Here is a 144179-nt window from a genome sequence, read left to right as displayed (position 1 = left end):
CACACATCAGGCTTGTCATTGTTAACTACTGTTACTAACCGATTAGACACTAATCAGTTCCAGAAATACCAGCTTAGGGGTGATAATTTTCTGTCAGGTGAAATCTGGTATCTTGAAAAAAAAAAACAACAAAAAAGATGCATGTGCACATGATGCAGGCATTTCAGAGTTTTTAAATATTAGCACCAACAATTATTTCAACTTCAATTCTTACATTTTTCAGTTTTAATTAATTATTTAGAGTTCAGACTGCTCAAAGACTTTATTTTTATATTTACTTTTTAACTGTCACACTTTTTCTCACAGCTTTTAAAACTTACTAAGAATGTATCAAGGGAATCAGTGTTGGTACCAACTTGCATATTCACTCATCCAGCAGTAACTTAATAACTTACAAATGCCATTGAGATGCCCTGGTTAGAGTCTTCTCCTGAACCATCTACATTTTTCCAAAGGAAAAAAAAAAAAAAAAAAAAAAAAAAAAGGATTATCATTATTATTATAATTTTTTGGCATGCTTTTCAGAACAAAGGGTTTAAATGTACAGGTGATATCTTCACAGGATTATAGGCAGTCCTGGCACATTGGACTTTCACCACCTTCTCAACTTTATTAAATACTACAAGTTACCGGTCCTGAGGAAAATTTATTTGCATTGATAAAGATCATTCACAACACAGACATATTGGAGAGCACAGTGTGCCTCCACAGGTGCTCTGGAAGATTTATGAGGACAATGAGCTTCCAGTTTCTCAGGTCACCTTCAAAAGATTTACAGGTCAGGATGCTTACATAGAACAGTGAACTGTGTGTCTTCAGAGACATGGTGTGTATGCCCATAGAGAACAGATTTTGCAAGAAAATAAATTTTACATTTTTAGTCTTCATTCTCAATAGGTGGGTTCTGAGAAAATAGTTGTCTGGAGTGCTCAATCAAAATACAGAAAGAGAAGTGCTGACAGTCCACTGGAAAGTTTTTGGAGGTAATTAGGGTGATTTTCAGGGTGAGCAGCTGGGAGCTGACAGAATAGGTCCCCAGGAAGGAGAGGCCCCCAAAGGCAAGAAGGTCAGGGTTGCAGCTTCACCACTTTTATATCCTCCTGGATATTAAAATAAGGAGTGCTGAGTCTTTGGCCTGAAGGTCTGCTCACTCCTCCCAAAGGTCCATAAATAAACGTCTAGGACTGAGGCTCTTCGCCTGTGAGAAAATATTATTTATGGATTGGAGACATGTTTCATGTACACAGGGAAGCTGAGAGGAGATTAAGCCATCCACATGGACATAGATATTCTGCAGAAGGAAGCTGCTTGCATAAAGCAAGCCTTTGGGTACTCAGTGACTTCACAATCCATTTTTTTGTTACGTTTCTGAACACAGACTGAAAAGTTTGGTTCAAGTGCTCACACTTTTGCAAATATTGTCTTTCTTCTAGGTTTCTTTACCATTGGATCATCCAAACACATACTGCCATTAACAAATCTACTAAAACTGATGTTGAGGGTTGAAACCACAAAGACAAGGTAGCCACAAACAGATTTTCACAGAATCACAGAATTGTCTAGGTTGGAAGAGACCTCCAAGATCACCTAGTCCAACCTCTGACCTAACACTAACAAGTCCTTCACTAAACCATATCACTAAGCTCAACATCTAAACGTATTTTAATTAAAAATAGAAAATAGCATGAAAGGTATATATAAAAATTTAATTCAGTATGTATTTGATACTTTGTTTTTACTCTAATAAAAAGGCAAATGTAATTTTTCACAAATCATTGTTCACAAAAAAAAAAAAAAAATAAATCCTCTATGCTATTATGCACCGACTGCAAATGGTGTATTTAAATATTCACTACAGGGGAGTAAATATTGAATAAATATTCAATACTAGGGGAGAATTGACATAGAAAAATCCTCAGTTCTCTCTTCTTCCTCATTCAGCAAATCAGGTGGAATATTTTGAACAAAATTCAGAAAGTATTTTCACACATAGAATAGTTCAGCAGTTAAGATTGTGATTTTAAGCAGTTCTGACTCATCTCAAATTCTCTGCCTATGCCTTGGCAGAAATAAATCAAACTCTTAAGCTGCTGCAATAATCTCTAAGAAACAAAACAGATGGAAAAAATAATGGGAGAAGAAACCTCAGTAGGATTTTGGCAACACAAACCTAAAGTCTCTGTTCTCTACCTAATGTTTAGACTTGCAGCTGCCAAACTAAAATAAAAATAGTGAGGTTTTATTTGTTTGTTTTAAATATGTGGTATATTTTATAAATAGCACACATTATACATGTGTATATATATACATATAGTGGTACTAATCTGCCCAGGGAAAAAGTACTTAAAGCAGCAAAAAAGAAGTACTCTTCACTAGATTTTGGAGGAGACCTCAGGAAGGAAAGAAGGCAATATGTACAGACAGGTACACAGACAACCTGTCCTGAATACAGACATCACCGACCTATCCCTGAGTTGCTTCCATCCATGGTCAGTGTTGATATGATCTCCTGGGGATCCTCCCCAGCTAGGGAAAACACATCATCCTCCTGGGTGATGAAGCAAGGTCTGACCTGATAATGGAAAGAACAGCACTGATACATGGAGCTGCTTGAAAGGAGTCCTGTAGCAGCACCAATCATAACCTTTTTATTTCCTTTTATTGTCTTTTTCCTCCCTCTCATTTTCATCCTTGTTAAACCCCTTGCTGCATCCCATTTACACAATCTAACCCCTTTGGCACTAATTTTGCTCTTCTAATATTTTGTTGTTGTTATTTACTGTCTGATTATCTTGATAACCCTCCCATAGCAATTTTCTACCCCCTGTGTTTATTATTTATAAAGATTTGGCCATTTGTCACACCATTATATTGTTGTTGCAGGTATAAAACAGAGTTAGCCTGGACAACATGGAAACTGATTTCTCTCTGAAAGTTCAACAGCTTTTTTTTTTTTTTTTTTTTTTTTTTTGGGCTACTACATGACCAGAGTAGACCACCCTCTTGGGCATTATTTGCTTTTGATATCAGGAATTTCTCATGCTGTTGTCTCATGCTGTTGTCCTGAACTACACATTCTAGACAGGTTGCCTGTCTGTGCATCTCAACACAGATGTGGCTCATCCTTTTCTACTTATGTACTTATGGACCTACTTGATTTTGTATAAACAGCCAAGCAATTTTGCTAAGAATGGTATTTCACTGGCATTCTCTCTGTTGTAGCATGAGTAAAGTTGGCTCCCACAGCTGCCCCCAGCAGAACATTGCTAATTCAAACCAATTTTAGTTTTATAGGAGGCTCAATAATGTGTCTGCAAGGTGGTGGTTTTTGTGTTTGTTTGTTTTTTTTTTTCCCTTTTTTTTTTTTCAGTGAGAAACATGAGAAGAAATAGTCACAATTATCAAATTTGACATTTAAATACATTTAAAATAACCTGTACACTATTGAGTTTTCTTGACTGATACAGAATGATAATGTCTTACATGAAAACCACATCAGTTTTAGGAAGTCTTTTTTTCTTTTTTTTTTTTTTTCTTTTTTCCCCAAATCAATAAAAGAAACACAACTGAAAGCACATATTAAAAATTGTTGAGAACAGGCTCTTTGTTCTTTATATAGATGTAATGTGTACTATGGACTTGCAGTGAAATCTCCCTACTTTGATCATTGTCCATTCTCTGAATGAAATAAAACTAAAAAATAGAAAAACACAAGGATTCTCATGCAACCTTAGAGCTATAAACTTAAACTCCATCAAAAATATATAAATAAATAAAGATGTGGACATACTACCTTGAAAGAAATACATTTTGAGGAACCTATCTTTACTAAAATGAAGAAAAAAAAACTAGAAAACCATACTACTAAATATGGCAGTATGTACGCATATGCTTGTGTGCACAGTCATGCAGCTTAAAAGCACACACAGTTTAGCGACCTTTTAGTTACTTGTTTTTAATCTGTTCCAAGTTGTGGTCCTCAAATTGTGTTTTCTGTAATTGATTTTAGCTGAGCTATAATGCATTAAATTTGGAAACCTTAAATCTTCTTGATCTTTGGTTGATTTTTTGGAGACAAATACTAAAATATACCTCAAATCATACTAGTAACCACTGCAAGAATTAAGCTAAATTTTTTAGTGTTAAGAAAAATGTAACAGTTTTCTTTTTTAAGTAGAACAGCTACAAAACCCCCTGTGTACATTTGTCATTTTTATTTCAATACTAATAACCAGGTTCTTATGACCTCATTCAAGAAACCCACAAGATTCTAACTGTTCTTTTTATATTGTGTTTGTGCCCTTTACATCATCTTCTACTTCTAATAACTAATGACAATAGGTAATTACTTAACAGATGGTAAAAGCATTTTAATTGCTTTTAAGGACTACTGAGCTTTGCTGTATTTGGGGGGCATTAACTTCTGTGACTTTTCATCTTCCTCATCTCATTCCAAGTTTGTTGGAATCATCAGCCATCATTAAATATTGAAGGATCTTAGCTTTTTTTTTCTCCAGCACCACTGAACAGGAGGTTAGCAACATGCGGGTTCAGACTGCTGTTATTTCAGATACACGACTTTTGTGAGGCCACTCTTGACACTGAGGAAGCATCGCCCTTCCCTTTTCTCTTCGGGTCTGGTCACCACATCAGCCCATGCAGCCTAGGGCCCCTGACCTTTAGTTACCAGAGATGCATCTCTCTCCTGTAGCAACATACTATCAGATCATTAAGAGGAGGCAAGGGGAAAAAAATGTCATACCTCAAAGCTAAATGGACTGAAGTCTCATTAACATCTTACATTGCATTAACACTATCTCCCAAGTAACACAGACAATAGAAATTTCTAAATCAGAAGGGGTAAAAATGAGTAGGGAAGTTCATAGTCAACACAAACACTGACCCTCTTTTGAAGTACCTTGCACTTTGAATATATTGCATGTTAACCACAGTAAACGCTGGCCTAATTAGTCAAGCTACACTATACACCACCACAAATTCCACTGAATGCTTCTTCAGTTCCAATAGCTGTTTGTCTGGGATTGTATGTGAATGTGTATGACAAGCTGTGGTAAAAGACAAAAAACTGACTCAAATTTACTGTGTCACAAATTAGCAAAGAGTATGTCTGGAAACAATTCAATTTTATGATTTCAGCTGAAATAAACTATATGGCTTTTGCATTTTGCATGAGACTGATATCTGAAATAAATAAAAAAAGGATGATTTCATCAAGTATAAGATCAACAGCCATTCTGTTATATAACTAAGGTTACAACTGATTAAGCTTTTCATTTTTTATTGAATATGAAGAGTTGCACAGAGAGTACTGGATAGACTGTACATGAATTCTGGTTAAGTGTGCCCAGAAGTGTGATTCATTATTAAAAATAAAAGTTTATATCTGATTTGCTACTTGAAATAAAACAGGTATATAATATGAATGTAATAAATGGATTATAAGGTAGAGGTAGTGAAATTTTTATTTGAAGTGTAAAATGTAAAGGTTTGATTGCTCTTTGGGAAAAATTCAGAGTCAGCCAAGCATAGAGAGAGGCTGCAGGCTCCCTCTCCTTTTGCTGAGGGATGACCATTTCTCTCCTTCATACATTGGTGAGTATTTATGCTAAGGTAGCCATCAATGACTAAATGGGAGTCAGTAGCATTGCCATCTCTGACAACATTTGTTCAGTGGTCCAATACTAAAGTAACAGTTCCTAGAGTTATAAAAGACATTTTGTTCTCATAACAAAAAGTACATTTCCAACCCTACCAATCCTTGGAGAGAAGATGGCAAAAAATGTAGAATAAAAACACTCAAGAAGTGGAGTGCAGAAGAAATCAATGTTAATGATTTTTTAATATATCAACATTTATCGAGGCCCAAATTCTACTTTTGAATGTCTACCTACCTGCCTGCCAGGAACACATTTCCTCAGATTTTTACAGCGACAGCATCTTTCCACAAACATTTATACCACTGACCTCCAAGACTCTGTGAGTGCACCTTGCAGTCAGCCCCATCCAGCGAGTCCTCAAACCAAACTGGCTTTGTCAGAGCAAGAGGCATGACCTGCTTATTTTCAACTGTATACCTCTGAGTTGCTCAGAGCACAGATATGAAACACCCATTTATATGCACTGAATCTGAAAAATTTTATTTTTCATTGAGAAGAAAATGATAGTTATTTGCCCAATGAAAACCCAAACATGACCTGCAACTTGCCTTTTTTTCAATAATCTCTAGTACATTTATTAAACTGCTGTTCTGAGTGCATTGTGTTCAAACACAGAGCAAATACTTATAATCATCACCATAAAAAAATGACTCAGGAGGTATTAATTTCTGATGTACTAAGCACTTCTGCAATTCTGTTGCCATCTGGCATCATTGTCCCATAAATTTAGAGTGTTGCCTGGAACAGTTCTGCCTTGTTTTGTAACATGACTCCTTATGATTTAGCAAGTTTAAGCAGATATACCTGATTGTATAGCCATTTGCGCTCACTACATTACAAAGATATGAAATACAATCTAAAAACTTTTAAAATACAACTATCTCTGCACAGATTATTAAATTGTTTTAAACAAGCAAAATCCTAGATAAAGGATTTATAAATTAGCCTAGGACTTACATGAGCTTGTAACAGATAGGGGGAAAAATGCATAAAACACAGTAAGTCTTAGCAGGTGCTATATGAATAAAGCCAGAAAAAGGACAGAATGAGGAATAATCACACATTGGGGAGACACTAGTAATTACTACGCCTGACTTTGTGTAGTTTTTCTTTTCTACTACCTAATTTCAGATCCTCACATGCTGCACAGGATTCTCTCCTCAAAAGGACTCTGGGATTTGACTTTTTTTGTTTGTTTGTTTGTTTGCTTTTTTCTGAAGACAGATAAAATACTACAGAATATAACAGACTGGTGTGCATACTTACTGCAAGATTTTCAAAACAGAATTCACTGCTCTTTAGAAACAGGTAAAAACAGATGCCAAAGAACCAGCTGTTTCTGCAGAGACAGGAAAGCTGTGCTCGCAGACTGACAGCTAATGGCACCCAGTGTGAGTGTCTCTCTCCCTGGCCTGTCAAACCCTTCCTCCAGTTTTGCCCATTTCACAACCCTCTTTCACTGTCACTCTACACCAAGTCACTCCAAAAAGCCTCCACATGTGGAAGATTGTGTGGTGAAGACAGCTAAACCTTCCTCCACACAGGCCAGCATCCAAACATTGCTTTGAATGGATGAGCTCCAGGAAGCACTACTTCCCAAAAAATGAGGAGAAGCAGAGTATGTCCCTCAAAAACTCTTCTGGGCCGTTTTTCATTTCTGTTCCTCTTTTCTGTAAACAGTATCAGAAAGAAATACTTTTACATTTTAATGTGTCAGTGAATCAAGTGAAATTATATCATGATACACTGCCTAAATGAAAGGTATATATAATATATAGCATTAGCTCTTGCAGTCTGACAAAAGAAATGGATCTCCTTTTAAATACCATTTTTTGAAAGCTGAAACAGAAAACAGATCCTCTTCCTTTCTGAAAAAGCACAAAAGGCACAGTACTGGAAAACAGGTCTCTTCCTCAGCAATGAACTGTAACATTAACTGTAACAGTATGTACTTAGCTGACAGGAAACAACACATTTGCGTTAGGCTTTAAATATTTTTTTTTCTTTTAATTCTTTTTTTTCCTGCAAACCTATGTTCTTTGAAGTCATCCAAGAGCCACTAAAAGCAAGCACTTTGCAGGAGGATCCCTGAACCTTAGAGAATTAAAGCTGTGAATGGACTATCACCTTAGTTACACTACACGATTTCCAGTCCCGGCAAGTGCACTAAGCTCATTCAGAGCAAGACACAGATTTATTGTAATTATGAGAGCCCCAGATTGGAGCCATTTCTGAGACAAAGCACAATCAACAATCCTGAAACATTTTAGGCTTTCCATCCTTGATAAAAATAAAACATACAAACAAACAAAGAAGTACCTACGGTTTGATGAAGGGCTGAAAAGCCACAAGTATCTTCTGATATTTGAACTAATCACAGTACTAAATTTTAAGTTACTACATTTTTTTTTTCTGTGTTGCCACACCACCATGGCTCTGGCAGAAGGCATGTCGATGAATGTGTTTTCAAGGCTTGAGTCTAACATGATCCTGTCTTTATCTTATTGATATCATTATCCATTATTGGTGGAAACAATAATATTGAAACTATCTTTACAGCCTCTGGGTACTCCAGCAAAACCATGAGTCATGTCTGTTAGAGAAAATGAGATGGTCACTGGCCATGCTTTTGCATCCTTTTCCCCATTAGGTGTCTGTTTTGCTGTTTTCCTTCCAGGGACATCTGGGAAAGGAGAGAAAGGAGACCTCACCAGTCCACCTCCAAAGAGAAGCTGATTTGCATCTGAGATCTCTAGGTCATGGGCACTCTGGAGTTTGCTGGTGCAGAATTACTCACAGAGAGCAGAGATCATCCCTGGGGATCATCTGTATCTTAAGGGAGAAGGAAAATTCAGTACTCCCATAGATCCTGGAGTATTTGTTCTGAGGTTTCTAATGCTGAGTGCATTTGCCATTTGGATAGGGTACATGTGGGCCTGGATAATCACCTCACCAGTTTAGGAGAAACTAGCTTAAATGATTTAACAGTGATCATAGTACAAGAATGGCTGCTCCCACCATCAGTAGAATAACTCACAAACTCAATAGATATTATTAAGACTTTGACCCATTGGCTCTTCTTTAATCAATGCAAGGAAATATAGTTACCACAAGTTACCACAAAATGGATGCTTGGAAAACCCATCTTGTGCTTTGTTTTTATGCTGCAAGGATATTTCTGGAGTGTGTCCTGCCTGACTCAGTTCAGCTTTTTGCCTGCTGAACAGGGTACAGAGCAACATACCTATTTGTACAGCTTGATGGGGGAAATAAAAACAGGAAGGCAAAGGAGCACACAGTGATCAGCTGTCCATCAGGGACAGCGGCTGCTGAGTATTAGCTGAGCTCAGAGCACCTGGCAGCCGAGGGGAGCAAGAGCATGGTCCAGCTCCCATGCCAGCCTGCTCCATCGAGACATCCTGCAGGGAGGGGTTAGGGCTGGGCAGAGCCTCAACACTCCCAGGTACTCCCAGGTGCAACACCTTGTTGCACAAAGGAGCTCATTCACTCCTAAAAGTATATCTGGGAATAATTTCTGTTCTACTGACCAGTTTGATCTATAACAAGCTCTATATACATTTTCTTTAATCTAATAGGTTTGCTTGCCTAACTGATACTTCCATGGAGAAGTATTTATTCTGTAGAAAATACAGAATTCTCTAGAAAAGTACCAAGCAGTACTGCAAAAGTTTGCAAATCCAAAGCTCTAACAGAGGATCTGATAAGTCTGGGAAATAAACTTCATAGCATTTACTCATAATCCCAACAATCATCACAAAATAGAGGCCGTGAATCTTCTGCAGACTAGCAGGATAGGGAGAAGGATAAAATGTTTGTAGTAATATCTATGTTTATTCTATATTCTTATTTATTTATTTATTATCTTGTCTCCAACCTAGTAGAAGGAAAAATAACAAGAAAGAGGAAAAAAATAGATTAAATCAAAATTTGGTCATTAGCTAGCAGCTGAGATTACAGAATCACAGAATTTGCTAGGTTGGAAGAGACCTCAAGGTCATCGAGTCCAACCTCCAACCTAACGCTAACAGCCCTCCACTAAACCATATCCCTAAGCTCTACATCTAAACGTCTTTTGAAGACTTCCAAGGATGGTGACTCCACCACTTCCCTGGGCAGCCTGTTCCAGTGCCTCACAACCCTTTCAGTGAAGAAGTTCTTCCTCACATCTAGCCTAAAACTCCCCTGGCTCAACTTAAACCCATTCCCCCTCGTCCTGTCACCAGGAACGTGGGAGAACAGGCCAACCCCCACCTCGCTACAGCCTCCCTTGAGGTACCTAAAAAGAGCGATAAGGTCGCCCCTGAGCCTCCTCTTCTCCAGGCTGAACAAGCCCAGCTCCCTCAGCCGCTCCTCGTAGGACTTGTTCTCCAGGCCCCTCACCAGCTTCGTCGCCCTTCTCTGCACCCGCTCAAGCACCTCGATGTCCTTCTTGTAGCCTACAGTCTGGTGCTTAAACCTACAAAATGCATTCAGAAGCTCTATAGTACATCCACCATCTGTAATTCCAAACATAAAAGAACAGCATGAGTTGAAATAGATGTTACTGAAATAAAGATAACTCAGGGTATTATGAATTTACCCTCTTTTCTTCTTCTGATTTTATATGGGTATAATGACCAGTGAAAATGTGTAGGAGCAGGTGGGTATTCTTATTTTTGAAAACCTTAAAAAGTACTTTTAAAAGGTACGAAAGTATTGTGGCTGTGTCTATACCAACACCACCTTGATCCCTGAGTTACATACACTTGCATTTACACTTTAAGCAAGGAATCCTTTTTAATCTTGATGATGTGAAATAGCAAGCATTTTGAATGAAATGATAGTTTTTACTTTTAAACATAGGCTTTCATGTGATATTATACTCTATAGACTCAATCTGTACAATTTGAATTATCTATCTGATGAAAAGGCAATCAGTTTTTCGCTGGCAATATTCTGGTCTAAAATTATTTGCCGATGTAATACATATTTTGGAGAAATTGCTCAACTGAAGTTGAGCAAAGAAGTTCTTGCCATAGGACAAGGTACCTGTAACCCCATTACTGAAAAAAAAAAACAGTGATCTCTGAAAAAAACAGATCAGACAATTTTCTTTAAAGCTCAGCTCTTATGAAGTTTGTTTGTTTGTTTTTAATCCTTGGAAATCCATCTTCTCTAGCAGCTTGGCAATTCTTGCTCTCTACATTAAGTTAGAAGAGATTTTCTTATTCATACAAAGTACCCATGGGAAAAAATCCGGCTTAATTCTCCACAACAGATCTTTGAGTACAAACTTTCAGAGTCACTCTGTGTTGCTTTGAAAAAATGAAATGATGTTCTGGTTACAGCTTACAGATGGGTGTTGCTTTAGAAAGAATTTATAAGAAGATAAAGATGAATCTTATTAAGCCAAATCTCTTCATTTCTACCCTTACACTTCAGTACATTTTGAATGTGATTTCAAGAAAGATTGTAAATGAGTCTGGACTTTCAAAGCATTGAGAAAGACGCATGTGCCACTTAAAGCCTCTTTCATTACTTGAATGTTTTTAGATCTGGGAATACAAACTGTGGCTAGTTCTAGGGTACAAGTAGAGGAAAAACCTGGAAACAGCCAAAGGTATTTAGAAGTGTATGCTGATAGTAATATGAGTATTATTTGCCCCATTAAACAATGGCTGCATTTTCTTTGAGCAACATTACTGTTACACAGCTGCCTATAATGTTCATTTTAGGAAAATGAACTGCTGTGTGCCTGCCAGATTTTTGACTCAAATAGTGGATTATGATTTGGGGGAAGCAATGGATAGCATTCTTCACCCATTTGATTAAGGTTCTTTTTCATCATAAAAATTGCATCTAATGTAAAGTGACTGCACTGTATGATCTTGTAGATATGCAAGTAACACTCACTTTTGGATTAAAATAGCATCCATTTAAATGGCATGCAGAAGCATGTAGACATCTATTTTGGTGGTTTTAGCTTGTAAAAGAAAGAGATCAGAATGAAAACTGTAAAAATCATTAAATAAGTAGATATGTATGCAATACAGGTGCATTGTAGCTTACCTGGAAACTGGGGTGGACAAGATCATACAGTCCTAACTTTCCACTGCTTGGCTAAGACAAATACTGTTTGTACTGCTTCTTAAAGATACTATCAGTAAACCTAGCCAAAGTATCTTGAATTTTAATAACATTTCAAAGACATTGTTTTCTTGGGATAACCACTAATCATAACTGATCAACAGACTCTGTTTCCTTATATTCTTGTCTGTATCCATTTTTGCCCTCCTTCCATATAGTTGCATTAAACAGGGAACCCTGGGAGTTACCTTTTAGTTCCAGGTGTGTGCAAGCTGTAACACAATCAGGTCTGGCGGTGCCTCATACTTTTCAAAGCCTGCAATAGTAACAACAGCACATTAACAAATGATACAGCAACAAGCATGCCACTTAAAAAAATATATATTTTTTTTTGAGAGTCATCACGCGGCACTTGCAGGGCAAGCAGGTGATCAGGCCCAGTCAGCATGGGTTTATGAAAGGCAGGTCCTGCTTGACGAACCTGATCTCCTTCTGTGACAAAGTGACGCGCTGGGTGGATGAGGGAAAGGCTGTGGATGTGGTCTACCTTGACTTCAGCAAGGCTTTTGATACTGTTTCCCACAGCATTCTCCTCAAGAAACTGGCTGCTCATGGCTTAGACTGGCACACGCTTTGTTGGGTTAGAAACTGGCTGGATAGCCGGGCCCAAAGAGTCATGGTGAATGGAGTCAAATCCAGTTGGAGGTCAGTCACTAGTGGCATCACCCAGGGCTCGGTGCTGGGGCCGGTCCTCTTTAATATCTTCATCGATGATCTGGATGAGGGCATTGAGTGCACCCTCAGTAAGTTTGCAGATGACACCAAGTTAGGTGCGTGTGTCGATCTGCTCAAGGGTAGGAAAGCTCTGCAGGAGGATCTGGATAGGCTGTACTGATGGGCTGAGGTCAACTGTATGAAGTTCAACAAGGCCAAGTGCTGGGTCCTGCACCTGGGGTGCAATAACCCCAAGCAGAGCTACAGGCTGGGAGATGAGTGGTTGGAGAGCTGCCAGCAGAGAAGGACCTGGGAGTGATGGTGGATAGTCGGCTGAATATGAGCCAGCAGTGTGCTCAGGTGGCCAAGAAGGCCAACAGCATCCTGGCTTGTATCAGAAGCAGTGTGGCCAGCAGGGCTAGGGAGGTGATCGTCCCCCTGTACTCGGCTCTGGTGAGGCCACACCTTGAGTACTGTGTTCAGTTTTGGGCCCCTCGCTACAAGAAGGACATTGAGGTGCTTGAGCGAATCCAGAGAAGGGTGACGAAGCTGGTGAGGAGTCTGGAGAACAAGTCTTACGAGGAGCAGCTGAGGGAGCTGGGTTTGTTCAGCCTGGAGAAAAGGAGGCTCAGGGGCGACCTTATTGCTCTCTACAGGTACCTTAAAGGAGGCTGTAGTGAGGTGGGGGTTGGTCTGTTCTCCCACATGCCTGGTGACAGGACAAGGGGGAATGGGCTTACGTTGCACCAGGGGAGTTTTAGGTTAGATCTTAGGAAGAACTTCTTTACCGAAAGGGTTGTTAGACATTGGAAGAGGCTGCCCAGGGAAGTGGTGGAGTCACCATCCCTGGAAGTCTTTAAAAGACGTTTAGATGTAGAGCTTAGGGATATGGTTTAGTGGGGACTGTTAGTGTTAGGTCAGAGGTTGGACTTGATGATCTTGAGGTCTCTTCCAACCTAGAAATTCTGTGATTCTGTGATTAAAGTGCCAATTGCTATCCAGAAGAGCTTACCTAACAAATCAGGAAAAATCTTCTGTTTTGTAGTGTGCAGCACAGCTTTGCTAATAAAAGGCTCTCAGAGCTTAGATAATACTGAGTATAAACTTCCAGCATTTTACAGTCCTCTGACCTGACCTAGCAATCTGAAAATACAAATTTGCCAATTACCAGGCAATGCATTTCCCCAACTGCTAACAGAAATGTATGTCACAAAAATATATCTGTCAGAATGTTTCTTACTGTAACACTACTTAAACACTAGCAGAAAGGGAGAAAAAAGAAAACTGCATTATACAAATAATAATAATAATTAAATCATGGTTAAGATTAAAAAGGTGAGCTTGTAAAAGAGCACAGTATATGTCCATAGACCCAATAATTCAGAGGATACAGCATTCAGAAATTTTCTGCCAGAGCTCTATATTCTTTGCCTTTAAGAATTTTTGATACATCAACAGCCATATGCTGGATTTACTGGATTGTGCTGATTTCAGTAACATTTTGCTTTTGATGAGAAAAATCTAAGGGATCTAAAAACCTACGTGATGTTTCAAAATGAATTTTCACTTAAAATGTATAATAAATATGCAGAAACCGTTGGATTAAACAAAAATGATTTTATCAAAATTTCTCCAGCAATACCATGACGAATTGTAAATTCTGTACTACAGAAATATAAGTACGGGAGGAGAAAAATAAACTTGCAATGAAGAAGATCAAGGCTTCACTACTGTTTGGTGAATAGATTTTTTTCCACTGACCACACAGCATCATTGCAGAATTTTCTCAATTTGTCAGGGTATATTAAACATTATATATATTATTAAATTATATATATTATTAAATATATGAATATATAGGATACCTTCATCTAAATATTATTGACTCTGCTTCAGTGAATAAGAAATGGTTAAATGACCTCTTGAGGTAATTTCTAGCTACAAATATGCTTTCTAGAGTAAATGAATACTGCAGAGTCCTGCTTTATAACAAAGTACGTTTGTGCCCTTTAATAATATGATAGCACCTAATAGAATGCTTAGTAGTATGTAGAGCATTGTTTCTTAATTCAGATTCATCTAGATAAGAGTAAGTTACCTGATCCGAGCACGCATTTTTGAAAAATAGACTAAATACATGACTCTCTTGGAAATCTCCCCAAATTTTGGAGTTACTAGTTAAATGGGCAAGCTCTTTAGACATACTCCATTGAAACAATTGAGATTACAGAGTAATTTGGGATCTTGCTTCCATATTAACTAGAGTTATTAAAACAGCCATTTTCAAAAACAGAATGCTACTTTGTTATAAAGTTGTATTTACCAGGGCGCAATATAATATATCGATTGATATTAGGAAAAGATTTGGGGAAATTCCAAAAGAAGTAAATTATCTTGGAATGAAGGACTTCCTGACTCAGGATTATGGTGTAGGTATTGGTAATCTGTTTCTAGAGTGAATAATCATAACTATTCCATGAGTAACAAGTCTCCAAATAGGTTCCAGTGAAATATTCATAGAATTGAACTGATCTTTGTTTCCGATCCCCTGTTGAACCTGTAGATTCTTTTATTTTATGTCTTCCAGCAACATTGGTGCTATTTTAAGCAACTTGATATCTATATTTCTGAGAATGAAAGAAACAAGGGAAATTGCACTTTGACCCTGATTTATGAAAGAACTTGCCTTATTTTTAACCCATAAAGAGTACATTCATCTTTTGTTATAGAAAAAGCCAATTACGAAAATTTTCCAGGTATGTTTTTTTTTTTTTTAAGATGAGAATTCAGCTACTGCCATCTATTGATACATTGCAAAGGGTCGCTGGAAGAGCAGATCTTCATTGTATCTTTTCTAAGAGTACTGTAAAATATCAGGGGTGAGAAGAGGACACTGAAAGAATGATTCTCTTTCCCAGCAGTGAAACCGTGATTTGGGGAGGTAAGATAATATCAGTAGTAATTTGAGGGTTAGGTAAAGGCATGAGCTGCTTTTAATCTTCCAACATGAAGGACAACATACATAAGGGAAGTCTGTTGCTAAATGACCTATCTAATAAACATGTCTGAGATGCATGGTTGCACTGTTCTCATTAGTTCATATTCAGGTGTGTTGGCCTATGTTCGGCTCTTTAATAACAGCCCCATCTCACCGGACATGTTAATTCCCAAAGCCTTTGGAAAATAGCCTGTGTTTCCAATCATCTGTGGGAAGAATGCACTGACCTCAATTAATTAACTGAAATCAAGCCAGTTTAATAAATGAACAAGACCAAAGACATAAATGCACTGAATCAGAAAAAGAAGTGAGTTGTGACTTTTAGCAAAGCCTGGACTACATGATAAAGAAAAAACCACGAACTTCATGAAACTGCCACAACAACCAAGGAGTGCAGTTCAGTCAAAACAAGCTCATGGGAGTGAAGGGGAAAGCAGGGAAGGGTCTGAGGTGGAATCTAGTAATTTCATGCTATTGCCTATCACAGCAAATCCTTCAACATTTATTTTTCTCTCTCTTGTGCTGAACAGCAATAGCACTCATTAAATCCTCTTTTCTAAGAAGCAAGGTCTGACATCTATATAATACACCTAAGGGCTTTTTGAATATTATTGCTCTCCCTTTCTCAAATGAATAACAAGGCCAGTTCCAGGTTTTCATGAAAATTTCTTTTCTCACTGCCTCTTTACTCTTCAGTTGATCATGCACAAACAAGATTTTTGCCCTTCAGAAAACAAGCTTGGCTTATCTGTACAGAAATCTGCTTTATTAATTTGTTTTCAGCTGAGTATACAAAATATCTGCTGCACGCTTCCTGCATTTTGTCAACATCTTGCTAATTACTTAAATGACACAGTTTTTTCTTTTTTTTTTCTTTTCTTTTTTTTTTTTCTTTTTTAATGAAACATGTTGGAGAGAGGGAGAGTCTGTCTTCAGTTACTCATTTCATTTATTCAAATTACAGCTTTCCAATCCAATACTGCAGAAAAAAATACTCCAGGGTAAATTTGGAAGTCTGTTTCATTATGATCCCTTAAGTATAATGTAATTAGAATCATGCCATGAATGAATAACAGTTTAGAAGCAATTATTTTATGACTAGGTGAATTTCTACCTCACAGCAAATATTTCTCACATTTCTGTCTGCTAGACATTTCAGCTGGTGTTAAGAAGATTAGAGAGATTAAATAGACATTTATTATCATGAAAGGAAACCAATAGCAATCTTACTCTTTGTTTGAGGAAGCAGAACAGGGGGAGTTGTGGACTTGGGCCAGCTGTAGGTTCTGCAACACAAGCTGCAACTTAACAGAGGCCTGACGCAAAGATTCTTGAAGACTTGATGTATCCACTGGATCAGATCCTTCAAAAGTTGTGGATCCTCTGTTTGTGATCAGTCTCTTGGAAGAAACAACACAGGCACAGGCTGAATGTGAGGTTGGGGGGCTACTCAAAGAGAAGGGAATTAGAAAGGTAGAAATATACCAGGTAGAAATAAACCACACCATAGTGGTGTGGTTTAACACAGAAATATGATGAACACTGAGAAAATGGAAGGCAATTAGCCCACAAAACAGTTAATTGCTCTACAATCAAAAGGCAAGAATGGAGATTATACAGCTAAGCCAGCTTTGAGCTCATTATCCTCACTCTCTGCCTGAGTTACAGCTTCCAAAGAGCCCAGACTTTCTTGTGTGGATTCAGGGTAGTCCTGTTGCAAGAGACCAGGTACAGTGGTGAGCTTCCAGGATTGCTATAGATTTCAGGACAGATGATTTCCTGATAAACTGGGGGGGGGTGGGAAGGGAGAGAGAGAGACAATCAGAACTGTACTGTTTTTTAAAATTATAGAAAATGTATCATTTAAATATTATAGACTAAACACATTTAAATAACCTCTTTACCCATTGAAAGGGATTCTGCCCTTCCTAATTAGGATTGTGCAGTTCAACATCCATTCTTTACCATACCATGCGAAAAGTTACAAATAAACAGTGCATTACTAGTTGCTTCTTCACTTCAACACTATACAAGAATAATAAGTCTTTTAGTCTTCAACATGAAAATGTAGCTCCATACAATATCTGTGGTGGAATTGTCATTTTAAGGCCTTGAAGCTCACCAAGAACGTGTCCTTCCTTTCTTTATTATTATACTTATTTCCCTTTAAAAATAAAAGTTACAATAATTATTATTGTAACAGTTTGCACATAATCTCCTGAGAATAAATACCTATGTAATGAGCCTGAAATGATATGGTAATTTCTTAATTCAAAATAATTACATGGCTATTTGTGCCCTCTAAAATAAGGTATTACTTATTCAGCCCAAACAAATTGCTATTTGCCCAGGTTTTGAACTCTGGTAAACAGTAGCACAACAGTCAGCTGAATACAAACCCTGAAAAAAAAAATTATGTTAGATGCTTACTTACACAGAAGCAGAAACAAATATTTGTCAAGCCAACAAGCAGACTTTAGTACAACCAAGGGAAAAACAACAGAAAGGCCTTGAAAACAGGACTGAAAATGCAGCCAAGTCAGAGTGCTACAAAGGCACCAGCTGGCACAAAGTCACCTAGGTGCCTGCTATAAAGCCTTACAAACTTGAAAAATGAAAGATAAAAGAGTGGAATTTGTTTGGTTTATTTTGGCTTGTTTGCATCTAAGTTAACTGCATATCTTCCTATATCACCTGGAGACACAGACAGGAACGTCACCAGAGGGGTTGAAACTGGAAGGAAAGAGAGACTTTCGAGCTATTGATTCCTCTAAATCAATAACAAGTCTTCCACTGGTTTTAATGGAGGCTGCAGAAGGCCTAGATTTTGGAGCACTAATAAAAGATTAAAAGTCACCTTGTTCTAAATGGCAAAGAATGCTTCTCATTTACTTTAATAACATAAGCTACAGCCACAGGCAGTCATGACTATTGACTGCTAAATGGTAATTCTGTTTTCTCAGTCTGGAAGAATAACTGATAATGAAGGACTTGCAAATGGATTGGTGCTGCTTCATATGAAGACAGAGCCCTTCAAAACCCAGAGTGGACATCAAGTACTTCCCAGACATGCATGAATATGTGCCATGTATTTTCTACATGAGTAAATTAAATTGTGCACTACTTTTCATCTGTGATGATTAAATATTTGGGCCTGCAATGAAAATTAAATCCACACTTGATTTTGTATTTCTATGCTGTACAGCTACTCTTATTTCTCTTTTTGTTTAAACACACTGGACTGAGTTTTATACTGGTATTTGTTCTTGGAGTTACTGATTTCACTCAGAGAAGTATATGCAAGATCTGGCATGCTGTTTCCTGCTTCCAGAAAAAAAATGAGAATCAGATGAATTCTGATCCATCCAAATTGCATACATCATGGGTGAGAAACAAAACTCAGTAATCAACGTTTCTACTTAAAATCATAGGCAACACAGAATAATCTAAAGAAAAAATATTTTCAGAGGGTGATAGATTATAAAGATATAATACAGGCTTCATTTTTGCAAATGTTTTCAACTTAGAACAGGGTGCTTCTTGCTACTTTGTACTCTTTCATGCAAGGTCAACTTAATTCAAACTTGATTTTTGCTAAGGTTGCCTTGATATTTTGCATACCAATATTGTTTTAGGTGCTCTTGATACTTACATATTTTCATGAGAATATTGCTGAGTCCCTTAGCTAAAGCTCTCTACATTTTTCTACATGAATTCTTTCAAAACACCACAAGGAAAAGAGGAAAAGTAAAAAAAAAAAAAATAATAATAATAATAAAAAAATGTTTGGGTAATGGTAAATGGCATTGAATTTAGTAGCTTGTGATAGCACAGTAGTAAATAACCCCACCATTGTTACTTGTAAACAGCAGCTAAAATTGCCCATAACTTCTTTGGTCAGTCTCACATTTTTATGACACAAGATTTTTAACAACTTGGCTACATTTAACATGCTATTACTGGTAGCTCTAATGCGAGTTACATCACTGGGTTTAGCATCTAACACCCCAGTACTAGCAGTACATGTGTCAGAACAAAACAGAATATCCCAAGTTGGAAGGCATCCACAAAGATCAAGTCCAACTCCTGACTCTACACAGGACTACCTAAAAATTAAGCCATATGTCTGAGAGCATTGTCCAAAAGCTTTTTGAACTCCAGTAGGTTTAGAGCCATGACCAATTCTGTGGGGAGCCCAACCATACTCCTGGTGAAGAACCTTTTCCTAATAACCAGCCTGAACTTCCCATGACTCATATCCATGCGGTTCCCTCAGGTCCTGTTCCTGTCAGCAGAGAAGGGCCTGCTCCTCTGCTCCCCTCGTGAGGGAGCTACAGGCTAACATGAGGCCTCACCTCAGTCTCCTCTTCCCTAGTCTGAACAAACCAAGGGACCTCAGTCATTCATCATGCATCTTGCCCTCTAGGTCCTTTACCATCTTTGTTGCCCTGCTTTGGACGTGCACTAATAATTTTATATCCTTCTTTTATTGTGGCTCCCAAAACTGCACACAGTTCTTGAGGTGAATGCAGGTGCCTTTGCAAGTTTTGAGTGATGACATCCAAATTATCTTGAACATTGTCGTGGTTCCGCTCAAGTGGGCAGCCGAGCTCCACCACAGCCACTCTCTCACTCCCCCTCCTCAAAGAGGAACGGGGAGAAAATGCAATTAAAAGGGCTCAAAGGTTGAGATAAAGACAAGAAGATCACACAGTAATTATTGTAATGGGCAAAACAGACTCTGCATAGGGAGATAGTAAGATTTATTGCTTATTACTAACAAGCTAGAGAAGTGAGAAACAAAGGAAAGAAACCAAAAGCACCTTCCCACCCATCCACCCTCTTCCACCTCCTCCCTCTGAGTGGTGCAGGGGGACGGGGGAATGGGGGTTATGGTCAGTCTACAGCACTTCTTCTCTGCCGCTCCTTCTCGGTCACTCTCATCCCCTGTGCTGTGGGATCCCACCCATGGGATACAGTCCTTGATGAACTGATCCTGCATGGGCTTCCCATAGGCAGCAGCTCTTCCAGAACTACTCCAGATACGGGTCCGTACCACGGGGTCCATCCCTCAGGAGAAAACTGCTCCAACCTGTGTCCCCCATGGGCAGCAGCTCCTGCCAGGTCACCTGCTCCTGCATGGTCTCCTCTCCACGGGCTACAGGTCCAGCCTGGAATTTGCTCCAGCAGGGATCTTCCACAGGCGGCAGCCTCCGTTGGTGTAGGGCCACCTGCTCCACTGTGGTCTCCTCCATGGGCTGCAGCATGGAACCCTGCTCCACCGTGGTACTCCATGGGCTACAGGGGGACATCCTGCTTCACCATGGTCCTCACCACAGGCCGCAGGGGACTTCTGCTCTGGCGTCTGGAGCACCTCTCCCCCTCCTTCTTCACTGACCTTGGCGCCTGCAAGGCTGTTCCTCCCAAAATACCACCAGCACCAGCTTAGCTCACACCACTGTTGCACTTGCCCGGTTCCTTGCGAAGCTGACCTGTCGTTGGTTCTGCAGCGTCCTCCTACAACACATAACTTGGAAGACAGATTAATTTTCTCCCAGTGTTAAATCTCCTTGAGGCACACACTTGATATCCCCATCTTTCTGCATTACCCACCAGGCATACCCTGGTCCTTGGGCAAAGACAATCCCACAAGTGTGTTTGCCTTTTCCCATGGCAGGGGCAACCCACACCACCTTCCCCATCCACTTTCCCACATGCACTACAGGGACTTTAGCTTCTTCCACAGTGTGTAGGGGTTTTGTTTCAGCAGGACCAGGATGGCTGTCAGACCCCCTGCTGTTAACTAGCCAAGTGGCCTCTGGTAGATTTATATCCCAATGTTTCCACGTCCCAGCACCCAATGCTCGCAGCATAGTTTTTAACAGTCCATTGTACCTCTCAACCTTCCCAGAGGCTTGTGGGTGATAAGGGATGTGAGCTAAGCTGGTGTTGGTGTCAAGAAAACCAACTTCACCTGCCCTGAGTGACCACTTTGACAGATGAAGCTGAAACCGTCAGCAGTTTTTATGAACATTTTGGGAAAAGACCTATGGAATAAAGGGAAGTGAAGACATATAAATGCTTCAATGGACAGAGAACAATGGTGATGAGAACATCTATATATTAAACTGTACCTGATTGTGACAAACATATCAGCTGAAAGTTCAGTTTTTATTCTATTGTGTGTTGTTACATCGTCTTGAATAAATGTATTTTACCCATCTCAGTGATATTGCTTGTTTCAGCTTGTTTGGTTTTAATTCAGGCCTGAGCTGCTCCATAATCATTTGTTCACGTTTATGAGATTGCACATTGTTGACTAATAGCTTCATTTTGCTGAGTTTCCATTTATTACTATCACAGTTACAGCTGGTTTTGAATTTTTGTAACTTGCCTATCCTAGCATGAATCTAATTTCATTGACGTTTAACACTGATCCTGAGGGCTCCTCTTTGACTGTTTGTCACCCAAAGATCAAATACTTTTGCTGCTGACTTTTAAAATCAATTATAATCTCGCAGGATTTGGCTGAGAGGATAACCCAAAGTGAAAGGCAGTGAGTCTTAAGAGAGAGAGTTTCCCGATGCATTAAATGAGATTGATTTTCTATGTGCAGAAACAAAAGATCTGGTAAAGAAAAAAAAAAAAAAAAAAAAAAAAAAAAGAGCAAAGTATTTTCTGAGATACATAGAAAATGTGCATAAATCCATATTGCTGTTCCTGAATGTTAGGATCTGTTTTAATAGAGGACAACCTGGCAAAGTGATGGAAAGACATTGTTACAAAACACATTCATGTCTTCTTTAGGTAGCCCTTCCTCTTTCTTTAAACCCTTCAGTTTTTCCTGTGACACATTCTATCTTCAGTTAATTTAACAAAACAAAACAAAAAGTTAAATGAATCCTATTAATAAATCCCTTTAACTTAATAGAAATTAAAAATCCAATTAAACTGCAATTTAACATTTCCACAACAATATTTCACAGAATCACAGAATGGCCGAGGTTGGAAGAGACCTCGAAATATTGTCTATTCCAACTCTTCTGCTGAGCAGGATCACCTACAGAACATTGTGCAAGATGACATCTGGGTGGGTTTTGAGTATCTCCAGAGAAGCATACTCCACAACTTCTCTGGGCAACCCATTCTAGTGTTCTGTCACCCAATATTTCCCTCTCTGTTTCCCAGATTTTTTAGTTTCATTAATTGAATCTGAACTAAATTTCCAAGTTTAAAAAAAAATGAGGCAAATTGAAGTACTGCACTATGTATTTACTTATTTATTTATTTTGTGAATAGATAAATGCCTTCACTTTCCAAGTCATTTTCTTATCTATATAACTGACAAATACAGATTACTGGAATCCTTGAAAAAATATACAATAACTTAATGGAACTGGCAAACATTTTCTTGAAAATACCTTTTCACACTATGAACAATAATTCTACTTCAAATTCACAGGAAGAATTTGAAGCTTCACACTTTAGGTTGAAAAACATTTTAAGGTATTGAATTTGAAAATTGTTAGAAAAATTATTCACCTATGGATAAGCAGAAAGGTCACTAAAAACACATTTAAAACTGATGTATTTTAAAAGCTTATTTCTGCTGCATACTGAATAATCACAGAAAATAGGCATAAAAGTGTAAGGCCTTTTGTCTAGCAATTCTTAGTAACGAGTTGCTCTTATGTGATCGATAGTAGAGAAGAAGCTAGTGGAAAGACAGAGCCAGAAGGTAGAAAATAGTGATGGAGAAGCAACGCACAGGAAGACAGAAGAGCTGCAAATAGAAATCTCATAGAATTTAAGGAGAAGACCAGATGGGCTGGCAGAAAAAGCTACTCAGAGAAGCCCAAGATAATATAATTGCTTAATTGGCTAGCACGTCTGAGCAAGGAACTGCAGGATTGCCCTTTACTTGTCTTTCCAGGCCACAGATCGCTTTAAGAAGCTTCTTTTTAGCACATCTGAGCAAGGAACTGCAGTTACTCCCTCCCCCAGTTGCGAACCTTCCCATAAATGAGAAATAGTCATTACAGAAGCAATCCAGCAGTCCTGAGAGACAGAGGGTGACCTTTCCTGGTGCATAAATTGACATCAGATGCTATTTCAGAACTTGAAGGAAATAATTTCATGTAAAAAATATGTTTGGAAATATTTTCCAAATGTCAGTTTTTTTTCTTCAGAAAATGGGGTCTTGCATCTGTTTTGTTGTTGTTGTTTTAAATCCAAATTGCAACAATTTATTTTATTAAACAGGACAATGTCTTTTGCTTAAAAATCAATGAAATTCAACTGCATTTTCTTAGAATATTGCCTGCTGGGAATTTGGACATTTCTGCACAAGCGAGCAAGAGTTTCAAATTACAGCAGATGATTTAGTCATTTAGGTCATGATCTAGGTATATATATGTAGGTATTTCAGTCACTTCATCCTGGGAGGAGTATTTCTCAGCACCACAGAGAAAATTGGAGGCCAGGCAACAATGGCAATACAATATGTCTGCATGCTGATCAGTTCACAAACAAAAGAAAATGAACCACTTCAGTTCCAGGAATGCAATGCTTGATTTCAATAAAAAATGCCAACACAAAATATGTCAACATCTTTAAATGAATGTTCTTTGAAATCTCCATATTCTTCAGGCAGGCTTTAAAACTCCACATTCTCTCAAATAAAAGCAAATCCTGAAATATCCTTGGGAAGGAAAATACGCAGTTTCTTCTAATCCACTTGTTTCTACTCGCCATTTTCAGAACACATCTTAAATAATGGAGGCTCTTAGCAGGGAGGTCAGAGAATGTTACAAAATGTTTAAGAGATAATCTGAGCGCCATAGTAAGAGTAGAAAAGACACGAATCTAGGGAACCCTACCAGAGGAATGAAAATCAAAATTTTATTTGGGGTAGAATCTTTGTAAATGAAATCTCAACAGAAATAAACACACATATAATGTAACTGTTGCACACACAAACTCTAAAAGCAATTTCACAAAGATGTCCTGCTGTCAGAACTCAACATTAATTTACTTTCCAATTCCAGTCAATTTGTTATCACAAATGCCCTCAATTAAAATGTTTTATCTGATATAGGGTGAATTAAAACAATCTTTTTATTCTGACAATAGAGATGCACTTAGTGGCATATAAAAGAGTAACTTAATGGGTACTTAATGGCCTGAAGCTTTAAATGAACAAATCATAAATTAAAGCTTTTGTAGCCTTTTATGCTTTCCCATTTGAATTCTAAAAATACAATTTGCATTCATTACGTAGGGCGGATATACAGTACCTTGTTTCCCAGTGACATTCAGCTGCATCACAATATTTGCTTGATGCTGTTGCCTTTTGAAGAGCTTTTAATGTAAGGTCTAGGTCATAGCCTTTCCCTGTGGAAGATGGACAGAATGATTTTAAACTTCTCTGGGAAACTCTGAATTTGCTGAAGTACCTAGTCTCTGAGCAGTCACTGACAATAAATCCATTTCTTCCTCTTCAGTGCACTTGATAATTTCAAACGAGGCAGTAGGGGGTGGATTTTCAAAACATCATGTGAAATCTGAGTGCAGAGCTTTGATAAGTAAATAATAGCCTTGCATGTGCCACTTTCTTTCAGTGACCATTCTTCTTATTTTTGTGACACTACCTGAAAGAAATACCTTACAAAAAATAAACCTAAAAAAAAAAAACACCTTTTGTTTTCTTTCCTAAATATTTTGTTTGTGTTTTAAAGTGCTTTTCTATTTGTTTTTCACATCTGAATACTCACTGTAGTGAACCAGGCAGTCTCAAACTACAACACCTATATGTCACAGAAAACAAACCAGGAAAAACAAAACAAAACAACAACAAAAACCCTGAAAATTAAGCAGGAATCTATGTAAGTTCTTAAGCACAGCAATACCTGTGCTCTAAAGTGAATTCAACATGTCCTTAGACTCTACGTCAATACCTGGCAGCTGTTAGTTTACGTCCTGGTCCTTCTTCCTGTGATAGGAAAGGTGACACTATGGACACCATGCTCCCCACCATCCTCAGCCACAGCTAGATGGAAAAGGTCCATGGGAGGTACCCATGACAGACTTTTACATGCTGTTTGGAAAGGGTAGGAAAAAAAGTCACAACAGATTTCCCTCTAAATTTTATTTAAGGTATTTATAAAATAAACAGTGTCTTGCTAAAGCACATACACCTTGCATTGCTCAGTAGTTGCTACCAGCTTTCAACACAGTACCTGCCTTAAATGCAGCAAAACCAGGAGTTCACAGACTCGTACCACTTAATTTTCAACTTCGCCCTAGCAGATTTATGCTGTTTTGTGCAGAGAGGGTTAACAGTGCTGCTCCACAGGCAACTTACATATGGGAAAAAACCAGGGTAGAGGGAAGGAGGAAACTGACTGTCATGTATCACCTTGCCCCTGCATGTACAAAGCATGAAGCCTCTTGCTGGCCTTTCCTCTAAACCCCCAGTAACAAAGCCTGTCTTCCCATCATTTCTGTCTAATAGACTGCTCTTATATCTGTCCAAATAGGAAGACTGTTCTGGTAGTAACTAAGGTGTTTTTTTGTTTTGTTCTATCCAGTAATTATACAATTATACCTCATGTAATGCTCATTTATTTTATTTATTTATTTTTTTGCTAAGAGTTCTCCCTGGACAGATGGAATCAGAATCAATCACCTTGTCGAGGAGTCATTCTTATACACAAATACTGCTGCTGCTTGAATCCTGCACATTATTCAGTCTCTCTTCTTCCTGAGTCACTGAGGTTTTCAGTATATCAGTAATTTGGTGATTAAAAAAACAAACAAAAAACAAAACTAAACAAACAAACAAACAAACAAACAAAACAACAACAACAACAACAACAAAAACAAACCACAAGCACATTCATGTATATATATTTAGAGATTCATTTTGTGTTATAAATATTCTCTTTTTATAAGAACATTTACCTAAATAAAAATAATTCCTAAACAGAAATGTTCCAGGCTAAAAATATCAAAACCAGAAGAACTTCATTGTTTACTCAATATGCTTTGAAGTTCTAAAATAGAATTTGTACCTTTTTTCTAAAATAAGTAATGTAATTAATTTTAATACTACAGAAGGAATTTTAGACTACTAAAAATTTGTTCTAACAATTTCGAACAATTTCCTATTTTTTCACTTCTGAATTACTTCCAAACATCCTGCTTTATCTCTCTGTTTATCATTGCTATCTGTTGACAAGGCATTTTCAGATGTTTCTGATGGTTACTCATAAATGAGGATTGTGGGATTTGTTGTCCCATAATATGGTGTGCTTCCATTTTTTTCTCATGTACTGCATTATTAGTATTTACCTCATTTTTACATACACTGTCATGTCTGGGTCATTTCAGTCTTTACTGCCTTCTGTGCAGTTTCCTCCCTGTAAAGATCTAGGTTTGCAATAATTCTCCCAACTGATTAGTTTTGAAAGTACCATATTGCATTTCCTCTTGTTCTCTCTCATGTCCATTTTCAGGTTCTTCTATACTGCAAGCCTAACGGGATTATATAATAACAATATTAGTATCTCAAATGATATCTGAGATCCTCTTATTTATTTATTATATCTGTCACAGAATCATAAAGGTTGGAAAAAATCTCCAAGATCATCTGGTCCAACCATCCCATCCCCCTACCACTGATATTACCCACTAAACCATGTCCCTAAGTACCACATCTAACCTTTCCTTAAACACCCCCAGGGACACATTGACTATCATTAGCCAATGAACTTCTTTATTCCCCCATAAATAGCATGGGCTATTTTCTTTTTCCCAAAACTTTATTGCACTGAAGCAATAAAGCACTGAACACACCTTCTGGTAACTACTAATATTAAAAGGTGCTTCCTATGTTAGCTCTTCACAAGGAGATGAGTAGGACGAAGGGAGTCCAGTCTTCCATCTGTAATGCTTAGAGATTCACATGATAGAGAAACAAACACTTCAAATCACTTGAGAGCAGATTTACTACCTATCGCACTGTTATAAATCGCTCAGTCCCAAAATAGGATTATAATCAAAGTTTACAATTTATTAAAAGAATAGAGGTAAGCAAACAGTGCTGGGTGAGTCGGGAGTCTTTGCTCCACCTAGATGCACACCAGTTACATCAAGTAGCTGATTTTTATGCTCCTAGGCTGATACATATTCATTAGTACTTCTAAAAAGAAAACTGGTTATTATAATTAGCTTCCGGGATCCAAACCCTCCTACTGGAGCATGCGCATCAGTCTCTGGTGGTCCCCCTGGGGGTTTCTGGGGGTCTTTCATGCTGAAGGCCAGTAGTCTTCCTCTCAGTTTTTTTTTTCTTGTCCTTCCCCTTTGTGCTCCTTGGCAGCATGTCAAAAGCTTACACAGCATTCCTTGCAAGTTTTGTCTTCTAGCCGTCCTTCAGCTTCTTTCTTTCTTCTCCTTAATCTCCTGGCCACCTGGCCAGATATCAGGGGCTTGCATAGTGTCCCATTCAGAAGCCATAACAGTTACTAGTTGTTAGCAGTTGTTCTGAAACCCCCAGACATCAGAGACTTCAAAGAAAGAACATACAAATACAAATAGCTCTCTATTGACACTTCACGTGTTGTTAAAACATTCCTCACAGGCCATTCACAGGGACACTCCAGTCACATCTATAGCAGTGCTAAATCAACCACAAAGAAGGCAAAAAGGCTGTAACTGTTAGGAATAAGAGTTCGGAATAACAAAAGCAAATAGGCTCATGGATTTGAGGAATACTTCTGAAGATTTGATAAATTGACTATAATGAGGGGGAGACTGGGACACTGGGAGGAAAGGGAAGAAACCACATCTGTGGAAGAATTAAATTGCCAGTGCAGGACCCAGAGACAGACAGAACTGCTCTCTATTGACACGAATTGTTAAAACATTCCTTTGCAAGGTACAAGAACTATATACATCAACCATTCTGTTTTTCTTAGACTTGTGGTTATACAAGGATATGTAAGACAGAAGGTCACATTCATCATACCATGCAGCCCTAGCACCGTTCCATACTGACACGAATCAGATGAACATATATCACAATCCCCCATCTCCTTTTTCATGGCATTGATTCATGTTTTCCGTTCTAATCAAGTTAATACTTGCCGAATTGATGCCAATTGATACCAGTTCTGGATCTTTATTTATTTTTATTATCATCAGAGAATGGGTTTTCTCTTTCCCTGGTTCTGGGTCAACAGATATTTGCATTCCTTGTATAACCGAGTGTATTAGTCTGGTAATATTAAACATGGAATTATTAACAATCCTCCACATATCCCCAATACAACCATCCTTATTTTAGCAAACCAATCACCACGCATAAAGTCCCCTTCCATAATCATCTTAGATTGATTCCATTCCAAATTTGAACTGGGACATGTGCAATTTTCTTCATTTCCTTTACAAGTTCATTTACAGCTTTTCTTTCTGTTGTGGTTTAACCCAGCGGGCAGCTAAACAACACACGGCCGCTCGCTCACCTCCCCCCTCCTTCTCTGGGATGGGAGAGAGAAATGGGAAAGTGAAACCTATGAGTTGAGATAAAGACAAAAATAATAACAAAAATAATAACAATAATGATGATAATAATACTACAAGTAATAATGTGTACGAAACAAGTGATGCACAATGCAATTGCTCACCACCTGCTGTCCAATGCCCAGCCTAACCCCGAGCAGTCCAGCCCTCCTCCCAGCTCTTACACCCCCAGCCTGTCCGCTGGCAGGACAGAGTGAGAAGCTGAAACGTCCTTGGCTTGGTGTAAGCACTGCTCTGTAACAATTAAAACATCAGCGTATTATTAGCATTCTTCTCATCCTAAACCAGAACATAACATTCTACCAGCTACTAGGAAGAAACACCCTTATCATCAATCTTTAAACAGCAATTATTAAAGTTAAATTTTCCACAGACTTCTCCTTCTTGTGCTAGTAAATAATCCAAAGCTAGGTGATTTTGATACAAAGCAGTTCTCAACTTGGTATTTTGCTTTGCAATTAATCCAAGTGCATCTCCGGTTTTATTTATAACTATTTCTATTACAGCTAGTAACCTAATTATTCTATTAAGTATTTATATTGTGGTCCTATAGCCCCAGGATCCATCTTCTGTCCACGTAGCTGGTTCATAATAGGCAAACACCTTCAATCAAGGGGTTGGGCCTGCTTTCAGGGTCGATTCAGGCTTGTTACCATTCGGCCTGTCAGGGTGATCCAGCTCCTGGAAAAATTTATATAGGTTTAAAAAAAAGAGGTTCGTATGTTATTTTCTCAGGACAACCTGACCTTAGTGTGGGAGAAGTCCGGTCGAGGCCCTCTCACTCGGCAGTCAATACCCATAGGGGTTGCCTCCCTCGGTAGACCATACACACCGCAGTGGAGGGTCCTGCCCCGGTCTTGCCTTCTCCCTTTCCTCCCTTCAGGCTTGTCCCCTTTACTTGGCATCCTTAATTCATGCAGAGCCTCATTGCCAGGATATTAGTTCTGCTTTAGCTTTAATTTCAGTTCCCCAGGAGCGGATTCAACCCTCCAAGTTTTAGTAGTTACTGGTCCTTTCATTCTGGATGCGTGGGTCCAACCCCTTTTTGTGGTTCTCACAGCTGTTTCAGTCGTAAGTAGAACAAGGTACAGTCCCTCACATCGGGGGTTCAGTGATTCTTCCCTCCAGGTTTATTTATTAAGACCTTGTCTCCTGGTTGTATTTTATGAATAGCAAATCCTAAAGGTGGTGTTTGAGCCATCATTCCAATTTCTCTTAGCTCTTGTAATCTCCTTCCAATAGTAATTATATTTCTGGATGCTACGATCCTCAACTACATTGTTCCCTAGAGTCATCCCTTGAGAATAAGGCATATCATATAACATTTCATGTGGTGATAATCCAGTCTCACTGTATGGTTTAGTTCTTATGTTTAAAAGTGCCAATGGTAAGCATTTTATTCAGGGCATTTGTGTCTCGATCATTAATTTAGCCAATTGTTGTTTTATTGTTTGATTCATTCTTTCTACTTTTCCTGAGCTTTGTGGGTGCCACGGAGTATGATATTCCCACTGAATACCTAATGATTGATGTAATAATTTTATTATTTTAGAAGTAAGGTGGGTGCCCTGATCAGAATCAATGTACTGGATTATCCCATATCTAGGTATCAGGTGTTCTAATAGAATTTTTACCACCATTTGTGCTGTAGCTCATGCTACAGGATGAGCTTCTACCCATTGTGTTAAATGATCTACTATTACCAATAGATATTTTATCCTCTCTACTTTGGGCAATTCAGTGAAACCAACTTGTACTTTCTCAAAAGACCTATAAGCTGTTTTGTTTTGTTTCTCCCTCCCGCGGCTGCTTGTTGAAACACTTTCTTTTTTATCTTCTGACAAGTTAAGCAATGGTTATGTAATTTGCTTTGCTATTTCAAAAAAAAAAAAAAAAAAAACCAACAATGCAACCAAATTGTTTTAGTAAACGATCGATTAACACTTTTGTACCCCAATGTGTTTGTGCATGCAAAAGTCCCAATATTTGCTTCTCATAAGCTTTTGGCAATATCTCTCGCCTGACTGGCAGTGTCCATTTTCCTTCTTCTAATTTAGCCCCTGTTTTCTCCAGTTTCGTTTGTTTGTTTTGTTTTGTTTTCCATTGCATTTCATAGTCGGTCCAAAAATTCCATAGGGATTTCTTTTGGATTTTGTTGGAACAGATTCTCCATTCCCAATTTAACCAGATTTTGGTATTTACCGTTCATTATTTCCGGGGTGACTATAGTCTCAGCGTGGGGCCGGTCAGGGGAATGCAATTGTCAACAGTTCCCTGGGCGGTCCCATTGGCAATCTGAGCTCACTCATAAACTCAGGTTGTTTTAAGGGTTAACTGCTTTTCTGTTTCCGTGACAACTCTCGGACCATCAAGGTCCCTCTGCCCCAAAGGGCTCACACCGGTGATTTTGGGATCACAGCCTCCTGTTAAGGCAGAACTATTAACATTCCTACATCCTCTTCCCCTGCTCATTCAACTTCAAACAGCTCTGTTAAATACTACATGCCACACCTTTAATACCTTCAACAACTCTTTTAACCCTTCCTTTATTTTTCTCCAGCCTGTACTTTTCTCATGCCAACATCAAAGGCTCAGTCAGGGGCCAACTTAATTCCACTCTTTTCCTCTAAGATGCTGAAACAACATATCAGTATGAGACATTTAATCCTATTTTCCTTCTCTCCTCAAAAACAACATTAATTGCAAGATAGTGTGATAGTCGATTGATCCATAACGTGGCCGTTTAGTTTACATAGTGGCCACCACTGATTGCAATACTTAGTGAAAGTCCTCTTGCTTTCTGTGCCCCTAGTTCTTTGAATGTGCCAATGTGCACCCAAGGAGGCTTTCTTTAAAACGTCTTTGTTTTGGATATTACCCATTTCCTTGATTTCCCATTCCCTTTTATTTGTTTGTTTATTTATTTATTTATTATTCCTTACTAGTTACTGTCTTTTGTTTCAATTTCCACGCAAACCTTTTTACTGCGGGTTTTTACTATCTTTTCCTAATCTTCTTCCCAAATGTCCCAATTCTCCGGGATTAAACTCTTCTTCCCACATACAAACTTTACTATTTTAAATCATAAATGAGCCCCGTTTCAATCATAAATCCACGGAACTTCAGTAAAACAGCTGAAGCACGCAGCCTCCAGTCTTCTAGACAAACATTACCACCTTTTCCTCAAAAATTTACATTTCAACAGGACTGAATTTCAAACCGATTTTTTCTCATGCACTTTGTTAGTAAACCCATACAAAACAAGGAATCACTCCTGTGTATACGTCAACATGGGGGTTTAAAAGGTATTGACGCCTAAAAAAACTCGCTCTCCCTCTTCTTACCAAATTCCCAGGGCTCAAGCCCGAACCACCAAAGAAATGACTCTCTCCGTTCTGCTTTGATAATCAGTCAGCCACCTTCCACCCCCCCCCCCTCCCCCCCCCCGCCAGTACTTGGGAAACTGACCAAACACTGCAGCAAATACACCAACACTTCTCAACTGTTAGTTACTTAGATAATGCTCCCGCCTTTTTCTTGTCACACTCAAAGCATTTAAGAGCAAAAATAGGATCACAAGATACACCGCCAGGCCCATATATTAGGCACCACCACTCAAAACTTGGATAAAACAGCCCTTCTTTTCAGTCTGTCACGCACTTCGTTCGTCTCTGCTCACTCCCCTCGCAGAGAATACGGAACCGTGGATCGGAACTCCGCACTCGCTTTGCAGCAACGCACAATCACACAGCACAATCGCACAATCACACAGAGAGGCCTCTAGCACATCTCATTCATACCACAAGAATATAATTTAGAATGATAACCAACCAAACAAGTATTGTCTCTGACTGTGTTCTTCGTGGATTGACTTACTCCACTTTGTTTCAAACCCTTACACTTACACAAATACTTTCAACACAAAATACCTGGACATTTAAGAATAACACATACGATTATTAACACTCCAGTTAGCATCCCTCCAGCAGCTGAAAATATACCATTTGTCCGCAGCTTCAGGAGATCTTTGTCTGCTCCTGCGGTGAGCGGCTAAGAGTGGAGTCCCCTCCGAGCAAAACACTCAGGGTGCACCTAGGGGTGTCCGCGCCACAGCCGATCCCGCAGCCGAGCAGAGTGTCTCCTGCCTGGCTCACCAAAATGACTCACAGAAAGCTGACTTCACAATCAGTAAGATTGTAAAGTAGGTATGTTTACTCAGTTCTGGGCAGCACGGGGCGGGTAGTCCCACCAAAGTCGTGCACGCCTAACGTGCCAACTTGCTTTGGTTATATCTAGTAAAGAGTTACATATACATGAAGTTTCCCAACATTCCTATACATATGCATAACCTGTCCCTTTGTGAACAGTCCTCCTTATCTCAGACCCCTTGATTAAAGTCTGAACCATGAGGTTGTTTTTGATCTGGTTCTCGGGGTCCAAGCGGCTCTTGTTATCTGGAGGTATAAGCGCAGCACAGGCACAGTACATCACAAATGTAGCACATATTCATTCTTAATCAATTGCTCTCTAATTTCTAATTCCAATGTTTCAGCTACAGCATGCTTGCTCTCTTCTGGATCCACGGGTATTCTACTATTAACATTAATATTCAAAGCCTGACAGACCCTGTCCTCCGTGGACCCAAATATCAACCAAAATACATGGGGTCTTAAGGGTTCTTTTGGTCATTTTGTCATATAATACTGGACCATTTTTAATTTACTCTTTCATTTTCTGGGGCCCCTATTTTTCCAATTTCTAATCATTATTCCTAATGGACTTTCTGGTAATTTGATCCCTTTCTTCTGGTCCTTGGTCATCAATTCTGTCTGACCCATCTAGGAATTTTACTATGGCAATTCCCCACAGCCCTTGGTTACCTTAGTAAGAGTGTCTTGCAGGGGGTTTAGGACCTATCCCACAAATCCTATAGGAATCACTTCCTTCACCTGCCAAGTCCCCCACAGGAGATCGGAACCACGGTTAGAAGACCTCCACACTGACTTTGGAAGTCTCAGTTACACTCTCACACACACACACAGAGGCAACCGAACCCCACCCAACCAAACGGTATACTCCTTAAACACTTATGAGTCCGTCGTCTTCATTCAGATCTTCACACGCAGAATTACAGGCAAAAAAACAACAATGCTGCAGCCGGCAAGGGAGCTCATAAAAAAAACATATTCTTTGCTTATTTAATTATCAAATTATTTGCTTAATTCAGGTTCAAGATGGCATTAGTCCCGACCTGACTCAAACAGGAGCCACCAAATGGTGGGGCGCCTCTCCTAGATCAAATCAGATTCAGGAACCAAAGCCATCCTGGACGAGCCCCCAAATTGATTATAATCCTATTTTGGGACTGAGCGATTTATAACAAAGTTTACAATTAATTAAAAGAATAGAGGTAAGCAAACAGTGCTGGGTGCGTCGGGAGTCTCCGCTCCACCTAGACGCACCCAGCGGTGTTTGCTTACCTTTATTCTTTTAATAAATCGTAAACTTTGATTATAATCCTATTTTGGGACTGAGCGATTTATAACAGCACCATTCTGAGTGATTTACAAAGATGATATAACCCAATAACTTTCTTTTTCTCCTGCTGTACCAACACAAATATTTCTGAGTTAATAAAATGTAGTAGCACCATAATGCACAAGTTATGTTTCACTCAGAAGTGAATTATATAATTTATTTATAATGTATATAATTATATTTAATAAATATAAAATTTAGAATTTGATTACGATTTTTATATTAAACAATCTACAGCAATATTGTAGATTGTATAAGTGTTCTATGAGAAATCAAGATTACAAGAACTGTTGTGTTATAACAGAGGATTAGCTCTAAAAGCCCCCAAAAGTTGCTTCAGCAATGTTTATGCGTTATCAGTGAGCTTTCCTCCAGAACTGCTTCTTTCATTTTTATTTTCCTCTCCTCTTTTCTAACTATTCTACCTTTATTATCCCTTCTTGACTCCGAATTTGGATTATCTCAAGATCCATGTTACATAAGAACTTATTTTAAGCACTGACACGTTTAAAAGGTGTTCATCTCTTTTGATGCATGGCTTTTCTGCATGAAAGTATTGCTATTATCACAGTAAATGATCCTTAGATTGAGTAGTGCCGCGGTGAGTGAAGAAAGTCAAAGTCCAGTTAACATGCAAACAGCCCCATTTATTGATTTACAAGAATATGACTTGAACAGTGTTTCAGAATGATTTATTTTGCACACTAAATATTACTATATTTAGAATAGTTTAAAAGGACAGTTTTTATCTCCCACATTGCTCATGAGCTAACAGCAAACTCCAATTAAGTAAATTTTTACCTTAACTTTAGACCAGGATATTTCCAAAAAGAATGTTCAGCCTGCTCTCAAGAGAATCTGACTTGTTAGATTTACCTTGTTCCAACATGGAGTCAGACCATGCCTGGGAAGTCCTCCCTGATTCCACAAGACAGACAGAAGCTGCAAAATCCAGGCTTCAGTGGTGTTTTGGCAACAAATCTAAAAATCAAGAAACATTTGTGTAAGAAGACTATTCCATTTGAATCTTCAATATTGCTATTTAATTGATTTTTTTTTCTTCTGCCAAATGCTGTCTCTTTCATGCAAATCCTTTTGCAGTTTCTTCTAGATATTGACCCCAAATAGGAAAAAGAGTATTCTAGGAAAGCTTCAGACACATGAAGGTAGAAAGGCAATGAATATTTTCAAACCTTGCCAGGAATAATTAATATAAACCTAAGTAGGAAACAGCAATGTAAAATTTTAAGCAAGAGCCATAGCAACATTCTGGATTTGTGAAGAGGTATTGAAATGCAAAGGGCACTAAACCATTTCAGCTTTTACCTAGTTACATGAGAAAAAAACAAACAAACAAACAAAAAACATCTTTTAATTTTGTCAGTTTTCTGTATTTTGGAAATGTAGAACTATACAATATCAAGATCGTCAGATGCTGTTTTGATATTTACCATCAAACCTCCACTAGATGAATGGAAAAAAAAAAAAAAGATTGGCAGTGATGAAAATACATCGTTCAATGTATCAAAGAGATATCACAGAACAGATTACAGTATGGTTGTACATACATTATGGATTTCTATAGTGTAAGGAAAATTTATTGAATAGATTATAATTTTTAGATTTTTTTTCCTTTAAATTTATTTTAATCAGTTATATTATGCAACTTGGATAGGTAGTTAAATACAATGCATCAAGAAGGTTGCACAGGTATTTGTGAGTAACAATACATACATACCTATACATTGATCAATGGGTACAAGAGAGAACCATGACGATGTTTGCAACTTGCTCCCTTTCATTTTTTATTCCCTTATCTAACAGTGATGTAAATACACCTACAGCATCATATGTTGCTTATATTGACAGAACACCACACATAGGTGGGTTTCTTTCAGCTTGCCCTGGGACAACCAAAGACAAGTTTCTCTATCAAAGCAAAAATGTCCAACTTGGAAAGACTGCCTAATATAGAAAACTGCAGAGCAAACACCCAGTCTCTTATCCTCACTATGAAAAGGAGATCCTAGTAGCTCTACATCAGAAGCTTTACATTTAGTTTAAAAGATATGAAATTCTTATACTGTTCTGCTTTCAGTTCTATGTTACACATGATATTATCTTTTTCCAAGGGAAAATATTTGTGCGTACACTAAGTAGTTCATTGAAGCAGAAAGATATCATGAGTTATCCTGAATATCTCAAGGATCAATCCAAGAATTTACAAATGACAATCATATAAATTAACTTCCACTCAAAACAAAAAGCTAATGACACAACTTTTTAAAATCAGATATAAGTTCTATCCAAAATATTTTGTGAATGCTTACGAATGATAACTACTGAAAAAGTGACCAGTATATATATTGTTCATATGCAGCGAAAAGTCAATAAATACAATTGCTCTTCAAAATTCTGCACGTTTCAGTCTTTAGTAAGGTTTTGTATACTAACTTTTTTTAATACTTGAAAAATTTTTCTAAGGTAACTAAGGATTTTGACTGACAATTCCTGATACTGATATTAAGATGAACTTTTAAGCCTTTTTAATAATTGTTAATCCCATGGCTTCTGTAAAGGAGGCCCTCAGTTATTATGAATTAAGCACACAGAAACTGAAGCATCTTTTAAGATTTATGTATAGTCCAATAAAAAAGATCAATCACAGTGTGTTAGGTGTCTATGCTTTAACCACCCTTTAAATGAGGCACATATTTATTTCAGTGCTTTCTGCTTTTCCCTTTACTATTGTGAAATGAACAGAAAACTTAAGTAAAATCTTCATTTCAAAATGTATAGATTACCTTTTTAAACACAGAAAAAAAAAAAAAAGTATTTAATTCTGCTTCCATTTGTCTGTACAAAGTAACTAAGCTTAGAGATAATGACAAAATAAATTCATGTCAGTGACGATTAAAATAGATCAGCAAGGAAAGACAATTGTGCCCTGTATCCTTCTGCTGGAGCAGACTGTATTAACAAAATGAATTTAAAATGCATTTAATTTTTTGTGTATAGTAGCTGTACTGTGACTTTTTCTTCTTTTATACACATGAAAAATTAGTCATCTGAATATAAAGTTGCCCCAAAGTTTTGTTACTGTTTTTGTTGTTATATTATCAGAAAGACAACCATTTTAAGTGGATATCTTAAAAACAAAATAAACAAACAAACAAAAAAACCAACCCTGCACTTAGAGCAACAGTAAGAATAAGGAAAGAAACTAGCAAGAGATGCACTAAGCAGAATTTTATTTATTTCATGAGTAATACAATCAAATAAATTATTTGGGATCAGACTAAGTACCTTCTTCAAGAAGCCTGCACAGTATGCACTTTCATTTATACCTGCTCATGTTATAAAATGGCATCTGACAACCATTAGGCTCCATTTTTCATAAATATTATTGATAGCTTCTTTCTTGAATGATTACCTCCTGTGAACCTGGAATGAATAAAAATGATGAGATGTGCAGATAAACCATTACTGAAATTTTTCATGAGACTTACATAAAACAGGTGATTAGTAGTGAAAAGATGCATTTAATAGAAGTTATAGTAATGTTTCTTTATTGATGAGATGCTCCAAATCCTTGAACTTCCACAGAAACCTCTGAAGCTCTGGCAGTCCGCATGAGTAACTGGCCAGAGTTCCCTTATGTTTAATCTTGTCAATCACAAATATCTGTTTTTAAATCTATTTTTTCTATGGATTCCTAAAATTAATGAAGATTCCATAGCCAGATATCAATGTTTGACTCAGACATTTGTTTACCCTAAAGGAAGGGGGAGTGTGGGGGGGGAGCTGTCAAGCATTGCAGTTTTCTTTCTTAAAAATGAAGGGAAAAAAATAACGTGCATACCTTTATCCTTTCCTGTCTTAGGAACGGTTCTCCTCCTGCACTGCACTAATTACATAAACTTAGAAAAATAAAAATTCTCACATTTCATTACATATTTTTGCATGAATAACACTGCCAAAGGAATCTCTCCTTAACAGTGAGTTAATTAATGTGGCAATTTTGCTAGTGAATATCAAGTATGATCAAGTATGGATCTTTTACTACTTACATGGTAGTAAAAGAAACACAAGTTAAAAATAGGAGAAAATTATTTCACTAATGTGTGTATATCCTTCTTTAGAAGTCATAATTAAACAAGGCATTATCCTTTTTTAAAATGTATAGATTATTTTTTAATGAGTGGTATGAGTTTTAATTAAATACTTAATTCAGGTCACAAAAGCCCAAACATTTTTTTTTAAGTTAATTTTTTGATTCAACAATGTAAGAATTCTGCGAGACTAATAGATGGGCTTATGCCACTGAATTCCTTAATGAATTGAACCTAATCCACCTACAGCAAGTCATATGTTATTCATAACAAAACATACTTAGCATAGTTTTTAGACCTGAGAAATACATATTTTAAAATTAATCCTCCATAACTAAATACCAATACTTAAAAAAAAAAAAAAAAAAAAAAAAAACAATACTTAAAAGTTTTTCAAATGGGCCTCTACCATTCTACTCTTTCGCAAATCAGTTGTTTGGCTGTTTTGTTCTATTTTGGCTCAAAATGCCTGCCAATCTTGGTGAAATAGTTCACAATTCCATCATCAGCTGTTGACTTCACAGGCCTTGATCCCAAACCATTAATGTCAGTGAAAGGTTTTTATTGATTTTAGTGGATGGCAGAACAAGCGGTATCCAGGATTTGTTGCAAATTGCATTTGATGTGCTCTGTCTTTTTTCCTTTAGCTACTTGTGTAATCATAGTCATAGATTTGATTTAGATGTGGATTTTTCAAAGAATTGCCTAAAAAGTGTTCTTTCGGATACCTATTTCAAAGAATCAAAAATTTCTCTGGTTTTGTTGCTTTTTAAGACCATCAGATCTCTCATGCCTTCACAGAATGGCTCTAAGTATAAGCTTATGGCAATTTGAAGGTTTTATACTGGAGGGAGGCGAAGTTAAGATAAGTTAAGGAGTATATTTATGACTTTTGTTGTTCCAATTTACTAGGAAAACTTAATGAATTAAAGTCAACCAATATATACAGATAATTTTACCCTAAAAATTCAACCAACTACCTTTTGAACCAATATACATTCACACTGTATGAGCAATAACATTATGATCAGCAGCAGAGGATTTTAGTTCAATCTGTAAATTACACATTTCCTTGTTCAGGTGACATCAAGGCTTGTGTCATTCTTCCCTTCTTCTTGCCTTTGAATCACATGACTAGTTAACATAAGGCAATTACAGTGCAGCAGCCTGTACGCTCACAGGTAAAGAGCAGCCAGAACAGAGCAGACAGAAGTTTTCCTTCAGTTGGTCTCCTAATGTGAGCAATGTAGATACCAACATTTTTTCTTGTCACCTCCAAAGCCAAAATGTTAGCAAGAAGTTGCACACAGAAAATGATTTTTAGCTTTCCCAGTGAGTAAATTAATTGCAATTGCACTTTAAAAAATAATGGGAAATGAATGAGATTATTTTGGATCCTGCTGTTGCCTAACAATAAAACATAAAAACATAAAAACAATACTGTCAGTGGTATACATGGACAACTGCATGTTGTACCCCAGGGTGCCAAGGCTTCGCAGTAACAAGCAATTATGCATTCCTGCCCACTCTGCACCTGTGATAATACCACTTCCAAAGCTATTAAATACGCATCTGTGTCCAGAGTGAGTCCTGCATGCTTGGGTAGGACAGATGAGAGACAAATGTGTTTTGCTTTTTTTTTTTTGGTGGACAGGGTTGTTCTAAGTAGCTATTTCCCTCACTCACACCTCATCATAAAGATTGGTTTTCTCAAGTTGGACTCAAGAAGGATTTATTGGCTTGAAAGTGCTCTCACCAGTGACACCAAAACGAATTTTTAAAGTACAGATTCTCACAGATACAAAGGGTGGGTGAGAATTGCTCATGAAAAAGTGGCATGTTTTTGGGGGTAGTCAACAGGAGTCATGCCCAGGTGGACTTTTCTGTAATTTTCCATCCTACTTGCATCCAAAACCAGATGTTTCTGCCTGTGGTCTGCTATCAGATCCTTTTCACCTGGATGTTTTAGGAAGGAAGAATTATGTTGACTGTAATTCACCTCAGATTTTTCAGTCCTAATCTTATCTTGTTTGATGTTGCCTTTACTGCCTTGAAACTTCATGGTATGATGCCTGTAAAAGCTCCTCCTGCATTGTTAACTTGCCAAATATTCATACAGTCATAACACCCCACACACCTCCACACCTGTTTTTCTCTGTTATTTATTTCCAGTTTATTCATCCAAGCTTTTTCTAGGCTTAAATTAAACTGGCTTCTCTACAACTTCATTGTGCTTCTTATTTATAACTTCCACCCACTAAGCAATATTCCCTGATAAGTCAGAAGACTATAAATCTGTTCTATTTTCTTTTCTTATCATTTTTCACCTCTTGTTTCTCCCCTTTTCCTGATATTTGTAAGTATTGCAGCAATCTCTGTAGCTAGGTTTATACTTTCAGTCTGGTTCACATCACATAGAATATTTTGATTTTTTTTACATGCAAAATAAATAGTTTCTACTTGAACTCAGTATTTCTGGAAGATGACATTGTTTTAATTATTATGAAGAACAATTTGTCTGGAAAATATATTATCTATCATTATAAGACTATCTGCTAATTCTAGCCAAATTCATCACTACATTTTGTTCAGAAAAAGAAAATCAAATGAAAGGAAATAGACTAGAATGCCCTCTCATACCCTACTGCTCTCTTGCTAAAGCACTTCATGCTGAACATCAGAAATCTGTATTGCAGGTTCCAGTCAGTGAGGATTTTTACCTACAGCCATCCACCTGCCAGTGAAGTTTTCCTCTCATCAGAGCCATAGGCATGCTAAGGCATCATATTGGAGATCTTTTACTTTTTTTCAGTATTTAAATGTCTGCTAAACATAAACCATTGATTTAAGAGGGATAGGAATATCAATTTGTTCCGACAAAAGTTTTGAAAGTTTGCCCCTTCAGTTGTATCTCCAACCATTTTTCTTTTAAACTTCTTAAAATACAATACTCCAGTTGGACCAAAAATAATAATATTTTAAATAACAAAATAATTGTAGTGAAAGTGTGTATTTTCTTTCAGTCAAACAAAAACATTCTGGAAAAAAAAATTAGGCTTGTATTTTCCTGTGATGAAATGGCCACCACCAACCACCAAAACACTCTCTGTATCACGCTTGATAAAGATACTTTAGGTTTTGTATTTAGTAACCAAAGGAATAAATCATTTTTGAGCAACACTATATACTAGCAAAAGAAACATTGTTGTATCCTTAATTATCCCATACTAACTATCCTCATTATTTTCTCTTTGCATATGCATTAAAATTAAATTTACGTTTAGCGTTTAAATATAATTTTGTATTTAATTTTAAGAATATCATAGCAGGAAGTTTTGAGAGAACAGATAAACTGAGCATTTTGATTAACAGAATATTTTGGCCTTGCTTTCATTCCATCTTTTGTGTTTTGCCATATCTTCTTTCTTCCAATGTTAATAAATGTATATGTGTGTACCTACATACACACAGAGCTGGGAGATTTTGTGTTGAAAAGTTCTACACAAAACAGGGGGCCTTGCCAGTTAATGTTAATGTTAATGTTAATGTTAAACATCTGATATAAATAATATATATATAAATAATATGATAAATATCTGATATTGATCTGGAGATGGAGTAAATTATGTTACCTTGAACTAGAACTCCTTGGATTTAAAATGTGATTTGGTCCATCCCTCCTACATTTTTGTTTGTTTGTTTTTACTTAAACATATGTTATGACTTGTGAACACAGGAGTTTCCCTCTGTTTTATGGAGATAAAAATATGGAAGCAATGGTTAAAGCTGAAATCTTTCAGCATTTCCTGCTTTATATTTTGAGATGAGTTCTAGGCGTTTTGGCATAAGTTTTTTTTTAAAGCTTTCAGAATTCCTTTGGTTTCTTTGTATCCATTTAATTGCATATGGCAATACTGTATGACATAACAGTGGAAAGACCACAAAAATAGTGTCTGTTTTTATGAGACTGGCTAACCCCAAAATCTCTGCTATAAATGCTTAACACTACCAAAGTGCCCCAGAGCAGGGCACTGATGGTAGCTCACCTGTCCCTGATTTCAGTTGCAATGAAAGGAAATCACTTCATCTCACTGACATGGTATGGACTTGCCCAGGCACTTCCCCATCTGAATGAAAGTGATCTAAATGTACCACTTCCCCAGGTACTGAATGAAAATCCCAGATCCTTTTCCTGTAGGATGCTACAAAACCTGCCAGGAGCAATAACTTCCAGTGGAGCACTTGAATCAGGTGCTCAGGTGGAAAGCTTTCAACCGCTGCTTGGCCCCTTCAGCCATCCAACCCACCAGTCCAGTGTTTCTCTGAAATAGAAGAAAACACATGCACTATTAAAACTCCTATTCATAGTTTCAGACAGAAGTGTCTGTCTGAAAATATTATTATTAAGAATAAGATTAAGAATAAGATGAATAAGGATGAGAATGAGAATGAGAATGAGAATGAGAATGAGAATGAGAATGAGAATGAGAATGAGAATGAGAATGAGAATGAGAATAAGAATAAGAATAAGAATAAGAATAAGAATAAGAATAAGAATAAGAATAAGAATAAGAAAGAATAAGAATAAGAATAAGAATAAGAATAAGAATAAGAATAAGAATAAGAATAAGAATAAGAATAAGAATAAGAATAAGAATAAGAATAAGAATAAGAATAAGAATAAGAATAAGAATAAGAATAAGAATAAGAATAAGAATAAGAATAAGAATAAATATATTATGCTGCATTCTCCACAAGGCTTGAAAATAAAGTGTTGTAATAATGAAATATTAATACTTAAAACAGCGAACCAAAACCTCAGAACATAATACATGACACTACAATTTAATCACTAAAACTTACCGTTCTGCGCTTTTGGACTAAATGTGCTAACATAGAAAAGGAAAATGGTAAGGACTGTATTTTTACCTCCCAATATCAAAAATAGAATTGTTTTTAATTAAACTTTGATTTACATATGATAAAGAGTGATTTTTTTAATTGTTATCGTTCACCTTTCATGCAAAATTTACTTATTGTGTAAGGCAAACTTAACAGAAACTTATAAAATAAAATTAAAAAATAGGTGCTCTTCCTTCAGAAAGATCTTCAGGTACTATTGTAATTTTCTGTAGCATTCATAAGGTTTCAAAAGACACCCCCTTGCCCAGATATGCTATCTCCAAACTTAGGACAACACAGCAAAAGCTATGGAAGGAGTGACAGAGCAGGGCACTCTGGTTAGAGCCACCAAAGCTGGAGGCATTTCTCTTACTTTTCTATGTAGACACCAGGGCCTTTGCTCATGCAGACAGAGGAAATTAATCCAGCAGATCCTCAGAAGTAGTGTTGAAGCTTGGTTTACAATTGTACGCTGTAAGAGAGGATTATTGTCATTTGTCATCATTTTATGTTTCATTCTCATCTCAGCAGTATGATTCCTTGCTAGTTTCCACCTTCCAGAAATAGTGAATTAGGGATAAGACATAGACAACAGCTGCAGCCACCCAAAACACAGAATACTAACAACGGTGAAGATGAGCTAAGTGGGAGAGACTGATGGTGAGAAGAGTAACCGAGGGAACAAGAGTTTCTGTCTTGACAAAGAATATCTTACTCAGTACTAAATGGAAAAGAAAAAGTAACCTCAAATGAGTGGTAGCAACCAGATTCAACAACAGCAAGTGCATGGGAATTTCACAGCAACTTGAGATAACAGTTAGCACCCAGAGCATCATGTGGCTCTCAGCAATGCCATGTGGATTAGACACATCAAACATTCTTTCAAGGTGGAAGTTTTCATTTTTCTATTCCCTTTAGGAAACCCAAAAGAAAGAAGAAAATCTAATAGCACAAATATACCAAACCAACAGATACGAAAACAAAGCAAAGTGAAGCTCTGAAGTAAGCATATGAGCAGAACATTAGCAACAGCATGACATATTTGACAGTCTCGAGAGCATTGCTTATGATAGAAGCCAGAAAGTTCACAAGTAATAAGGAAGGTATGCCTAGCAAGATGAAATGGCAAAAGTGACAAAGGCAAATGAAGAATAGGAACAGGATTATGCAAAAGAGACCATGATTAAGATTCAAAGAGAAAGGGAAAGATTATGGTAGATGATGGCCTGATTCAGCATAATAGGGAAAAAATAATCATCATACATGAAGAGTCTGAATTAAAAAAAAAAAAAAAAAAAAGAAGAGGTGGCAGGAATATAGAGAATACTTCAAATGCAGCCTTTTTGAAGGTAATAGCTGTTGTTAGAACTGTCATCTATAAACCAGTCAAAAGACAGATGTACTTGAAATGTCTTGCCCAATAAAGATCCCACATGTCACTCAAAATGATCCGACTATTTATTACAGAATTTGTAATGGTAACATGAAAGAAGGCACGGAATGATACAACAGACAGATGGACTGCTTGCTACATATGTCATTTAATATCAATCAGTGACTAGAATTTATTAACACACTTTCTGCTTTAATGGATTGAACAAGCTTAAAAACATCCGAAGCAGTAGATAGTAGGTGATGATTAAAATGCAAGGCACATGGTTTCAAAAAGTAAAATAATCTCCAGATAATAGCTAGTATAATCTACTAAAAAATAAACAAAAATTGAGTGAGGTCTACTTTGAAGAATAAAGGTTGTTTTGCTGGAAGCAAAACATGTTCATAAGAAGATGAACTGAATACCAGCATTATAATTGATATTACTGTTTGCTTTTTATTCATCTGACTCTGCTTGTTCCCTTAAAATTTAGGTACACTTCTTGCAAAATAACTGATGCAAGCAGGGAAGAATGAATCCACCCAGGAATGTCCTCACAGAGGGAACACCCAGCTGTTGGAGACACCGCAGTTGTCACAGTTTTTCTCAAGTACCAGCTAGCACATCTTTATCTTTCCATTTTTGCAGCCTGCAAGTTATCTGTCAAAGCAACCCTAATTCAGCACCACTGCGTATTATATATAATGCTTGTAGGATGAATTCACCGAACAGTATTTGCTGTACTGAAAAAGACTAGAGATTTTTCCTCATTCCCTCTTTTATCATAGCCCTTCATCCCGTTTAGAGCAGCCAGCTCTGGTGAATACTTATTTTTGGCCTTTCCAGTGAGTTATCTGCAAGGCAAGTTATTTATGTAAAAGTGGAACAGAACTTTTCTAGGAAAAAAAAAAAAAAAATTATTCATTCTTATTTAACCTCTTAACAGAGCAACATGTTAGCAACTTTAGGATAGGAAAAATGCAGAAAAAAAAAAATACAACGGCCTTGCTGTATAAATTTAATTATAAAATAGGGAAATCCAAGTATAATGACTGTCAATTGTTACCATAAATGAAGAAATATACATAATACAGTTTTATAACTATTTAAACTATTTTGAGTTACTGTGAATAAGAACCCAGATTTCCCTGAAAATCTCATATTATCATAAATGTCCAGTGGCAGAAATTCTGAAGAATTTACTAGTGAAACTAAAGACTGTTTGGTGTCAAAAAGTATACTTGTATTTAATGGATTTTGGAAGACAATTGCCTTATGCTGGTTTGCAAAGTGCAACTCTGTTCTGTAGGTTGGTTCCGTGATTTTAGATGAAATATATTCCTGGTTTGTTTTTATATTAGTGCTATGTCTTCCTGGCTACAGCAATAGGAAAGATCACAATTATGCTATGAAATTAATCACGTAAGTAACAAAACAAAGATTGATCACTCTCTCACTTTGGGGGCAGACTAGCATTATCTTACCACTATCCTGAATGCTGTTTTTTTGACAATGGAGAGAATATTCTAAAATAAATAAATAAATAAATAAATAAATGAAACAGGACTTTTTTCTCCTCTGCTTCTTCCCCTATTTTTTCATAGTGCTTTAATAAATCATTTCAGAAATGTTTATATAACAATATTCTTAAAAACTAAAAGACGAAAACAAGTAGTTTCAATCACATTCCAGCAGGATGCTTGAGAATGAGAAACTTCAGACCTTTGTAATTTACCATGAGAAGATAATTTTCTTATTGTACTGACACTGTCAGAAGATGTAATTTTTGCCATCTCTGCAAAATTACTTATCCACTTACTTTTGTGTATGCAAACAAATGTCCCTGAAAGAGACACCAACTTCATGCATATCCTCAACCCTTTGAAAAATTTGTGTGTACGTGTGTGTGTATTCACATCCCTCCAGTTCACATAAGCTGAGGATCTGGCCTTTTTCTTCAAACCCAGTTGCTTAGCAACTCATGGAAAGATAGCATTTTTAGAAAATAAGTCCTAGTTGTTTAACACCAGAGATTGAAGATTTTTATTTTTAATACCTGAGACTTAGTTACACAAATTTTGAGAAAATCATACTCCCACTGAAATCAAGGGAAGATCTTTCACTCATTTTGAAACATAGGATTTTCTGTTTATTGCTTTTCCAGTTTCTTTATGTTTTAAAGCCAGCATTGATCATGATATAGTACTATTTCCCATAGCGTGAAAAGTGCTGGATTACAGGCTTCAATTATGCCTTCTCTGAAAATGATTCTTTCATGAGTATTTATGAGAAATGACAGATGACATTCATAATATGCCATGTCACTGGAGTACTAATCAAATTAGACTTACTACCTTTGCAATCACAAGTGGGTCTTCATGTTTTATATCTGAACACGATATGAGTCAAGTTAGCTAGCTTGCCAGAACAGTGCTCCCATCCTCATAAAAGTATATGACAAATATAACAAGCATTTTGGGAGTAGGCAGGTGCAGTACAATACAGACACAGGAAGTCTAATGAAAATATAAACCAGACTGTTTTCCTCACTAAAAGCTGTATTTCTATTAGCAATTCAGAAAAATATCAAAGGCTATCAATTAAGAGTGATTTGGAAAAGACATTCTGCAGGTGTATGAGATTAATTATAATCACATTATTTTACTGATGTGCTAAATCTGTGTATTTATTTAGATGGCATAGCATGGCTTGCCTCTAACATTAATGTCTGTTTTTTATGTCCTACTGTGTGGAATGAGAAAGACAAAATGCTATAAATATTGTTTTACCTAATGAAAAGGCTTGTGCTCTAGTGCTTACAAATTGTGATTCAAAGCCAGGATTTAAAGTAGTCTGAGAAATACATAATTTACCATTTGATTAAAACACTTAAATAAGTCCTGAACTGTTAAGAATAATAAGTAGGTTCTCAGCACATGATTTCTAATCCAATTATTTTTAAGAACTCGTAGAAATATAGCTAAGCATTATCACCTTTGCCCCCAGTCATTGCAGTAACACATCAAATGTAACTCGGGCAAACAGTAACTCAGGCAAATAGTATTAGCAATTAAATTATAACTTTCCCAAGAGAATACACTACCATGCATCACTGAATAAAGCGATATCCAAAAAATAAATTTCATAACCATCTCACCAGGTAGACACTTTAGAATAAGGTGTTACACGTAGAGATAAATGTGATAATATAGGACTCAAATATTTGAAACTCATTGAATACAAAATACACTATGGCTTCTAACAGTGCCCGTTGAACTGTGCCACCTGAAATAATGTTTTATAAATTTTCAATGTTTTACAAACATTAAAAAATTTTAGCCTCAATCTGTCAGATTTCATTTTCTTTTGCCCAATGGGTCTCACTTTTCACCTTTATGGTTACTGTTTTAGAGTGGTGCTAAGCTGATTCTAATACAAACCATCCTAGCAGATTCTCATTTACATATTTTGGTTAATTTACCTATTTTTAGCTCAAGGAAATGCTTTTTGTTAAATTGAGACATTCACACACTGAATGTCAGAGCTGGCATGGAAGAAGACCGGCCTGGCTCAACAGAGAGTTGCAGCTTGAGCTTAAAAGAAAAACGAGGGTTTATAATCTTTGGAAAAAAGGGCAGGCCACTGAGGAGGACTATAAGGATGTTACGAGGCTGTGCAGGGACAAAATTAGAAGGGCCAAAGCTCATCTGGAGCTCAATCTGGCTACTGCCATTAAAGATAACAAAAAATGTTTTTATAAATACATCAACACAAAAAGGAGGACTAAGGAGAATCTCTATCCTTTACTGGATGCGGGGGGAAACCTTGTTACAAAAGATGAGAAAAAGGTGGAGGTGCTTAATGCCTTCTTCGCCTTAGTCTTTAGCGGCAAAACCAGTTGTTCTCTGGATACTCAGTACCCTGAGCTGGCGGAAGGGGATGAGGAGCAGAATCCACAAAGCAGAATCTCACTATCCACGAAGAAATGCTTGGCAACCTGCTACGGCACTTGGATGTGCACAATTCGATGGGGCCAGATGGGATCCACCTGAGGATACTGAGAGAACTGGCAGAGGAGCTGGCCAAGCCGCTTACCATCATTTATCAACAGTCCTGGCTATTGGGGGAGGTCCCAGTTGACTGGCAGCTAGCAAACGTGACACCCATCTACAAGAAGGGCTGGAGGGCAGACCCAGGGAACTATAGGCCTGTCAGTTTGACCTCAGTGCCAGGGAAGCTCATGGAGCAGATTCTCTTGAGAGTCATCACACAGCACTTGCAGGGCAAGCAGGCGATCAGGCCCAGTCAGCATGGGTTTATGAAAGGCAGGTCGTTCTTAACGAACCCGATCTCCTTCTATGACAAAGTGACGCACTGGGTGGATGAGGGAAAGGCTGTGGATGTGGTCTACCTTGACTTCAGCAAGGCTTTTGATACTGTTTCCCACAGCATTCTCCTCAAGAAACTGGCTGCTCTTGGCTTGGACTGGCATACGCTTCGTTGGGTTAGAAACTGGCTGGATAGCCGGGCCCAAAGAGTCATGGTGAATGGAGTCAAATCCAGTTGGAGGCCATTTACTAGTGGCATTCTCCAGGGCTCGGTGCTGGGGCCAGTCCTCTTTAATATCTTCATCGATGATCTGGATGAGGGCATTGAGTGCACCCTCAGTAAGTTTGCAGATGACACCAAGTTAGGTGCATGTGTCGATCTGCTAGAGGGCAGGAAGGCTCTGCAGGAGGATCTGGATAGGCTGCACCGATGGGCTGAGGTCAACTGCATGAAGTTCAACAAGGCCAAGTGCCGGGTCCTGCACCTGGGGTGCAATAACCCCAAGCAGAGCTACAGGCTGGGAGATGAGTGGATGGAAAGCTGCCTGGCAGAGAAGGACCTGGGAGTGATGGTGGATAGTCGGCTGAATATGAGCCAGCAGTGTGTTCAGGTGGCCAAGAAGGCCAACAGCATCCTGACTTGTATCAGAAGCAGTGTGGCCATCAGGGCTAGGGAAGTGATCGTCCCCCTGTACTTGGCTCTGGTGAGGCCGCACCTCGAGTACTGTGTTCAGTTTTGGGCCCCTCGCTACAAGAAGGACATCGAGGTGCTCGAGCAAGTCCAGAGAAGGGCGACAAAGCTGGTGAGGGGCCTGGAGAACAAGTCCTACGAGGAGCAGCTGAGGGAGCTGGGCTTGTTCAGCCTGGAGAAGAGGAGGCTCAGGGGCGACCTTATTGCTCTCTACAGGTACCTCAAGGGAGGCTATAGCGAGGTGGGGGTTGGTCTGTTCTCCCACATGCCTGGTGACAGGACGAGGAGGAGTGGGCTTACATTGCACCAGGGGAGTTTTAGGTTGGGTGTTAGGAAGAACTTCTTTACCAAAAGGGTTGTTAGACATTGGAAGAGGCTGCCCAGGGAAGTGGTGGAGTCACCATCCCTGGAGGTCTTTAAAAGACATTTAGATGTAGAGCTTAGGGATATGGTTTAGTGGAGGACTGTTAGTGTTAGGTCGGAGGTTGGACTCGATGATCTCGAGGTGTCTTCCAACCTAGAAATTCTGTGATTCTGTGATTCTGTTATTCTGTAATTTTCACCAAAGGATAAGGAGAAAAGGAATAAAGAGCAATCTTTGATATTCTGAGCAAAATGCATATTCTCAAAAACATGCAAATTTTATCATTCATGTCCAGTGAACTATAGAACAGTTATGTATCAGTTTACAGTAGGTTAAGATCATCTACATCCAACAGGACGGTGATAAAAGATAGAAGAGAATTTGAAGGGAATTATAGACTTTCTCGAGGTTAATTCTGTTTTCCTTAGTGAACCTGATAGTTGCAAAGGGAAATTTTCTTCATGAGACAAGCATTTGAGTATGTTTTCAGAAAGATATTTCTACAAGGAAAGAGTTCTTCTGAAGGCAAGAGTAGAGGCTACACCAATAGAATGACTCACAATTTCAGTTTAAGGTTAAGCTTGCATTGATAGTGTCAGGAATCTCTCTCTCTTTTTTTTTTTTTTTTTTTTTTTTTTTGCACATGGAACAGTAACCTGAAGAGAGAAGACAGATTTAGAAGGAAAGTCAGCTATAGCAGTTAGATGGGGCAGCCCCTCAGTCATAATTAGATCACATCTTGCAGATGGTTTAGTCACAGGTATAACTAATTAGAGACACAGGCCCTTGGAGCAGAAATAGCATATATGCTTGTCTTTGAGGGCAGAAAAGAAGACATCATGTGAAAAATCCCATAAAAAAATGCTATCACTATACCATTTTGATCCATTAAAAAAAAACAAAACAAAACAAAACAAACAAAAAAAACCTTTCACTATCTTTTTACAAACTTTCACTTTTTTTGCTCCTTGACAAATAATACATATGTGGGTATTAGATCCATGTAGAAGAGATCAAAATGTGGCCCATTGTATTGATCCAAACTGACCTGGAAAAGTTGCATGACCTGGATACAGACATGGCTCAACAAGTATTGATGATGACAAAAAAAAAAAAAAAAAAAAAGTTGACTATTCTTTGTATGATTATTAGAAATTACTGCTTTGCAATAATTTAAGAATAAAAGGGTCAGATCAGAGCAAGGACATCATCATTTAAAAATGTAAAGTGATCTTTAATAGAATTAAAAACTGTAATTAAATAAAGTCACTCAGTGATATACACTCTGCCCCTCTGACCGCTTGGAAGTGTACCAAGTTTTGGCTCAATTTGTCAGTTGGAAACTCTGTTATACATTTACTTAGCTTTCATCATTTAGAAAATAAATGTAATGAGTTATAGTAATTCACTAGTGGTTTCAAAACCTAGACTGCTTTCAAAATCTGAACAGAAACTTCTGTGATAGTCTACAAAGATTCCAACTGAACTACTGAATACTGGAAATCTAGCTGTTAACAGTCTTCAGCATGTCATTGAGGTCATCACTTAGGCATTAGTTGGTTCATACAATCATGTCTCAGCATCATTCCCTGTTCTGCTGTTAAAATACACAGATCAGTCGGATCTCCAGAAATCATGCTTAGAGAGCCTAAATTTATTTATTTAGGCTAATCCCCCCAAAAATTCTGTCACTTCCAAGCCTTTATCTGAATTCTCAAGAAGTAGAATTACCTGTAAAATATCCACAAGGAGCATAATGTTTTTAACAGTTCCACCAATTTCGAGTTTGGTGAAAAAGTAGATGACCAGTTTATTCAGGTACCATGAAAGGCCTGTCCTGTCTTCCTTCTAAGGCCATATCAGCTATGAGGCCAGAACACGGCCTATGACTGGAGAGAATTGCTTTCCTCCAAGTCCCCCCAAGTACTCTACTGTTCTAGATATCCATGAGAATTCAAGTTGCCAGTCCCAAAATCTTCCAAGCCAAGTCTTTGTAAAATTCAGATATGTCCAATTTTCAGGTTCTAAAATATGTCTTTTCAGTATCTAGTGCTCTTATACTCTTCAGTATCTATGACTCTTCATCAGGTTACACAAATGCACAAATTCGTATGTGAACAAATGCAGAATTTGACTTTTCCTCAGGTACTAACCAAAAACATTTTTTGATATTTCTTGTTGTTTCAAATTATTAATCCCATCTTCCTAACCCATCATAGATCAATATTACTGGTCAAGATTATGTACATTTCTAATGTACTAAGAAAAAAAAAAAAAAACCTTTCCATCTTACTCAACACACCCCTAGTTGTTCATTCTTTGTAATGCTCCTGTTGTTTCCTGCTGGTATTTCTTCACCCAGACCCCTTTGAGAAAGATAGGCTGGGCCTTACAGTATTTTGCTCATTATCTAGCTATTATAAGCAACCTGTGACAAACTCAAAATTCATCAGGAAAGTTCTAGAAGTGTGAGAAATTACTGATAACATGAGTTTAAACAAAAAGTTCCCATACACTAGACACTTTTAGAGTCAGGAAATTTTAATTTATAATTTTTTGAAATCCCAAGGTTTTTACAATATGTGCTGATTGGGGCATTTAATCAGATCAGAGTGACAACCTGTTTCTCTGTTGTCTCTTCCCCATTTCATAGGTAAATAGTTCAGGGACTCTTCACCATATTCAATTCTGGCTTTTTTGTGCATGATGTGACACAATTTCCTTTTCTCTCCCTTCCTGTCATTTCCATCTTCCTTAATGTAACCATTCACCAAGCAACTACTCAACACTTTTTTGAGCATGAATGTTGCCTCTTTGTATTCCTTTAGAATGTGATCCTTCCTTGTGGCATAGCATCTGAATCCTATTTCAAGTACGAAATTATTACTTTCCTCATAGGGTTATTCTACAACAATTATCACTGTCACATCCACCTTCTACAAATACTTATCATTTTTATTACAATTGTGGGGAAAGGTTGCATAATTATCCCTTTCTGAGGCATGATGACTAATACGGGTTAGAGCAAGCTCTGTAATAACCACTTCAACGTCATGTGATTTTGAGACATATATCATCTGATCAGATGCAGATGAATTTTCTAGTAAGATACAAAACATGCCTAATATAAATAGATTTTATAACTACTTCACATCCCTGCTCAAAAAATAAAATTAAAAAAAAAAAATGCAGAAACATTTAAAAATTTCCAACATATTTTCTCATTTCTCAGGTAGATGAATCATTACAAATTATTCTTTTCTCACTTTAAACCATCATTTCTTGGTAAAGATGGCCTATGGTACTTCAAACTGAAGTACCTAAAGTAACTAAAGATGGCCTGGGTACTGCAAACTGAAGTACCCCACATAGATGTTTTAAGTCCATTTAACACTGATTAAGTTAAACAACTGAAAATTTCAATGTTAAACCACCTGAATAGATGCTGTTCTCATTATTTCTTTTAACTACTTTATAGAAATAGTGCAGTGAACTGAAAAAATGTGTAGGTGACCCATTTTTTTTCAGTTAGCTGAAGAATGAAAAAGATTTTGAATAAATCCACAGTGATCTAACTAGGCAGAAGACATGAAAATATCAAGAGTATGAGCATTGGATATGAGTCAATGCATATGAACAATCAATAGCAGCTGTTAGAGTTTCCCCCTGAATTTATAGCAAATAAAAATATCAACTCAAAAAACAACAACAAAAAATATTGATAGTCTAGTTAAAAAACGTTGGCCATTCTCTGCAGAGGAAAAAACAACTGCGCCCAGAAATTGTTTCCTAAACCAGTGCATCAGTCATTAAGTTATTTTTCTCATTTCCATAATTCTTTATGCACTTTTAGGAGTGGTAATCTGAATTGGTACTGGCTGATCATGAATAATTTCTAATACCTGATTCCAGACAGGGATTAATTCTATAATCAGGGCAGGTTTTTTGAATTAAAATTCATGAATAGTTCTTTTTGTTGATAAGTTGTTGATTGTTTTTGTTTGGTTGTTTGGTTTTAAAATAAACTAGAATAAAATTAATGGCTGTCTTAATTTACTCATATTCTATTCCTTGGCTTCATTTTCTTATTAAAGGTGTCAACTTCTATTTCAACATTTGTCAGAGAAATAGCAAGTTCTTGGGAAAATATATGTAAATCTTTATATATTCCAGGCTGATGGAGCACCAGCAAAATGAAAAGTTGTAGAGACAATGCTGTTCCCAGCCTTCTGGTGCTTCATCAGATGTGCCACTTAATAAATTAAAAATTAAAAATTAAAAAATTAAAAAGTATTTTTGACAAAAATACAGGTCTTCCATATTATTACTTTCATATCAACAAAAGTCACGGTGTTTCTCAAAAAGCGGTGCTCCTTTTGAGTGTGGCTAAAAAGACAGCCACCTTTTCAGTTCACTTTTCGAGCAGAAAGGGCTTAATCATGTTTGTATTAACATTTGACTTCCAGTGCCACGTGCTTTATGTCCTGCATACTAAACACAGTGGTATACATTGTCTTAGCTGATCTGCTGTTACAGAGGAACAGGCAGACCTGTTTCTGCACACCTTTCCTTGCTTCTCTCCCTGTCTGAGGGGTGCACATTGTAATGGGCTGGGCTTAAAAGACCCTCCCTGAACAAGAGGATGATGAATCAGTAAACCAGTTCCACATGCTACACCATATGGAAGAGTCTCCTGCTCCATAGGAGAGTTTCTTGCCTTTTAGTTATTTAAAGAAAACAGAGCCCAGGGTTGCTAGAAAGCTGCAGCAGAGTGGCCGATATGCAGACACCATTGTTGAACTATCATACTCAAATTACTTCCATTACTTCCATTAATTATATATTACTGAATGCAGAATAGAAAACTCCTGAGTTTTTAGCATCTGCATCATTTTCCACACTTGCATAATTTTCCACTTATTTAAGCAGTACTGCTAGAAATCCATTGTAGAGTTGAAGATGAAATGCTTTGCTGATTTTTAAAAGTAGATCCTCTTAATGCTTCATGGTGTTATACATACACACACACACACACACAAATAAAGGTCACAAGCTAAGTATTTTTTTTTTTCTGATGTATGAAAAACTGTTCCATAGCCTTTGTTAAAATTTCATTTGTATAACATTTTGTAATCACCAACTGGACCGAAAACTCCTAGCTCCATTTTGGCCATTTTTGGATATTTTCTGAACCTAAACTCTTCCTGCAGCCACTTAAGTTCAGGGGAAGTTTTGACTGCTCCCTCTGGCCACATCCCAGGAGCTCTGGCTCTCAGAATACACTCCCTCAGAGGACACTCTGTCATTGTGTGATACATACCCAACAAGGCATTCTTCCTACAATACATAGCACAGGTCCACAGTAACTCCTTTATATTTCTAGAGAAATTCAGAGATGAGACTAAGTGAAATCTCTGAGAAATTTCAACGTACGACTGATTCAACATACTATGATAAATTTACTGTTTAATAATTAATAAACCTTAAATCTAAGGTTTATGAGGTATTCCAGAAATGGTAGCTGCAAACTCCATGTCTTGTCATGGATCTTAGCAGTCATATGTTCAAGGCAGTGTATGCCAGCTTCTATTAATAAGCTGTTCACTTAATCTGAAGAAATATAGCATGCTAATACAGAAGTTAAATCTCATGTTTTAAAGATAGTGAACCAAGAGGTAGCCAAGTACCCAGAAGACAAGGTCTGCTACGTTTCTAGACTTGAATCCTCCTCAGAATGTCCTGAACTGAAAACAGTTGCCTTGCGGATCTAGTAAGGATTAAAAAAAAAAAAAAAAAAAAAAAAAAAAAAAAAAGATTTATTAATATTCGTCAATTTTTTTTCATGATGAAATTTCCAAAAAGGCTTCTTAGCATAGTAATGTTGATCTTTTCTATAACTTAAACAAACTAGGAAACAGCTATTACTTTCCATCCTTGTTCTCCTCTTTTGCAGCACATGAAACTTACTTGGAGTTCACTGCCAGCACCATGTTAGATGTACCTGTGCTGAGGGGGAGAGGAACTGCAGAACAGGTCAGCGAAGCTGAGACTGGCAGGAGACCTTTCTGCCCTACACTGCTGTGTCTGAATGCCAGAAGTAAATCTGGGTATACCTTCAGGATTGCTGTGCCTCTACACAGGGATTTCCTTTCACAGGGAAAAAAGAACAGCTGGAAGCATTAAAAATAAGGCAATACATATAAAGTCTTCACCAGCAACCTGGGCTGAAGAACAAAAGAGGGGTATAATTTAACAGATGTGATGTTTTCTCCAGGCAAACGCAGCAGTTCCTTGGTGGACAGGTTTGTGAAGACAGCTTTCCCTCCCTAGTGCCACAAAATCAATGAAAGAATATCAGTATATCAAAGAAAGAACAGCTGAACAGAGTGTTTACTTTAAATCTCTTTCCTAGGTTTAACAACCACATCTTTGCACTGAAGCCTTATGGCACTGAATTTCCTAAACTTTTCTTTTCTTCTTTTTTCTCTCTCTCTCCTTTTTTTTTTTTTCTTTCTCCTTTTAAAGAAAATGAAATGGGCCCTGGAAGGTCTAACAAAAATTTACAATACTGTTTTTAAATTTAACTTTTTAAATTTACAAATTTAAATTTGTAAAAAAATACTGGAACCCAGAAGAAAAGAAAAACAAAAAGTTATATGTCTTCCTTCCTAACTTTTTGGCGGGTGTATATAAACAATTCCATTGAAATGAGTGGGGTGTGCAGTGGCTGACAGAATCAGCATGAGATCTCAGATGTGGTGTAAGACAGCATGCAACACTTTTTGGTGACTTGTAAGGGGGACTGAGTCAGTGAAACTCATGCTTCTCACTGACTGTTTCTTTTATATTCCATCTTTTTTTTTTTTTTTTTTTTTTTTTTTTTTTTTTTTTTCTCACAGCTGAGAAATTTCCCACTACCAGCTCTTCAGTCTCTGACCACTATTTTCTGAAAAGCTCCTTTTTTTCCATCACCCCTACCTACACATCATAAACTACAAATGACTGCATTTCTGTTTCATGATCTTTCTTGTGATTTGTCTTCAAGTGTGTAGACATGTTGCAAGGTTAGGTGAAGGCTGCAAGGAAAGAGATTTGTGTAAAGGGTGACTTTAGCAGTCCTAATAAGCAAAGAAGCTTATCTAAGTGAGAAATCAAGCATAAACAAAATCAGAAATGTTTTTCTTAAGTCTTAGGTATTACTCATTTCAACTGTTATAAATACTGATAAGCAGCTTTCCTAATAAATAACTATCTCATGTGCTCTTTTCTGCCCCCTTCCACCCCCTGTATTTTATTTGTATTGTAGCACTGCTGTGAATTAATGACATTTTTATATTCATGTTTTATTTTTCTCAGAAAGTATCTATAAGCAAAAATAAATAAATAAAATTTAGAAAGATTTTAAAGTCTTCTATTGAGATGTCAAGAATGAAACTTCTGCTTTCAGTCCTACTGTATTAGTCATTCAGATGACATTATAACAAAAGTCTCATTAGGTACATATGACTAGCAAAAAGTAAATCAATATTATATCATGTGGCAAATGGCTAAAGTGAAAATACAATAAACTATTTGCAATTTTTCAATAAACTATATTCCAAAGTTTAAAACTTATTGTAAAATATAAACCTAAATTTGTTTATTTTTTAATTTAACTTCAAGTCTGCACACAGATCAGTTGTTCATGGAACAATCTCCTTTACAAAGACATTCTGCCCAAGTTCCCAGAAAGAGCAGATTTATGTCAAAGGCTTCTAACAGATGATGTCACTGAAGAAACAAATTTAAATTTATCTGAAAATGAAACAATCTTGCAAACATCTTTGCATTTAATCATATAAGTCTTATTCTCTTGCCTATGTTCCAAACACCGATGAGGATCAAGAGCATTATAAGAAACACTTTGCCCCAAAAAAATACTCTGTTAAAAACATGGAAGAAAACCAGATGTTCAAAAAGAACTGGGTAAAGATTTGAGAATAAAAAAGGATGATGAATATGGACCATGAAATAAAGCATTAAGCAATGTGATGAGCATCTGCTGAGTAATAAATCTAGTCTTTGTATGGTTCTCTTCCCAAAGTTAGTTTAACAGGAAACTTTTCCAGCTTGATGAAAGCTGGAAAGCCACGTAAGAAATTATTGGCCATTTTAACAATGATATTTTATCTGTCAGCACAAATAATCACGTTAATAAATATACATTATATATCTATGGAACACAATCACTTTTACCAATTAATGAATAAGCCACAGTTTTTATTTATGTGTAATCCAGATGGGGAGCCATAACTGACTCACCTCATGAGAAAAGTGGAAAGCTAAGGCTAACCATTATGTGTTAGAATTAATGTGTGTGTGGAAGCAACAGCTATAATTTAAGATTATGTACATCCCTTTCCTAAATTCTTTAAGTTTTTAACATTTGAAATTATGATATCAGGATTGGTTTCTGAGGGAAGATAAGTATTTGTTGAGAGAATGAGTAAAAATGGTATCATGCAATCTCCATGTGAAGAGTGAAAAAGAGAAAGAAGATAAGGCTTTGTCTACATGCTGTAGAGACGGTGTTGTGAACTTCTTCCAAAGACATTTGCAACTGAAACAGCTGGGCTGGAGAGCACAAATATGTCATGAAAAGGCTCCTCACTGAGTGCCTATTGCCTTTGAACAGTCTTCTGAACTTTTTATTGGTTTATGCAGAGACAAAACACTTGAAAAACTATATGCCACATGTGCATTCGATACATTTTGTCGCAGTTTTTTACAGCGAGTATTTAATATGTGCAGCTAGGGAAGGGTATATTTGCACCATCTTGGCTTAGGCACAGAAAACTTTATGAATGACAAATGTAACCTGCTCAGCATTTTACAATATGTTTATTTTAGTATAATGCAAAGGATGTTTGGATGGTGAAGAATTAAAATTTGATCATCTCATCTTGGAAAGGAAGCAAAGTCTGGGCTGTTTCTTCCTCAGTTCACTGCATAACTTCTCACAAGGAAAGCAAAGCCATATGGCACATGCTCTTCTAGTTATGTTGTATATTAAGTAGGGAATAGTTAGTACTTTCCTTTTGTTCTTCTTGTTTGTTTTTTTGTTTGTTTTGTTTTGTTTGTTTGTTTTTGTTTTTAATGAAAAGCTATATTCTTCAAGTAACTTGGAAAGTATTTTCAAATAAATGGTGGATTAATTTTAGCTTAAATGCTCTCTTTTTAGTATATTGGCAGCCAAGATTTGCCATGGCAGCCTTTGCTGTATCAAAGTATGGCTTCATCAGGGAGGCCAAGCCAAAATGCCCTAATTGACCTGCCTGATTAGCCAGCTGAACTCTTCACATATGATTTCAGAGTAAGAGAGCAAAACTCCAGCTTGAAAAACTATATAACCCTTCTTTAAGATTCACAGCTGAGAGAAAGTAGTCACAACTACCTTTTGAAATAATGATTATTATCTTGGTGTGTGTTTATCTGTGATCCAGTTTCTGGATTGAATAAGGGGAGGAGGGGGACTTACTTGCCACATTGCTCTGGACAACACCAGTTATATGTGGCAATAGGCTGGTTTGGGAAATTTCAGGTGGATTTCAGGTGGCTATTCCCTTTTGGATCTATTTTCAAGTGTTTGGGCTTTATTTCATTTCTGTCTGCCTAAATGAGTATGAATTCTGTTGCAAAAACAAATCCATGGTCTGTATTTCCATGCTGTTATTTTAAAGCAGTTTTCATCTGCAAATAGCTACACCCTGAAGTGAGTCTGTGAAGGATGATGCCTGAGAAGTGTACACATTCAGCTCCTCTCCTATCATCTGAAATCTTAACACAGGTTTTACTAAATCTTTGCCCTGAGCAAACTCTTCAATTCTTGCCTTTTAATAACAAATCAAAAATTCTAACTTAGTTAAACCAGAATGCATGGCTACACATCACAGAATCACAGAATCACAGAATTTCTAGGTTGGAAGAGACCTCAAGATCATCGAGTCCAACCTCTGACCTAATGCTGGCAGTCCCCACTAAACCATATCCCTAAGCTCTACATCTAAATGTCTTTTGAAGACTTCCAGGGATGGTGACTCCACCACTTCCCTGGGCAGCCTCTTCCAATGCCTAACAACCCTTTCAGTAAAGAAGTTCTTCCTAACATCTAACTTAAAACTCCCCTGGCTCAACTTAAGCCCATTCCCCCTCGTCCTGTCACCAGGCACGTGGGAGAACAGACCAACCCCCACCTCGCTACAGCCTCCCTTGAGGTACCCATAGAGAGCGATAAGGTCGCCCCTGAGCCTCCTTTTCTCCAGGCTGAACAAGCCCAGCTCCCTCAGCCGCTCCTCGTAGGACTTGTTCTCCAGGCCCCTCACCAGCTTTGTCGCCCTTCTCTGGACTCGTTCAAGCACCTCGATGTCCTTCTTGTAGCGAGGGGCCCAAAACTGAACACAGTATTCGAGGTGCGGCCTCACCAGAGCCAAGTACAGGGGGACGATCACCTCCCTAGCCCTGCTGGTCACACTGTTCCTGATACAAGCCAGGATGCCGTTGGCCTTCTTGGCCACCTGAGCACACTGCTGGCTCATATTCAGCTGACTATCCACCATCACTCCCAGGTCCTTCTCTGCCTGGCAGCTCTCCAACCATTCCTGTCCCAGCCTGTAGCTCTGCTTGGGGTTATTGCACCCCAGGTGCAGGACCCAGCACTTGGCCTTGTTGAACATCTTTCACCTTCATCCCTTTGTTCATTCATTATTTAATTTCCCCCTTTCTTATTAATTTTTATCTACACTCTGTAGGTGAATAGACCTGTTTGTTCATCTCCCACTGAACTGTAGATCACCAGCTGTTACATTCCTTGTAACAGTTGCATTGGATTTGGAAAATCATTTTTCGTTATTTCATCTTAGCTTTTGGAAAACATTCACATCATGTAAATGTCTCAGTGTCTTGACAAAAAAAATAATTAATAATTAATAAAATAAAATAAAAATAATAAAAAAATAAATCTCCACAAATAGAAAATTAAGCTACAGTATTGTTCTAGGTCAGGCCTCACATATTTTGTATCAATCAGCAACAACAAAACACAGGTATCGGCTACACTCTGCACAGTACTTGTGGTGCAATACTGATCTTTTTAGCTCTACCAAAATTGATTTTACATTAAAAGGGAGGGAGGAAGATTCAGCATACTCTTGCTAAAAAACACTCAGCTAGAAGTTGTGTAGTATACAGCAGGAATACAAAAAAAAATAAAAAAAAGTAAAATAGAAAAATCTGCTACCACTGGTACATGAAAAAAAAAAAAAAGTTACCCTTTCTTTTATCAGTATTAGTTACTCTTTGCTTTACCAGTACTGGTATGCTGATAACCAAGATTGTTGGTTATCAGGGTTTTATCTTATCTTTGAGCAATACAGGAGTTCCCAGCTCCTGCTAAGAACATCTTTGCAGAGCCAACTCTGCAAGGCAATGCTCCTCATGTCCTCATGAAATTGTACCCAAGTGAGAAAGAAACATGTCTCACTATATGAAGGCCTAACACCACTAAAAAACTATTCATTACACCTTACCCTTTAGGACACAGTGTCATTAGGCTTGAATAGATTCCTCACAGAACCTGCAATGAAATGAAAAAAGGTATTTTGTCAGAAACATTCTCTGAAGGGAAAACTTATCAAAGTACACCATCTGCATAACACAGATATGGATTGTTTTCAGTCCTAGATGAAATCATATGTCCAAATTCATTAGAATGTCCCTTTCTCCCCTTTACTATCTATTCTTCGTATGCTTTATCTATTTCAGCTACAGTAATGACAGCAGAAGTATATTTCTAAAAGATTGAATATTTAAACTTCCATCTTCCTAGAAATGTTTTAGCTCAGTTACAAGCCTGCTGGCACAAATGACAAACTTGCCAAGCTGGAGTTTTCTTTTAAACAAACGGAGTGTTGCAAAGAATGCCCCCTTTAAAAAACAATGATATTTAAATGAAGAAGATCAACATATACATTAATATAGAAGTGTCCCATTGTTCTATATGCAACTACAGCATTATAAAGCACTTCTGCTGTTATGCAATAATAATAATAATAATAATAATAATAATAATAATAATAATAATAATACTCTTACCAGAACAAAAGAAAATCATCTAAGGAGGTTTTACTAAAACAGTGGAGAGGTCATGTGCCAAAAACTCTTTGCTTAAATGTCAATATCTCCAGTTAATTAAGAAAAGTTTTTTAGTGCTATATCCATCATCATTCTACACCAGTAATATGTTCTCCCTTTATACATACTACAATCACCTAAAGGGAGACCTTGTAAACTATTTTGAACCAATTTTCTGTGATACAGTTGACAAAGAAAACAAGTCCCTTCATTCATCTACTCTCCAACAAAAGGTCTTAAATTAAGTAGAAACTCTAAAGCATGATGTACCTCCATGATTTTGAAAGACTTAAAAAAAAAAAAGGCCAGCCAAACAGCCTGAAACACAGCAGCATATGGGCAGAAATGGAGATTCAGTCCATCCTGGAGATTTGTCACAGTTACCTGTAGAACTTTTGTACAAGCAGGATGCAGAGGTCTAAGCAAAGCACCATGCAGTTGCTATTCAAGGCAAATCTATGATGTTGAAGCAAAAGTTTCTGTTTCAGAACTTTTTAGAAAAGATAAAAATGCAGTGAAAATGGCATTTGAATGCAATCTCTTAATTATTTAATTTCCTTCCTCTCCTAAAACCATTTCTGGCCCATCTTTAGGCATCTTAGTCTTTTGTGAGTACTTTCAAGCAAATCTTTTTTTTTTTCTTTTTTTTTTTTTTTTCTTTTTTTCTATGAAGTACTTTACAAGCAAAAACAGAAAAACACATGTTAATGAATATAATCTCTCTCCACATTTCCAAGAAATACTAAATTAAAAAGCTAAAAAAAAACATCTTTATGTGATATTGCTCTTCACAACGTTCACCTGAGTGTCCCATCTCTTTTTAATATTTATTTTTTGAGTTCTATGAAACACATTTTATTGAAGTGATTTTAATTGAAGTTCTTCAAAGCATTGTTACTTCCTAAAAGAATGTAAATACCACATTATTTATAAATAAATTCTATTATCCCTGTTTGACTTCAACAATGTAATCTTGCACAAAGATGGTAAATTGTTTGTGTGGGTATAGGCTGGGTCCATCTTCACTGCATAAAACTCCACAGGAGCTGAAATATTTGGATGTTGGTATCACAATATTTAAGATATTGTATCACAACAGTGCCCATGAAGAGGGGAAATGCTGTCTCTGCAGAGCTGTGCCATCAGGCTCCTCCAGATCTAGGAAGAGGGAGATCTGAAGGGATGCAGAAGGGCTGTGCAAAACAGGGGCTAACTTCCAGGTCCTGTTGAATTTTTAAATCTCCACTTTGACATTAACGGTTCTGAGTCTGTTGTATCTAGGTTAATAACATTGGTTCTTATTGGTTTTGTAAAAAAAAAAAAATATAATAATAAATAATAAGATTTTACATTATTTTTACAATGAAAATAGATTCTTCTCACATGGAGACCTAAAAGATGTGCTTCTATTTATTCTTTCTAGCATAATTATGCAATTTGAAATGTCAGGTGCTATGTGTTAATTCTCAAATGACAGAAACGGAGCAGAGTAGTGGCTTAGGGTAGGCATCATCCACATTCACTAACTCTTTTCTCCCTTAATCTAGAGTTTCATCATAATTTCTGTTAAAGTTTTATACAAATCAAACTAAGGAAAATTAAAGTCTGTGTTGACAAAACCAGAGGAACAAAAACAATGGTGACTTTTAGAGATGGAGCTCTGAATGCACTTTTATAGTATTCATGAATAAACAGAAGAACCATCTTATTGAATATTAATATTCATAAGAGTGGAGCTAAACAACATCAAGTTCTTCCTACTGACTGGTGCCTTCATCTAGAAGATTAATTAAATTATGTTCTGTAAGGGCAGTGATTTCATTTCAGAAGTAATTTGTAAGGGGATAGTCTCTTTATCCAAATGTTATCTTTAAGCAATAAATTCAGTAGCATTACTGCAGGCAGCATTATTCATATTACATTAATGTATTTGAGAGCCCGATAATTCTTAACAAGCTTAATACACAGGCAAATTATTTAAATCAAGATTTTTGTTTAATATTAAAATATGCTGATTTGCATTGGAAAATGAAGCTGGTACAGATCATGAACTAGAAAAAAAAATTATTTCCTCCACTGTTTCAAAATGAGAAAAAAACTGATAAGTAATATTTCATATTAATGTATTAAATTAAATACTTCACATTTCGAGCAAGTTTCTGGACAGTAGTCTTACATCTTCAGGTTGATGGATGAATTGAAGCCAAGTTTCATATTTCCTAAACAAGCACTTGTATCAGCGCTGGCCTTACAGACAAAGTGCAGTGACAGTATCACCTTATTTCTGTTTGGTAAGCAAAAGCCTTTGCTTATGTGATTTAAACAATGAATGTTTCAAACCATTCAGTAACTATTTTTCAACAACTTGAAAAAACAAACAAACAAACAAACAAACAAAAAAACCCTTCATTTATGTTTTTATCAAATGCTTTGTTTTGCACATTCTTATGCCAGATGTTGAACTAATCCTTCCTAACCTCCTCCTCTTCCTTTCCTCCAATTATTCATACAACCCTACTAAGGACAGGGCAACTCTCAGGGTCCAGGAACCACTCTATGCAGAAACCAATCTCCAGATAAGTCAATGCCCCAAATTATTAGGCGATAAATACACATACAAAAAATTTTCATTTCATCCTTACTCTCATTTAATCATTACTCATTACATCATTACTTCATTTCATCTTTACAAGAAACTCTCAAATCCTCTGAAGATGTTCATTACCTGGGAAAATCATTTCTTGTCTTCTACTGGTATAAGTGCATGAATGATACCTTACTGTCCTCCAAAGGTAAGAATTACCTTAGGACAACAACATCTCTGGGGTTCAGACCCTTCAGGAACACTGGAAAGGTAATTTAATATTTCTAATGTGGACAAAATCTTGCAGTGAAGAGTGGAAATTATTTCTATTTTGCTAGATTGACAAATTTACAAACCAAATATTTTTATTTGTTTTATGTCATTTGAAACTCATATAGCTCAAGTAGATCATCTTTCCTCCTGTGAAGATCAAACAGGTATCAACCTGTTTGTTGATTTATCCTATTTAGGACTAAATGGAAACTCAAGTAGTATTTTAGTTTGTGAGGCTGCAGCATCTTTAATCTTTGTATGGTAGGCATGGTAAGACAATAGTATGTTCCATTTCAAGATTAAATACTTCCCAAAATCTTTAAATAACCCAGATACAGATGTATAAATCTAATAATTGCTTCTAGCTTACAATTCTACTCCAATACACAAAGTAATAGCTGATATTTTTCCATCTCTAGAGAGCTTCCAGCTCGGCAGGAAAAGAGCGGAATACTAGTTGGCATTTGCAGTGTGATTTATTTAACCTCAGATTATCCCTCCTGTTCAGACTTCAGGGGAGGATGACCTGCAGAACAAGACTAAACAAGCAAAATTGTCATTTGTGCTATTGAAGTAATATGACCCATAAATATATTTTTGTTCTCTTCTTTATCTCATCTTGGTAAGCAAACCTCTCAAGGAATGCATTTCCTCTTACTAGACATGGTCAGAAAGTAAAATAAAACCTTGACTTCAGCTTTGTATCTCTAGGCCACATAGGAATTAGCCACTATCTTCCACTTTATCTCACTAAAGCAAAATTCTAATTTATTTTGACCCCTGAACACCTCACTTTTTTTTACTTTTTTTTTTTTTTTTTTTTTTTTTTTTTTTTTTTTTTTTTTTTGAGAAAGAGAGAGTATTAAAAAAATATCTCAGTTAGTACAGTGCCCCAGTGTTGGAGAAGCAATGAATTGTTGGTTGGTTTTCTAGAATTCTAGATTTTTTTATTGCTGACTTCATCTGGAATTTTATACAGTAGCAATGATCCACAATGAGAGACAAAGGAAATGAAAAATAGTGCCAGAAATATATAGATATAACAGCGATTATTTTGATTGTAGTATCAGCTTTCAGTATTTAACATTCACCCTACAAAATATTATTTTTTTCAGCACTGTATACAAAGAAAGCTTTTTTATGCTTTTCTTAATCATGATGGCATTAAAGATTACAATACAAAACTACTGTTTTTTCAAGGATTATGTGTTCATTTAAGTTAGTGGGAAAAAAAAAAAGATGGATAGATAAAGCTGAAATTCTACTTAATTCTTGGAAACTCCAGAATTTTCATTTATTTCTGTGACATAATGATTTGTCATTGGTAGCTGAAGTACATTTTTTTTTTAATTTTATTCCAATTTATTTGCAAAACAGTGTATTGGATGCACACCTTGGTTGCATTTTCTAAAAAAATTAAAATGTATTTTAATATATGCTTCACTCATTAAAAAGCAAGCTTTAAGTATGAAAGATGTCCATGAATATATGGACACATTTGTAATCCTTCAAAAACTGTCTATATAGAGAAAAAATATGCTACTTTTGCTTAGTACTTTGCAATTCCCCTGATGTAATTTTAGTGCTTAAAATTATTCTGAACTGATTTCTAGGCTTAAATATTCTTTTCAAGTCAAATCAACACAGCAAAGTTTATTAATATAAATATATCATATTTTTCCTCTGAGAATTTATCTCAGGCTAATGTTGTGTTCTATTATGGATAATTAAAGTGGCTCTAAAATATTATTTATATTAAGGGAAAAGTTAATTTACTATGAATTTTTAACTAAGGGTTGCATTCAGTGTTACTTATATAGATATGCTATTGGCCTGAAAACAAATTTATGTTTAAAAACATCTTCATCTTATTAGAATTCTAAGTCTAATTAAAAAATTACTAACCCAAGACAATAAGCCAAGGTACAAGATTCATTGTGGAACTATGAAATTTGAGAGCTGGAATGTTTTGATGTGCTAGCTTTTTGGCATTGATTTTACTTTATATGCAAGTCATATCTTTATTTCATACTTTCTGTTATATCTTATCATTAATAAAAGCTTACCAGCCCTTTGGAACAATCCAAAACATGAAGAAAGAAAAAAAAAAAGTACAAAAAGTGGAATAATAATAAAAAAAAAAAATTCTACAGTGCATCTTCCATCTTCATCCGAGTCCAAGAATTCCTCCAAGTTTGGTGTCATCGGCAAATTTGCTCAAAACACCTTCTACACCTACATTCAAATCATTTATAAAAACATTGAAGAGGACTGGCCCTAAAATGTGGCCTTGAGGGACCCCACTAGTGGCCATCCGCCAGCCAGATGTGGCCACATTTACCACAACCTTTTGAGCCACAACCCTTTATGTTGTTTAAACCAAATCAGGATTTAAGTTGTTCATTGACTTAGTAATGACTTGTAATTAACCTACATTCAGGATCGATATCAACAATACTACATAGAAACCCAAATTCCAGACGTTTGCAAAAAGCAAACAAACACCATCCTTACCTTCCTGAACCTCACTACAGCTAATCCCACAGCAGTGTAGCCCAGCATCAGCACACGTGTGCCCTGTGCCCTCAGGCTGGTGGGACAGACCTGCACACCCCAGGTACGGGTCCTGACATACTTATAGTGTTCCTTTAGGGCAATGCCTTGTCCAGACCCCACTAAGGTCACAGTATGGGTGGGGTGGCACCTCATGTTGTCACATGGGGTTTGGGTCCCTGCCATTTCTGCTCCAAGGAAATTTGCCCTCTTCTTTCGAAATAATTATCTGAAGTGTAGGGTGGCAAATACATCAGTATCAGAATGAATGGATGCATCTGAATCAATGTAAAATGAAAGTCTTGTTGATTGGGAATGCTACAGATTTCATTTTTATATCTCAACAGAAATAAACCTTGAAGTCCTGTGGCAGCAATGTGCTGAATTACAGACACATTCCTAGTGATGCGGGATTGCAGGAACAACCTGCTCTAGGCATTCTGTGTAGGTCTATGTTGTGGTTTAACCCGGCCGGCAGCTAAACACCACACAGCCATTTGCTCACCCTCCCCCCTCCTTCTCTGGGATGGGGTAGAGAAACGGGAAAGTGAAACCTGTGAGTTGAGATAAAGACAATTTATTAAGACAGGAAAATTATTATTATTAAATAATAATAATAATAATAATAATAATAATAATAATAATAATAAATAATGTACGAAACAAGTGCACAATGCACACTAATAATAATAATGTGTACGAAACAAGTGATGCACAATGCAATTGCTCACCATCCGCTGACCAATGCCCAGCCTATCCCTGAGCAGGCACCCCCCCCATCCCGGATAGCCACTCTTATATATTGTTCAGCATGACCCCAGATGGTATGGAATACCTCTTTGGCCAGTTTGGGTCACCTGTCCTGGGTCTGTCCCCTCCCAGATCCTGTTGCACCCCCAGCCTGCCCGCTGGCAGGACAGAGCTAGAAGCTGAAATGTCCTTGGCTTGGTGTAAGCACTGCTCTGCAACAATTAAAACATCAGCATGTTATCAGCACTCTTCTCATCCTAATCCAAAACATAAGCACCCTACCAGCTACTAGGAGCTCTTAACTCTGTCCTAACTGAAACCAGGACAGTCTATCATGTATGAGGCATTTGTAGTTTTCTGTACACAAATAAATTTCACTGATCTGGTTGCAGTGTCATAATAATTACTGATACAAAAAAAAAAAAATAAAATGTGCACACAGTGTAGTATTGATCAGAAAATCTGTCAAGGGTGACAGAGGAAGAAGAAGAACATAAATCAGAGCCCCTTTAACCTCTGGAAATGCTTTTCACTCTTTCTAAGAAGCTCATTAGATGTAAGAGCACTTGGTCTTTGCCTTAGACAGATTTGGTATTCGTTTACACTGTTCATAACCTGTATGTGTTACATGGGAGATAACACATCTTCAGTATTTGACATTCTTTGTTCTTTTAGCCTGCACAGAAATATGTTTATGCATTTGTATCTTTAGTTGGACTTTTGCATAGCACAGTCAAAGTAAATTTTCCAAAATGTTCAGAACTGGACTGGTCAATCCATTAAATGGCTTTTCTCAATAATCCAAACAAATTTAAACTTCATAAAGTTTTAAAAATAAGTTTTGTAATATTCCATAAATGTATTCTGTCCATTTCCCATTACGGTATTTATTTATTTATTTTTAATCCCTTATAGGCTAGAAGGAAGCCTACTGTTTGAATTTTCTGGATTTGGTGAAGAGCACAGCTGCCAAAGTTCCTTGGAAAGCACAGCACATTTTCAACACATTCAAGATGATCTAAAAGTTGTCAGTTATTGACCACTAATGCTGATAAGTAGAAAAACAGTCTGATTAGCACTTGATACAAAATCATTCCCAACACCCTATCAATTAGTATTTATGCTCCTGTCACTGAGTTCTGCATATATTTTTTTTGACAGGTTGAATATTGAATATGAAAAATCTAATTTTTTACCCATCTTAAAACTTATTAAGAAGACAGATTATCTGTATGCCCCTAATCATTTCTTGACTAGTTTCTCATGAAATCTTGAGACACTTTTAAAAATTATTTTGCATTAAAAAACAAATAATTTTCTAGTAATACTTGGCAATGTCCTCATCAATGTGGCATTTATTTGTATTTTGGAGGAAAAATCTTAAGCACAGCTTAAAAATAAAACAAAAAGATGAGCAAAAAGTGATTGAATGTCACATTCTCTCTTTTATTCCTCAGGAAATCAATTGTATCAGCCTGCACAAGCTTGTGGTGTATTAGCGTGTTTCTCTACAGATTGCAAGATCCTACTTTCCCTTTTCAGAGCAGAACTAGAACTCAGACGATGTTTTGTAAAATCAAAATTCAAGAATAAATTCTGTGCATGACTTCAAATATAATTCATTAAACACAAGGCATATCATACAATACAACGATATCATAGAATCACACAACATTAATGACTTTGGTTCTGAGTTAATAATTCTTAGGTTAATTCAGAAAATTGCCAGTGCCAGAGGATAAGCAAGCAGTGGCCATAGAAGACCACTGAGCCACAGGTATCACTATTTCCACCCCTAAGATGACTGTAGCCCTCTGAATTCAAAGTCTGGAGTCAACATCCAGGTTCACTCCGGTCAACAAGAGGAAGAGATGGAAAAAAAAAAAATCAATGCAAAATGAGCTCTCTGTCTAGTAAACTTCACAAATTCTGACAATAGTGTAAGGAATGTTCCAGAAATTCGTGTCAATAGAGGGCTTGAAGGGTAACCTTGAGTCTCTGATATCTGGGGATAAGAGAAAAAAGGGGTTTCAGAATAACTACTAACTACTGTGACTATTGCATGGGACACTACACAAGTCTCTGATATCTGGCCAAGACGGACAAAGGAGAAGGACAAGGACAAAGCCTGGGAGGAAGACTATGAGACTTCAGCACAAGACACCCCCAGAGGTACCACCGGTACGTATCAGAGGGACAGATATGCATGTGCCCGTGGGAGGGTTTGGATTCCGGGAACTAATTATAATAACCCTACTTTTTCTAGAAGTAGTAATGAATATGTATTAGCCTAGGAGCATAAAAACCAGCCACCTGATGTAACGTGTGTGTGTGTGTTGGAGAAGCCCAGACTCTCCATGCACCCAGTACCATTTACTTGCCTTTTATTGACCCCATAAATAAATCTTATAAAGCTAAGTTGACTCAGAATTTATAACAATAGAAAAACAAACAAAAACAAACAAACAAAACACAACACCTGAAATCCCTCCTGTCTCTGAATACAGGCATATTGATCAGATGCAGTCACCACCATAAAGCATATAAGTAAAGAAGCCTTCAGGTAGAAACACACCTAAAACTTATCTGGAGAAATCCCAGTTCTCTACAACCCCTAAGGATGCCTGAATGCACCAGACCCTGTTCTCACCACTTTGCTGACACTAAGCAGCAAGCACAATTGATTGATCAGAGGAAAAATAAAAAGACTGTGATTGAACTTCCCAAAGGTAAAAGTACTTATACCTGTCCTGGTTAAATACTCACAGTACACATTCTTCACCTTTCAAAGGCTTCCAAAACTCTGTATGTGAAGGGTTCTCAGGAGACTCTCTTACAGCACTGTCCTACTCAGCATGGGGTTTCTCAATGATTCTTCCACCAATGACTCTGGAAGCAGGTAGCTGAAAATTATGGATTTCCAAACTCAGATCCAGGAATTAAGGGTTAGGTGTTAAACCTCAAATCCTGGTTACAGGCCAAGCTTACAGAGGAGATGAGCCCTTCAGGTTGGCCACATGAAGGTACAATGATAGGTGTCACGCAGTTCGCGCAAGCAGGGCGAACAGGAAGGGCAGAGCGCTCCCCCCACCCGTACGAAACACCTCCTTAATGACAGCCGTTAGCTAGGCGATAATGGTCTCCACCAGGCATGGTGCGCTCTCCAGGAAGTCGGTACACACCCAGACCGACTACCCGTTAAAAAATGCAGCAGTTCAGGTCACTGGATGCAGGGAGTGTCTGAGCCTGTTCCTGCCATCAGCGGGAGGCAGAGAAACTGCGTGCGTGAGGTGTGAGCAGGTGGATGATCTGGTCCGCATGGTGGCGGAGCTCAAGGAGGAGGTGGAGAGGTTGAGGGATATCAGGGAGTGCGAGCGGGAGATAGACTGGTGGAGCGACTCCCTGCAGGGCCTCAAGGAGAGGTACTGAGGTGAGACACCCCAAATGGGGGTGGACCCCCTGCCCTGTCACTGTCGGGCAGAGGGAGGGGATCTGGGAGTTGAGGAGGAATGGAAACAGGTCCCTGCTCGACATAGCAGGCGATGCCCTCCGCCTTCCCAGGTGCCCTTACACAACAGGTTTGAGGCCCTGGAGCTTGAGAGACCAGTGGGTGAGGAAGAGGTAGCAAGTGTACCCAGGAGGATGCCTAGGGCAAGGAAGTCAACTCCACGCCTCAGGACTGCCTCCACCAAGAAAGACAGAAGGGTTATTGTTGTGGGAGACTCTCTTCTCAGGGGAACAGAGGGCCTTATTTGTCGGCCTGACCCTACCCGTAGGGAAGTCTGCTGCCTCCCTGGGGCCAGGGTCAGGGATGTTGCCAGGAAGCTTCCCAACCTGGTTCGCCCCTCTGACTATTATCCTCTTTTGATAGTCCAGGCAGGCAGTGATGACATTGAATAGAGAAGCCTGAAGGCTATCAAACGAGACTTTAGGGGACTGGGACGGTTAGTGGATGGAACGGGAGTACAGGTGGTGTTTTTGTCCATCCCTACTGTGGCAGGGAGGGGTACAGAGAGGACACGGAAAGCCCACCTGATAAACATGTGGCTCAGGGGCTGGTGCCAACACAGAAATCTTGGGTTTTTCAACCATGGGGCACTTTACTCGGCACCCGGCCTAATGGCCGCAGACGGGTCCCTATCTTTTAGGGGAAAACGGATCCTGGGCCAGGAGCTAGCGGGGCTCATTGAGAGGGCTTTAAACTAGGTAAGAAGGGGGATGGGGATGAAACAAGGATTGTTGGAGCTGTGCCAGGGGGAACAATGGCAAGGCCAGGGGATAAGGCAATGGCCCAGCTGAAGTGCATCTACATCAATGCACACAGCATGGATAACAAACAGGAGGAGCTGGAAGCCATCGTGCAGCACGCAGGCTAGGACTTAGTTGCCATCACGGAGACGTGGTGGGACCACTCTCATGACTGGAGTGCTGCAATGACTGGCTATAAGCTCTTCAGAAGGGACAGGCAGCACAGAAGGGGTGGTGGTGTGGCTCTCTATATTAGAGAATCTTTTGATGTTGTAGAACTCAAGGCTGGGAATGACAAAGTCGAGTCCCTTTGGGTTAGGATCGGCGGGAAGGCCAACAAGGCTAGCGTCCTGGTCGGGGTCTGCTATAGACCACCGAACCAGGATGAGGAGATGGATGTGGAGTTCTACAGGCAGCTGACAGAAGCTGCGAAATTGTCGGTGCTTGTTCTTGTGGGGGACTTCAACTTCCCTGACATATCCTGGAAGCACAACACAGCCCAGAGAAAGCAGTCTAGGAGGTTTCTGGAGAGCATGGAAGATAGCTTCCTGACGCAGCTGGTTAGCGAGCCTACCAGGGGAGGTGCCCCACTAGACCTTCTCTTCACAAACAGAGAAGGACTCGTGGACGATGTGGTTGTCGGGAGCTGTCTTGGGTAGAGTGACCACGAAACGGTGGAGTTCTCTATTCTTGGCGAGGCCAGGAAGGGGACCAGTAAAACCGCTGTATTGAACTTCCAGAGGGCTGACTTTGAGCTGCTGAGGACACTGGTTGGTAGAATACCTTGGGAGGCGGTTCTGAAGGGCAGAGGAGTCCAGGAAGGCTGGGCGCTCTTCAAGAGGGAAATCTTAATGGCACAGGAAGGGTCTGTCCCCACGTGCCCAAAGACGAGCCAGCGGGGAAGAAGACCAGCCTGGCTGAACAGAGAATTGTAGCTTGAGCTTAGAAGAAAAAAGAATCACAGAATCACAGAATCACAGAATTTTCTAGGTTGGAAGAGACCTCAAGGTCATCGAGTCCAACCTCCAACCTAACGCTAACAGCCCTCCACTAAACCATATCCCTAAGCTGTACATCTAAGCGTCTTTTGAAGACTTCCAGGGATGGTGACTCCACCACTTCCCTGGGCAGCCTGTTCCAATGCCTCACAACCCTTTCTGTAAAGAAGTTCTTCCTAACATCTAACCTAAAACTCCCCTGGCTCAACTTAAGCCCATTCCCCCTCGTCCTGTCACCAGGCACGTGGGAGAACAGGCCAACCCCCACCTCTCTACAGCCTCCTTTAAGGTATCTGTAAAGAGCAATAAGGTCACCCCTGAGCCTCCTCTTCTCCAGGCTGAACAATCCCAGCTCCCTCAGCCGCTCCTCGTAGGACTTGTTCTCCAGGCCCCTCACCAGCTTCGTCGCCCTAAAGAGGGTTTATAATCTTTGGAAAAGAGGGCAGGCCACTAGGGAGGACTATAATGATGTTGCGAGGTTGTGCAGGGACAAAATTAGAAAGGCCAAAGCTCATCTGGAGCTCAATCTGGCTACTGCCATTAAAGATAACAAAAAATGTTTTTATAAATACATCAACACAAAAAGGAGGACTAAGGAGAATCTCTATCCTTTACTGGATGCGGGGGGAAACCTTGTTACAAAAGATGAGAAAAAGGTGGAGGTGCTTAATGCCTTCTTCGCCTTAGTCTTTAGCGGCAAAACCAGTTGTTCTCTGGATACTCAGTACCCTGAGCCGGTGGAAAGGTATGGGGAGCAGGATGTGGCCCTCACTATCCACGAAGAAATGGTACGGCACTTGGATGTGCGCAAGTCGATGGGGCCGGATGGGTACCACCCAAGGATACTGAGAGAACTGGCAGAGGAGCTGGCCAAGCCGCTTTCCAGCATTTATCATCAGTCCTGGCTATTGGGGGAGGTCCCAGTTGACTGGCGGCTAGCAAACGTGACACCCATCTACAAGAAGGGCTGGAGGGCAGACCCAGGGAACTATAGGCCTGTCAGTTTGACCTCAGTGCCAGGGAAGCTCATGGAGCAGATTCTCTTGAGAGTCATCACACAGCACTTGCAGGGCAAGCAGGCGATCAGGCCCAGTCAGCATGGGTTTATGAAAAGCAGGTCGTTCTTAACAAACCCGATCTCCTTCTATGACAAAGTGACGCACTGGGTGGATGAGGGAAAGGTTGTGGATGTGGTCTACCTTGACTTCAGCAAGGCTTTTGATACTGTTTCCCACAGCATTCTCCTCAAGAAACTGGCTGCTCTTGGCTTGGACTGGCATACGCTTTGTTGGGTTAGAAACTGGCTGGATAGCTGTGCCCAAAGAGTTGTGGTGAATGGAGTCAAGTCCAGTTGGAGGCCGGTTACTAGTGGCATTCCCCAGGGCTCGGTGCTGGGGCCAGTCCTCTTTAATATCTTCATTGATGATCTGGATGACAGTATTGAGTACACCCTCAGTAAGTTCGCAGATGACACCAAGTTAGGTGCGTGTGTTGATCTGCTCAAGGGTAGGAAGGCTCTGCAGGAGGATCTGGATAGGCTGCACCGATGGGCTGAGGTCAACTGTATGAAGTTCAACAAGGCCAAGTGCCGGGTCCTGCACCTGGGGTGCAATAACCCCAAGCAGAGCTACAGGCTGGGATAGGAATGGTTGGAGAGCTGCCAGGCAGAGAAGGACCTGGGAGTGATGGTGGATAGTCAGCTGAATATGAGCCAGCAGTGTGTTCAGGTGGCCAAGAAGGCCAACAGCATCCTGGCTTGTATCAGAAGCAGTGTGGCCATCAGGGCTAGGGAGGTGATCGTCCCCCTGTACTTGGCTCTGGTGAGGCCGCACCTCGAGTACTGTGTTCAGTTTTGGGCCCCTCGCTACAAGAAGGACATCGAGGTGCTTGAGCGGGTGCAGAGAAGGGCGACGAAGCTGGTGAGGGGCCTGGAGAACAAGTCCTACGAGGAGCAGCTGAGGGAGCTGGGTTTGTTCAGCCTGGAGAAAAGGAGGCTCAGGGGCAATCTTATCACTCTTTATAGATACCTTAAAGGAGGCTGTAGTGAGGTGGGGGTTGGTCTGTTCTCCCACGTGCCTGGTGACAGGACGAGGGGGAACGGGCTTAAGTTGCACCAGGGGAGTTTTAGGTTGGGTGTTAGGAAGAACTTCTTTACCGAAAGGGTTGTTAGACATTGGAAGAGGCTGCCCAGGGAAGTGGTGGAGTCACCATCCCTGGAAGTCTTTAAAATGCGTTTAGATGTAGAGCTTAGGGATATGGTTTAGTGGAGGACTGTTAGCGTTAGGTCAGAGGTTGGACTCGATGATCTTGAGGTCTCTTCCAACCTAGAAATTCTGTGATTCTGTGTCTCCAGGTGATCACTATACCTCCAGCCCCTGCTGACCAGCTGCCACGTTCACCTCCCTGAATGTTTAGATGGATATTTGCAGATAATCCAAAACAGAGATTGAAAAAGGTTTTCACTGTTTAGGTAAGGCCTACTTTCATCCCAGTATCTAAGATATCACAGAAGTTTTCACTGGACTGATCAACTCTGAAACAGACAGCACTCATAGCCAGAAACACTTTTTTCCTTACCTGCCCTTCTTTCAGGACATTTTTGCCCCAAACAGACATTCATTCAGACCACTACAGATAATCACAAAATCACAGAATTGAAGGGGTTGGAAGGGACAGAGATCATTGGGTCCAACCCCTCTGCCAAAGCAGGTTCCTTAGAGCAGGCTGCCCAGGTAGGCATCCAGAAGAGCCTTGAATATCTCCAGAGAAGGAGACTCCACAACCTCCCTGGGCAGTCTGTTCCAGTTCTCCGTCACCCTCACCATGAAGTTATTTTGTATGTTGGTGTGGAACTTCCTGTGCTGTATCTTGTGGCCATTACCCCTTGTCCTGTCCCTGCAAACCACTGAAAAGAGGTTGGCCAAAGATATTTGGTTATCGTTATATCTTTGGTATCACCTGATATAGTAGCCAGGGCGTATAATAGAATAGCTCTGTATAGTATTGCAAAATTTGACAATAATCAGACACACCCATGGAAACACAAGTGTCTACAAGCAAACATTTTGCTCACTCAAAAAGTCCAGGCCCCAACATTTAAATTTTTATTTTTCCTGAGCTCCAACTTTTCCTCAGCTTTATTCTTTCTTTGTAACCAGATTTAATTTATTTTGTCTTACCATTGTCAGTGCTGTTGTAGCCCTATTAGTTTATCAGTTTGCCCACCCCAAAGAAAGTAAATGAAGAACTTGTAATTAAATGGCTTCAGTATCTGGATTCTATTTCTTTTCCAACTAGTTTTGGACAACGAGACCTCACACCTGTGCATGAGAGCTGTCATGATATGATCTAATAAATCATTGTGGTTTTTTTTTTGTTTGTTTGCTTTTTAATATTTTAAGGACCAAGATAATCATTCAATCAATTAAGCATTTAAAAAAAAAAAAAGTACACACATACAAATTTTAATTTTTACTTGGTACCTCTACAACTTAAGCCATTCGTACACAGTTGTGTTCAAAATTTCTTCATACCCATGAGTTAAAGAACAGGTTTCAATATATCAACATTTTGTTTTGTTTTGTTTTGTTTTTTGTTTTTAAGATTACAACTAGTAACAGTCATTTTTTACTATATTAAAAGGTAGCATTGTAAAGCATAATTGCACTGATGTTTTAATCAATGTATCAATACATGACAACACCAAATTTTGGCTCAGGTTAAAGAGACAAAGAGAGAATGGATTGTCATTGTAATTTGCTTTTATAAATTGCTTTAATATCCTCTTAAACTAAATGAATGCTATAATTTTCCGTGTATTCCTCTTTAAAGCCCTGGATATGCTCATAACATCCTGAATGGTGTATCATAGAATCATAGAATATCCCGACTTGGAAGGGACCCATAAGGATCATCATATCCAACTCCTGGCACCGCATAGGTCTGCCCAAAAGTTTAGACTATGTGACTGAGTGCACAGTTCAATCACTTAAATTCAGACAGGCGTGGTGCAGTGACTACTTCACTGGGGAGTCTGTTCCAGTGTGCAACCAATAAGCACAATGTAAACCTATAAGCCTATAAGCATCTGTAGCATGTGATCTACAGAATCAGAAAATGGATGAATACGAGTCACATTATACTTTAAGTGAAAGCTGGGAATTTCTATTCTAAAACTATTGCTTCACGATGCTATAAATCATATCATTTCACTAACCCAATAACCATGTAACTGGATCTCAGAAGCTAACACAATTGAGGCATGGCCTACTGAAAATATCAAACAGGTAACAAAAAGGCACAATGGTCTTATTTTTGACTGAAAATTTTTCTGATGAGTGAGGAAGGAAAACTCCAGGAAAATATCTTGGTCTTGACATAGGTTGTAACTACCTGGATTTTCCGTATTCAACATGGCATCTAATAGCAAGGGAGAAACCTCAGTGGGCTCTTATTTTTCTGACGTACAAAGTTTGTACTTTAGATGTGTTGTTCAAAGCTGTAGTGTTTTTCTGAGAAGTACTATTGTCTGCAATTTTAACCTACTTTGAGCCAGTGCTCTTACCTTTGGTTCAGCAGCAACTGAAACATTCACAGTATATCAGACTCCACAGTATTTGGAGGACTGCTGTTTCTGTTCAGATTGGCAGCTTAACCCATACTGTTTTCCACAAACTGCAATCTGTGGATTTGCACCACATTTCTCACAGCATTTGAAGAGTGATCAGGGTGCACAGGTATTCGAAATAAATTAATCAAAAGATATTGGCTAGTAAATTAGTAGTAAAACTCATTGAAGTGGGCTCTGTTTCAGTTCATCTACTGGGGCTGTCACCTATGGACAGCACAGCAGATTTTAAACAATTTCATTTAAAAGCTGATCTCTCTCTTTTGTTGGGGAACTGAAGCAAGTATACTGTAGAGCGATCTATAATTGCCTTAGTATTCAGCTCCAGCTGAAGGTGAAATTTATGTGGGTGAAGTTGAAAAAGATATTTTTGTCCATGTATTTGGTATGGAAGTCTCAAGCATTAGTCCAGCCCTTGAGACAACCAATGAAATATGGGATGTTATGGAGACATATTTATGGCATTTGGCTTATGGAGAAAGTCTGCTGCATTTTGGATACTCACAAAGTGTTTTCTTTTGAGTAATGAGGAACTCTAGGATGATTTCTATGAGTCCTAATAGATTTTCTGTGAAAGTAGCGTGGATGTGACAGATCTGCCATTATCAGTCTCAGAGACAAGGTAAAGGTTCCTAAACTGATGGATGGTAAATTAGGTTGTTCTGCATTTCTTTGATCCTTTTAACAAGGAGTTTGATGCTGCGGTTGAGTCATTTTTAAGACCATATGGAATCACTCAATTTACACCTGCCACAAACCTTGACACCTAAACTGTTTTCCCTAAGAAGCAAACATTTGTACAGCACTGAAATTCTATCTTTCTTTTGAAATTAATGAAAATAGAATGGCAGAAAAATACTTTAAAAGGCTATGCTCAATTGTTTACTATTGGCTTGTGAAAGAGTAAAAGAAAATTATCAAATATAACATTCAAGATTAGTACCCAAAAAAAAAAAAAAAAAAAAACCAAAAAAAAACTGTCGTGGTTTAACCCGACCGGCAGCTAAACACCACGCAGCCGTTCGCTCACCCTCCCCCCTCCCTCTCTGGGACGGGGGAGAGAAATGGAAAGTGAAGCCCGTGAGTTGAGATAAAGACAGTTTAATAAGACAGGAAAAAAAAATAACAAAAATAATAATAACAATAATAATAATGATGATACAATGGTGATAATACGAAAGTAATAATAGTATGTACAAACAAGTGATGCACAATGCAATTGCTCACCACCCGCTGACCGATGCCCAGCCTAACCCCGAGCAGTCCGGCCCCCTCCCCCCGGCTAGCCACCCCTATATATTGTTTAGCATGACGTCAGATGGTATGGAATACCCCTTTGGCTAGTTTGGGTCACCTGTCCTGGGTCTGTCCCCTCCCAGCTCTTACTGCACCCCCCAGCCTGCCCGTTGGCAGGACAGAGCAAAGGCTGAGATGTCCTTGGCTTAGTATAAGCACTGCTCTGCAACAATTAAAGCATCGGGGTGTTATCAGCACTCTTCTCATTCTAAGCCAAAACACAGCATTCCACCAGCTACTAGGAAGAAAATTAATTCTGTGCTAACTGAAACCAGGACATCTATCCACCCCTTATTCCATACCATTTATGTCATGCTCAGGTTACACTCTTTTCCATACATTCTAATTAGTCACCTATAGTAATCATGGTAGTGATAACATACAGTATAATATACTATTTAACATGGTGCAATTCAGTTCATGGGCTATTCTCACCCAGTATTAAATCTCCTTGAGGTACACACCGGACCTCTCCGTTCTTTTGCATCACCCACCAAGTATATCCAGGTCCCTGAGCGAAAACAATTCCACGAATAGGTTTGCCTTTTCCTGAGGCAGGAGTAGCCCAGACTGTTTTACCCAGCATATTTTTTACATGCACTACAGGAACTTTATCCCCATCTACAGTACGTAACAGGTTTGATTGGGCAGGTCCAGCTCGGTTGGTAGATCCCCTAGTATTGACTAACCAGGTGGCCTTTGCCAAATGCGTATCCCAGTTTTTGAACGTCCCAGCGCCCATTGCTTTCAAGGTAGTCTTTAACAGGCCATTGTATCGTTCAACTTTCCCGGAGGCTGGTGCATGATAGGGGATGTGATACACCCATTCAATACCATGTTCTTTGGCCCAAGTGTCTATAAGGTTGTTTCGGAAGTGAGTCCCATTGTCTGATTCTATTCTTTCTGGGGTGCCATGTCGCCATAGGACTTGCTTTTCAAGGCCCAGGATGGTGTTCCGGGCGGTAGCATGAGGCACAGGATATGTTTCCAGCCATCCGGTGGTTGCTTCCACCATTGTAAGTACGTGGCGCTTGCCATTGCGAGTTTGAGGGAGTGTGATGTAATCAATCTGCCAGGCCTCTCCATATTTATATTTCAGCCATCGTCCTCCATACCAAAGAGGCTTTGACCGTTTGGCTTGCTTGATTGCAGCACATGTTTCACAGTCATGAATAACCTGTGCTATAGCGTCCATGGTCAAGTCCACCCCTCGATCACGAGCCCATCTGTATGTTGCATCTCTACCTTGATGGCCTGAGGTGTCATGGGCCCATCGGGCTATAAATAATTCACCTTTATGCTGCCAATCCAGGTCCACCTGAGCTACTTCAATCTTAGCAGCCTGATCCACCTGCTGGTTGTTTTGATGTTCTTCAGTAGCCCGATTCTTGGGCACATGAGCATCTACGTGGCGTACTTTCACAGCCAGGTTCTCTACCCGAGCAGCAATATCTTGCCACATTGCAGCAGCCCAGATAGGTTTGCCCCTACGCTGCCAGTTGTTTTGCTTCCATTGCTGTAACCATCCCCACAGGGCATTTGCTACCATCCATGAATCGGTGTAGAGATAGAGAACTGGCCATTTTTCTCGTTCAGCAATGTCTAAAGCCAGCTGAATGGCTTTCACTTCTGCAAACTGACTCGATTCACCTTCTCCCTCAGCAGCTTCTGCAACTCGTCGCGTAGGACTCCATACAGCAGCCTTCCATCTCCGATGCTTCCCCACAATACGACAGGACCCATCAGTGAACAGGGCATATTTCTTTTCATTCTCTGGCAACTGGTTGTACAGTGGGGCTTCTTCAGCACGACCCACCTCCTCCTCTGATGATATCCCAAAGTATTTGCCTTCTGGCCAGTCCATGATCACTTCCAATATTCCTGGGCGACTGGGGTTTCCTATTCGAGCCCGCTGAGTAATCAGTGCAACCCACTTGCTCCATGTAGCATCAGTTGCATGATGCGTAGAGGGGACCCTTCCCTTGAACATCCAGCCTAGTACCGGTAATCGGGGTGCTAGGAGGAGCTGCGCTTCAGTACCGACCACCTCCGAAGCAGATCGAACTCCTTCATATGCTGCCAATATCTCCTTTTCAGTTGGAGTATAGCGGGCCTCAGATCCTCTGTATCCCCGACTCCAAAACCCCAGAGGCCGACCTCGAGTTTCCCCAGGTTCTTTCTGCCAGAGGCTCCAGGTGGGGCCGTTCTCCCCGGCTGCAGTGTAGAGCACATTCTTTACATCTGGTCCTGTTCGAACTGGCCCAAGGGCTACTGCATGGACTATTTCCTGCTTGATTTGTTCAAAGGCTTGTCGTTGTTCAGGGCCCCATTCAAACTCATTCTTCTTACGAGTTACTTGGTAGAGTGGGTTTACAATCAGACTGTAATTTGGGATGTGCATTCTCCAAAACCCCACAACACCTAGGAAAGTCTGTGTTTCTTTTTTGTTAGTTGGTGGAGACATAGCTGTTATTTTGTTGATCACATCCATTGGGATTTGACGACGTCCATCTTGCCATTTTATTCCTAAAAACTGGATCTCCCGTGCAGGTCCTTTGACTTTATTTTGTTTTATGGCAAAACCGGCTTTCAGAAGGATTTGGACTATTTTCTTCCCTTTCTCGAAAACTTCCTCTGCTGTGTCACCCCACACAATAATGTCATCGATGTACTGCAGGTGTTCAGGAGCTTCCCCCTGCTCTAGTGCAGACTGGATCAGCCCATGGCAAATGGTAGGGCTGTGTTTCCACCCCTGGGGCAGCCTATTCCAAGTATATTGGACTCCCCTCCAAGTGAAGGCAAATTGTGGCCTGCACTCTGCTGCTAGAGGGATGGAGAAAAATGCATTAGCGATATCAATTGTGGCGTACCACTTGGCTGCCTTCGATTCAAGTTCATACTGAAGTTCCAGCATGTCCGGCACTGCAGCACTCAGTGGTGGCGTGACTTCGTTCAGGCCGCGATAGTCCACTGTTAGTCTCCACTCGCCATTAGACTTTCGCACTGGCCATATGGGACTATTGAAAGGTGAATGAGTCTTGCTGATCACTCCTTGGCTCTCCAATTGACGAATTAGCTTATGGATGGGAATCAGGGAGTCTCGGTTGGTGCGATATTGCCGCCGGTGCACAGTTGTGGTAGCAATTGGCACTTGCTGTTCTTCGACCCTCAGCAACCCCACAACAGAGGGGTCCTCTGAGAGACCAGGCAAGGTAGATAATTGTTTAATGCCCTCTGTCTCTAAGGCAGCAATACCAAAAGCCCACCGGAACCCTTTTGGGTCCTTGCAGTATCCTCTTCTAAGATAGTCTATGCCAAGGATACATGGAGCATCCGGACCAGTCACAATGCGGTGCTTTTCCCACTCATTCCCAGTCAGACTCACTTCAGCCTCCAATACAGTCAACTGCTGAGATCCCCCTGTCACTCCACAAATATAGATGGGCTCTGGTCCTTTATAGCTCGATGGCATTATAGTACATTGTGCACCGGTGTCTACTAAAGCCTTATACTTCTGTGCGTGTGATGTGCCAGGCCATCGAATCCACACAGTCCAATAAACTCGATTGTCCCTTTCCTCCCCCTGGCTGGAGGCAGGGCCCCCCTAATCCTGGTCAGAATCTTCCTCATTTCTGTGTTTGAAGGACTGTCTGCTGGAAGTTGGAGCAGCAAACTTTTCGGAGAATCCCTTTTTCCTGATTGTTTTCTTTTGCAACTCACGTACCCGTGCCTCTAGGGTCGCGGTAGATTTTCCATCCCACTTTCTCATGTCCTCTCCATGGTCTCGTAAGTAAAACCACAGGGTGGCACGGGGTGAGTACCCACCATATCGTCTTCCTTGTGTGGGTGAACGCCTACCCCTGACAGCTGAGACACTGCTTTGTACAGGTGCGAAGGAGAATAATCTCTCTTCAAGTTGGTGAACCTTTTCAGAAAGTTTCTCCCAAGTGTTCTCCTTTGGTCGGTGGGCACTGGTTGGTTCAGGTGGGGAGGACAATAGATTCTCTTCAAGTTGGTGAACCTTTTCAGAAAGTTTCTCCACAGCTGAGACGCAGGCCTGTAAGGAAGAGGAGAGACTTTCTTCGTACTGCCGGAGTTGTTTAGCCGCTTCACCCACTGTGGGTTCCTCATCCTCTTTCCAGGCCATTATTGCCAATGAGCTGGCATATGATGATGGTGCACTCCGTACAAACTTCCGCCACATGGGTCGTGTACACTTGACTTCATCTGGATCTGTGGATGTTTGTTTGAGGTCTGGATCCTCATAAATCACTTCCCGTACGGCTAATTCCCTCAGGTACTGGATTCCCTTCTCCATAGTGGTCCACTTGCCTGGTAGACATAAAATATCTTCCTTGAAGGGATACCTTTCCCTCACAGCTGAGAGGAGACGCCTCCAGAGGCTGGTGGGTCGTGCTCCATCTGCAATTGCTTTGTCAATGCCGGCGTCTCGAGCAAGGGATCCCAGCCGCTTGGCTTCCCTGCCGTCTAATTCCACACAATTGGCTCCAGAGTCCCAGCACCGGAGCAGCCAGGTGACAAGCTGCTCACCTATACAGCGACCAAAATCTTTTCGCACATCTCGTAGCTCGCGCTCGTTTAGGCTTCGGGTAGTTACTGTTGCTCTTTCGGCATCCTCATCTTCCTCCTCCTGAATCCTTGACGGCCCAGCGTCGTCATCATCTTCGTCATCTCTATACTTAGTTTTGGCAGAAGACTCTCTGCGTTCTAAACGACTTGAATTTCTATACCATATTTTCACCTTCTCTACAGGGGCAGCTGAGTTGTGATTAAAGCAATCAGCATCATGACAAGTGACTATTAAGCAGGTCTAATCCTTACACCAATTTTAGTTTAACACACTCTGATCAGATCTGCCGTTATCTCAACCTTTCGAGCCCCACGTTGGGCGCCAAAAAGACTGTCGTGGTTTAACCCGACCGGCAGCTAAACACCACGCAGCCGTTCGCTCACCCTCCCCCCTCCCTCTCTGGGACGGGGGAGAGAAATGGAAAGTGAAGCCCGTGAGTTGAGATAAAGACAGTTTAATAAGACAGGAAAAAAAAATAACAAAAATAATAATAACAATAATAATAATGATGATACAATGGTGATAATACGAAAGTAATAATAGTATGTACAAACAAGTGATGCACAATGCAATTGCTCACCACCCGCTGACCGATGCCCAGCCTAACCCCGAGCAGTCCGGCCCCCTCCCCCCGGCTAGCCACCCCTATATATTGTTTAGCATGACGTCAGATGGTATGGAATACCCCTTTGGCTAGTTTGGGTCACCTGTCCTGGGTCTGTCCCCTCCCAGCTCTTACTGCACCCCCCAGCCTGCCCGTTGGCAGGACAGAGCAAAGGCTGAGATGTCCTTGGCTTAGTATAAGCACTGCTCTGCAACAATTAAAGCATCGGGGTGTTATCAGCACTCTTCTCATTCTAAGCCAAAACACAGCATTCCACCAGCTACTAGGAAGAAAATTAATTCTGTGCTAACTGAAACCAGGACATCTATCCACCCCTTATTCCATACCATTTATGTCATGCTCAGGTTACACTCTTTTCCATACATTCTAATTAGTCACCTATAGTAATCATGGTAGTGATAACATACAGTATAATATACTATTTAACATGGTGCAATTCAGTTCATGGGCTATTCTCACCCAGTATTAAATCTCCTTGAGGTACACACCGGACCTCTCCGTTCTTTTGCATCACCCACCAAGTATATCCAGGTCCCTGAGCGAAAACAATTCCACGAATAGGTTTGCCTTTTCCTGAGGCAGGAGTAGCCCAGACTGTTTTACCCAGCATATTTTTTACATGCACTACAGGAACTTTATCCCCATCTACAGTACGTAACAGGTTTGATTGGGCAGGTCCAGCTCGGTTGGTAGATCCCCTAGTATTGACTAACCAGGTGGCCTTTGCCAAATGCGTATCCCAGTTTTTGAACGTCCCAGCGCCCATTGCTTTCAAGGTAGTCTTTAACAGGCCATTGTATCGTTCAACTTTCCCGGAGGCTGGTGCATGATAGGGGATGTGACACACCACAGTATACATAAACATTCTCCATTCCTTTTCTTGCTGCAGTTCCAAGCTTAATATTGCATGGATAATTATAGAAACAGACTGGATTTCTTTCAGTAACACAGTCCATACGCTTATAATGCTTATACAGGAGGCTACAATATGATCTTCTGCTACAAAACTCTGGCTATTGGTTTTGAAAAATATAAAATATTCAGTTTACACTGCACACAGAATTATGCATTAAAACACAGTACAGCCTAACAAATAAATCAGATTCAGTTCAAGTAAAATTTAAAACAGGGTCTACATTTATTATCAAATACTGTAAAGGACTTGTGTAACTTAGACCTTTTCAAGCTAAAAATCACATTATGTTCCTAAATAGTAAAACAATTTTAACACAGAGTGTTTTGTGTTTTATACATCCATTTATTCTCCATGTGCAAACATACTTTTTTATTATGGACACTTTTTACAACCTTTACATCCATACTTGCAAGTCAAACCTTTGTAATTTGCAAAGGGTCAAATCTTCATTTTGCAACCTGACAGCAGGAAGGACATGTGCATACGGCAAAGCATCTTTTATATGAGAGCTTGTGAAGGCAGATGCCAAGTATCACTCCAGGATGAAGAGAAAACACACCAGTTTAGAATGAATATTATGGTACTTTTCCCTTAATCTTATGAAGTGCAACTTTAAGATATACAAATATTGTCATTTCTTCTTCCAAGACATTTCTGTTTCTTAATATAAGTATTTATATCCTCAACCTTTAATAAAATCATATGCTGTGTTTTCCAGACTTCATATGGTAATACATTCTAGAGAATTTTTGCATACATAAAATGAATAAAAGATGTGAAGGCAAATTAATGTCATATCTCACCAAAACAACGAAAAACAAAACTATAAAGTGAACAGTGGGAACTCTGCTGTAAATGGATAAGGATAAATCACTTTCAAAAAAAAAAAAAAGGAAAAGAAAGAGAAAAAATGTGTAAATTGCTAAGATAACATTTCCTGGAGATCTTAGCAGAAGAATTATTAAAATACCAAATTAATTTTCCTGACACCTTCACCTTCATTAATATCATTAAGTTTCTTTAACCCTTCCACTTCCTTAATAGTTTGTTTCTGATGCATATCGCTTTTTGTGTCAGTGCAGCAGAAAGGTGTCGATGCCTCTGGTGACCACTGACAAATTTACTATTTTTCAACAAATCTCAAAGGATGACAGAAGACAAAAATATAGAATTATATATTCACCTATTATTTTTTCCAGGTCAGAATACAAAGAGTATTAATAGAGTATAAAAGAGTATTAATATATAAAAGAGTATTAATAAGCCTGTATTTTTAGCCACAGCAGTATCATTGTCTTTTCTTGTCTCTCCATCTTGATGCCACAAAAACTCAAAGAATGATTCAGAATGAGCCAAGACAGCTAATATTAAAAAGATTTTTCATTCATGACTATTTTACCTGTTCTACTGAAACAAGGATTACTCAGGAAGATGTTGGGTAATGATCAGGAGTCTAGATATAACAAAATACGATACTTATTTGAAAACAAAAGGCACAAGGAAAAATCTATTACAAGTTTACTTACAGAAGCCTTAACCCTGAAAATATTTCACCAGGTCTTAGTGCATCTATGCCCATGGCACATCTAGTCCATTCACTGAATGCAAAATCCTCCCAAACCCAAACGTTCATCCCAGTCATGGTGAAAGTTTCCATGTTGCCTAGTTCACTGAGTAACCATGTATAGTCCAGTATCTTGGAAGCAGCAGAGCTGTGTGAGGGAGGAACCATGCTTTAGGCATTCGGCCTTGCTGCCCATCACCCTCATCCATCCTTGCAAGGCTGTGCACTGCCAATTTAGGACTTACAAAACTTGCAAATCCATCTAAGAAGGATTAGTCAAAGTATTTAAAATATAGATTATGTTTAACTGGTTGTAAAGAAGGCAGTCTTAAATGCTGAGACAATAATCTTTTCAGTTGATGGAACATTTTCAGTTAACTGGATATGCATTGAACATATTTTTAATTATTATTTTTAACTGAGTTAGGATTTTCATATATCAAAATTTACTTTTAAGCCTTTTTATTCCATTTTTCTCAGACGTGTTTTGGTAGTGTCACATACTAAATATTCTAACTCTCAATTTGGAACAAGCACCCTGGTTCATTACACAGACTCTGGTGCAGATGCCAAAGGATCAAGCATCCAACTTTATAGAATTAAATGCTAAATCATTCTATCATTTGCTTTTGGATACATCAGTCTATCAAATAGACTTCCCAGCAAATCTGCACCTATCTATGCATTCTTTGTCTGACTATAAATAAAAAGTAACAGGAAATTGCTGTATTCTACGGTCAGGCTCAAAAACTAGAATCATAGAATATCCCGAGTTGGAAGGGACCCATAAGGATCACCAAGTCCAACTCCTGGCACTGCACAGGTCTACCCAAAGGTTTAGACCATGCAACTAAGTGCACAGTCCAATCGCTTCTTAAATTCAGACAGGCTTGGTGCAGCGACTACTTCACTGGGGAGCCTGTTCCAGTGTGCAACCACACTGTGAAGAACCTCTTCCTGATGTCCGGCCTAAACTTCCCCTGCCTTAGCTTAACACTGTTTCCGCGGGTTCTGTCACTGGTGATTATGGAGAACAGGTCAGCTCCTGCCCCTCCACTCCCCCTCACGAGGAAGTTGTGGACCCCGATGAGGTCTCCCCTCAGCCTCTTCTTCTCCAGGCTGAACAGGCCCAGTGACCTCTGCCACTCCTCATATGTCTTTCCCTCTAGGCCCTTCACTATCTTTGTTGCCCTCCTCTGGACACTCTCCAACATTTTTACATCCTTCTTGTACTGTTTTGTACTGCAAAGCAATTCAAACCGTTTATATCCACCTAAGAAATTCTTTGTCAGCTTCCTAAATGTCAACTGGAGGCTGTTAATAGATACAGGAAATGGAAACAGTCCACAAATTATAATATATATATATATATATTATAATTTAATTTGGTAATAAAGCTTTATTACCAACTGAGGTAAAATAATGAACATTTTGTGAAGGCAACAACATTACATTTCGTCTTAACCTCTTAATTTTGTCTGTCACAAAAATATACCTTTAATCTTTGTGGACTGATTCATACACCTTTAATCTTTGTGGACTGATTCATTTTAAATATTCAGTAACCAAAACCCCAAAGATATGCTGATAACATAGGGACTATTATGAATATGCACTTTGGGACCTAAACACAGGTATCTGGGCAAGCTCATAAGATATCCAAAGAAGCTGGATGATCTGAAAGACAACATTCTTCTGGATAGCTTTGCAAACAACTAAATTTTTCAAGAGCATATTCATTTAAATTCAGATTTGGTTTTCAATAAATTATTTCCTCTGTAAAACAGATCAAAAATCTTCATCCTATTTGTGTTTTCCATGTTCCTTGGACTTTAGAAAGATAGAAGCCTAAAATTTAAATCCTCAGATCTTGAATGCCTCTCTTGAGCCAATAGGAAGTACTGTTTATGCTCATGGTCTTTCCAAGCTAAAACTGAAAATTTAGGAAATGTTTAAACTGGGCATAGGAACAAAATGTTAGGTTTTTAATTTTGTCAATTTTAAATTTTAAATTTTAATTTAACATTATATGTTAACATTATGTTATATATATATTATATTTATATAATATATATATAATATGTTATATATATATTATATTTTAACATTATATGTTTGCTTGCTTGTTTTCTTTTGGCTTTAACAGGCTGATGGATTTTCTGATCATCTATATTCATTAAATAATTAGTATATATAATACATTAACATCTCAACATATTATTTATGTATATTATATATATTACTTATAATATATTATAAATATGTATATTTATATGTATACATATTAAATAAGTGGCTCTATCTCTGAGTTATTTCAGTGAGGTCACATTACTGATATTATGATTTCCTCTCTTTGTATGTTACAGACACACAAGCGACTGGGTTTTCAGTAAGATGCTACACTTTAATCTGAATTTAAATGGAGCCTGAGTTGTGAAGACAAAATATATCACCTAGAAACCTGCTACTAATTAGAAACAATTTTATCTTGGAAGAAAGAAAAATAAGAATTGGTCTGGATACAAAATGAAAGTGTTTTTTTTTGTTGTTGTTTTTTGGTTTTTGTTTTTTTTGTTTTGTTTTGTTTTTCTATATTAGATTTAAAACATATTGGAAAAATGCACTGGAAACAACTGCACTGTTGATGTCCTCTTGCATCTACATTCCATTAGAAGAGTTTAACATATGGAAATCTGAAAAATCACAGCAATTTTTTGAATCTTTTTTTGAAAGAAAAGCAGTGTAGAAAGAAAAGAAGAACAAGAGGAGATTACTATTTCTTCATAAACGTTTGGAGATATGTCCTGGCTGGGTCATCGATCATTTGACTAATAGTCTTGTGGTGTGGTGTATTGTTAATGAAATGCTAATAGTTTGCTGCTTTGCCCTGTGGATATCCGTGCACTGGGAATAATATAATATTGATCTGAGGAGGTAGTAATGCAATTGGCTACACAGATTTCCTCTGAAAATAATTTCTGGGAAGTCCAGCAATTATAAGCAGTTCTTGTACAGTTATAATAATTACTTAGGGCTCCTTTTAGCCCTTGGACATTTGTAAACATTTTGCATCCCTAATTGTAACAGAAACAGTTTTAATTACTATAGCAAAAATGTCTTCGGCAAATCTTTGTTCCCCTAACTGAATTACTAGCCTTGCAGATATGCAAAAAGATGGAAAATCTAAGTTGCTAGGTAGAGTCTTATCTATAGATTTAGCAAGAGGAGCATCATCATAGATCCTCTTAAACAACAGTACCTTACATTATCTGAGGACATGGAAGTTATTTCTCTACATATAACCTCTCAATCTTGGCAATGCCATGATCTTTGTTACCTGCCACATACTTCTTTCCTAATGAGACACTCAGATTTGGCACATCCCATCCTATATCACTTCCAGGACTGATTTGAATGTATTTATTCAGAGACTGCATTCTCACAGAACACACCACCATCTAGCCAATAATCTAGGATAACTTGCCTAGAATGTAGGAGACATGGCTTGGGTCTTATCACCAACTTTGGACTTGAAATCTGTCATTTCTTGAGCAAGTACTCTAATCAGTCTGGAGATGATTACTCCGATATGGACAGAAATGCCAATGTTCTTTGTTAATGACAGGAACTGTGAATTTAAATCCCCTGCAGACAAAAACTGGTATCAAGAGAAATGAAATTGTTTTCAATTTCCACATTGGAACAGAAAATGCAGAACCACGTTTCCTACCAGTGTTTTAGTTCTCCCCTTTGCTATTCAGCTTTCTTGAACGTAACATTAACATGATTGCTTATAACTAACTAACCAAATGTGAGAAACTCAGGGTCACTGGAGCAGGGAATCAAGACTATTAAAACAGGTCATATTACAAACATTATATGAAACAACTGAAAATCAGTGTCACAAATCTGGGATTTACTGGGGGAGAGGACAGGGCTAATTTTCATAAAAACAGTCTTACATGAGTAAGAATGCTCAGTAACATTTCCCACCCAAGACTGTACAAGTGCTACTGACCTCTTTCCAGGTAATGAGAGCTGATCCAAAAACATTGTTCTGCCTTAATGTAATATCATCTCAGAACTGCATCTTTCTGCACAGTTTCTCGGACACCCAATATTACTTGGCTGTGACAAGGTTGACTTACTTAATAAAATGCTATTGTTATTCAAATGACTCCCCTTTCTGTTCCATGCAAGTGCACACTAACGAGATCTTCTATAGCATTGTGCTATCAAATTGGAAGTTTACATGGGTGAGAAGACTCAGTTTGTGTCCATGTCAGTTGATATTTGTCACCCATTTCCATTCTGCATATCGATCATTCCATTTTCACCACTGAGCTAAAGAGATGTGAAGCCAGCAGGTTTTGAGAATGAATTGCAGTGCTGCCTTTTTTTTTTCTTTTTCTTTTGTCCTTCAGCCTCAGCTTTTGAGTAATCAGAAAACCTTTGAATCTGAAGACCCATTTCAGAAGCATTATAAAATTTTATGTAACAATGTTCTGTGAAATCAGACATGGAAGATGCCATTGAATAACTGAGATGATGGCTGATCTAATCCAAAGTGTTCAATGCTAGCTGCCTTTACTATGTCTGACCTGTGGTTCTTCTTTACATCATCTCATTCTTCCTGTGCGTTAGGTGGGAAAACAACTTAGAAAGGAAATGTGTTTTCTAAATATAGCCATAAATAAGCTTTAGATCAAAGAGGAAATTCACTTTTAAAAATACATTAACATAAACTATTAATGATCTTAGAGGAGGAGAGCCTCTGCAATTCAGAAAATTGAAAACTCAGACATTATCATTGTCATACTGAAAGGAAAAGGATATTCAGTTTTGAATAGGTTTCCTTAAGCTTGCTGTAAACATATACTTAGGATCTTCTTGTGCTCTGGACTTCAGCTTCACATATTTTCCTAAATATTGTATCAATGACATACAAAATACATTTGTTTGTTTTAACACAAAGACTTAGGGATGCAACCTTCTTATCTCAATATATTTTATGATCTTTGTTGTTTTGCCAGTAAATAACTGTTAGGCTAAAACTCCTTAGCAGAATGTGTCTGACTTGTAACATGAATTTTACAGAGAAATATGCTAGGGAAATCAGGAAGAATTAAAATAGTTATCAGTCTTAGACACGTCTCCTCAAACTACATCACACCCATCTTATCAGTATTTCTGGCTCTGATTTAGGGAAGAACTTCTGCATGTACATAACTCGAAACACTACAGCAGTGCTATTGAAACCAATGGAATTATTTCTACATTTAAAGCTAAGAAAATGCTGAAGTGTGTGAGGCAAGAAATATTAATACCTACAGTGTGATTTAGTTTATTTTATATATATAAATAAGGAGAAATATAGCACAATTACTATCTTGGTAGAAAAGAAAGGACTCCTTTCCCTTATCATTTCTGTATAAAAATCTAAGCTGCCTAGTCATCTTCTATTTTCTGCATAAATAAGAGGCCATACGAATGCATTTACAGAACAGTAAATTACCTATCACCCATTTAATATGCAGAAATGTTTGTTCAAATGTAGACATGCACAAGCACTGAATTTCTGCACACAGTAAAATGGAAGGCATTACCACTGAAATGCCCAAAAGAGCAGAATCTCTTGAAAGTCGCTGTTAAAATGTCTCCCCTTTAATAACATCACTGAGTAATTTTACAAGATTTTTGAAATCTAATTTCACCATTCTTGAAAAACCTTAATTTCAAGCATTAGTTTCATTATGGGAAGAAAAACTGGCATATACAAGAATCAACTGTAAATTTTGCAAATATATGTTTAAATGTTTCCACATAAATAAAAAATGTTCTGCTCCCACCAAATTGTGACTACTCTGAAGCTAGGTCTTCCACTATCATTCTCTTTTTGAGTGTATATTTGATGTTTGCACAAGAAACAGAAGGAAGGGGTATGATGCAAAGAAAAAATCTTAAGCAAAATGTGTGTGTCAGTCACTAAAATATGGGTCTAAAAGACACCTAGAACATCAGAAATAATGTACTGAAATAATTATATTCAACTTTTCCTAGCAGACCAAACACTTTCCATTCTCCAAAAGATTAAATATGCCTGGAGCTGTGGCCAGGCTAGGCTTTTTGCAATGGCATAAAACTGCAGTTGCCCTTATTTCTCTTTATACTTCATTTTATTACAGCTAAAGTATTTATTTGCATGGAAAGGTGACTCTTGCCTTGTTTCTACATTTGAAGGATACTAAAACTACTGCAGCATTATATTTTGTGGCAAGTAGTAGGATTTTGAATATTAAAAAGTACTATCTGCAGACACACTGCACTTCTTAAGATTAAATTATAAGGTCTATCAAATCTCATGGCTAAGGGCACTGACTATTATTATTATGCATTTATGTAGATCCATAAATGTACCCTACGCTTCAAGAGGCTTGCAGATATTCTTGCCTGAAAAAGGTTACCATGCTAAAAGAACGATTGCAATCAGAGATAGGACACATTTCCCATGTGCTGCAAATGTTTTTTGCATACATTATAAACTTCACGTTGCTAAGAAGCATTGGGCTTTAATTCCTGTTGGAGTAAGGTTACAAGATTAGATGCCCACTGGACTTTACTGGCATTTTAATCACTTCATTTATGAAACAGAAGAAAAAAAAAATGTAGAGAAGACACTGCAGTGCATGATTTTTTTGTTTCTATATCCAGGGAAGTGTGTTAACCCCTGCTTTATCAAACAACAGCTGAGTTCTCTATTGCATTCTCTTATGGGAAATCTTTTCTCCACTTTGCTTCACCTACATTTTATAAAGTCTGCACACCATGTCATTTCTTGTGACCTGGGATTCTTCCACGATTCTGAAATCCTTCTGCAGCAATGACAGCTTTTTCATAATTGCTTTGAGAAATACATTTTCCGAACAGTAACTTTCTGCCTGGAAGCTCAAGGGCAGATGGCTACAAGATGGCCAAGAATTCATGGACAGCTGTGTCAGGTAGAGTGTCTGGAGAGTTTTCTCTGCCTGACTATATTGGTCCAGGGCCATTAATCATGCCACCATTCCTGAAATCCCTCAGGTACAACATGAGCTCCAGCCCCCGACAGCCTACTTGGGCTTTCTAAAGCCTAAGTACTTGGGGAGTACTGGCAGTCCACATGTACCAAGAATCAACAATCTGGAAGTCCCACACTTAATCTATGTTTATCACTTTTTCTCCAGCAAGAAGGCCGGAAGCACTAGGAAAATATGAAATCACACATTTGGAAACCATAGGACCTGAAGTTTTGACCCCATGACTGATCTCTGAGGCATTGGTGGTAGATGGTAATTGAACTGATCTTTTTAGTTCCGTTAGATTCCAATGGATTATGAATGATTTGGCAAGTGAATGTGTTATGTATATTTAAAATATTTATGGGTTTGGGAAAACATGGAAAATGATTTCTTGTAGCCTAAGACTAACATGAAAGTTGTCTTTGTGCACTTAAAATGATGTCCTTCAGATTCATCAGTTCCACAGAGAGTTGTGTTTATATTCTAAATACTCTGAAAATTTTCCACCTGCTCCTTTCAAAGAGCATTTTAACCAGAAGAAAATGGAGTGCCTAGTCTTTTAGGTTATTCAGAATTGGTTCTATCCCTACAGAATTGTCAATAATAAACAAGTTTCACATTTGAAATAATAGCCAAAATGTACAAAACACTCAGCCTATAGTTAATTATAAGAATCCTACTTAGTTGCTTCAGCAACTCAGTGTTTGTAAAGTTGGTTAGTTACCTTTTCAAACCATCTGGCACTGGCAATTCTTAGAGCTGCATATCTCTTGCTCTTTCAGAAAGCCTATGGACATTGTCCAGAGCAACTGCTTTAGTCAACCTGTCCCCTCTCTAGCCAAGATGGGAAAGGGACCCAGCACAGTCTCACAGCACCACACAAACGGTTGTGAACAAAGGCAGTAGAATATCACATACAGAATATCACATACATTATTTTCTTCATTGCTCCTGTTAAAGATACTTAATTTCTAATGACACATAGGCAGTTTGACCTCCACAATCTTTTTGTAGTTGTTGCAATCAGAAGATATACAAGGTGACTTTTTTGTTTCATACCACTAGATGCTAATGGTACAGTCTTGCTATATTCACAATTACTAATTATTTTTTCCTTGAGCATGATTGGAAGAGGACACAGTACACAAGATGGTGAAATACAGCATGGAGCTCCCAGACTAAGATATTCTCCTGATATGAAGTGCAAGATTCAAGGAAACGTTTTTGGAAACCTCTCCTTCCCTGTCCCACCTTTTCTCCTTTGTTTCTCTATTATACCACATCAGACTATCTAAATGAAAGTAGTGGCATTTACAACAGCATGAAGCTGGCATGCTGTAATGGAGATTCAAATCCTCACTCTTTCCAATAAGGTGAAAAGGTTAAATGCACCTTTCAAGATCTAATTAGCTCAGCCATTTAATGCAAGGCAAATTTTCACTTACCTAAGTGAACGTTTTATAGGGTTCTAGCTGCAGACCACTCAGAGGCTTTAGATCAGTGGAGGCATCTCATATTACTAAACTGACATTATTCTTTAGAAGGAGTGCTTACATGGGATGCTCCACTGGCTGAGATTTACTCTAGATTTACCTTTCAACAGAGGAGAATCCAAGTCACTCCTTTTCCTTCTTCTTCATTTCATATCCATAAAAATCTTATGAAGTAGGTGCCTCATCTGGGAACAAAGAAACAGCCCCAGCTGCTGCTTTGTCCTAAGCACACTGACATCTAGGAAAGTTCAGCTCTCCTGACAGCTCTACGCTCACCAACAACTTTCAGAACTTTTCAGGAATTTGTCTTAAATTTCACCTTCTGCAGGTGTTGATCCCTGTGTGCCACTGCAGAAGTCTGAAAAGATGCACCAGAAGTTTGTCAAGGCCAAACTTCTCTTGAGAAGTTGCCAGCTGGCCAAGCAAGGGCAAGTTATGGGAGTCCTCCTTGGCAGCACATGAGAATCAAAACACAGCCCACAAACTAACTTCATTAAACTGTTAGGCTTCTGTTCACATGGCTGGGTGCAACTTCAGGATAATGCTCTTGGCTTCCCCCTCCCTCTCCATATTTTCCTTTTTATAAAAACAATGCCATGGGGCTGTTTCTTATTTTATTCAGAGATACACTAATGTGAAGCAAGCATTCAGTCTGATCAAAAATTGCTTCTAGTTATCCATAGCTTAGCAGTATACACTTCATTGCATATCTTCTTCCCCTGGCTGATGATTCCCTTATGGTAGTTAAGGAATAGCTGTACCCACATCTCTGCTTTTTCTCTGTTTACTTTTGTCTATATTTTGTTGTTATTATATAATATATATATGTAAATATATAGTATAATATATATAAAAACCAAGCTGTCAGGAACAAACACACATATCTGATGTCTGACCAAAAGAAAAAAAAAAAAATCTGTTATAGATTTTTTGTTTTCATTTGCTTTTAAGAATATTTAAATATTTAAGAATATTTAAAGGAATGACTTCCTGGAATGACTTCCTCGTGATTCCTCAAAAATGTTCCCATTATCACAGGAAAATACTGCACCTTCTGGTACTAATGTTTCATTAAGACATTTCCCTCACAAAAAGCACTTCTTCAACATCTTTAGGACAAGAGTTGTAAGTGCAGTTTTGAATGCAGCATCTTGAAGACAGAGCAGGAAATCATATTGTAAAATCACTTGCCCTAAGGCTATCTATCATGGAAGTCAGAGATATAAAGTATATATATCAAATTACACTTCTAATACTCAAGACACTGTAAGAAGGAATCAAACTCACCCATATCATACAATTGTTTGAAACTTGAAAAAAAATCACTCCATGCAAGCCTCATGGTTGTCTTAAACTTTGAAGATGACAGTTATTCTTTTAAGACATGACAGATTATTTCTACTACTTTCTTGATTTCCCATTACACTACACAAGCAAACAGGAACTGGAGCAAGACAACCATCACTGTCAATGTGCTATTAAAAGGCCAATAAACAATGAAGACAAAAATCCTCTGCCTCCAGGAATTCATTCTTTCTCCCCTACAGTCTCTTCTGATCTCAGAGGTCAGTGTCAAAAAGTCCTTTCCAAACAGCTCCCCAAATGCACTGTAACCAACCCAGCAAATGTCTAGGCCTGTATAATTTTGTGGCTCTTTGGAGCCAGACCTAAATATATTTTCTTCCCATGATTGTGTGAACACCTACACAGAACTTACAGCTCGCCTCTCTCTCAAACCTAGAAGTCAACTAGTGGAAAGCTTAAACCAGAGTTTCTAGCTCTGGTCTGCTTCAGAGTCTGGGACTGTTTCAACACCAAATGCAAGATCCAAGCTGCCTGTCTGATCCTCAGGAGCTAACCTGAAGGATTACACATCCTTTAAGAAACACTGCAGGTTCCAGGAGGAAGGCTGAGCTGCCAAGACCTAATTCTAAAATACATCTTCGTTTCTTATGCTCCACAGGCAGCTGAATTATAAATATTCTACTGCTAAGCTCAGGGCTAGGGAAAGAATTAAGAATGCATAATAAAAAAATATAAATAGGAGCAAGACAGAAACCTGCAGAGAAAACCAAGCAAGCTTTGATGTCAGGGTTTCCTAGGGCTCAGAGAAGCTTATTTGTTAAAGTCGCAGCAGTAACTGATAGCACATCTGTGGCAGCATGCAAGCAAAGAGTGTGTGTGTGCCTGGGGACAGGGAGCTGGGGCAGGTTCTCATTACACCCCTTCTGGGTCTCTCTCCTTCACTCACACCCAGGATGCATCTCAACAAGACCATTCAACAGTAAAAGTAGCATCTATGCATGAAGATGACTGAATTTCCTGACAGCTTAGTGTTTCATTTCCAGCTGAATAAGGCTGTATACCTCAAAAGTACCAGTCAACTTCTCCCCAGTTTGCAAACTCTTACACTTGAATGTAACCTGCCCCCTCCCAGCCCTCCCAGTTTTAAATGCAGAGCCATCACGAGCATTTCTCCTGCAGAAGCAAGTCTAAATACACTACTTCATTACCTAGACAGAGCACTAGACCAATAGGTAACAAAAAAAAAAAAAAAAACAAACACACACAAAAACAAAACAAAACAAACAAACAAACAAAAAAAGCAAGGATTACTTTGCTGAATTTAAAGCCTTGCCAAATACTACTACTTCATTGCCATTATGACATGTAAAATTTGGTGAAAGATTTTTTTAAGACTACAAAAAAAATTTTTGTTTCAACGGACAGTAGGGATAGCACAGAAGTGTATTTTTTAGTTATTATTTTAAAAGTTTAACTCAAGTATGTATTTAAGCTTATGACCTTTAAACTTTCTTGACATGCAAGTTCAGTAATTTATGGTATGGGGATGGATATTTGGCATGAAATGAAAATGGCCACAGGTTTAATTAAAATGTAAGTTATTGTTAGCAAGAAAGGTCATGCTAAGAAAATGTAATTTCAGGAGTATATTAGCAACAACTCTCCAGTGCTATTTGCATCTAAAATATATATTTTGTACTTGACATTTAAAAAGGAAAATTGGAACTGTTTATAATGGATGCTTGAACACTTTTGTGTTCTTGTGCTGCTTTTGTTCACATTTTTGTACAATTGGTTGGATCTCACATACAACAGTAGTTACATTTTATTCTCTATGCCTGAATGCCTAACTGATCTGGGAATTAGTTCACAAAAGCTGATATAGGTTGGAATCAAAAGCATACTGCAGTATATTCCTTATATGGCTACAGCTTCAAATGAGGGGATAGTTAATTGCCCACCTTACTTAGGATCATTTTTTTCTTGTTCTTCAAGCAGAGAAATTTTAATAGTGATGAAGACTCCTGGCTCCACTCTGTTTATAGGGCACTTCAGAAGTGCCTGTGTGAAGGAGGCAGTTTTTCCTTTGAGAGAGTTAATGTTTTACGATCTGCTAATAAAAGTAATGATGTGTCATACCAATCAGTTTAACTTCAGGGAAAGTGGGAAGTGAAAGAAAAATGCTTTGACTTAATTGAAAACATTTGTTTCAAATCAATACAGTGGGTTCTCATCTGAAAAAAAAAAAAAAAAAAAAAAAAAAAGACAATATAATGACGCTGTTGTTGACTACAAAGAGGTGCTTTCTTGCTCAAAGAGGTTTTTACTGATTTCTGTACTCAGTCTTGCAAAGAACATCATTGTGGATGATCTTATAGATGCATCTTCTACTTCATCAGAAGTCACTGCCCTTGATCATTCTACAGATGCGTCCAGATATTGCTGCATACATAACTTAGAGACAGGAAAATGGCAAGCAGTTCATAATAATGCATGCAGCTAATAGTAGTCCTTTAAAGTCTTTGAAAATACAGTGCTGAATACTTGGCTGGAAAGAACAGATTGTTATGGGGGCATTTATGTGTAAATTAAATAAACACAATGGTAAAGAAATCTCCTAGCACTCTATAACTCCACTTCTAGGCAGTCTCAGCTCTTCACAGGAGAAATGACTTAGTCACAGAGATCTGAAGTATTAGGCATGCTGGGATGGGATCGCAAATGAAGTTATCACAGTGAGAATATGCACAGAAGTTATACAAACTGCCTGTAAGAACAGCTTGTGAAACCAAAAATGAAATAGTGTATTAGCACTTACCTTTTCCACCACCACAGCACAGAGGACCTGGACCCTGTGTGAAATGCAGACACATGATGCTGTTGTGAAGACTGCAAAGAAAACCAGACTTCAGTTTGAAATAAGCTTTGTAACATCAGGTGGAAAGAGTCAGCTGATTAGGAAAATGGATACAGAGATGCCAAGGGATCCCTAATCACAGCATTAAAGAACAATTTGCTCTGCAAGCTTGGACCTCTCTTAATGCCTTGGAAGCTACTTGAGAAAACCACTCCAGACAGCTTGGGAATCTCTGCATTTGCCGAATTTAAGAAATACTTTAAGAAGTACAGGAAGGTCATGTGCAGTATTTCACTGAATTTGGAGTTTCAATATCTAGATTAAGGTGATTTTTTTTTTTTTTTTTTTGTATTTATATATTAAAATTAACAAAATCACAGCAAATTTTTGTAGGAAAAAGAATAGATTTTATTCTCTACTGTATGGCAAGCACCTCTAAATAACTGCTAGCAGACTTTTATTTTTTTTTCTTAATTGCAAAACCCCTTGTATTCTTGCCAGCAGGTAAACTTTTATTTCAAACTCTAAAGCTTGTTTAACACCAGCTAAGTAGTTTTGGAGACAGAAGAGGCATGTATGTGATTGAAACAGAAGAATAGGCTGTGTGTGCATGATTCTGTAACACATGATGGTTTATAAACCCGAGTGAGCATTAGCTATTAGTCCGATGATAAAATAGATACATGACAATCCCCTCATCAATGCCTGTCACCATTTGTCTAAAACAGTTCAGTAATACATGACAGTAATCAATACATGGGTTCTGAGTTCATGCTGAGCAAGGGGATACTTAATACTTATTAGGAACACTGTTGGATAATTTTCTGTTGTTCATTGGGCAAAAAGATTTATTGGTATGCTGGGGCCCAACAGTTGGCATCTGCTTCAGGCTGTGATATTGTACCTGTACCCCCAGCTCCCTGTCAAACAATCACCACAACAAGCTGGTCTCCAAAAAGGAGGAGACGTGTGACTTTAGCTTGCAACATCACTATTTGCAATCCAGTTGGCTCCAAAACTACTAAACGGAGCCTCACCATCCCTGAGATGACCAGGATGCTCTCTTCTGTCAGCCATGTAGCTCTGCACATACCCCGATCAGGTTTTCCAGAGGCAGCAAGACCAGCTCTTGTCCTCTAATCCCTCATTTGCACATATACTCCCAGAAAGAGGTTTAACATGCTCTGACCAGGCACACGCAAACACACACAAAAGTAAGTGATTTGGCAGGGTAAGGATCTATACTCTAATGATAGTGACACCTGTCATCAGGAAAGAGTGCATCAGCTTGTAAAATCAGAAACAAAAGCAAAAGAACAAAGTTCATAGAAGCCCCAACAGATCCAAAAATGTCAATGCAAGCTGTTTGTGGAATTTAAGCCAAGTTATCAAAATTGGCAGGCTGATTTGTGCTCTACAGCAACTATTAGTATAAAAACACAGTAATTATTCTGAATGTTTCATAAATACAGTTTTAGAGATTTTTTTTTTTTTTTTTTTTTTTTTTTTTTTTTATGCATTTGTTCATTCTAAATAGACACACTTAAATGTCAGTCTATGAAAGGGAAGGAGTCATCAGCAGCCACAGAAAGAGCTATTACCTAGCCAGGTGGTCTCCCAGCCAGTCACAAAGACAGTGAATTATGGTGGTAAATCCTGGACAGATCTTTTCAAAACTGCATAAATTCCCTCCACTGGCTGGTGAATTGCCCTGGTAATTAATGGCACAATTTTCTTTTAATCTTGTTTAATCTATTCAGTATGTAGCTTGGTTAGCTTCTATTTTAAAAGAATTTATGGTAATACTAAGCTGAAGACTCGACAGAAATCTAAACATAATGCACTGCAGTTACCAGCTACGTTGGTGATGGCCAAACCATCAAACTCCTTTGACAACCTGTATGTTCTACAATATGAAATTACTCACTAACGGTCATGTTGTCTTTTAATTCTTTAGTAACTGATTCCAGTAATTTTTTTTTTTTTTCCCCGTGATTGATTCACTTGGATTATCATTATGCCAGCTATGCTGTCATTACCCATTTCATACTATCTGTCTTCTTAAAATACTGACAGAACATTAGCCTCTAATATCCAGAGGATACACCTTCCATGGTTTATCCTCCCTGGGGTAAGATCTTGAAAATATTTTCTGAATAAGCTGAGGGGAGAGGGAGATCTTTTCTATTTAGATCAATCACTGTAGCAATATAAAGTGGAAGTAACCCAATTCTGTTCCTAATAATGAAATTTCACTAACTGCTGTTCCCTTAGTCATCTTCTCTCACAGACAGTCTTCTGAAGTATGATTTTATTTTTTTCCAAATAAATATTTCTGGTCTAACATAAATAATCTCCTTTGCTTAATACATTTAATCTTGGGCAAAAAGGGGAAAAGAAAAAGCTGGGAAGTAATAATTCCAGCTACAGATATGCCTGAATGTCAGATCAAGTCTGCTTTGAAACTAACTCGAAGAGTATCACATAGCTAAGAAGAAAATAAGATAAAAACAGTTCATAAAAAAGTACTTAATTTTACAGATGGGTGGGGAGGAGGGCATACTTTTCATACACATTACACATTTTCATAAGCCAAAGTGCTTAAATTTCACAATAACAATTTGAAAATTTGAATTACTTTAAGTAGATGTCAACACTAATATCAGAAAATTAGTGTTAATAGGATATTCTTATGCCATAGAAGATAAAGCATTATACATTGAATATTCATTCCAAGGGAAGTGCATCCTGGTTACTGTAAAATATATCTTCTAAAGAGAAAAAATATAAGGCATGCATGATAGAGAAACAGAAAAATACCACATCGTTATTTTGTTGAGCACTAACTACTAAATTATCAATGAAATAGAGGATTTTGTATGAAAGAAAAGACCTCTGAATTTTGTCAACAATCCTAAGGGTATAATGATTTAGGAGTGATTAATGGTGCATGACACTGGAACATGTAAGAAATTCATACTTAAACAAAGACAGAGGTGTATTGGAATTGTGCCCATGAAGATGGAAATTACTTCCTGCCCTGGTATGTGCACATATAGTATTTCAGCTTCCTTTACAGGAAGAAAAAAAGGGGGCTTAATAGACTTACTGTAGGCTATTTATGCTGCTTGTTAAGGGGATCAGTGCTGCAGGTGCATAATTGCCTAAAACAATCACTTCCAAACGAAATAAGGCAGTTTTATTGCTTACTTCCTTTCTTCCTTTGCCTCAACAGAAACCGTGCATTCACTTTTGTCCCAATGGGAGAAAAACTGCTGCCAGGAACTAAGATGGGACTGAACTGATTAACTGATTAGCATCCTAGAGAAGAGGGTTAGAAAGTGAATTTTCTATTACGGAGCAATTGCCATTGGAAAGTAATCTTATTTATTAACTGCACTTTTATCTTCTCTGGAGGGTTCCTTGACATAAAATAATGGAATTTGCTCACTTTATATTGTTTAAAACTATAATCATATCCAGAAAAGAAAGCATTTACTGTGTCATTAAGCCAAGGTAAAGAGGACTAACGTGAAGGGTTCTTGATGTCTTGCAAACCTTTTTATCATTTCAATTAACATTGCCAAATGTTCTGCTTTATGTCATAGACATAAATGTAGTTTTACAGGCTTTCTAGGTGTGCTTATACCCTAATTAATTTTAGCAACTGAGATTAGTAACAGGAGTGAGACTATGCATAGAAAGCAAAATAATAGCTTTTAAGGCCATGAAAACCAGTCATTACCAGCTACCAAGGGAAAGCTGTGTGCAGTATGCTGCCTGCACAACTTGTTTACTGTTACCAAACATCAGTTTAGAAGTTTTGTTGCCTCTCCTCCCTGTCCTTTAACAAAGAAAAAAAAAAAAAAAAGACCCCCACCTTTAACAAAGAAAAAAAAAAAAAAAGACCCCCCAAAAAACAATGTTTCTGTTCCCTTATTCCATATGAAAAGTGAACGATTCTGTATCAAAGATTCCTCTTCATAACGTTGAATTGATAATCATTTTCCATGTAGCAGAATCACTCTGAGCAGGATTTAGGGTGCTTGCTTGTTTGTTCATCATTCTGTCTCTGCGTGAGAAGATTTAGTATTGAGCTGAATCAACTGGAGTGCATACAGAGTATTTCCAATTTCCTTATCATAAAAAAGGATGGCCTCACTTGGATATTTCTGATCTTTAGGGCAGATTTTCTCTCCTTTTGCCCTTCTGCATTTTTAGGAAATCCAGAAAACAATGTTGTCTTCCATCCTGACCTCGTATACCACCAGCAAACAGCAGAATGTTCTGCATATAGTACATTTGTGGCGGTTGGACTTGATGATCTTAAGGGTCTTTTCAAATCTAAATGACTCCATGTTTTACAGATTTGGTGATTTGGATGCAAGCTCAGTCTGAGGGGAGAAGATTGATTGATCTTAATGTATTGGCAAGCCCTAGCTTCAGGCTAAGAATAAAAACAATATTTCTCAAGTCGTGCGTTATTACTTTTCGTTTGTTTCTTATTGATCAACTGTCAAAAGTAAGAACATGCTTTTTAAAACAAGGCAGCTGTGGTGGTCTGCCCCCACCCCCATTTTTTTATTTTTTTTTTTTAAGTTTATAAATCAGACTATATAACCGCAAAGGCTAAGGTAAAACTAAACATCATGCACTATGGCATTGCTATGTATTAAAATCTGTGCTCACACTAATCTTGTAAAATACAGCACTAATTTATTTTTCCCAGTTCAACACTCAGTCCAGTCTCAGGAAGTATCTTACATTGCTCTTGTGAAAATCGCACAAAGTGAAAAGGTTATCTTTTAGTGGTTTTTTGTTTGTTTGTTTGTTTGTTTTTACAAAATAGGAAATGCATTACCTATTGAAAGAAAGCATTAAAAAAAGGAATAAGGTTGTTTCTTCTATACTGTCTAATGAAGTTAACCAGACATTTGAAACACTCCTTCCATCTCAGAACAAAATCCCTGTCCATTTGACTCAAACCCTAATGTATAGGTAAAGTAGGAATTTCCGCAGCTGACAATGAAAGACAACATGACTTTTGGCTGAAAGGGGGTTGAAACGGGTCTCAGAGATGAGAACAGTTGTCTGAGAGAGTTCTAGCCATGTAGCCAAGAATAAAGGAAAAAGTGAAAAGCAGATGAATAAAGTCTTTTTTCACCAGGTCCATCACACTTGTAGTCTAGTACAGTATCTTCCCCAGTTGCAAGTTTTCTAACCCGAAGCATAATTCTGCTTCCCTCTTCTTCCTCTCTGCTTCATGAGCCATGCATCATTACCACACATCAGCCTTCTCCCCCATGTGCCAGAACAGATATATATCTTTTTCTTCTACATTTGCTTTGTTGTAGTTAAATTATGTTATAGTAGTTCTGAATTTTCCTATACTGTTTCATGTAGTGTTCTATTTTCCCAACAACAGGCAATGTTACAGAACTGCTGTTTCCTCTCACCTCTTTCCCAGGCTGCAAAATGAGTCCTCTGGCTTGAATGTGGTAGGCACTGAGTCAAGAACATTTTTTTTTTTCTTGCTGAAGTAAATCTCCCCCTTTTTAACTGAAGTACAGTAGATGGAAAATTCTGTTTCAGAAGACTAGATTTCTGATGAATCTAGCTTTTTAGAGTAGTAAAACAATTTCTTGATCATTAAAAGCATAGTAATGTCTTTCAAAATGCAACCAGTAACAGATAGAGGCCAAACAATTTCAAGAAGGTACTTTGTTGTATTGAAAAAGGGTCTTTGTTTTTTTCCACCTCTTTTCAATATCTAAGACAGCAATAAATATCACCATTGATTAACTACATAAAGTGTATTTGAAATACGAATATGGATGTAACAGTTAATAAAAGTAATAAAAGAGCAATAGCTTTCTATTTCACGTGGCAACCATGAAAGAACACAGAAAGATGCATTTAGAAAATAATTGGAATAAGACTCTTTGCCAGAGAGCCTTTTTTTTTTTATTGCAAGCTTCTGTAAGTTACTAGTTCTGTAGGGCCTTCATAGATATAAAAGATCAGAATTAGATTTATCAAGCTAAGATGACAGCTCAATACTACTTTCCATAAGAATTAATCAAGAAACTTCAGTATAAATCAACATAGAAAATGTTCTTTTAATTATAAAGCCACCTTAGATATAAATATTCTGTTTCTGAAATATTATTTATCATCTCCTTTAACTCTAGAAATCAATAAATGAGTTGAGAAACAGCTGTAGGCTGTGAAATAATCTCCCTATTTCACATACGATTTTTTTGTGTGGCAAACAAAAATAAGATGTTGGCACTGGGCCTAACTTATAATTGAACTGTAACAGAGAAAATGCTGATATTTATTTTCTATCCTTTTTTTTTTTTTTTTTTTTTTTTAAAAAGGATACATAAATATCCCAGATTTCTCTGACACTAATACACAGTAGAGAAGATGCAAGCAGTTTGGTTGGTTTCCTTATTGTTTAAGTCAATGGCCATCGCATAAAACTTTTTTCCCTTAACCTTTAAATAAATGTTGGAAAATTAGTGGGAAATAAATTTATTTATGTAGAAAAGGTTTTATGTAGATTATTATGCAGAAAATATTTTATGTAGAAAAGGAATGTGCTTTAGGTGTAACCTTGGGCTGACTTCAATGACTCTGCAGGAATTATGCAGTAACCTAATTGTTTATATTTTCATTTGCCATAACATGATGGGAAAAATAACAATAGTGTTGCATTTCTGGCAGATGCTACTACGTACAGTATGTTAAGTTTTACAGTAGAAGAAATCCCTGTACTACACTTCTATGACATGTGCTCCAGCAGCTGGCAATAGCAGGTATGTCACAAGAAGTCCTTCAGGTCAGCCAGATAGCACTGACCACATTACCCACCCAGACCAGCCCAAGGAGGGACACAGCAAAGGTGACACTGTGGCTTTGCAGAGGACTTCAGTTGGTACTTCAGTGAAGGTTTAAATGGGCTTCAGCAACCTGTTAATATTATAAGCCATTTTACCTTCACAGAGCAAGACCAAAGGTGATGACAATTGGTTCTAATTGTGTTATCGAGTAAAGAAATTTCTATATTAGTTCCATCCCTGAATGGCAATTCTCCAGCCTTCCCATAGCTGCAATAGAAGTGCAAGCTGTGCCAAAAATGCCTAGTGTCTTGAGGCCTAAAGCAGGAAAATAGGTGAAATCAGTTGGTTGTGAATAGTCTTCATGTAAAGCACACTGGGAAATTTATACATTAAACCAAGTCAGAAGAGCTTAAAACACAACAGAGACTGAATTAGGCAGCGGTAGTTTAATCTAGATTCTACTCTGTGTAGACCCTCTGACCGTTCGTTTTGTAACTTACCTTTCTATCCTAAGCATATCTCCTTTCTTAAGTTGACTCAGCAAGGAAACATCAGCTAATTTACACAAGACATTTTTTCACATTTGTCTACTGGTGACAGAGTTGACTATTTTGACTGCAATAAAAGAAAAACTAAGCTCATAACTTAAGACAGTTTTTAAACATTCAGGTTTTACCCAGTGCAAATTGTAGTTTAAGAACAGATTTCCTTCTGTCAAATTAACTTAGGATCTGTCAGATTTTTGAAAGGCTGATATAATCAATACCATTTTTTATAAGCAGGTTTGAAAAAAGGTTAGAAGAAAAAAAGAAAAAAAGAAAAATCTTAAAAAGAGAAGAGAAAAGCAAAATAACCTCAGGGAAATTACAGGAATTCAGAAGGGGAACAAGTACAAAAATGATTGGTGATATAGTTTGTGGATAAGAGAAAGTCTAAAGTTAATTTTCAAAATGTATTTCAATGAATATTTCACTGAATATCATCCTATGGTAAGCTGTGCATCAAGAATCATTTTATCAGTGTTGTAAATCCTGTGATGCATTCACAGCATACTCATATCTTCATAGTTTATCAAGGTTCAAACAACACATCCTGTACCCTAACTAGTAGGGACAGTTTTTCTGTATTCAGCAGAAAATACCAAAGTAGAAAAATGTTAGGGAAGTTAAAGAAAAGCTAGTTTTGCAGAGTTCAAGAGTATTAACTCTATTACAAAAATAAATAAAAGGCGATATGATCAGTGAATTTATGAGAGTTCAGTAATCTCAGGTAAGGCTGCAGACTGCTGACTGCAGTAGTAAATAGGACTATTTCCTGCAAACTACATGGGAACCGATTTCATGAAGCCATCTGGTTCAAGAAAATGAAAATGCATAGCTGCAAAATTAGTAGTGAGAGACAGAAAGCTCAGAGTGGCACTAGTTCTGTGGTTACCTTTTGGTTCCAGTTGAAGGTTAATCTATCCCATCTCCCAAAGTCCATTAAAACCAGCCAGTTTCATTCCCTGGCAAAACAAATGCAAGCCCACAAAGATCCACCCGTCTTTGCCCATACACGAATACAGAGATTCATAATTTCTTCTGGTCCTGCTCTTCATCCAGTGCAGGTAGCCAGCAAAGTTATGGCTCCTATAACTGCACTTTCTGCACAGAGAATAATTCATTAACAAGGGTGCCTTACTTCAGTACGCAGAGGAATTTTTCAGAACATAATTGGTGTTTGTCATATTCTCCAACTGCATGAAGTTTTCTGAAATAAACTTCTCTAGGCTCCAGTCCTGACAGTTAATAATTTAGAAATGTGTGCAGTGGATCAATTTTAGCAGGAGAGCTTGAAGAAGTCCCCTGCGACATACTGCATCTCACAGGGAAGCCTGATGGCAATAACAGGTTTTGGAGGCTGCCATGACACAGGTACAAATGAGAACATCCCAAGCATATGCCAAACCTCATCACAGTCTTTGGTGCAGAAACAACTTTCCCCTGGACTCACAGTGTGATCGGGGGTAAAAGCTGTCCTTAAAACCTGTCACGTTCCCCCATAAGCATAGCTTAGCAAGTCTGAATACTTGAGCTGCATTATTATCTGCTGAAAAAGGTAATTTTTTTAAACAACTCACCCACCACATCCCGCAGTGATGCAAACTTGTACAAGACTCAGGCTGGACTATTTTTGTGCTGGTTTATCAATCCTTTCCAACTCTGCAACACAAACATATTTGCAACAATGAACTTGACAGTGATGCAGTTATTTCATTCTTCAAAGGACTTTGGAAAGTTTTCAGTTTGTGTCTTTTTTTTTTTTTTTTTTTTTTTTTTTTTGTCCCACTACTTCACTGTGAAAAACCTACTGACCTCCCTATAGTTCTTTGGATTTTTTTTCTTCTTTTATTTATTTATTTTTTCCCACCTCTGGTAGGTTATAGGTAATTTCTTTTGCTTTGCAATTTCAACTTTGTCTCCCCCTGAGTAAAAGAAAAGACTCCATCCTACTTGCAATCAAAGACAATGCTTTTCATACACACAAAACATTTGCAAGCACTACATTTTAATGGACAATAAATGATGGATGGATACATAATACTCATTCTACCCTTTGTTCTCTATGTTCTGCAGGTTGTGCTATTAACTGTCATTTATCATACACATAAAGTGTACGTTTTCTTTCACTGCATGTACAAGAAACAGCAGTTACACTACTTAAGGCTTTTTTTTTTCCAGGTTAGAACATTTTACTGCACCTTTCCCACAATTTGTACTTAGATTTTTTTTAATAATAGGAATGTAATGACAATTAAAAACAAACCAAACTGATCAGCCAAAATCTTGTCTATAAACCTAAATGCAATTCCCACCAGTTTGCATTATGTTTCTCTCTGGCACCAGCTTGTTATTCATTACATACAGAATCTGGTTTAAAACAAAGACTGGCTCTTGGTATCCTCCACCTCCTTTTAGGAAAAAAATAAAAACTGGCTCAGTAATTAAGGGGCATTTTTGCCAGGCAAAGTAAATCATGCTTTGTTTCCATGAACTCAAGAAATTTTGTGAAGATCAATGCTACTCTGTGTAATGAGGTTACCTGTTATGCTGTTATATTGACTCCAGCCACTTCAGGAGTAATTCACTTCTTTTTTCTATTTCTGGAGAGCTGTTAAATTAAAAACCATGACCTGTTCATTGAAAGAAAATCAGTGAGAAGGATAGTGCTGCTCATCTTCCTACCTGAAGAGGTTCCCCACCCACTGCACTGAGGCCAAGGTATTATGCACTCTTTTGTATTTCGGGTCCACACATGGATCAAGGCAACAAGTAACGAACTAATGAACGACCAGCAGATTACAGACTTGACAAGAATGGTAAGAGCCTTTATAATTTAAGTATGTTCTGCAGACTGAGGGCAAAAATTTTGTTCATTTTTCCAACTCATGAAGAGGAGCTAGCATGAAGAGGAGAGCTGTGTTTGTACAGGAAGGAACCAGTAACCGTGCAAATGAAGCTGCTGCTAGGTGTTCAGTGCTCCGAGGAAAATACCTTTCCTTTGCAGCCCCTCTCTCACCAAGGATCTGCAAATGACACTAATGCTGCATACTTGTTTCAGCTTTCCTTGGGGCTAGAAACAGTCTTTGCTAATACTAAATCACTAGGTTTTTCTGTACTGACAGAGGCTGGTTAGCCAGTTATAGTGATTATTGTGAGTGTTTTCCAGATGGGTAAATTGATTCACAGAGGTCCTTGATTTATCCAAGTCCTTACCCTGATGCAGGTGCAAAGATCAGTGAAAATTCAGATGCTACTGTCACACAATGCTCATCATTCTAACACACAAACAAACAAATAAAACAGCCTTACAAGGGATTTTTCTTCCACCCCCCTCCTTGCAAATGAAAGTTAGATTAACTGTGGAGTGAAAACACTAACTGATCTTTCTCAAGAGCTTATTTCTATCTGTAGAAAGTGAAAGGTGGTGCATATTAATATTGTGCCATTAGCATGCTCCTTAGGTACAGTGGAAATGACATATGCATTTGGAAAAGAACCAGCAAAAAAGATGAGTGACATTTCTGAGAAGAGACGAAGAAGATGGCTCCTATTCCTAACAGTAAAGAATTTTGGGGCAAATTCAGACTGAAATATAGAAGATCAAAAGCCAAAAGCCTGAGTGGAAAATGACAGCTATGCTGTCATTCTCCCAAGCGTGCCTTGAACACCTAACTCAAGAAGTTAAACTAATATTAAACTAAAATTCCTGGTGTTGGAAATTGATTGTTATAATTACTATTTCAAGAGTTTAGCCTACCTAGGCTAAATTGTTAAGTAAACTGCAAACAAAACACCAAAATGAATTGCAAAATCAAATCCAACAGTATTGAGGATAGAAGTCTTACTAAGATGAAATCTACTACATCACCATTTGTCTCCATTAATTGCCTTCAAACACATTGACTCCTACAGCCCAGATTTTCATTTCTTATGGAAATATTTATACAGTGTATCTGTGACCCAGCAGGTAAAATCTGGTCACATCTCCTCTGATTCAGTACAGTTAGTAATGTGATGTTGGATTTCATTGCAGGTCATACTGACAAAAAGACAATTTTTATCTTTATTTCCCATTCACCTTTCCTTTATTTTGTTTCAGCAGTCAAAAAAACGCAAGGGTGAGGGTTACAAAAAGACCAGGAGGATTTTCTGACTAGAAACTAATGTGCCATGTCCTGTCCAAAGAGCATACAATCTGCAGGTTCTCAGGTAAAGACACTCAGCCAGAAATAAAAGAGAAACTAATTAGAAAGTGAATCAGGGACCCTTTCATGCAATTAGCATTTTTCTTCTGCTGTACAGAGCAAACGTAAAGACCTGTCTGAACACTGCACAGTGTCCACATTGCAGTTCTGCACACAAAGCTTCCCACTGCACAAAATATTTTTGTCTTGTTTCCTGCTGAGAAATTCATTCATCTTCTGACCATATTAATCATTTTAAAGTATATTTTTCTTGTATCCTGCTCACAACGATTACAAATACAAGACTATCTTAAAGAAACATGTTTCAATTGACACGTGGGAAAAAGTACATATTGGATCTTGCTCATCAAATGGGTAATCCAACACACCAGGCCACAAATACGATGAATGGAAGATATCTAATTAAAGCTTCCAACCTGTAAAAATTATTTGGCCATGATTAATTTAACTCATGAAAAAAAATATATATATTTTGCTCAACAGTGTTGTTCATGAACTTACAGCTTGGCCTTAACTACCTCACCTGGAATATGCCCTAAAATCCATTTAAAAATCCAATAAAATCCTAAAAGGCCCTGCATAGGCAGGCCTAGGAGTTTAATTCAGGCAATAATATAACCTCTGATCTGTTGTTATTCAATTATTCAGACAGAAGAGGAAAATACAAGACAAATAAATAAAAACTATTGTCCCTTTCCTTTTCACTCCTCCCCAAGGTATATTTTTATCAAGTTTATCATTGCAATAAAAATATTGCATATACAGTTTAGCACTCTCAAGTAGCTAAATTATGCTATCTCAATAAATGAAAAATCCAGAATCAGTATTTCTGGAGTTAACAACAGAGACATTAACTTTAAAGAGTTTCTGAGAATATTCTTCATTGCCTCCATCTTTGCTGCAGTCCATCATCTGATTTGCTGCACAGAAGAGCAGTGCAAAAGGAAAACAAGGTGGAGCACAGAGCCAGCCAAAAGAAACTGTTTAAAAAAAAAAAAAAAAGACAAAAATCATTCATGTTGTTTTCTCTTTAACTTTCCCTCATCATGTTTTCCCTAAAGTTTGCCCACCTGGATTTGGGTAGAGTGAACCTAACACCTAACACCTAAATAAGTGAACCTAACACCTAACAGCAACAACATGATGCTAATTTTTGGTTAATGTCAGAGACAATTAAAGGCAATTGAAAGAAGCAAAGACTTTTTAGCTGGTTTTAAAACACGTGTTTTTTTGTTTACCTGTTGTTCACTGAGAGGAGCTGTTTCTATGCACCACAGTATGGATGCTAGGTATCAGTTTTCCCTATGCCCTCACACTTTTGAATCCTCCTCCTCACTCCACAGTCACTGCTCAGAAGTGCAGGAGTTGAGATTGCACCATAACAGCATTGGTGTCATTCTTTTTGCACTGTCACTTTTAGCCATCAGGTTCTTCCTGATCCGTTGTCGCAATCTGTAAGCATTACTCTATTTGAAATTACTCTTCTGTCTATAGCTTTATAGCTTTAAGTATTTATTAATATGCTAAATCTGAAATCAAATATTACCTTGCTTGTGATCCCAAGTACTAAAAACTGAAATATGCCTCTACCACCGTAAAGCTGCTTCTGAACAATGAAAGCTTTTTTTCCCAGCCACTGCAATCTGGCATCCAATGATCTCTGCAAGTTGCACATTTAATTAGAGTGAGAAACTCATTAAGGTATCTGGAATATTAAGATGATAGCATTGTTCTAAATAGCACTGTGCACAATCGAATATGGCAGATGGCACAGACTGCTGACACCTGTGCTGGTTTTGCTATCTTGCTGACAGATACAAACAGTCAGCAGTATAATTGTAAGATACATAATCATAAAAAAGGATCTGAAAATAAAATGCCCATCAAATCTTCAGGTTTTTGGATGCCTGTTTGTTCATAAAGAAGCATTTTGTATTTAGTCACAGAATTTGAGACAAGAGATGCACAGGTTGTGGTTTTGCTTTTTATTTCTTTAAATGCCACTTAGATTTTTATGCATCAGTTCTAGTTAGGAACCAAACATATTCTTACTTCTTCGTAAGTGACAATGTAGTGCTATTGGGGTCATGGGAAACTTTATTCCTCTTCACCTGCATGTTCAGGTGACATATTCAATTTTGCTCCTCGTTAGTCTGGACTCAGGGAGTATTTTCAATGCTCTGGGGAATCTGATTAAAAATTGACATGCTTTAAGGTGCTTCAGCTTGCTGACTGATAATGATGATAATGATGATGTGATGAGAGTTCTTATTTCTCCCCAGAAAATTGGAGATTTTAGTTTTTAAAAAGTTATGCAATACCCCAAAATCTCAACAGTTAATTGTTAAATCTCATGGTGAAATGGCGTACCTTAAATCATGCCAAGGATAGAGAAAAATGTTTTTTAAGATGTAATATTTCTTATTTGCTTTGGCTTGAGACTGATGGTGGCAGGTAAGAGATGACTCAGCAGTCACTAGATCTCACAAAGTAAGTGGTCTTTTTTGGTATGCTTTTTGGTAGAAAAAGAAAAAAAAAAGGTATCTTGTTTGCACACATCAGTACTACAGACAGACAATGACAGAAAAAGAGATAGAAGAAAGGTTATATTTCATGTTCTAGTCAGCTTCTAAAAAGAAGCACTACCAACAAGCATTACTCCAAACACCTAGGCCCAAAAACTTGTCTTCAAGTCTCAATTTCAAAAAATATCACACTTCCTTTGGTTTGCTTTTATTTAATGCCATAGAAAAGCAATAGTTGGTACTACACCTACTTGCAAAGACTTAGTACAATTCAGGATTGACAGCTTCCATGACTGTGCTAGATTTCACAAGTTGGTGTGCTGTTTATCAAGGTACCTGAAGAGATACCATTCAAAAGAGTGAGGCAAATCTAATCTCTGATTCCTGCAGTACATTTTCTATCATCCTGTTCATTATTGCAGAAAAGAAATAGAACACTGATGTTATGGTCATTGAGAACTTTGTTTGTTGAAGAGTTTCTTTCCTGAACTACTTGTTTTATCAAAATGTTTTAGATTTTAAAACCTATGCACATATTTTGACCCAGAATTTTTCAACAAGCTTGGGTTGTTGCAGGTAGCTTTGTCAGAAAGTATAAACTGCTAGTTTTAATACTGCAGTGTATAGGGTTTCATTTTTCATTATTGAAATAAGCTTGGATGCATTCCACTGATCAATGTTGAAAATTAATTTCTTGTAGTTCCTGGCATAAATATGTCTCATCAGCACTGACTTTTTGTACCATAACCCCAAAAGGGCAAAGCATGCCAACCAATGTATGCTGACAGATTTGCAATTATTGGCAACTAATGTAATACCATCGTGTTTTGTGAATGCCTACATTTTCAGAAAACCATTTATATATATATATAAATATATATATATAAATATGAACAGGCCATCACCTCTTGTGTTGTTAATGCCACATTACCCATTTCTTTAGCTTGATCTTTCAACTTCAGGTCAGATTTTAGGCTTACCAGACCACAACCTTTCTTTTATTAAGTATTCTTTCACACCAAGAAAGAAACCTTCTCTTCCCTATTTTTCATAGAAACTGTCCTTTAGTGAAGAATACTCTTACAGAGGACACAGCAACATACTTATGAGAAAATTAAAGTTATCTTTTCCGTCCAGGATAAGAAATGAAACAGCCCATGGTGCAGCAAAACATTAGGCTTAAGAAAAATAAAATGCTATAAAAATAGAAAGTTACCTTTCTTATACTGGTTTTACTTTTTTGTTACTGCAATACTTATTTATTAAGAGCCAATAGAGATTGTCCAGTTATCTTAATATATACATAATGCTAATCTTGCAACTCAGTTTGCATGATACTCTGTTAGTGAAGCATGAGTATCCATTCCCTATCTGAAGACTTGTTAAACAGATAAGAATTAATTAGATTTTACTGGAGGTGCACAAAAAAAGGTAAGTATAACACATGAAATGCTTACGAGTTCCAGGCAGATTTTCCTAAATTTAATGAAAACAAATAGATGAGCTTAAGGTTTGGTCTCTTACAATAACTCTCTTACTCCTCTTATTTAAGCAAACCAAAAAAAAAGACAAGTCTAAGTTCACTTTGACTCAAGATTTTCTCATGAACTTTCCTGAACATAAAGTATTATTTATTTTGATCAGTTGCACAGGGGTAAGTTGCCAAGCTTAGTGAAATCAGGAAATCCTAAACTCTTCCCAAAGTTTCACATTAACTTTTATACCTGAAGAAGAAGTGGAGAGTCTCAAAGATTGCCAAAGAGTAAATACATGACGAGAAGAAACTATTTCTTCCTCAGAACCAACAGCACTGAGAATGGCAGTTCACAATTAGTGTTCTTCTGAAAATAGTTTCAATGCATATGCTCCACTTAGATTAGGCAGTTCTTAGCATGAACTTGTGCTGCTCTATTTGATACAACCAAACACGGATGAGATTTTTCCTGCTGGAGTAGATTTGTCAGTTTTGCAAAATGCACATCTCCCAAGGAAGTCAGGTCCTTATATTAATGTTGTGAAAACACAGATCAAGACACAGATCAAGGAGGAAAAGCAGGCCTAAGAAAGGTGGTTCTTCAAATATTAACAGGTTTGGTTACAATCTGCGTCTTAGCAGCTGGGTGCATCATAATTTCTTCCATCTTCTTATCAATTTAATGTTACACACTTTATTTAGGGACCTTGAGTCTCACAGCACAAAACAATTTCATTCTTAGGAATGGTAGATGAATGAGTTGTCTCCTCTGCTATAGCCTACCCTCCAATCTCAGTTCCTTAATCCTGGATAGATTACTTTTGGTGGTTTTACCTGCATGGCACTGCATTTGTCATTGTTACAGAGAGCCTTTTGCAGCTGATTATGTTTAAAGAGCAGAATGAATCAGGGAAGATTTTTTTTTTCCCTATTTTGCGAGCAGTTCCATCAAACTACTAAAACAATTCCAGACAAGCAACTGTCTAATATCAGTGTTTCTCAGTTGTAGATACACACACTGGAGAAAAATCACTGGTGATTAAACAGACTGTGACTAAATGGGCAGAAAAGCCTGCCTTGCAAGAGAGAAAAAAAAATTAAAAAAAAAAATCATATATTGTTTCAATATACATTAAAGGAAGATAAAGGCATGAAACAACAGAATTCACTGTCATCGAGCACTAGATGTGCATTATCCATCTCCATAATGTGCAGTTATTTTCTTTTTCACATGTAAATTCTATTCTGAATTCTGGTAGCTTTCAATTTAAAGACTGCAGCCATATGCTTTTAAGAAGAATTTCAAGAACAAGAATTTCTAATTTAACCTGGCTTTATTTTGGGGTACCACCTGGTCCATTAAGGCCTCTTAAACTCATCCCATTTTCAAAAATAAAAAAGTCAAACTGGCCAGAATACTAACATGGAATCCCTTTTTATGAGAATTACATTAATTATTAGCTGGCCTTCACATGGAGCTGATTGCAGAAAATGATATTTTTTTGACAGTTTTGAGGTGAGGGTTAAAAAGGGCAGTATGCTATTAGCCTCCTCCTCTGTCATATTTCTCCTATATACATATTTCCATTATAAAACACATTTTTATTCCAGGTGGGTAGACTGGACAATTAATCCCTAGGCATCTGCAATGGATCTCGATTTGGCAGCAGGACATACATTTATGTTAGTTTTTGGAATAAGAATACTCTCTGGATAGCCAATTCCATTCTCAACCCTTTAGCATGAGATTCAGCAAAAGATTATATTTAAGCTTAGCTTAACAGGAAGCTTATAGTACCGTATTTTGGAGTTTCTATCTGGTCTTTCTAGTTTCCTGCAAACTACTCACATTACAACCAACAAAATTCTGAAGACTATGGAAATGTTTTGGTAAGAGTTATGAGCACAAGTCTTGAAATTCAGATGACCAGGAAGTATTGTGATTTCTTCCTCTCCTTGACTCCTTTTATCCTCCCCATTTTATTTTATTTTATTTTATTTTATTTTATTTTATTTTATTTTATTTTATTTTATTTTATTTTATTTTATTTTATTTTATTTTATTTTTAATAATTTACTTTTTGCCAAGAGTGAGTAGAGGTACAAAATTGTTTTAGGAATGTACTATTTCAGATCAGATTTATTCTGATGGATACATCCCTCTCACTTTCTGTCAGAAGATGAAGGCTTTCCCATCAATGCTTTCTTCATGGAAATATAATGGGGTAGATGTCATTATTTGTAGCACCACAAAGTCACTGTAGGACTTGACATAAATTCTCCTTCTGCCTTTAAAGAAAGTTTTGTTGTTTTAATGTTTTTTTGCCAGGATGACAATGACGTACAAAATGCAGATAGGTGAAGATAGGCAAATAATTAAGCTATTTTAATTTACTTGCTGATAAAGATGACTCCACTGTGTTAGGTATATCAGTTTACTGTCACATCAGCAAAATTAAAGAAAAGAAAGCCACAAGATTTACTTCAGCAGATATAATTTTCATTTCCAAAGATTTATGGTTTCATGAGTATAATGTCTTCAGTTTATGCTTTTAAAACTACCAGAGCTTAAAAAAGAACTTTGGACGTTATCTGCATCAACTTGAAAGCAGACTTGGATAGCTTACTTCAAAAATGAAACTCTCAAGAATATTTCCCTCTGTGTTACCCCCATACCTGTACAATTCACCCTGCTATTAAAATCATTTGGTTCAATTTAGAATTTTTATGGCTTTTTTTTTGTTGTTTTAATAGATGATTGATTAGTTTTTTGTCTTAATTTCTTAATTTCTCAAGGAATTATTTAATCTGCCCAACGTGCAAGAACTCTCCCCCTACAAAGCTATGAAGCAAGCTGTATCTTCTCTTAAAAAATGAAGTAGAAGCAATATGGAATGTTGAGGGAGAAACACTTTCTCCAAGTTATTTAAAACATGTTTTCAGTAGTCTCATAGTATTGGTCAGCTTGGATTTTAAAATAATAATTTTTCAAGGGCACCTGTTTTGGGGAAAATTTAAGTTCCTTTCCTGTCACTGCTTCCAATATCATACTGGCTTTGGTATTAATAAAAGACAACATTTACTTTGGTATAGCAAGTATATAGACCTCTTAGACCTGTATTTTTTATATCAGGTTACAGATTTTGATAGGCTACACATTCTTAGGTTGGGCTATAATATTCTAAATCATACTTTCAAGATTACCAATAGCAGTACTCAAGGCACCATCTATTTTATAGTTTGTACTTTGATTTTCTAATTAAGAAAGCACTGATATGGCACTACAGCAGCAAAATACAAGGGAAATCATTAGTCAAGAATTAGAAGCAATGTCAGATCTGGCTTCTGTCTTAGATCATTATATTCTTGACGTATTTCCTTTCCCACATCACCTGTCTCTGAATCTAGCAGTACCTACCATTATTGGAACACCACAACATATGCAGCTGATAAGGTAGGGGTATTTTATTTTTTTTAAGGTAATCCGTTTGAACCAAAGTAAATTACATGGTTCATTAGCCATCTATTTACTTGTTAAATAATTCAGTCCAAATCCTTTCACGTTTTAATTTTTGTCTGAGTGATGCAGTGGCTGGCTATTCTTTCCATTTGGGAGATTTTAAACTGAGTCATAGAACCAAGTGGTGTGCAACGCTGAACTCCTATAGGCGAAGTTTCCTGCATGATGCACACACACGTGGACACCCTTCATGTATCTGATTGTCTCTGATAAATTAGCATATTTGCAAAATTATTTGTTTACTCCCGAGAAAGCAGAGGGGGGGGCAAAGTTGAAAATCTTTAAGGCAGTTTCAGAGCACAAATTTATTTAATGTGTTATAAATGAATTCTCAACTCAATCTGAATTTAGTAATATTTATAAAAGACAAGTAAACAGCGCTGGGTGCGCGGGGAGTCTATGCTCTACCAACACACACACACGAACATCGAACCTTCTAAATATACAGAACATTGCTTTTACATACTAAACCCAAGTATGCCTATACATATGTACAATCAGAAAAGGTAACAGTCCTTTAAGTTCCATGACATAACAGTCTCCATTTTCCATTCCTTTTCTTGATTACAAACACCGGAGAATTCCAGGGCTAGTCGTGGGAACAAGAAGTCTTGCTTTAAGTTGTCAAGCAACTCAGTCTTCAGGCCTTATGAATCCCGTTCTTCCTGAATCAAAGAAAAATATATCCATCTCCTTTTCAAGGCCAATAGGGCCTGGGTCAAAAGGTACATCCAGGTCACCAGGGGACGAAACAGCAAAAGCCTGCGATGGCTGTAGCAGCAGAGGGGCTGCTGGTGTAGAAGTTGGATCAGTAAAGGAGCCTGCAGCTCCCTCACTGTCTGGCAAACCATGTGTCTGACTGTGGTCCCACATGGCTCTTTAAGGCCTCAGAGACTGCTCACCAGGTGCCAAGCAATCCCACCGCTACCTTGTCGTTTTTAGTTGCAGAGTCCCACACCTTGACCTCCATTTGGTCCCATGTTTCAGGATTATAGACTGTCTGACTGTTAATAAAGGGAATAAGCTGTAAGGTTACCAGGACAGTCTTTGTTTCTGAGGACATATGATTCCCCATAATGTGCAGCTGCTTACCAGCGACGGGCAGTTGTGTGCACAGGTCTGCTTTTCTCAGCTTGAGCTTCTTCCCAGCTCTGGTGCGCCCAATTCCAGCGACTTTCAGTACAAGCTTCTCTGAGTGGTTTGCTGAGTTTGGCCAAACCTATCTTCATGAGGCAATCAATGTCCCTTTTCCTGTCCTGGTCTCCATTCTGCTGGCCTGTTCCTTTTCATTCCTTCTTTCTACTTCTTTATTGATGACATAAATTCATCGTGTTGCTGCTTTTTTGTCTTGAGGGCAGGCTCCCCTCTTACACCCTTTTCTCCACAGCAGTCTTTCAAAAACAACTTTTAATTGGTCAAACAACTTTGCAAATAACAGCAATGGCAAACACCCAGCAACTTCCATGCCTTAATGGCTGGAGAACAAGCAACCCCGGATGGCATGGTGTCTCCTGAATCACTCTTCTTTATTCCCTCTAAAGTCTTTTACATTCCTGATGGCCTCATCGTTAATAGTCTAATGGTATCATCAACCACAGGGCTTTCTGACCCCCATGGCCACCCTCCCAAATCTTCCCCTTCTTTATTAATATAAACCATTTTCTCGATATGAATTATTATGCCATATATCACACCTGGATGATTTTAAATCATCCAAGTCACCAGCCAAATACATGGTTTGTGTAAACTGAAAATATTTTGTGCATTTACAGACTGAGTGTGTCATTGTAACTCATTCACGCACAGTACATATACATACTGTGCATTTATTTTTTACAGCTAAAATAAACATAGGTAGTTCCCCCTTTTTTTTAAAGTGTCTGCTCAACACAAAAATCAGCCTGAAACTGCTGAGGTACTCTGTAGCTTTTGAAATTCATTCTCCATATTAAAAAAAAATTACTCCTTTTTCAGTTATTTCAGATTTAACTAATGAGTTATATCACCACATTTATTTCTGCTTTATTCTTAGATGCAGGATATTAATAGCTCAGTAACAAGCAGTAAACATCCATTGTGACAAAATTTATGTAATTCATACAGGGATAGAGCAGAAAGTGGGCTGTAACCAGATTTTGGGGAGGTGTAAGTGAGAGAAGCTTTTCCCAACCTGTAAAGAACAGATGAGTGCTTTGCATGTGAAAATAAATTGCATAATTTAGTGATGTTTATTATTAGCAATAGGACTGCTTTAATTTTTCTGGCAAAATATTTTTTGGGGGGAGAGGAAGAATGACACAAACAAACAAATAAAAAAGTAAAGGAATACAGCCTGAGATTCAGACACTGCAATGTATTTGTTATATATGGAGTGGTAATTCGTGTCGAGAAAATGGTTGATACTAATAAAGAAGGGGGAGATTTTGGAATGTGGCCATGGGGGTTGGAAAGCCCCGTGATTGAGATAACATTAGACTCTTAACGATGAGGCCATCAGGAATATAAAAGAGTTTAGAGGGAACAAAGAAGGGTTAGTGTTAGGTCAGAGGTTGGACTCGATGATCTTGAGGTCTCTTCCAACCTAGAAATTCTGTGATTCTGATTCTGTGATTCAGGAGACTCCATGCAGTCTCCTGGCCCCCGTTTGCTCTCCTGTCTCTTGCCATCCAGCGTGTCCCATAGCCCCGGGGAACATCCTTCAGCACACTGTGGAGCCCTGCCTGTCCCCTTCCGCAAGGGTCAATGTTGAAGATTGACTCCACCTTAAGGGACATAGTGCCTTTTGTGGCTTCTCTCTTCTCTTTGAAACAACGAGGATAAATCAGAAAAGATGTAACATAGCAAGCTGAAGGGAGTGCTGAAATTAATAGTTTGTTACCTTTAAAAAAAAAAAAAAAAAAAGGCAACACAATGTGATGAAGTCATGTCATCAATAAAGAAGCAGAAAGAAGGAATGAAGAGGAACAGGTAGCAGAAAGGAGACCAGGATGGGAACAGGCACGTTGATCGCCTCATGGAAATAGGTTTGGCCAAACTCAGCAAACCGCTCAGAGAAGCTTGTACAGAAAAAGAGCCATGTGGGGCCACAATCACAAACGTGTGGTTTACCAGACAGTGAGGAAGCTGCAGGCTCCTTTACTGATGCGACTGCTACGCCATCGGCCCCTCTGCTGCTACAACCATCGAAGGCTTTTGCTTTTACGCCCCCTGCTGACCTGGACGTGCCTTTTGACTCGGGCCCTATTGGCCTTGAAAAGGAGATGGATATGTTTTTCTTCGATTCGGGAAGAATGGGATATATAAGGCCCAAAGATCGAGTTGCTTGACAACTTAAAGCAAGACTTATTGTTCAAAAGGAATGGAAAATGGAGACTGTTACATCATGGAACTTAAAGGATTGTTTCTTACCTTTTCTGATTGTATAGGCATACTTGGGTTTAGTATGTAAAAGCAACGTTCTGTATATTTAGAAGGTTTGATGTTCGTGTGTGCGTGTTGGTGGAGTGTAGACTCCCCGCACTCCCAGCGCTGTTTACTTGCCTTTTATACCTTTTATAAACATTCTTTTACAAACATTACTCAATTCAGATTGAGTTGGGACTTTATTTATAACAAAAGGAAAATCAGCCCACCAAAATTATGTCAAATAAAGTGTAAGATACAATGGAAGAGTTCAAAGTTTGAGAAAATTCACTGATGTGCATTTTCACTGAAATGTTTCATTAGGGAAACAGAGACAAAAGGAAAGTCTGACAGTAAAGTTGCTTCATCTAACAAAAATCACAAAATATTGTTTATAAGCATTATGGTTTAAACATCCTTGACCAGAAGGTGTACTATACCAACAGCCTTTAGGATCTAAATGAAAGTAGAAGTTGGTTTGCATTCATCAGTCAAACCAGTTTAGCATGCACATACAAAAATGCCCTTGCAATAACAAATGTGATACCTTATGTGCTGTTACTTTCATATATCCTATGGATGTAGTTTAGAAGCCTAGACCAAAATTCATGACTAAGAGGTAAGGAACCTATCCCTATCCCTGCCATCTGGTCTGCCTCAAGGGTCTGAGGGAAGAACAGCATGTCCAGAGACTTCAGCTGTAGCCTTGCCTCCTGGTTACCACTTCCCTCTGTCATGCCACCAAAGACCACAGTTGGCAATTTAAAATAACCAGTGTCCACACACCTTAGAAAAATGAAGTACAAAGTGAAGTGGTCCAAAGTTGCTGCAGATGAAGTGAATCACTCCTGTAGGAAAGGGGAACATTTGTGGAGGCAGCTTGGTAAGCAGCCAAAGGCTGGGGAGAGGCACAGCAAGGAAGAAAGCAGCCCAGTACTGCTTCCCAGCCAGAAACCCTGGCATTCAGAGCACTACATTTATTTTGTATCTCTGCTCCCCTTTTCCATTTTTTGTATTACCCATTGTAATGTGCTGCTACAGAGGTTTGTGTGATGCTTGTTTTTTGTTTGTTTTTTTTTATTTTTATAATTAATTTATTTTTTTATTGCAGGTGCCAGATGTATTGGAAGTCTGATTTTTATCAGACCTTCAAGGCATAGTTATACAAATAATTGCATTCTCCCAGATATCAGGAAGATATCTGAAATCAAGGCATCACACTGTGCTTGAAAGCAGGTTTGCAATTCACTAATTCTCCTCTGAAACATCGAGCATCAGAACTTCACCGAATCAGCTAACATGATTAAAATCCTTTGCGTGGAGAAAAAAAGAAAAAAGAGAAGCAAGAGCTCTTCTGACAAGTTTTCCTTTCATTCTTTGTATCATTTTCCTTTCTATGGCTCCTTGGCAATTTTCCTTTAGCCAAGAAAGGTCCTGTCACTCATATATGCCCATGGGACTGCATACAACTTGCACTGATTAAAGCAGAAGAAAAAAAAAAAAAAAAGGCATTCCTGGAATTTCAAAGGTTAGATAAGACACCTAATATTAATCAGTAGATCCAAGTTGATTTGTTTTATTGAGAGATAGATGACCTCTCTGGGATGTTAAAAAAACACAAATAACAAAGCACTATTGGATGGATTTCCAGAAATTTTCATATTGAAAGATTTTACAATTAAATCAACTTCTGTATGTAGATATTTAGGTGAAGATACTTATACCTAAGCTATCTGAAATAGTTTCAATGTCTTTAAAAATAGTTTAAAAGCAAACCAAAGAAAATCAAATCTGTGGCACTACAATACATTCATACAAGTTAATTTCCTCCCAGATTTTAACGTTCATTCCATACCAACTGTTTATTTCTTGGACTTACAGCAGAAACAAATGGATAAAACTATTAGATATTTCCTATAGAAAAAACAAAGGGCCTAGAACCTTCTTGCTAGAAATATATAGTACAAAGTTTACCCTTTCCCCATTATTGTGCACCAATGGAACCAATTCATGGAACCAATTAAGGTTTTCAAATTTTTTGTCCAAATGTCACCTAGTATTTTGTTGACCATGCAGCTGTTTCCTTAACACTATAATAACAAACAAATATCAACAACAAAAACAGTTTTGTTCACGTGAGCTCAGAAGGATGCTTCAGAGTGTCCCACCAGGCTGTGCACTGAGAGCTTCAGGGGAATGTGCCTGTGGGACACAACAACTCTCAGACAGGAGAGGGAGAAGACTGGGAACTCAACAGCTAAGTTAAATCTGCTCGATGCAAATGACATGGATCTCACATAATACTGGAAGTAAAAATTTGCCAAACTTTGATCCAGTAAGATGTTGCAATACACAGTTTTAGAAATTTGTGTTTCCATTGATGTTTACAAGATTATTTGCATTGTATCAGGGTCATCAATCTAGCTCTACCTTCAAGTAAACTTGTACTGCATCTGATACCAAGAATAGAGAGTTTAAATGGACAACCTAGGGCCACAGCAACAGTTTGGACTCAATCTAGCCTGGACTTCTCCAGGACACCTAGTAAATTTTATCCAAATAGCTTACCCATTTCACTCATGTTACAATTTCTCTGCTCTCTCCTCCATTTTAGTGTCCTCCTCCTCTTTGACATGTGGTGCACAGGGCAACCCAACCACAACCACAACTCCATTTCTGAACCTGGAAATTCTCATTTTCCTTAATCCCTCAAGGAAGAAGCAGTTTTCCTCCCTGTCCTTCTCCTCCCCTGAATATAAGGGAAGAATGGGAGATGGGCCAGCTTCCCCATGGTGGGGGCTGTGTCTGAGCAGAACATTAACTTCACTGCTGTGGATGGCATCCAGGGAAGCAGCAACAGAGGGTGGTGAATGGAAGAAACCAGGTTATCCAGGTTACACCATTTGGAAACATGCCATGTTAAGCAGCAGTCATCTTTGCCTTTTACTCTGCTCTACTTGATAATACAGATGAGAGCACTAATTTGGACTGGCGTTATTGAAACAAAATCTTACATCTATTATTTTGCACAATTAGTGCTATTTTCTTTTGCTCCAGCAGCTATGTTACTGGTCTCTTTTCCCAGAAGATCCACTGCCCTTAGTAGGACCCAACAATTTTTAATGTATTAAATGGAGTAAATGTACTAAAAATGAATAATTTAAGAAGATTAGTTATTCTGGTTAAAACATAATGGACAATCAGTAGTGGCTTACTTCTGTTTACTTGACATTGTTGTGGATGTCCCCAGAAATGAAATCACAATCTAAGTATATGCAGAAACAATAACAAATGCCTTCTAGCACTTCCATCCTTCATTAGTTCCTGGGTGAAAGAACTGTTTGAGCATTTTAAGCTTATAAATTTGATGTACACAGAGGGACTTCAAAAGGAAGAATTCCTACTGACTAATGTACAAACACTGAAAAGTTCAGCAGTGCTAGAAACCAACCATCAATTTCCCTCCCCTGCAGCACTTCCCCGGGTCTCCCCAAACATCCACAATAAAAGGGAAATTGCAAAATTCATGGCTTCAGATTTAGAGGCTACCCTGTTATCTGGCAATGTATGCACAATTGGTCTGAACTGACAAATTTAGTCCTGCTCCACTAAAAATCAAATATCTTTGCAAGAACATGCCCATCTAACAAAATCTTAAAAAATCAGAAAAACCTTATAGGTTTAGGGATCCGTTTAGGGAGATAGGTACAGGGAGCCATTTCTGTGGAAAGGACAGAGTGAAAGCAACTGAAGGCATCAAGCAGCAAATAGATGACTGAAGTATGCATTTGAGATGTGGGAGACTTATTTCAGCTTCCTGTTCTTCCTGAATGAAAACAGGACATTGGGGAAAGAGCCCTGTACATCCACTCCCTTTCTTTCCCCCAACTTTATTTTAACAAAAACGTTGCCAGAAACTTAAAAATAAATAAATAAATAAATGCATTGTTTAATCTCAAACACTTCTGCCTGCTTTTACTAACCACTATATTAATATCTTCCTGTGGAGCTTCATATTTATAAGCCTGTTTCATTTCCTTCTGATTTTTTTTTTTTTTTTTGGTAAAATTTCCTTCCTTGCTATAGCCTACATCTCTTAAAAGAAGTGATATTTAACACACAGGCAAGACATTTTGGGTTGCCTTTGCCATATAGGATTTCAGAAGTGGAACTCTCAATTATTTTTATATTAAAGGATGTTTATTCTTAAGTAAAAATCAATTATTTATGTATGAACCCCTAAAAGAACATTCACAATAGCTTAACTCCTGTACATGCAATCTGAGCACTTCAATATTAGCTATTAAGAACAGACAATATCTCTACCATTTTATATTGGTGCACTTGCACAGTAGTCAAGATGCTTTAATAAACTGTTTTATCTAGTAATCTTGTAGGTTCAGAATTAGAATGAAAATTATGTACCTAGTAAAGTGTGTAATAAGACATTTATGTTTTAGTTTTATTAAGGCATATATCCCACTGAGTTAAATATTCTATTTTTCCATGGAGATGGTGGTTCACAGCAATCAAGAAAAGTGTTTGTTATGAGCACTACAGTGTATGAAGTGTCATAGCATCTATGATTATTTTCAAATCTAAACCTAATCCTTTTCCTGTACTTCCTAGTCACAACATTATTTGCAGACTTGAGGATGCTGCATTTTATAGCACACACCAATCTCTCCATATCTTAGCTCCTTATTTTCCAGATAAATTTCTCTCATTCTGAGAAAGCATTGAGGGAGCAGAGGAATGTATTTCTTGGAAACAATGGAAATACATTCTGATTGAGCTGCAGTAACCACATGAACACATGAAGATAAAACGACAATCCAGTGACTCTTGAAATAGAACTTATTTACCTCATATTTAATTATTAGCATCAAGCTAAGAAGTAGAAAGAAGTAAATTTAAGAAGTAAAAGCATCTGCATATGGAGAATTGTGCAAACTACTCAGTTTCTTAGGTATTTGTAGGAAAATAATTTGTAGGAAAATATTTTGTAGGAATACAAAATGCCTGTGTTTTTCACCAAGCTCTGTTTACTCATTGTGCTCAAGAAATCATGAGTTTTCAAAGTGGTTTACAAAGACAAAACAGCTATATTTTACCTTCTTTTATGTGCGCATGCAACTATACTCTCTCCTTTCTATATCAGAAGTTCCCTCTTACATTACCTGAAAAACATGCAAGAACTAGCAGGACTAAAAACCTCAGCTGAAGCTTCACATATGCACCAGCTCAGGAGTTCCAGAGAATTTCAATAAAAACAGCTAAAATTAGAGGTCTAAACCAATTATTAGGTAAAATTTTAGACCATCTGAAGAGACCACGCTATTTGAGCATGCATACACATGCAAAAGGAAAATCTTGTTACATTGAGCAGAGAAAGAAACAAACAGGAAAGATTAATTGGATTACAATTACCAACACTGCAAAGATGGTAGCTATTCCCAAAATGTTATTAGCTCCTTGCTGTTAGTAGGATAGATACTGCTCTCAGGAAGCAGAAGAATGGGTAGTATTTGAAGTCAGGGATTATGAAAGGACAGTAGCTAAAGCCATTTCCCTAAACAGTCAGCAAAATAGATTTTTACCAGAGGTAAAAAATTTCAGAGTTTAAGAGATTTATCAGAATTCAAAAGCAAGTTCATGGTACAGATAAGGGAGCTGCTGGGAGTCAAAGAAAATAATTTTAGATCATTCCTTTTCACCTGCCAGGAAGAAAAAGCCTATAAAAAGAAAATATTGTACAGCTTTAAAAGGTATTGTTAGATTATATTGTGGTTAACCATCAGCCATTTTCACATCTTATTCTCAACAAAATATACAATCAAAGTAAATAGACTGTTCCATTTTCACACAATTGCCAGCCCTTGATAACTTCATGCTTGCATATTTATTCAAATGACTGTATCATACCTCACATCTTTTTGCTCAACTCCTAGCTATTTGCCAATCTGGAACCACATAGACCAGAAATCTTTCTTTCAGGTGGTCTGTTTAGCATAATTCATTTAAAAGGCACTATCTATTTTTAATTCATGTTATTTGGTTGCTTTTGGGTAAACCAGATGGAAAGCTCTGAAACCCAAAATTTGTCTCCAACCTTACCTAATAAAACCTTCTATCATTCTCCACAAAAGTTCCCTCTATTACAGGTTTAGAAAACAAAACCCACAGCAACACTACTACTGCATCACTACATGTATTAACAATACTTACCCTTCTCAATAGCTTCTCAATAAACAAAGTATGTATAAATCAAATCAGGGTCTTCAGTATTCTTCTGTCAAAACCACAGTATTTTCTGTAGGTCAAATATGAGAGTAACTGCACACTGATCTTGCAACCTTTCTCAATTTATGGACAGTAACAAATAGACTATTTCTAATCTTGTTATGAAGTGTAGGGTCATAAAACTCATGATTGTATTGCTCTGAAAATTCACCTTAGGCCTGAGGCACTAATCGAATAGGTATATTAGATTAGGTTTCCCTTTTGCAATAGTTCATTTATAGTTTTAACACCACTCACAGAGCAGGACCCTGAAATTCATGTTTAACTGCTTATGTTTAGGGTTTTGTTTTTTTTTGGTATGATATGAATCAATTTTGCCATCATAATGTCAGCAAAGAGAAAATTTCCATTACATTCGTTTAGGGAAACCTTTTTTTCTAAGATTATAAACCACTGACATTTAAGTCTATTAAATAGCGTTGATTTAGACAAGATAAAGTAATAGATGTACCATAGGTGACATTAGTTGAACTCTATCTAGGTAGAAAATTTAAAGAGGAAAAGACATAGAATGTCTTATTTTATCTTCCCATTTTAACTGTTTTAATTAGCTGGGTGGAACAACTTGTCTATCACAGAATCACAGAATTTCTAGGTTGGAAGAGACCTCAAGATCATCGAGTCCAACCTCTGACCTAATGCTAGCAGTCCCCACTAAACCACATCCCTAAGCTCTACATGTAACGTCTTTTAAAGACTTCCAGGGATGGTGACTCCACCACTTCCCTGGGCAGCCTCTTCCAATGCCTAACAACCCTTTCAGTAAAGAAGTTCTTCCTAACATCTAACCTAAAACTCCCTTGGCGCAACTTAAGCCCATTCCCCCTCATCCTGTCACCAGGCACGTGGGAGAACAGGCCAACCCCCACCTCACTACAGCCTCCTTTGAGGTACCTATAGAGAGCCATAAGGTCGCCCCTGAGCCTCCTCTTCTCCAAGCTGAACAATCCCAGCTCCCTCAGCTGCTCCTCGTAAGACTTGTTCTCCAGACCCCTCACCAGCTTCGTCGCCCTTCTCTGCACCCGCTCAAGCACCTCGATGTCCTTCTTGTAGCGAGGGGCCCAAAACTGAACACAGTACTCGAGGTGCGGCCTCACCAGAGCCGAGTATAGGGGGACGATCACTTCTCTAGCCCTGCTGGTCACACTGTTTCTGATACAAGCCAGGATGCTGTTGGCCTTCTTGGCCACCTGAGCACACTGCTGGCTCATATTCAGCCGACTATCCACCATCACTCCCAGGTCCTTCTCTGCCTGGCAGCTCTCCAACCATTCCTGTCCCAGCCTGTAGCTCTGCTTGGGGTTATTGCACCCCAGGTGCAGGACCCGGCACTTGGCCTTGTTGAACTTCATGCAGTTGACCTCAGCCCATCGGTGCAGCCTATCCAGATCCTCCTGCAGAGCCTTCCTACCCTTGAGCAGATCAACACACGCACCTAACTTGGTGTCATCTGCGAACTTACTGAGGGTGCACTCGATGCCCTCGTCCAGATCATCAATGAAGATATTAAAGAGGACTGGCCCCAGCACCGAGCCCTGGGGGGTGCCACTAGTGACTGGCCTCCAACTGGACTTGACTCCATTTACCACGACTCTTTGGGCCCGGCTATCCAGCCAGTTTCTAACCCAACGAAGCGTGCGCCAGTCCAAGCCAAGAGCAGCCAGTTTCTTGAGGAGAATGCTGTGGGAGACGGTGTCAAAAGCCTTGCTGAAGTCAAGGTAGACCACATCCACAGTCTTTCCCTCGTCCACCCAGTGCGTCGCTTTGTCATAGAAGGAGATCAGGTTCGTCAAGCAGGACCTGCCTTTCATAAACCCATGCTGACTGGGCCTGATCGCCTGCTTGCCCTGCAAGTGCTGCGTGATGACTCTCAGGAGGATCTGCTCCATGAGCTTCCCTGGTACATCTACCTGATGTAAAAAAACAGTTTATTTCAACTAAATCTCCTGAATAGGTTAGATATTACACTGATGACATATTAGTCTTTCCAGAAGTCTCTGTTGATACAAATTATCTCACTGCTTAACTGTGGGCCTCTTAACAAGAAGAAGAATTGTTGAAATCACAGGTCAACAAAAGAATAAGTGATCAGGCATGTATATGACATCTAAAAGACCTAGAGAGCAGTCTTATTGGATGTTATAACCACAGGCCAACAATACAATTTCAATTACACAATCCTTACTCAATGCGTAAATATAGTTTCTAATAGTTTAATTTTCTTTTTCCCCCAGAGAAGTTATTTTGTAAGGCCTGCCTCAATTTATTTCACATACTCATGACAAATAAACACCTATAAGAGTTTAGCTTTCAAAAGTTCACATTTACTGAAAGAGAAGTTTATCTGTAATAGACTTTAAGATTATATAATTTGTACATCTCCTACAAACTGTATTTAATGTCTTAAAATGCCAAAAAGGTTAACAATGGGAGCCAATAAAGATACCTTATTAAAGCTCAAACATTTGATGACTACAAACTTCATATATTAAATATTCTTCTGAATACAAAAATAATTTGTATTCAAACAAAAATTTCAGTTGAAAACAAGAAGGCAGAAATGTACTGACACTTCTATCATATAGAAGTGTCATATATTATGTGTAATCTATATATCATACATGTACAAGGAATTCCTTTTAAATAATCTAGTGTTGCATAGCCACCTGAAGTGCTAGATTTATCCAGATGCAAATCATGGGTAATTGAACTATGTGCATGCATGTACCAGGAAAGTGGCTTCTCTGCATTTTTAGTTTCCATGAAAAAATATCTAACAAGTGTCAATTAATATTTTCAACAGGAACAAAGTAAGAAAACATTCCCAACCAGCTTTAGTTACAAGACAGCAAAAGCAAAATTTTGGTCATAAATTGCAATTACAGGAAACTGATGATAAATGTTTAAAGGTACTTTTTAAAGACAGATATATCTCCACATGTCAACACCAAGGATGCTTTAGAATTTGCTCAGAAAACTCACAGAACAAAAGGTTAGGAAGACAAAATGTGAAAGTGGTTACTTACCAAAAACAGGAAAGGAAGTAACAGTGAAAATTTATGAGCGTAAATTTAGGAGTCTAATAGACTGAATTTTTATTTTCCCAAGGCTCAGTAAAAATCAGTAATAGGTCTCAAGGAGACAAAAATAAAGGGTTTAATACCACATTCCTCTGGAGAAAAGAAAATTACACAGGTAACTGAAACTTGGGAAGAAAGCACTCAAAACTAGATTAAAAGGGTTTTTTTTCTTCTTCTTCTTCTTTTTTTTCTTTTTTTTTTTTTTTCTGTGATTCTTTGTTTACAATTTAGTCTGAAGTCAAGTTACAGCATCTTAAATAGCACCAAAAAATGCCAAATTTAAATATTTCATTTTATTTGTGATTCAGGATGTGTTTCAATCACTGTAAATACAGATGTGCTAATTACTGTTGGATTTTTCAATGAGGATAGTAGACAACAATATGCTCTCTCTGTGATGGAGCCCTGGTGAGGTTTGAACCTCTGATGCAACGCTGGTGAGTTTTTTTTGAAATTTTATCCTTTGATTTTTATTTTAGTAAATTGAATTCCAATTTGGGATTACTAAGCTCTGTGCCATTTCTAGAAAGTCTGGAAGAGTGCTGATAGTGCCAAAGTACTCTGTACAATAATAAAAAAGCCAGTTGGAATGGGTTTTATTAGGCAGGTGAAGGAAGAACCTCTTCATGACATGGTAAATATTGATATTCTTTAAAATTATTATTCTCTAGAAGTTCTTGTAAGCATAGGTGTTAAAACTATTGTTACAAAAATGCAGCCTACTAAGAAAGCATGCCCTATTTTCTACCCTTATCCCACTGTCTCACAAAGGATGCGTAGTTGGTTGCAAGCTACTGGAATACCCGACTGGGAAGAGGAATGTTGTTAGTCAGTTCTTAAGTACACACCCTTTTAAAAATCCTGTGCTAAAAATACAAATGGATATTCAGAGACAACCTGTATGAGGATGACAGAGAAAGAAATACGAAACAGAAATTTACTTAAATTATCAACACCAAAAAATAAATAAATACAAATAATAATTTAAACAAGCAAACAAACAAACAATGTTTAAAGAGAGGTGTTTTAAAAACAAAGAAAGAAATAAGTCATAGAATGCCACAAGTTTTCAATTTTGAGGTGTTGTTATTTCATATCAGACGTACTTATAGGTAGATTGCCTCTCTACATATTGTTCTCAACATCCCAGTCCTAGAAAGGTATCAGCTGGCTTGGAAGTCTTCAAACAATAACATATAAATAGCATGTTGGAGCTTTATGAGAGTTTATGAAATATACACAGGATTGATAAATGCAACAAACAGCAAGAATAATAATGATGTTCAGAAAGATGTAAAGTGTATAAAGAGAAAAAAATTGTCAAGGAAATGATGGTCATGAACTACAGCAATGGCATGAAGATGGGTTAAAGGAAAAAATTAAACACAGTATTAAAAAAAATAGTTTTCTAAGGGAAAATATGGAAGCTTCATCATTTCAATCACTTAAAAATAGTATGGGTAAAGCATATGAGCATATACATCTGCAAGAATCACAGAGTGGCACCAAATCATACCTGCAACAGATAACTTGATGGGCTCTTTTCCACTCAGGGTCCGCAGCCAATACAAAATCAACACAACAGATAAATTGAAAAGGCCCAACCTGGACTTTTTTGGAAAGTGGGGGTCAAGTTTGAGATCTTCCTTAGAAAAAGAACACAGAGAGAGAAGGTGAAGTGTAGTTCTTTGGTGACAGAGCTCCTGCAGCTTTAGATAAAATTAAATACAAATATAGAAATTCTCCTTATAAACTTTTAAATGAAATCTCAAACTTGGGATTAAGACATACTAAGCTTTTATCCAATTTTCTGCTAAAGGAGATCTTTTTGAGCTCAGGCACGTCAAAATGGAGATATTTATTTCTATCACAAACTAATTTGAGCCAGCATTTTCAGCTCTGTCTAGCACAGAGATTAGATAGCCCAGGCAATTTTTATAACAGGTCCCAAGCTAGAGCAGTACGATTGCTCTTAGTGAGATTTATGGAAAGTCATTACTGATTAGTATTACTGATTGACAGTGATTAGTACTCCTGTAACGATAAGTCTTATTCTACAGTATGTGGTTACAAAATATCAATTACAGTCAGGGAATGGGTGGTTTTACACGTCTCCTTGTTCATTTCTGGAGGAAGAAGTAAAGATATATCACTCACTACTAGCATCCTGAAAAGCTGAAAGGAACATTTTGTGAAACTTCATTGCTTCCATAAAATACCTTTTTTTTTTTTTTACACACTTACTTTTTCACTTTTAGGCATTTGCATAAGCATGTAAACTGCTTACATTAGTTAACTGCTCTAGACTAAAATTGCTATAGTAACTGTAAATATTTTCTGAATTTAGAAATGCTGCATATTCACATCAGACATGAAATTATACATCATGTTTGAAATTATATCAGTTATAGATAGAGGCTAGCTAACCAGTCATCTCCAATCATCTCCTCACTCATCAGTAAGTGCCATTAACAACAACAAAACCATTTCTTCCCAATCCCTCTCTGGTTCGCTTAAGCACACCTTATGTACTCTATGTGACAGCTGTTTGGTAGGGATGTGTCCCCCAAGAACAGCTTGTGGATATGGCAAAATACACATTATCTAGCTTTGGATCTCAGTGGAAGAAGTAACTTAAAATTAAAGTGATCCTGGGCAACCTCCACAGGCAAATACATAGTAATACAGGGACTTAGTTAAAAATACTGTGTGTTTAGGAACACTACATAGGTTGAAGATATCCAAGACATATTTTCCTGAGAAGTTCTAAATTTGTAATAAAAGTATCGTATCAGTTTTGGAACAAGCCATGTTCTTTAAAACAACCTGAAAGAACATTTGAAAATTTACTTTTTGTTGAGGACAAGAAAACAAAATGCTGTTCACTAACAAGTCATTTCACCTACTGCTTCCAAGGCAGAACACCTATGCATGTAAATAGAAAAGAGTACGTTAATAGCCCAGGAACTTCTAAAATAAGGATTTAAACTTTTCTTCTAGACTTTTAATCTGCCAAAACTTTCCCTTGAAAGAGAAAGAGAATGAGAATGAGAAAGAGAAAGAGAAAAAAAGAAAAACGAGAATAAATAAATAAATAAATAAATAAATAAAACAAAACAAAAAAAAAGAATTGTGGTAAATATATGACTTCACAAGTTAAAACAAATGCAAAATTCTTCATTCTTCATCCTCTCAGAGCAGAACTACAAGCCCGCAGTCTGCATACTGTTATTCACATTGTACATCTATTTCAGTTTGAAAAGTGCAATGCTAGCAAAAATAATCTAATCAGGATTTATTCTGCATTGAATAATAAGGTCATACGCCATGTTTTGTGAACACTGCTCTAATTCTATCATGCAGAGAAATAATTTTCTTGGTCCCCAAAAGAACTTCAGTGCAAGGACACCAACAGGGTAGCTGCACCTACTTGCTGTCTTTCATAAAGGAAGTTATTAGTCAAAACAGCAGATTTTTATTCAGATAATATCCATATTATCCTGGTCACATTCCCAATATATTTGCACATTTCTAACTCCATCACTTGTTCTGAAGCACATCATTTGCTTTTACAGCTGAAAGTTTACTTAGAAGTACTTTGCATATCCTTACCCAGGCCTTGATTATTGCTTTCTGTTCTCTCTAGGGCCACCCCTAAATTCTTATACACAAGACCACCAGACAGGTGTTCAGATTCTGCTGCAAGAGGTATAAGTAGAAGCCCCTAAAAAGTAGAGTATGGTAAAAGAACCTGTATGTTTCTATATATAAAATCATGCACCTTGGGATTGAAGCATAACTGAATTATCACAGCTTTTATCAAAATTTGTAACTGAAACATCCTGGGTAATTCAGAGAGTCTGCTCATGATGCAGTCCATTTAAAGAAAAATCAAGATTAAAGAAAATGGGACTGGCTGATTAAACAGAAAATTGAGTATATGTGTCCAAATGTCCAAAGGTGATAGAATGGATAAAAGAGACTGGATTTTATTTTTTCTAAGCCTAGTGAGAAAATAATCTGAGAATGGTGCCCAAAGCATGCTTTCTCTAAGACACTGGGAACCATTAAAATTACAAGACAATGATGTACAAGAAAAAACATTAATATGTACATTAGGTCTGTTAAAAATGTGGCAGAGATGAAATGTGGCAAGTGTCCCAGCTGCTAGGATGTTCGTTTGGAGGCTAAAGCAGAACATACTCCAAATGCTTCTGAGCAGAGTAACATCTCTGGATGTTCAGATATCAATTTTAGAAACGTTGGGTCCAAAACTGCAGTGAATGTACATGCTTCACTGAAACCACGAGCTGAGGCTCACATTTAATTCTTTTCAATATCGTGTTCATTTTTTCCCCCATGATGGCTCAGACATGCAAAAAGGTTAAATAAAATAAAGGTTAAATAAATATAAATATATATATTTGATTATGCCCAAGCATTTACAATTTAACTGAAACTTGTGTATGGTTCAACAAAATTTGACTTAATGGCAACATCATCCATCTTTATTTTCCCATTTCAGCTGGTGCTATCAAATATTTCACATCCTTTTCTGTATGTGTCATGTGTCACTCCTTTCATCTGTATACCAGAATATATATTAAATTTTGTAAAGTGTCATTATAATTCCTTTTGGTTTTAACCTAGTCACCACTGGGTCATGTACGAATCTTAAAACACATTTCCCTGCTGCACAATAAAGTAGGTCCCTAATCGAAAGAGCACGTAATCCCTAAATAGAAATCTTCAAAACAGAAAAGGCAGACAATATGAGCAGAAACACTATCATATCATGGCTTAAAAAAAAAAATAACAAAATAAAAAATTTTAGACTGTGTTTTAAGTTGTTGAAAACTCTGTCAAAAGACAGACTTCAAAAACTTTAGAGAAGAGTAAATGCCAGACGAACAGTGCACAGTCCTGTCCCTGTGTTCAGGAGTTCAAATATTACTTTCTTGTATGCTCGTGATTGTGGTTCCATTAGCTTTTCTTAGAATTTTAACACTGTTAAGAATACAGTAAGTTCACTTTCAAATGAATGTCCCTTATTTTTTCTTTTAATACCTCATGGTAGCACCTATTAAGTCTGTGCCTCACTTAACTGATATAGGCAAAAGAAAAACCTTTACACCTCTCGTGAGTTTGGTTTGCAACAATGGTTAAAGTCGTTTGAACTTATCTTTGCAATCTTCAGTATTACATGGATGCACATTTACTGTATAGTCTTTGCTATGATTTAACTGCCTGCATATATGCAACTTCAAAAATGCTACTTTCCAAAAACAAAACCTTCTCATTCTGACAGCAGGGGACAAAAAGCCTCTAATGGGCTCCCAAGACACTCATGTAATTGAATTAATACCTATACCTAAGTTACATGAGATATAGTAAGTGGGAGCCAATACCACCCAGACAGAGTGGTATTGAAATGAAACTGAGAGCCAGACCCTTCGAGAGAACTCTGCAGCAACCTGCATCGCATTTCTGGTGGCCAAAGGCTCACTGGTTGCAGAAAGTAATGCTTTAACACTTCCCTAACTTGCAAATCCTTTCAGAGACTGAATCTGTGCTGGAAAAGGCTTTCTCAACACCAGGATTACAAATTAATGTCAAGGAAAGCTTTAGAAGAGAGTAGAAGAGACTTTTTTTTGTGTGTGTGTGTTTTTGTTTGTTTGTTTGTTTTTAATGATTTTTTTTTAAGCCATAGTCATAATCCACAGGAAGAGGATATATTGCTAGTAATGAATAAGCTAACTAAAGAATTAAAAAATCATTTTTCATGTAATAATAACATAATTTTGTTTTCAAATCAACTTTTCTCTTTGAGAAATAAAATGTTTAAGACTGGGCCACGATTTCCAAATCTTTTTCCTAATTATCTCCATCATGTATCCCCTTAGCACATGGTACCATCATAGTGGTTCATGACAATAAACTAAAACCTTCAGCCTGCCTGCAGCAGGTCCATTCACTGCTGTCCCCTTAAGAGCAGGTTTTTGAAAGCATTTCCTTGCACTTTCATCATGGATACTAACCTCAATTCTACTGGAATCACAAGAGACCAACTTAATTTAGAATGCCCATAAGAAAAGACCATTTGTGTCTAGATCCTACCTCTGGATTTGTGTTGGTTCTAAAAGCATAGTTGATTTCAGGCCGCATCCTATTACTTTCCAGAGTGCAGACAGAGTTGTTTCCCTCCTCTTTCAACTTGTCACAAACATGTTTTCTTCCATGTTATGGGACCAAGCCTAGGTTACTATCATCAGATTCCAATAATGTTAAATATGAACCCGTTGTTCACATATCCCTGTTCATAAGCAAAGGAAAATATCAAGCATAATTTCCCTTGGCTGTAACATCCAGGTACTTAGCTTGAATGCTTTCTCATCTGTCAGGGAAAAAAAAAAAAAAAAAAAAAAAAAAAAAGTTACTTTGATTTTAAGACATTCTATACCCAGAAATAAAAAATAATAAAAAAAACTACATTATTCTTAAATAACTTCTGTATTATTTTTCTGATCTGATTATGTATTTGGGTGAATCAGTAAAGTTTTTTGCAAACAACTTACAGACTGCACACATATGGGATGTCTTTGAGGAAGTGATGCCAGGTATATCCACATGCTGCACTGCAATAGCAAATATATCATGTACTCTGAGTATCTGGCTTCCAGGACTGTGAGATTATTGATTTTTTCATTCCATATTATAGATGTGGTAACAGATCTGGATTGCATTTTGTGTATGATGCTTTAGAAAACTTAGAACAGCTTCGTCCCATAGGCATTGACTGTGCCAAGCATTCAAGCAGCCCTTACTTTCATTTTGAGGAATCAGGACTTCAATGAAAGTCTTCCTTAAAAGCCATGTTATTTTAGAGCACAGAATATATTATTTCCTAATTTCCATTCATTCAATGTATCTTCTTCAAATAATTAGTAGATGTATGCAGCTCGTTACCACCAAATGAAATCACCATTGTAACTCCTCAGATTCTGGTATTTTGGACTCCAGCAAAGCTAGAGTCCTGCCCTGAACATCTTTATCTCAGGAATTTATGTAGCCCTTATCATCATCCATAACCAATCAAATGTTTTCATCTTTACGACGTGCTGTGAAGCAGGGAAGTAAAACATCTGCTTCATGGCTGGATCAGTACATGATAAATTCTGTTAAGTGATTTACCCCAGGTTACAAGAGACGAACAACCACAGAAGAAATCGATCCCACGGCTCCCATTCCAGTGTGAGCTGCTATTAGAATCATATTTTGCCTTCTCAGCCAGTTTCAGCTCTATTTTCCTAGCCATGAATAGGGCATTGATCTGAAGAATAACCCACACACTGTAGGCTCTTATCACTTCTTAAGAGTACATCAGTCACTGCTGAAATTCATAGGTCCTGCCAAGCCACTGATACCCTCATCTCTACCAGGCTTCAGATATTCTTCATTATCATCTTCTGGACTGTCCTTTTCTCCCTAATGCCTGCAAACATTTTCATGCCCTAAACTAGGCATGCTCCTTTCCAGTTGCTCCTTAAAAGTAAAGACTGTTTTAGCCCTTACCATTCTATCCTTATAAATACTAATACAACTCTAAATAGGTCTTTTTCACTATGTGTAAACAAAAATCAAGGACCTCATCTTATAGGGCTTCCATAGAACATTTTTCTTCCCTGAATTACAATAAAATTTGCAAGTTGTCATCCACAAATTTGTCCTCAGACATTTCAGCAACAGTCTGCAACAGACTTTTGTTCCTACTGTTTTATTGTTGTTGTTATTTTGTTTTGTTTTCATTTGTAGTTCAACTGGTAGGATCTTTTGTTACTGGTAGGTAACTTTTTCCTGGACCAACTGCTGAGTGGAATATCAGCCTGTGGACTGCATAACAAATTAATTGGCAATATCTTGATTTTCTATAGGATGCTGACAATTAAAAACAGTACCACTGAAATCTGTATACAAACATTTTGGAAGCCAGAAATCAGTCTTTAGGAACCCCAGATTGAAAACTAAAGAGACCCAGATGAAAAATCCTGTTCATACATATATATACATGTGACTTTTTTCTCTAAAACTTGAGTGATTGATGCCTCTCTGTAGCAATTAAATGTTTCCTCTTCTCATGTACTACTATTCAAATAAAATATTGAATTAAAACATATATTCCTAGCAGGGATGACATTAAACAAGAAACAATAATTCTTTTGGTTACTCACTAAACTTGCAGCCTGGTAACCTGCATTTCAATGGTTGTAACTAGATTAGTTATATCTAGTTCTCAAAAAAACATGGATCTTACACAATTGCCTTCCAAAATACTTTTTCACTTTATTACACTGATATTTTAGTTACACTACGATAGGCAAACAAAATTTGGAAACATAAAAATACATCATAATTATCTGCAAATACACCATTCCAGTCAACAAACTGCTATTCACATGATTCTGTAAACAGCACTAATTACCTTCAGATAATTAAATAATTTAATATTCTTTTAGTAACTGTACTAAACAGGTTTTAGGAGACTGAGTATACACAAACACAAGATGATGTATTTTAGACTGGTTTGCTGTCCTGGGATATTCCTGGAAGGATACATGTCATGAGCCCTAGACTTTCAAAACCAAGAGACTAAAAAATGAAAAGGCATAGAGTAGAAGCTAAAAAGAGAGAATGTCTCTAAAATATTAAATTCCTCAGTTCCATTTATCTCTTTTTTTCTTATCCCTTGCTGAGAATTCCCCTTCCTGGGGGATTAGACAACTTTTATCCACCAAAAACTGAGTCATGAAATCAGTTGGGCTCACTTTGGAAAATGGGATTCCTTGTGTGAATATCATCTTCCTTAATATGATCACTAAAGAAAATTTCTAGCTGTTTTCTTTCTTTCTTCCAAATACATTAATGCATCATCCTGACCTTAATTTATTTGCATGCTTTGTACCCTTTGCACACTTCCAGAACTTCAAGCTGTTCTATGCAAAACAGATGCTTATTTTCTTAAGTACCTGTTTCTATTAACAAATGTTTATGAAAAATATTTTTCATTGTTTCTTTTTAAAAATACAAAAATTGTTATTTGGTGAGTAAGGCTACTCATTGCTTCTCATCTTAAATATGGACAAAAAATGGACCTGGAGACATGAATTCATGACTTGTTCCTATGGGATGCTCAGAATTCTCTATAACCCAGGTCTGTCTATTAACAACAACAACAAAAATAATTGTAATTATTTTCTACCACACTCCTCAAAGTATGATTTGTTTAAACCTAAGTCTTTACTTTCTAAAAAATATCTTAAACTATTCTACAAATCAGAAATCTTATAAGCCAATACCATTATTGTTCTTATTCCAAAATTACTTAAATTTCAAAGTATGAAATGCTACCAATTGTAACAAATTACATATTTCTTTTAAAGAACAGATTTCATTTGGTGAGAAGACTATTTTCAATATAATATGCCTACCTAGCTAAAATAAGCCATTAAGTTAAAATACATGGAATTTTTTTAAGTGGTTTATTTCTCAACTGAATTATTTTCATAATTAACTGCAACAGTGAAAATGGATGTAAAGAGAACCAAAGGAATGTACTTATTTGCTCCAGTTTTGTTTGCGTTTTTTTTGAATCACATAACTTTTTAAGATGTATTCAAAACAATGAGAAAAATGACTTTAGCAAAGAAGCTACAGTATTCATTACCATCAAAGGAACAGCAAAACCTTTGGTCTGAACTGTTTGATTCCTCACAGAGTTAGAGGTTATTTCCTGACCAGCTGCTAACACTGTAATGGAGGACTTTGGGTCCACAGGGCTGGACAGAAGCAAACTGTTGCAATTATTTTTAGTGCTGGGCTCACAGTACTATTAATCACAGATCCAGCCAGGAGCATTTGCTGCTGCCAGTTCAAGTCCATCGGCAAGACGCCTGGGCAGATCATCAACAGCAGTCAAGTGCAGAGTGGTTCAAAACCACAGCTCTGAGAAAACTTCTCTCCAGTGCCTACACCACACTTCTAAAAATGATTCTAACATAGAGCTCTAATAATTGCGCCACTGAAAAAAACAACAGGGAGTAATAGTATTTTTTCCATGTGTGCATAATGTCTTTTATAAATGGTTCCAGTTTTCAATGTAGACAGCTGGGTGTTATTATAATACAAATAATATCCCCAATAATTAATACAACTTGCTAAAGCGTAAAATTTCCTTTGAGACATCAATTGCATTGTTGGATGCAACAATGAATAGGTTAAAATAACAGAAACATATGGGCATATATTAGTTGCAGTAACTACCAGTGACCTCATATAAAATACAATGATCCAAACTATTCCCTATAATTGCAGTCTGGAAACTATTGGCACTTTTAACATTAAGTTGCATCCAGGTTTCCTACAATAAGCATTAATCATCAAGATAATGCAAGAACAGATCCTATTTCATCAGTGTCATTGAAGCACAGTTGAAATGTAAAGATTAACTCCAGAATTATGGTACAGAAGTAAGATAAATCCTATTTTCCATGTTTGTCACACAGTGGGTGACAAAACACCAGCAAAGAAGAAATGAGACAGTCAGAACATAATTTCTTCAGTCAGATATGGTCATTACAAAGAAATCCAAATCATGGTGCTAGGAAATGGAAGTACTCTACAGATTAAAGGCATGCATTTAACAGACCTTCTGGTTACTTTTAACAATAACAACATAAAATCCTCTGCAAAACAACATAAACTGGTTTTGGAATGTAAGATCAAAAGAAATACCAGATGATCTCCCACCATTTTTGTTGTTGCGATACTCTGAAGAAGCATAGAAACAATTTGTTTCCTTGCCAGAAAGGCACTTTTTTGCTTTGTTTCATTTTTCCTGAAATAACACATTTCTTTGTTGAACATCTCAGGAACACCCAGCAGAACATGCCTTTGGCAACACACAGGGTTTGGGGAAGGCTAACATCTACATCCTGTATCAACACCTCATCTGCACTATCACCAGGATGCTGCAAGCTTGCTCTCATTGCTGGGACAACCCATGATTAAAATTAAAAAGCTGTTGATATACAGCTGTTGGCAAAAAGCTCTTTTCTGAATGCAGAAGTGACTCAATTAGACAGCCTTAAGAATCCTTATAAACTACTTAATCACACCAGTAGTAGACCAACAAGTGTTAGCCCTGAATTAAACCAAATGCTGGCCTGGAATACAAAGGTTTTCCTGTGTACATTCAAATTTGAAATTGCAGAAACTTAGTTTGCAAGTATTTTACCTATAGTCTTTAGTCCAAAGAGTTAAGAAATTTCTTTAATGATTTTCTCCAGAACAATGCACAGATACTACTTGATTTGGTCAGGCATTTGTGCACAAACAATCCTTTAAACAGATGTGATTTTTCTGATCAAAACCAAACAAAAACCAGCCAAGTACTGCAGCTCCTGGAGAAAGCTGAATGTATAAATTAGTGTAAATATAGATAATTTCTTTTTCTGAAGTACTGAAATTTATATAATACTAGGACAAAGTTATATTTTTTCCAAAACAATTTCGTACATCACCCCCCATCATTCTCACAGAGCACGCCAAAAATCAACATTCTTCACCTCTTTACAGTCCTCCTATCCTATCTAAAAGGTTGACAGACAAAGAAAAGATGTTTACCTACTCTTTTTATATGCCCTGGAAGACCACCTAAACTGCAAGCAGACACAAGCTTGTTCTGACTGTTCTCTGCATGCTTGCTGATTGCTCCTGCTCAATTCAGCATTGATCAGAAAACACACCGCAGCAGCCTGTGCCCCAGCAACCCTAAACTGATCACTTTTCCTCATATGCAAAGTAAGCCTCCACTAGAAAGCAATAAACTACACTCATTGTATTTTCAAAGTTTTTTTTTTTTTTTTAATAAAAAAAAAGCCAAATTCCAATTAAAAATCAGATCTATCACTGACTGATAAGGTTTGACTTCTTTTTTCCTCTATAATGAAGAAT

The 144179-nt window shown here is 37.8% G+C and overlaps 1 long non-coding RNA gene across 1 annotated transcript; it reads right to left on the bottom strand.

Moving 5' to 3' along the window:
- Positions 1-42894: 42894 nt before the first annotated feature.
- LOC311436118 lies at positions 42895-110269 on the bottom strand. The gene is made up of 5 exons (XR_014692611.1): positions 110201-110269; positions 109239-109320; positions 61933-61979; positions 43984-44082; positions 42895-43030 (listed from the first exon to the last, which is right to left on the bottom strand). It is a non-coding gene; the product is annotated as an uncharacterized lncRNA (long non-coding RNA).
- Positions 110270-144179: the final 33910 nt, after the last annotated feature.

The sequence above is a fragment of the Aythya ferina genome (assembly GCF_964211825.1).
Source record: "Aythya ferina genome assembly, chromosome: 4".
Lineage (NCBI taxonomy): Eukaryota > Metazoa > Chordata > Aves > Anseriformes > Anatidae > Aythya > Aythya ferina.
Note: the sequence above shows the minus strand (reverse complement) of the source record. Positions and strands in the feature narration are given on the sequence as shown.